General features: G+C 31.2%; 11 protein-coding genes and 1 pseudogene across 21 annotated transcripts; 8 read left to right on the top strand and 4 right to left on the bottom strand.

The window, feature by feature from the left end:
• Nucleotides 1–20,568: 20,568 nt before the first annotated feature.
• On the bottom strand, nucleotides 20,569–31,100 carry LOC130799231 (GDSL esterase/lipase 7-like). The gene is made up of 5 exons (XM_057662336.1): nucleotides 30,866–31,100; nucleotides 29,877–30,082; nucleotides 27,094–27,339; nucleotides 25,401–25,671; nucleotides 20,569–20,789 (listed from the first exon to the last, which is right to left on the bottom strand). Exons 1-5 carry the CDS (start codon nucleotides 31,098–31,100, stop codon nucleotides 20,569–20,571), a joined length of 1,179 nt encoding a protein of 392 aa, XP_057518319.1.
• A 2,229-nt stretch (nucleotides 31,101–33,329) lies between these two features.
• Nucleotides 33,330–36,559, bottom strand: LOC130799230 (cytochrome P450 86B1-like). The gene is made up of 3 exons (XM_057662335.1): nucleotides 36,157–36,559; nucleotides 34,917–35,704; nucleotides 33,330–33,698 (listed from the first exon to the last, which is right to left on the bottom strand). The coding sequence occupies exons 1-3, from the start codon at nucleotides 36,557–36,559 to the stop codon at nucleotides 33,330–33,332; spliced, it is 1,560 nt and encodes a 519-aa protein (XP_057518318.1).
• Nucleotides 36,560–40,733: 4,174 nt separating this feature from the next.
• On the top strand, nucleotides 40,734–43,830 carry LOC130800507 (geraniol 8-hydroxylase-like). The gene is made up of 2 exons (XM_057664089.1): nucleotides 40,734–41,621; nucleotides 42,961–43,830. Exons 1-2 carry the CDS (start codon nucleotides 40,734–40,736, stop codon nucleotides 43,585–43,587), a joined length of 1,515 nt encoding a protein of 504 aa, XP_057520072.1. The 3' UTR covers nucleotides 43,588–43,830.
• A 2,917-nt stretch (nucleotides 43,831–46,747) lies between these two features.
• LOC130799229 (palmitoyl-monogalactosyldiacylglycerol delta-7 desaturase, chloroplastic-like) lies at nucleotides 46,748–50,007 on the top strand. The gene is made up of 5 exons (XM_057662334.1): nucleotides 46,748–47,218; nucleotides 48,331–48,471; nucleotides 49,362–49,502; nucleotides 49,587–49,693; nucleotides 49,800–50,007. The coding sequence occupies exons 1-5, from the start codon at nucleotides 46,748–46,750 to the stop codon at nucleotides 50,005–50,007; spliced, it is 1,068 nt and encodes a 355-aa protein (XP_057518317.1).
• Nucleotides 50,008–51,786: 1,779 nt separating this feature from the next.
• Nucleotides 51,787–56,254, top strand: LOC130800506 (UDP-glucuronate 4-epimerase 3-like; annotated as a pseudogene).
• Nucleotides 56,255–58,232: 1,978 nt separating this feature from the next.
• LOC130800505 (uncharacterized) lies at nucleotides 58,233–63,239 on the top strand. Of its 4 annotated transcripts, none has more exons than XM_057664084.1 (8): nucleotides 58,233–58,593; nucleotides 59,770–59,895; nucleotides 60,857–60,955; nucleotides 61,187–61,329; nucleotides 61,630–61,738; nucleotides 61,859–61,966; nucleotides 62,087–62,227; nucleotides 62,425–63,239. In XM_057664084.1, the coding sequence occupies exons 1-8, from the start codon at nucleotides 58,507–58,509 to the stop codon at nucleotides 62,806–62,808; spliced, it is 1,197 nt and encodes a 398-aa protein (XP_057520067.1). In that variant the 5' UTR covers nucleotides 58,233–58,506; the 3' UTR covers nucleotides 62,809–63,239. The 4 variants fall into 4 exon arrangements, with proteins under 4 accessions (XP_057520067.1, XP_057520069.1, XP_057520068.1 ...); XM_057664085.1 differs by having other exon boundaries at nucleotides 58,277–58,593; nucleotides 62,114–62,227; XM_057664087.1 differs by having other exon boundaries at nucleotides 58,279–58,593; nucleotides 59,754–59,895.
• A 19,879-nt stretch (nucleotides 63,240–83,118) lies between these two features.
• LOC130800504 (IRK-interacting protein) lies at nucleotides 83,119–85,078 on the top strand. The gene is made up of 2 exons (XM_057664083.1): nucleotides 83,119–83,402; nucleotides 83,501–85,078. The coding sequence occupies exons 1-2, from the start codon at nucleotides 83,337–83,339 to the stop codon at nucleotides 84,893–84,895; spliced, it is 1,461 nt and encodes a 486-aa protein (XP_057520066.1). The 5' UTR covers nucleotides 83,119–83,336; the 3' UTR covers nucleotides 84,896–85,078.
• Nucleotides 85,079–92,749: 7,671 nt separating this feature from the next.
• LOC130800503 (deoxyribodipyrimidine photo-lyase) lies at nucleotides 92,750–98,588 on the bottom strand. The gene is made up of 9 exons (XM_057664082.1): nucleotides 98,053–98,588; nucleotides 96,388–96,728; nucleotides 95,401–95,641; nucleotides 95,161–95,318; nucleotides 95,042–95,078; nucleotides 94,843–94,901; nucleotides 94,051–94,132; nucleotides 93,744–93,815; nucleotides 92,750–93,214 (listed from the first exon to the last, which is right to left on the bottom strand). The coding sequence occupies exons 1-9, from the start codon at nucleotides 98,356–98,358 to the stop codon at nucleotides 93,032–93,034; spliced, it is 1,479 nt and encodes a 492-aa protein (XP_057520065.1). The 5' UTR covers nucleotides 98,359–98,588; the 3' UTR covers nucleotides 92,750–93,031.
• Nucleotides 98,589–100,000: 1,412 nt separating this feature from the next.
• LOC130800502 (pentatricopeptide repeat-containing protein At4g22760) lies at nucleotides 100,001–104,461 on the bottom strand. Of its 6 annotated transcripts, XM_057664078.1 has the most exons (4): nucleotides 104,051–104,459; nucleotides 103,751–103,814; nucleotides 102,712–102,779; nucleotides 100,001–102,061 (listed from the first exon to the last, which is right to left on the bottom strand). In XM_057664078.1, exon 4 carries the CDS (start codon nucleotides 101,877–101,879, stop codon nucleotides 100,158–100,160), a length of 1,722 nt encoding a protein of 573 aa, XP_057520061.1. In that variant the 5' UTR covers nucleotides 101,880–102,061; nucleotides 102,712–102,779; nucleotides 103,751–103,814; nucleotides 104,051–104,459; the 3' UTR covers nucleotides 100,001–100,157. The 6 variants fall into 6 exon arrangements, 5 of the variants coding, with proteins under 5 accessions (XP_057520061.1, XP_057520060.1, XP_057520064.1 ...); XM_057664077.1 differs by lacking the exon at nucleotides 102,712–102,779; XM_057664081.1 differs by lacking the exon at nucleotides 104,051–104,459 and having other exon boundaries at nucleotides 103,751–103,851.
• A 12,529-nt stretch (nucleotides 104,462–116,990) lies between these two features.
• Nucleotides 116,991–122,737, top strand: LOC130800501 (ATP-dependent Clp protease ATP-binding subunit CLPT2, chloroplastic-like). 2 transcript variants are annotated; one of them, XM_057664074.1, is made up of 7 exons: nucleotides 116,991–117,346; nucleotides 117,444–117,479; nucleotides 117,819–117,928; nucleotides 120,820–120,999; nucleotides 121,788–121,941; nucleotides 122,107–122,151; nucleotides 122,267–122,736. In XM_057664074.1, the coding sequence occupies exons 1-7, from the start codon at nucleotides 117,087–117,089 to the stop codon at nucleotides 122,301–122,303; spliced, it is 822 nt and encodes a 273-aa protein (XP_057520057.1). In that variant the 5' UTR covers nucleotides 116,991–117,086; the 3' UTR covers nucleotides 122,304–122,736. The 2 variants fall into 2 exon arrangements, with proteins under 2 accessions (XP_057520057.1, XP_057520058.1); XM_057664075.1 differs by lacking the exon at nucleotides 122,107–122,151 and having other exon boundaries at nucleotides 116,992–117,346; nucleotides 122,191–122,737.
• A 2,058-nt stretch (nucleotides 122,738–124,795) lies between these two features.
• Nucleotides 124,796–131,302, top strand: LOC130800500 (putative cyclic nucleotide-gated ion channel 8). Of its 2 annotated transcripts, none has more exons than XM_057664072.1 (6): nucleotides 124,796–125,332; nucleotides 126,391–126,603; nucleotides 127,326–127,636; nucleotides 128,123–128,234; nucleotides 128,895–129,131; nucleotides 130,538–131,302. In XM_057664072.1, exons 1-6 carry the CDS (start codon nucleotides 124,835–124,837, stop codon nucleotides 131,195–131,197), a joined length of 2,031 nt encoding a protein of 676 aa, XP_057520055.1. In that variant the 5' UTR covers nucleotides 124,796–124,834; the 3' UTR covers nucleotides 131,198–131,302. The 2 variants fall into 2 exon arrangements, with proteins under 2 accessions (XP_057520055.1, XP_057520056.1); XM_057664073.1 differs by having other exon boundaries at nucleotides 126,391–126,607; nucleotides 127,330–127,636.
• Nucleotides 131,303–132,550: 1,248 nt separating this feature from the next.
• LOC130800499 (zinc finger A20 and AN1 domain-containing stress-associated protein 1-like) lies at nucleotides 132,551–133,218 on the top strand. The gene has a single exon (XM_057664071.1). It carries the CDS (start codon nucleotides 132,653–132,655, stop codon nucleotides 133,106–133,108), a length of 456 nt encoding a protein of 151 aa, XP_057520054.1. The 5' UTR covers nucleotides 132,551–132,652; the 3' UTR covers nucleotides 133,109–133,218.
• Nucleotides 133,219–144,179: the final 10,961 nt, after the last annotated feature.

Below are 144,179 nucleotides of genomic sequence, written 5' to 3'. Positions count from 1 at the left end.
CTAAAAACATCATAAACTTTTTGAGTTGCTGACCCATTTTCAAATGTTTGGAATTAATTATTTTTCAAACAAAATTAAAATATAAGAATGTTATATTAATTATTTGATGATTATGGGTTTAGTTTTGATGAGATGATTATTGGATTAAATTGGGTACATATTTATAGGATTTTTGAAATTTTAAAAATTGATTTAAATAATGTTTAGAGAATATAATTAAAGGTAATTGCTTGCATGTTGTTGGATGCATTTAAAAATTGTTGTCAATGATATGAACATGAAATTGGTAATAATTAATTTATTTTTTTCAATGATATGTAAGCTTTCAAAATTGCGATGTGACAATAGTTTGTTGATTTAGCACACACCAAGCTGGCAGTGATCCACTTTGAGTTAAGGCTTGTATAGATTTATTTTATGATACTTTTTTAAAAGGTCACATACTCTTATATGAAGTACTCTAACACGTTCCGTAGTAGTAAGTATAATAAAACGTATAAAGTATTAATTTATAGTTAGATCATAAATATACTTGTAATTATTTTATTATTTTTCTGATGTTAGACTTAGTTTTCTACTCCATTGTTGATTGACGTTGGCAAGATTTCTATCTTTTTAGTTTAGAGTTCTTTTTAAAAAAAAATTAATCCCACTATCACTAATTCACTAAAATAATCTTTGTTAAAAGTTTTTAACATAAAACAGATGATCTAATATTTACCTAACTATGTTACTGAAATAACTTTGGCTTAATTTTAAAATGGATTTAGAATTACGTAAAAATTAATGTGGACACACGATCTGATATTAAATCGATCAGAATCATCGACCAATAAATTGATCTAATGACTGATTCATCATCATCATCATACCCAGTATATCCTGGTTATAGCCTTATAGGAACTATGATCAGGGTCTGGGGAGGGAAGGACGACAGCAACTCATACCCAGAAAGGAAGATGACGCTAAAGAGCCTTTCGACTCAAGAATTAAAATGGTGTTCAAATGGAGAGGAAGATGAAGGAGGAAGAAGGAGAAGAGGTTTTTAATCTCCCTCCTTGTGCTCCTCTAAAGGAGACATAACGTAAATGCTCCTTATTAACCCCTAAATAAACCCCTAAGAAGTTAATTAAAATAAAGATAAAAATAAATATTACCAAATTAAAGTATTAAAAAATGGGCTTCACGAATTTCAGAAGAAAAAGCCTACTCGGTGTCCACTTCCACGACCAGGATGCCGAATCGGCGTTATTGGCTGACAGTTTCTGTAAACTTCAAACGATCTTCATTTTTTTTCTCGGTTATCAGAATTGGACATATAATATACCATTGAAAAGATATTGAAGTCTAGTTTCCAATGCCGCAAAACCTTACATTAATGAGATCTTCCTATCAAAAGTTATGGCCAAAAGAGTAGACATATATTAAATTTCACCTCAAAACTTTTGCATTATAAACACTCTTCTACTCTTTTGCTCATTTTCTTTGTAGAACATCTTCACCCCTGCTAAAATCTTTCTTAGTGAACTCCGTCATCATTAAAGCCATAAGAATTATGCTTAAAACAATCAAAACCACTCAAAATCAACACGAATAACCAAAACGAGTAAAGTAGCATAAATTTTCAAAATAATCACGGAATTACTAACAACGATCATCATTAAGGAGTATAAAATGATATAAATAAGTGCAAATAATTGCACTTATCAAGAAGATAAAAGCAAGTGAGAGATGGTTGTTGAACTTTATATATGAGGCTCTTATTCTTGTATTTAAGAGAGACTCCATTAATGATGTTATAAATTTTATAGAAAATTATAATAAACTACCTATTCTATATCCCTTTTTGCAAAAAACTACCTTATCTAAAATTTTTTGCAAATAACTACCTTATATAATACATTTCTTTGCAAAGCACTACCTTATAACGGTTTTTAGCGTTTGACCGTTTAAATTAACCGTTGACTATCACGTGATAGTCACTTGACGTTATAAACCTTTCCTTCTTCTTCATTTCAGCCTTTTCCAGGAATCTGACCAAGCCCTCCCTTTCCCTCAGGAATCCAAACTATTCAAGCCCAAAAACAATCTACCAATATTCCAAATCTTCACAAACCATAAGCAAATAAACAAAATCATGAAACATCAAACATTTAATGTTGCTCGAAATTAGATGTCGCTTTCATTTTCTTCCTAAACGCTGCTCAAAATTTTCTATAAGACGGGACACACTAAATATGATAAAAACAACATAACAAAATAGTTCCACCGTGTGCTTGACTAGTTCATTTAGATCTTAATTTTGAGGATGACGTGCAATATTCCACATCCAACTGAATCCTTTTCACATTCAAGCTTGGTTGGATGTTGCGATGCAACGTCATGTCAAATTATTGCCTCGAAGATTTTGATAATTGGAAGCAACTTAAGACTATCTGTCTTTTTTGTTCTCTCCTCAAAATAGTATAAATTTTAATTAAGTTATACTTTTTTCCATCTAACAATATTTGCTATATTTCTTATGCATGTAATTTAATGTATATTTTGATATCAAATATTTTCATTGGACCAAAAGAAAAATTACGAAGATTAATTATATATTGGAACTAGTGTGTAAGAAAAAAATATAATCATGGAAAAATCTTGTTTGAATCATCTAATCACATCTTTTCATAAAATATATTAATTATAATTTTTAGTTATGTATAATTCAATATATAAATAATCAAAATAATTAATTGGATTACGTAAAAAGTTAAATGTATCAAGTATAATGGAACAAGAAAAGTATTAAAAAACTAGGTTTTAAAACGAATCAAACAATATTCCATATGACTATATTATTTCTGATGCATGATTGGAATTACCGAAATAAGATTGGTGATTAATATATAGTATGGCTATTCAAATGTAGCAAGTGTTTTGAAATTGGATCAGAGGAAATATTTAAAAACTAGACATTTGTGTTAATTCGAGCATGTATCGCTTTTTTCAAGAGGATGAAGATTTCATTCTTGCAAACATTTTCTTTCCTAAGCCTATCATGTGTACTATCATACTACATTTTTGAAGTATTGTGGTCATTTGGATAGCTTTGAATGAGTATTAGTGGAGGAAATTGTGGTTGAATAGGGTGGTGGTATTGGTTTTAGTATTGGTTAGGATCGTTGGCCGCAAAGAATGGTTACTAATTGCCCTTATTATCTTTGTTAATGTTGATTAGTGATTGTTGCTAACTAATCGTGGTTGTTGATTTATATCATTAGTCGCTAAAAGTTGTTATTTTAGGATTGTATGGTTGTCGTTATTAGGTGTAATTATCGTTGTTATGCTTGGATATTTTGATTGTAAGTTGTGTAACCTTAGTGTTGTCATAAGTTATGGTGCTCGATGTCATTGTGAGTTACTTTGAACTGACTTGGCGCTAACCCTTACTCATTATGGTATTTAACTATGAGAAATGTAGTGAATGGCATTATGACACATCATTTCGATTAATTGTCATCATGGTTATAAATGTTAGGTTATACATTAAATGAGATTGGATGTTATTAGTTCATTTTCTTGGTAATAAGTATTTCTATAGCTCCAAACATTGTAAAATGAAGAAGGGATCTCTTGGGTGCTAGTTGTTATCAAAATGATTGAAAAAGTTGGTTTGGTTGTTAAGTTTAGTTGATGTCGTGAATTCGTGATCAATGAGCAAGCTAAGTTGAGTAGTATTGAACATGTAAAGCACGTAAAATTGAAAGCTTATCTTGAATGAGTAAATTGTTATCACATTGAAATGTAGTTGGTATATAAAGGTAGATAAGTGGGCTTATTAGTTCTACTAAAAACTTTAATAGGTGCCCAGTTCATGAGAGGGATGTAAAACCTCGCTTTGTCTGATTATTGTGGCTCTTTTGGTCGTGCGGTGACGCTTACAGGTACGTATACGCGGTAGCGAACCCTTACATACAATTTTCTTTAAGACATTATTGTTTATTGTGATAATATGCATTGGATCAAAACTATGAGGTACTAGTGAATACACTTTATACGAAAAGCTAGCGACTATGAAATCCTTGCGCTTAGAATAGTTATAGAGAATAAGAGTGTTAGTAGGAGGCGGGGACAACCCCCTTATTTATTTAAGAATTGGATATGCCTTCCTTGGAGTTAGAATGACTCCTTTATAGGTGAATTTCAAATTTTGTTGAGTAGCTTAGTGGGTTTTGGCGTTCTGCTATCCCAGGGCGCTCATTCATAGTCGAAAGCGGGAGTTATTCCCATTTGATAAAGTATTATATTATGATTAGCTGCCGTGATTCAACTGGATTATGTCCGGTTGATTTAATAGTCACCTAGGTGAGATCCGACGGGATCACCGTATGGGGGGTATGAGCATACTTTTGTCATTGGGTGTTGGATGGCCGATACCGCCCCTTGACCGAGGTGTTACCATGCGGGCCTTGCAAACCCCAATATGTTGGCCTCTTCACTGGTTTAGTACCCCAGTGTGTTAGTTTTTTTCCCTAAGGTAGGATCCGAGAGGGTCAGCTGGAGGAGGTATGAGCTCATCTTTGCCATGGACGCCGAATGGCCGATAACGCCCTTGGCCGTGTCACTATGCCATGAAGTGGGGAAAAGATCCACTAATAGATTGTTACTCATTGATAGAAAGTTTATTCATTCAAAGAAAGCTTACACATTGATAGAACGTTTACTCATTGATAGAAAATTTATTCAATGATTGAGTAGTTTATGCTAGTGAGAAGTGCGCCTAAGTTAAGTTACCTCAAGAGAGTTACCAGTCCCAAAGATAGACTATGATCACACTTACTTTAAGATATACAAAGCTCTATAAGGTCATGTATTAGGTAGCCTGTTAATACCTTGGTTGAGATGATACTACGCGTGTTTTGCAAGAGTTTATGTTTTGAGAAGAGGAGTGTGAAGACCTGCATTCTACTCAAGAACACATGGTTCGGGTTGCAAAGGACATAATGAGATTAAGAAGTATAAGTGGACGATAAACGGTTACTATCTGTGCTTGTGTCTTATAAAATCATCTTATGTTGTTGTATAACATAATGTTATCTAGTAGTTGGCCTTATTATATTTGATGCTAGTTACTGACGTGTACGTGTTTGTGTTTATGTTTGATTGTTGATGACTTTCTATGATTGTCTTGCTATGACACATTAGCCTTTGGTCTAATGTCGAGTAGCAGGAGGATCATAGACAGGCGTAGCAGGTATTGGAGTTTCTTTTGCATTGCATTGCATTGGAGGAGTTTGATGAGGGCGAAGCATAATCTGTGTCATACCGTTAGCTTTCGATTTTGTAGCTCTTGTTATCTTTTGTAAAATTTGGTCGTATATGTTTTGTTATGAGGCCTTGTGTCCTCCCTTGTATATTTGTATTTCCGTTGCGTAGTTTATAACTCTGTATGGTTTTAAGGAGTTAGTATGTTGATTTGAGAAGCCAGCGACGAATTATTCCGCTGTGGTGTGAGATTTTAAAGGCAATGATGCCACAGATGAGTTTAATGTTTTTATTGTGCTAATTGCTCTACCACATGTTTGATTTTTAGAAGAGATGCTGCCGAGATTTCAACTCACCTTTTTAAAGTTGATATTTAACGTTTATCTAAATTCTTTTCCTTTTCGTTTATGTAACACCCGAATTTCCTTCCGTCCTTCACGATTTTGGTTTCGTAAAAGGGCTTGGAAATTCAGGGGTGTTACACATTTAATAATCAAATCATACTTGAATTATGGGTTCAAACCCTAACCCTAGAAAATGGATTTACTTACTATTCATGGTGGAAGCGATGAACACAAACCCTAAGATGATACTAAACATGAATGAAAATGATAATATTGAAATTTGCAAGGAAAAATAATAACTAAACTATGAGACATATAATTAAAGATCCAAGAAACAAAATTGAAAGAATATTTTATTAAATGACAATTTCTAAGAAAACAATTAAAGTATGACAAGGAAACATTAAACTAATACAAATTTGATCAAGAAAGATAAAACTAATAATGAGAAAGTAAATCAAAGACAAGAAATTAAATGACAAGAAATTAAAATGTCAAGAAATTAAAAGCTTACAAGAATTAAAATGGTGTTCAAATGGAGAGGAAGATGAAGGAGGAAGAAGGAGAAGAGGTTTTTAATCTCCCTCCTTGTGCTCCTCTAAAGGAGATTTAACCTAAATGCTCCTCTAAGGGATCTCTTGGGTGCTAGTCGTTATCAAAATGATTGAAAAATTTGGTTTGGTTGTTAAGTTTAGTTGATGTCGTGAATTCGTGATCAATGAGCAAGCTAAGTTGAGTAGCATTGAACATGTAAAGCACGTGAAATTGAAAGCTTATCTTGAATGAATAAATTGTTATCACATTGAAATGTAGTTGGTATAAAAAGGTAGATAAGTCGGCTTATTAGTTCTACTAAAAACTTGTATAGGTGCCCGGTTCATAAGAGGGATGTAAAACCTCGCTTTGTCTGATTATTGTGGCTCTTTTAGTAGTGCGGTGACGCTTACAGGTACGTACACGCAGTAACGAACCCTTATATACAATTTTCTTTAAGACATTATTGTTTATTGTGATAATATGCATTGTATCGAAACTATGAGGTACTAGTGAATACACTTTATACGAAAAGCTATTGACTATGAAATCCTTGCGCTTAGAATAGTTATATAGAATAAGAGTGTTAGTAGGAGGCGGGGACAACCCCCTTATTTATTTAAGAATTGGATTATGCCTTACTTGGAGTTAGAATGACCCCTTTATAGGTGAATTTCAAATTTTGTTGAGTGGCTTAGTGGGTTTCGGCGTTCTGCTATCCCAGGGCGCTCATTCATAGTCGAAATCGGGAGTTATTCCCTTTTGATAAAGTATTATATTATGATTAGCTGCCGTGATTCAACAGGATTATGTCCGGTTGATTTAATAGTCCCCTAGGTCAGATCCGACGAGATCACCGTATGGAGGGTATGAGCATACTTTTGTCATCGGGCGTTGGATGGCCGATACCGCCCCGTGACCGAGGTGTTACCATGCGGCCCTTGCAAACCCCAATATGTTGGCCTCTTCACTGGTTTAGTACCCCAGTGTGTTAGTTTTTTTCTCGAAGGTAGGACCCGAGAGAGTCAGCTGGAGGAGTTATGAGCTCATACTTTGCCATGGACGCCGGATGACCGATAACGCCCTTGGCCGTGTCACTATGCCATGAAGTGGGGAATAGATCCACTGATAGAATGTTACTCATTGATAGAAAGTTTATTCATTCAAAGAAAGCTTACACATTGATAGAACGTTTACTCATTGATAGAAAATTTATTCAATGATAGAGTAGTTTATGCTAGTGAGAAGTACGCCTAAGTTAAGTTACTTCAAGGGAGTTACCAGTCCCAAAGATAGACTATGATCACGCTTACTTTAAGATAGACAAGCTCTATAAGATCATGTGTTAGGTTGTCTGTTAATGCCTTGGTTGAGTTGATACTATGCGTGTTTTGAAAGAGTTTATGTTTTGAGAAGAGGAGTGTGAAGACCTGCATTCTACCCAAGAACACATGGTTCGGGTTGCAAAGGACATAATGAGATTAGAAAGTATAAGTGGACGATAAACGGTTACTATCTGTGCTTGTGTCTTATGAAATCATCTTATGTTGTTGTATAACATAATGTTATCTAGTAGTTGGCCTTATTATATTTGATGCTAGTTGCTGACGTGTACGTGTTTGTGTTTAAGTTTGATTGTTGATGACTTTCTATGATTGTCCTGCTATGACACATTGGCCTTTGGTCTAATGTCGAGTAGCAGGAGGATCCTAGACAGGCGTAGCATGTATTGGAGCTTCTTTTGCATTGCATTGCATTGGAGGAGTTTGATGAGGGCGAAGCATAACCTGTGTCATACCGTTATCTTTCGATTTTGTAGCTCTTGTTATCTTTTTTAAACTTTGGTTGTATATGTTTTATTATGAGGCCTTGTGTCCTCCCTTGTATATTTGTATTTTCGCTGCGTAGTTTATAACTCTGTATGGTTTTAAGGAGTTAAGTCATTTTAAAACGCAATGCAAGCGTCGACACTGGAACCACGATCCATGCTTGGTATGTTGATTTGAGAAGCCGGCGACGAATCATTCTGTTGTGGTGTGAGATTTTAAAGGCAATGATGCCATAGATGAGTTTAATGTTCTTATTGTGCTAATTGCTTTACCACATGTTTGATTTTTAATTAGAAGAGATGCTGCTGAAATTTCCACTCACCTTTTTAAAGTTGATATTTAACGTTTATCTAAATTCTTTTTCTTTTCGTTTATGTAACACCCGAATTTCCTTCCGTCCTTCACGATTTTGGTTTCGTAAAAGGGCTTGGAAATTCAGGGGTGTTACACATTTAATAATCAAATCATACTTGAATTATGGGTTCAAACCCTAACCCTAGAAAATGGATTTACTTACTATTCATGGTGGAAGCGATGAACACAAACCGTAAGATGATTCTAAACATGAATGAAAATGATAATATTGAAATTTGCAAGGAAAAATAATAACTAAACTATGAGACACATAATTAAAGATCCAGTAGACAAAATAGAAAGAATAATTGATAAAATGACAATTTATAAGAAAACAATTAAAGTATGACAAGGAAACATTAAACTAATACAAATTTGATCAAGAAAGATTAAACTAAAAATGAGAAAGTAAATCAAAGACAAGAAATTAAAATTACAAGAAATTAAAAGCTTACAAGAATTAAAATGGAGTTCAAATGGAGAGGAAGGTGAAGGAGGAAGAAGGACAAGAGGTTTTTAATCTCCCTCCTTGTGCTCCTCTAAAGGAGACATAACGTAAATGCTCCTTATTAACCCCTAAATAAACCCCTAAGAAGTTAATTAAAATAAAGATAAAAATAAATATTACCAAATTAAAGTATTAAAAAATGGGCTGCACGGATTCCAGAAGAAAAAGCCTACTCGGTGTCCACTTCCACGACCAGGATGTCGAGTCGGCGTTCTTGGCTGACAGTTTCTGCAAACTTTAATTGATCTTCATTTCTTTCTCGGTAATCGGAATTGGACATATAATATACAGTTGAAAAGGTCTTGATGTCTAGTTTTCAATGCCGCAAACCTTGCATAAATGAGATCTTCCTATCAAAAGTTATGGCCAAAAGAGTAGACATATATCAAATTTTACCTCAAAACTTTTGCATTATAAACACTCTTCTACTCTTTTACTCATTTTCTTTGTAGAACATCTTCACCCCAGCTAAAATCTTTCTTAGTAAACTCTGTCATCATTAAAGCTATAACAATTATGCTTAAAACAATCAAAACAACTCAAAATCAACATTAATAACCAAAACGAGTAAAGTAGCATAAATCTTCAAAATAATCACGAAATTACTAACAACGATCATCATTAAGGAGTATAAAATGATATAAATAAGTGCAAATAATTGCACTTATTAAGAAGATAAAAGCAGGTGAGAGATGGTTGTTGAACTTTATATATGAGGCTCTTATTCTTGTCTTTAAGAGAGACTCCATTAATAATGTTATAAATTTTATTAGGCAAATTTCATGTGGTAATCTTGAATTTTTGGCTTTTTTATGTGATATACAAACCTTTTTTTAATCTACGTAGTGACCTTGACTTTTTCAATTTTTCCACGTGGTAAACAAAAGGGAAGTTTTTTGTTAACTTTACGCTATTTTTACCTAACGTAATGACATTTTTTTAAAAAAATAAACGTCGTGATCACCCTAATTGACCATATATTTCGAAATTCAGTCGAAATAAATACTTAATTTAACCAAAAACTTAATACTCTGTCTACCACATGGAAAAGTTAGAAGTTCAAAGTCACCACATGGATTCAAAAAACATTTGTGTAAAAGACAAAAACTCAGAGTCAACATGTGGAATTTTCCATTTTATTAATATATTTTAAACTTTTAAATAAAATGTATAATATCATACTCACTCCGTTTCTTTTCAAATGTCACATTTACTTTTGTGTTACTATTCATCAATTACTCTCAATTTATTTATTCTTAATTCATGCATTAAAACATATATAGTCAAATAAGATCTTGTTTAATACGTCTCAACATAAGGTTTATTTTATCTAGTTTTTTATAATTTTTAATTTTGCAAAGCTATCGCTATTAAATATTGAATTCGTGTTTGACAAACGTGTAAAAAGCAAATAGAACATTTGAAATAAAGCAGAGTATAGACTTATCAAGTAATTTGATGAAGAGGAATATAGAGGATGTTAATTCCGAAATCACCCTTTTAAGTATACTACTGCTAAATAAAAACATTAGAACAAAAAAACCATATTATTATGTATAATAAATCACCAATCAAACTCATGAAACAGTTTTACATATATATAAAGAATACAAACCCAAGTAAATGGAATTGTTCATAAATGATACTTATATGTAGCCTTAATTTTAAGGCCATTCAAGCGACGCGGCAAATTAAAAATAGAATATATGAAAATTCAATAGCATCTCTTTAAGTTTGCTCATTTAATACTCTCTTCTATTCGTCTTAAGTTATTACACTCTACCCCAATAAAAATTTAAAAACACTACTTTTTTTTTAATATATGGTTTCATTTGACCACCAAAAAATAATAAAAAAGTAAAATTTTAATTATAAAAATTAATTTTTTATAAATAGAGCAAACTTAAAACGATAAGAAAATAACGCAAGATCTAAACATGTAGGTAAACATTTAGGTTGTCATCAAAACCGAGGGAGCCATTGAGTGCACCCGAACTCCCGCATGCTTCAACATTTGGAAACGTAGAGTTGACGCAACCCTGGATTTGGGGTTCGGTAGTGCCAGTAATGTTGACAGTATCTGTCTTAAGGTTACCTTCCACAAGGCTTCTGCTTGCCGAGATGCCATACGCCATTACTAACATTGAGATAGCTAAAAACATCATAAACTTTTTGAGTTGCTGACCCATTTTCAAATGTTTGGAATTAATTATTTTTCAAACAAAATTAAAATATAAGAATGTTATATTAATTATTTGATGATTATGGGTTTAGTTTTGATGAGATGATTATTGGATTAAATTGGGTACATATTTATAGGATTTTTGAAATTTTAAAAATTGATTTAAATAATGTTTAGAGAATATAATTAAAGGTAATTGCTTGCATGTTGTTGGATGCATTTAAAAATTGTTGTCAATGATATGAACATGAAATTGGTAATAATTAATTTATTTTTTTCAATGATATGTAAGCTTTCAAAATTGCGATGTGACAATAGTTTGTTGATTTAGCACACACCAAGCTGGCAGTGATCCACTTTGAGTTAAGGCTTGTATAGATTTATTTTATGATACTTTTTTAAAAGGTCACATACTCTTATATGAAGTACTCTAACACGTTCCGTAGTAGTAAGTATAATAAAACGTATAAAGTATTAATTTATAGTTAGATCATAAATATACTTGTAATTATTTTATTATTTTTCTGATGTTAGACTTAGTTTTCTACTCCATTGTTGATTGACGTTGGCAAGATTTCTATCTTTTTAGTTTAGAGTTCTTTTTAAAAAAAAATTAATCCCACTGTCACTAATTCACTAAAATAATCTTTGTTAAAAGTTTTTAACATAAAACAGATGATCTAATATTTACCTAACTATGTTACTGAAATAACTTTGGCTTAATTTTAAAATGGATTTAGAATTACGTAAAAATTAATGTGGACACACGATCTGATATTAAATCGATCAGAATCATCGACCAATAAATTGATCTAATGACTGATTCATCATCATCATCATACCCAGTATATCCTGGTTATAGCCTTATAGGAACTATGATCAGGGTCTGGGGAGGGAAGGACGACAGCAACTCATACCCAGAAAGGAAGATGACGCTAAAGAGCCTTTCGACTCAAGAAAGATTTACAGAAAAATCCTCATAAAAAGAGTTTCCTACAACGAAAAGGTCCGAGTAAAGCTAAATATGCGAGCCCACATCTAACCACACAAGTTTGACTCTTCATCATAAAATAACCCATGTATATACTATTAAGGTAACTTTCTTATTATAATATGAAGTATATTTCTTTACTTAATTGCTTCTCTCGTTTCTTTTATTATTAGTTTTGGTTTCTTTTTGTTTTCTTCTTTAGTTGGCTCTACTTATTTATTTTATTCATATGCATTTCATTTATCTTTTCCGTGTAGCTACGTCTTATTATCTTTCTCGAGCCGGGAGACTCCTTTGGTCGCGCTCTCCTTTATGGATATGAGTTGCAGCCGTCCTTTCCTCCCCATACCGTGTCCATAGTTTTTCTATGAGCGAGATACATTGGGTAGAATGATATTGATGATTTTTTATTGAAGTAATTGGAAATATTTTGATAAGATATAAATAAATGTTACAAATTGTTATGAAAAAGATAATATAGTAGTATGAATTATTTTGAAAATTAATATTAAAATGATTTTAGCAAACTTTCCTTTTATTTATAGCACCAGGTTTATTAAAAAAACAACATTTTACAAGTAATATTGCAAACCTTACATGACAAAATAATTACACCGAGTACTTGACTAGTTCATTTAGATCTTTATTTTAAGGATACGTGCATGTCACATCCAACATATAGTGTACTTAATCTTTTACATATTCAAGCTTGGTTGGATGATTGCGATGCAACGTCACCTCAAAATATTTTCTCCAAGATTTTGATAGTTGGAAGCAACTTCGAGTATTTGTTTTTTAATTTCCTATCTCCTCAAAATAGTAAATTTTAATTAAGTGATATACTCCTATTTAGAAAAATATGGAAATATGTCTTATTTGGAACATGTATCGGTTTTTTTAAGAGGATTTTAGATTTAATTCTTGTCAATATTTTCTTTCCTAAGCCTATCATGTAATAAAAAATAAATAATTAAGTAATAACTTAATTAATTTGTTTTTAGCTGAGATTAGAAATAATATAATACTAAAGATTTATAATTTTTTGATTTTGAATAATAATAAATTCAAGTAAATGAGTCTTTAAATTATGTGCACTTCTTATTTATGTAAAACTGCATTTGCTACTAAGGGTGAAATGAAAATAACCCTTTTTGTTAGTTTTACCATCAATTAGGGTAAAAATTGCATACGTTAAGTGGAAGCCACTTAATGACATTTGTTTTTGGAAATAAAAGATATAATTAATATTATTTGACTAAGTGTTATGATATGAAAACCTTGTATTAGAGATAGGTATTAATGAGATGTTATAATACTTGTTGAACATTTGATATTTAGAGGAGTTTAATTTTTGGTCATATTTGCTTTATGGAGGGTTAAAACTTAAAACTCTATTAAGAAAGGAGTTTAAATGATTTTCTTTTGGGAGATTATGAGTTATTATTTTCTCTTGATGATCAACTTGTGATTAAGGACTTGTAATGGTTGATTTTTTCGATTAGTTATGGAACTTTGAGAATTTTTGAAAAATTTAACTTACAATGAGTTGATGGGTTTTTAAAGACTCTAATCTTTGAGTTGAGAGGATTGATTCCCTAACTTGTCACCAAATTTTAGAGTATAAGGGTTTGGTCAATTGGTAAAGCGGGAGTGATGACTTTGTGAAAGAAATTCAAAGGTTTCGAGGAGAGGATTGATTGCCTAAACTCAAGTTCCTTGGACGCTAAATGAACTTGAATTTATTAATTATGCGTCTTTGATATAAACAATAATAACAAATTTTCAAATGAGACGGTCTTTGATAAAATCATTATTATTAGACTAATCGATTGATCTATGAACAATTATTCGGTTAAAATAATTGCTTCTAAGTTTAAAGTGATTGTTTAGAGAAGTAGATTAGTTATATGGTTCTGTATCATAATGAGACGGTCTCATATAAAAAAGGCCAATAATTGAGTCTCTTCTGCTCATCTGTAATCACCAATTCACCAGTGTCCACTCATAGCTTTAAGTATCTTTATTTTGGGAAAAAAGACGTAAATATCTTTTTCGGTCTATGAGTCGGAAAACAAGCGAATGAGTACTTGTTTTGACTAGGTTTTCGAAAGAGTTGCCCTGTACGGTTAATCGTGACATCCGTTTTTTGAAAAAATATCGTTAAGATGGGTAAAACGAACGTTAAAATACTAAAATACAAGGGTACCATTTGAGTTGGTCAATAACCACTTGGCTTGATTGGATAGACTTTAATACTTTAATAGCTGTAATTCGTAAAGATCCTAAACTTAAAATTATAATTTGAAAATTATTTTTATTAATATTTGTTTGAAAATTAGAATTGGATCAAGAACATGTTGTGCACCACTTTGAAAATATCAACAGGTTCAAGGAATCCACGTTTCAAATTTGGTGGAAATCAGATTAGAAGTAGAGTTCACGAATGCTAATGTCATGTAAAATTGATTATATAACAAAAATAAATTGATACTCGTATTGCACGGATGTATAAATATTAAACCTTATCATGATCATATTTCAGTTATTGATGTATTAATAAATGTATATATATCTCTATCTATATCATATAATTTACATTACTTATATTATAATCCCTTCGTTTATTAAAGAAGTTTTCATTAATTCATGATAATTGAAAAAATAAAAATTTTAAACGGTAGATATATTATTTAATTGAAAATAAATTTAATCAAAGAATAATATAGACTATAAATATAAAAAATATTAATAGAAATTTAGTGGAAAATATATGGTGACCACAGCTATTAAAAAATATTTTATGACTGTAAGAAACGTATAAGAGATATAAACAATATAAATTTAAAAAATGAACTTAGTGCATGGAAGATATGTGGGGACCATAAACATAATTCAAATTTTAAAATGAGGATAGATTAGTTTAATTTTGTCCAAAATTTATGATATAAATAAAACAATTATAAGAAACAAATGAAACAACCCAAAATTTCAAATGGAAACAAATTTAAACAACAAAGGGAATAAGTATTTAATTTGCAAATAAATCAATTTTAAATTAAACTGGACTTATAATCGAAAACAGAATGTGCACACTTCATAAGCCAAGGCGAAATACCGCATCCTAGATATATAAGATAATTAAGAAACACTAATTTTTTATAGAGACCGTCTCACCATAAGATAAGGTCAGCCCAAACTTTTTTGTAAAAACAATTGCTGCCTAGTACAATTCAAATTTATTGTTTTTTTTTTAATTTTTTTTTACTAATGAGCTCGTCACTTGGTGGGACGATCTAATATAAGACTTATTGATTAAGAAGAACGACTTATAAAGTGTACATATTATCTTTAATTCGTCTAAATGGGATAAACCCACCCTCACATGATTCACCAATCTTCTTGCGAATTGCGAATAAAACAAACGAGTTTTGGGCTAGTTTAAAGTCATTTTGAGCGAGTTACAAATTCAAAAAGCGAATTAACTGGCAAATTATATTAAACTAGACAAAACATTCAAACAATCAACGCCTATTTATAGTTGATCTAAATCCAACCATTCCCACAAGTACTCATCAGTCATCACCATTGATAACAAGCCCTCTTTGTTTAGCATATATCCACGTACCCCAAATGGCTCACCTCAAAAAGTCCTTGTTCGTTATAGCCGTGACAATGTTAGCCATGGCACTGGCAGTTTCGGCTGCGAGACGCCTCGACAATGAGCTGCCGGTGAATCTGACAGTTACGAAAGCGAAGGTTGGGGCTGTTGAAATACAGGGCACTACACAACCGCCGATGAACGGCTGCGTGGGCGTGCCGAAAGCAAAGCTCGAAGCCTGTCGTAGCGTGGGTCCCCCCAATGAAGATCAAATTACAACTCCCCTAGATGGTCACATTCCTGGTCAGACCACTAAAAATTGAGGAATGATTTACATTTCTTCCGGTGTGCTGCGGCGCTCTTTCAAGTGTACGTACGTGTGTGTGGTTGTGTACACCTTCTTTCAATGTTTGTTGAATTATTTTTCTATTTTTTAAATGTGTGCCACATAAAATTGTATTTTTAATTATATTAATAATTTTTTATTGAGACCGTCTTATCATGAGATGACCTCAATTAGATCAATCCAAACTTTAAAAAAACTGCTGCTTTGTACAATTTAAATTTCATAGTTTTTTTTTTGTTTTTTTAATGGGCTGCTTGTATAGGTTCGTCTCACAGTGAGACGGTCTCATACAAGACTTGCTGTGATTACATATGTTGTTTTAATTTAAATTTTTATTGGCTTGTATTTGCATTTTTGATTTTCAAATGTTTAAGTTTGAGGGAAGAGAGGGGTGGATAAGAATTAAATATATCACTTTTTTAAATTTGATATTATCAACATATGTTTACCTGAAAAACATGCATATTAATTATTATAGTAGTTTTTCTGTATTAATTTCCATTATATTGGTTTTTCAGAGTGTTTAATTATTTTTCCTCATCTATAAACTTTAGAGGTGAAATCGTGATTTTAGATGAGGGGTCTGAAATTTCCATAACACCATCATATACATATAATTTAATTTATTAGTATGTCTTTCTAGATTCAAAGGAAAACAAAAATATCTTAGCTGTAAAAATGAACTATATTAAATAAAATTGTTTTGTATAACGAAAATAAATACAAGAAAGAAATAGACAGGTTAATAATAGAAATTATAAAAATTTAACGTGATGTACTGACAATGTATTAGCTAAGTGATGGAGAAAAACAGATACAAAATAATGTGATCGAAATCCATGGGTTATAAATAACTCCTAGAAATGACATAATTTATTGATTAGTCTAAATCTAAATTAATTAGGTTTAATTCCAAGCCTTAGAGTAAAAAACAGTCAATTACAAATAGTGAAGCGAGAGTAGTCAAATTTCCACACAATTGTGAAGCAAGAGTAAGAAGATTTAGCTTATATTATGACACATCATACTATTTAATAAAAAAACGAAAAATTTCACGTATCTGCCTCATGTAGCCCTGTTAAATGGAAAGTTCTTATTAGTTGATGTTTCCTTACGTGGAAAATAATATTAATCAACCTGTTGTTTCTAACTCTTTCAGAACTTAACTAGACTGACTAATTGACTCTTTTTGAAAACAAAATAAACTAAATGATTATGGCTAAGATTGAGTTATATTAAATAAATAATTGATTTGATCTTATAACATACCGTATATCATCTTCATAAACTAAATCATATCATCATACTATAGATAGAAAGTTTCTATTAGTTGATGTTTCCTTATATAGCAAATAAAATTAATAAATTTGAAAATCAACTAGTGTAGTGTTTGGGAACAAGTATTTCATTTTAAATTATGAATTTTAATTATGAAATATAAATGAAGAATTTGAGAATGACAAGGTTTGGGTAGTCATTTTCAAATTCTCAATTTTAACTACTTTGAAAGCAATGATGGAATTTGATTTAAATCCAAATTTGAAAATTTATGATTTGCCAAATAATAGATTTGAGCCAATTCCAAATTTTCAAATGAAATCATTGTTCCCAAACATACCACGATATAAAATGGTTTTAAAATAACATCATATCATATCATGTAAAAAATTTTAGTTATTACACAAATAAACGAACATATCACAATATTTTAGTAATTACTACTTCATTTTTAGTATATAGTATGTTTATTATGACATATTTCTAAAAATTACATTTGTATATATATCTTTAAACTAAAAGTTTTCTGTATTGTTCGAGTTTTTATACTAGAAAATCATTGTAACAAGTATTACATATCAAGCCTCTAAAAAATCATAATAATGATCTACGACTTCTCATGTAAGGATCACATATCTGGCGTGATTCACAAAATGATATCACCTTCGTGCATAGACCATTGTAGACATATAATTATGCGAGAATAATGGTGAGGAGAATTTTTAGAATAATAAAAGGAAAAGAGAGGAGAAAGAGCTAATTATGAAAATGCTTTAATTAAATTTAGAAATGCGTAGGAGAAAAGAAAATGTAGGATTAATTTTTCTCTTCAACATTTATTTTTTTAGGGAGTATACAATATATGTACTCCTTAAGTTTTGCAGTTTTAATTAAATCAATCAATTTGTAATTCACATTATTCGAAAGTTGATATAAATTAAGAGAAGTTTATTTTTTAAGTTATATTTTGCTACTTCATATTGGTTATTTTGTCTCATTCCTATAATTTGCATTTTGTGAGAGTTGTTATATTAATATTATTTTATAACTATTAGAAGGCCAAATTCCCCTACAGCTCTAACAAATTATATTTTAGAAATTTAAATTAAAAACATTAAAATTGGATATTAATAATAGGATTTAATTAACTTAAAACAATAAATTCCCATATATCATGTCTTATTTTTATTTCTTAACCAAGAATATAACAAACAATTAACTTCTCTTTTTTCCAAGTTTTTAATCTCATCTTGGACATCCAAGTTCCAATCGTAACATACCCTTAACTAAAAAGATCCTCAACCGACGGACTATCCAAAACCGTAATAAATCAGTCATTATAGACCTATATTATAGGCCTATACCGACTAACTTCCAACCACTTTAAACAATTAGAATAAAGTAGTCAATATTTCATTTTAGTAGGAAATTAGTTAGAATTTTTGACTATCGTCTACTAGCTAATCAAAATTTCCGACTAAGATGTTGGTCAAAAACTAGTAGAAAATTGTCGCTTTTTACTAATCGGAAATTAACAAAACTTTTTAATTTTCATCCCAAAATGATAAAAAATTTTAAAAAAATTCCGACTATTTTTCCTATCTATTTTCCTACCTTGGTGTTGTTGTGTTATATGTTTTTCCACTTTCTAGTAGATGAACCCAATCCGGGGTTTTGTTTCTAATGGAACGATAATAACATTTCGAGAGTTTGCTCGGGTCATCAATTTGTACATGTAATTTTATAGTGGCTGATTTTTTTCATTGTGAAATTTCAACTATTGATTTTTTGTAACTTAAAAGATAATTAAATAATAAAAATAAAATATTTAAAAACAGAAAATAACTTGAAAATTAAATAAAATTTTATTAATATTTTTTATAACCACCAATAATCTTAAACTTTACACACACACACACATATATATATATATATATATATATATATATATATATATATATATATATATATAAATTTTTATTTCATTAAAAAGATTTAATTCGCCACGTTTGAGAAGTAAGAAGTACTTTCGTTTCGGACTGGAAGTCTCAATCGTTGGAGCGGGGACGAGTCTGCCGTCTCCGCGTCTTTCCCTTTTGAGGGCTGCTCCTCAAGCCTTCGAGTGCCACGCGACGCGCATAGTCTTAAGCCCAAGAACGGGTTGTACCTTTTTTTAAAACATTTTTACTACTTCCTTGCCTCTTCCTTTTCAGAGATCTCATTGTTCTCTTCCCAGATTTTTCTATACTTTGAAGAATTAGCGGATGAGTTGTGGTTAGGGGTGAAATGCCACTCAAACCCAGAGCTAGTTGGTTCTCCCCGAAATGCGTTGAGGCGTAGCAGTTGACTGGACATCTAGGGGTAGTAATTTTCTTTATTATTATAAATGTTATCAAAAGCTTAAAATAGGGGAGTAAAATTAAAGATTTCACTTAGAAGTACCATTAATTTAGTAGTTGGAATAATTCGAAATGCACACATTTTTATTGAGTCAATCTCATTGTGAGATGACTTTAATTGGGTTAGACCAAATCATTTAAAGAAATTGCATGCTACATAAGTGAGAATTCAGATTTCATTGTTTTTCTACTAATTCTTAAATGAGATGGTCTCACGGTGAGACTATCTCTATTGGGTTGGCCCAATATGTACTTTTTGTCTTTAAGTGATCACTTATAACGTTAAAATGACCACTTACAATATTAAAATATTCAGTTTTTATAGACTTAGAGTGATTACTTATGACCTTAAAACGATCACTTACGATCTTAAAGTAATCAATTAAAGAAACAGGCTAATTATATGGGCCCGTCTCATGGTGAGACGGTCTCATAAAACGAGTTGTTGGTGTTCTGAATTAAGATTGTGAAGTTAATAAATGTAATTCCTTTTACAAACAATAACTTTTTTTATTGTAATTCATCAAAGAATTTTAAAAGAAATAACGAACGGTTAAGTAATTGAAAAAATAATGTAAGGATAAAAAAAATGTTTTTTGTATTATAAAATACAAATAACAAATCCCATCAAAAAGTAATATTATTTAAAGATACAAATGCAAACAAACAAATGGCGAATTGCTCTCACCATATTTCCATGTAATAATAACGTACGTTTTGGAATTAATTTAGTAAAAAATATGAAATTATCAAATATAAATAAGTATAAACATTAGTCTTATCAATAAATGTTCCTTTTGAAATTATAAATTTTTTTATTATTATTATTCTCGCCATTTAATAATTACTATCAAACACATTTCTCAAATATTTTTAGTGACCAAAGAAAGATTGGCCAAATTTACATAAAAAAACATATAAATAAAATAACAAAAGTGCAGAAGTAAAACTATCATTAATTGCGCTTCTCGCCAGGAATGCTCACAGGAAATTCGGCCTTGCTTTTATGAGGGGGACCCATGTCCTCACAAGCGTTGAACTTCACGGAAGTAACACCCACGCAACCATTCATGGGGGCCTTTGTAGTGCCATTACTATGATAAGGACCAACCTTTATGTCAGTTGCCACCCCTACCGGCAGTTCGCCGAGGTGGCGGCTAGCCGAGATAGCGTATGCTATCAATAATATTGAGAAAGTAATAAATATTATGGAATTTTTGAGCTTTTGAGCCATTTTGATTTTAAGCTTATTATCTTGAAAATATGTATGTATATATAATTAATAGATTTAAGACTTTTGTTAGTTGTTGAACCATTTAATGATAATGTAGATAATGAGTTTAGTTATGTGCACGTTGTTCATTTTTTTTTTAAATTCTTTTGATGATGGGTATATGATGTTTTCCCATATGGCCGGCTAGGTTATTCATTTTTTATAATGATATACTTGAATTCCATATTCAATTTCTTTTAAAGTGAAATTCTATTATATATCAATTGGAATAACAAAAATTGAAAAATAAATTAAACACCAATATTACAAGATGAATTTAGTGCATACTGAATATGTATTACGCAAATTAATTGTAGAAAATAGTTATTATAAATAAATACAGTAGTAGATCTAGAATAAAATTTAATGATGTCAATAATATTTTAAAAAAATATATTTTAGAAGCTAAGTTTGATCCCTCGTCATTACATTCACATAGCAAAGTTCTACCAACTTGACCAACACATATATTAGTATCTTTAGATGTATAATTTCATACATAAGTTCAATGCTGTTAGTTGACATCATTAATTATACTTACATCCGGCCCTGAATAAATGTACTACGCCTCCGAGCATACCCTTAAAAACATATTACATTTACGGCCCGTTTGGTACATGGTATTAGAGGGCGGTAATGGTAATAAAATTAAGTAATAAAAAATTTATTTGTTTGGATGCGTTTAATGGTAATGGATGGTAATAAAATAAGGTAATGAAATTATCAAAAAGGGCCATTTTTATTACCATTAAACAACCTGGTATTAGGCGGTAATGGTAATGAAGTATTACTGTGGTAATAAAATAAGGTAATGTTGTTTCGAGCTGAAGAAAAAAAATAATGAAGGAAAAAAAGGTAATGTATGTAATTATCCAAAAAAATATCATTATTAAAAAAAGAATCATTAGATACAATAATGCTTTTAGATACAAATATATAATAATGAAACTAAGAGTCATTACCAGTTTTTATTACTAACAAGCAAATGCAATCAATGGAATATTATCTTCCATTATCATTCTTTAGTTATGCACACCAAACAAAAGAATCTTCATTACTAATTCTCATATCCATTCCTTCATTACTATTGTCATTACAACATTTCATTCCCATTACTTTATTACCATCAATCAAACGGGCCGTTAGGGCTTTTGTGGGGAAATAAGGGAACGTTTGTGATTTTGAAATGTAAGGGATGGAAAAAGAAAGAGGAATAATAATATATAATGGACAAAAGAAAGAGAGAATGACAAGTAACATTGATGATACGATTTAGGGTTAGGGTTTGGCTTGATAGGAGACTCACAGATTGAAACTTTAAAAAGAGAAATTAAGGAAAGAAAATGATAATGAAGATGGGTGAAGATGGCGTGTGGATACTATGTGGAGATAGATAGGAAAGACATGAATGATGATGATTTTGTGGGATTTTGGAGAATCGGTGTTCTTTTTTTTGCCTTTATCTTTTTACTTAACATTCTTTTTATTCGTTTTTACCTAGTTATTTTTATTTATTCATATGCATTATTATTTATTTACCGGCGCGTTTGGTTAGTGGTAATGGGAATGATTTATAGTGTAAAATTTCATCAAAAGTTCTATATCATTCACATACTAATGAAACTAATTTGATCCCAAAAAAGCTTTTTTGTTTACAAATTTTCATTACCACCTAATACAACATTTCCCAATGATAATGTCTTGGAATAAATTTTATGAAGAAAATGAGATGATTGAGGTTGGACAAGCATAACCATCAAGGTAAGCAAGAGATTTTTCAACCAAAATTACACTAGTTTTCATTTCTATTACCACTATTTATTACCACCTACCAAATGAGGTAAATGTTTTTGACTACTGAGGTTATTTTTGAGGATTCATCTATAGATCTTTCTCGAGTCGAGAGATTCTTTGGCCGTACTTTTTTTTATGGGTATAAAATATCATCATCCTTTCCTCCCCAAACCCTGATCATATTTTCTATACCCGGGATATACTGGATATATGAAGATGATGATGTAACAATTTGTCTTTGTAATGAAACTTTCATTTATTGCAACAAACTTTTAGCATCAAAACCTTATTTTGCAACGGCAATTAAAATTTTCGTTGTAACTAAAAGTCCGATTTTATAATTAGTTTTTCTTATATTGTTAACAATGATACATAATTCTACAAAGTACTATATATAAATTAATTGATTAGATGAAATAGAGATACTTAAAAGTGTTACATAAAGTTGGATGTTAAAAATATACATAATTGCAAAGTGTTATATGACTTGATCGATGAGACAGAATAGTGATGATAACTAATGATACATATAGACATATAGTACTTATAGGTATAATACTAAAAAAAAAAACTATTATTTTTATATCTAAAGCTAATTATGTAAATTGAATTTTGATTGAGTTGATTTTTTGATACAAAAATTGAATATTGAAGTTTATGAATTCTATACATATATGGAAGAGCAAAAAACTATAGGGGTACATTACATATATAATAATTCCTTTCTTCATTCCTTAACGAAGTTCTCACAAGAAATGTTTATGAGAATTAAAAAAAGTAGAATCTTTTAAAAATCAGATATATTATATTATAAGTAATTAACTTAGTGGAAAAAATGTTTAAATGTAAAATAAATATGGGGAAAACATTAAAATATGGGGAACACAACTAATAAAAAAAATAAAAGAATTTACACATGGTAACCCTGAGGTTTTGGGTTTTCCACGTGGTAACCAAAACTTTTATAAAATCTACGTGGTTACCGTGAGGTTTACCAAATTGTTCCACCGTGACCTATTTGCACATTAAATGTTAGCAAACTTTAATTTATAAGCTTTAAAGTTGTTGCACGGCTATTTATGCGACTTACCACTTCAAATGCCATCAGTTTCAACATTTTTCCCCAAAACATAAACTGATCTAACTCTACCATCTTTCATCGAAATCATATTTTTCCCTTTAAATCCAAAGATGACAGAATTAAGGTTTATGTTTTGAGGAAAAAGATTGAAACTGATGGCATTGTAATGGTGAGTCGCATAAATAGGCGTACAACAGCCTTAAAGCTTCAGAATTAACGTTTGCTAAATTTTTATGTGCAAAAAGATCACGATGGAACAATTTCGTAAACCTCAGGGTTACCAAGTGGATTTTAAAAAAAGTTTTGGTTACCACGTGAAAAACCCAAAACCTCAGAGTTACCACGTGAAATTTTCCAAAAAATAAACATGTAGAAAACATTAAAAAAAATATTAAAAGAAAATTTAGTGGAAAAAATATGGAGGCCATAACTAATAAAAAAATACAAATTTTATAAAGTTAATGGAAAACATGTGGGGATTTTAAGAAGTATAAAAATATTAAAATGAAGTTGGTGAAAGATATAGAGGAACATAAGCATAATAAAAATATTAAAATGATGATGAATAATATTATTTTGTCCAAAATTTGTAATATATATAGAAAGATTCTTTATGTAAACAATAAATAGAACACCCAAAATGACAAATGAGAATTTCTTTATGGAATAGGGGAGTAGCTTGTATGAGATTTATTTAATAAATAATGGAAAATATTGATATTAATAATACAATATTTCACTCATCCGCTGTAAATAATCTCAGCTTTGAATTATTAATTAATAATCCAATTTTTACCCTTAGTTTGCTATCAGCATAACATTTTATTTTAGTTTGCTGTTAGCATGTCCTATTTGTATGTTAACAAGAAAGGGAAAATGTTGGTTTATTAAAAAATAATTTAAAATTGAAATTATTCATAGTAAATGGGTTAAATGTTGGATTATTAATATCAATTTTTTCTAAATAATATTATTTTAAGCTTGAACTAGTTGCTTGATATTAAATGGAAAACAAATAGAAGAACCAAAAATGCATTGAGTTATAAAATCACGAGTGGTTGCTTCTGTTGGATGAAAACCATCCCAAAATATGTGTTTATCAGAGTCTTCACAGGGTGGTGCATTTGGAACACATAACAGTTTTCCATTCATCCATGATGTACAACAAGGATTTTTGTTATCATTAAACCCTGCAAACAATAGAATTATAAAATTATAAATATATATATATATATATATATATATATATATATATATATATATATATATATATATATATATATATATATTGGAAATTATTTTCTTATAAAACTTGAAAAATAAATAATATTTAACAAAGATTTACGATTTTCACATATTAATCAATAATTTTAAAAAATTATTGTTTTTACTATTTTAAAAAAATTAGACAAAGAACCTTACTCATATTTTTTTTTAAAAAAATTATATATCTTTGATCAGTGTTAAAATTAGTTAAGTTAAATATTTTAAATTTTTTTTTATGATTTTCACATATTAATCAATATATTTAATGTTCATGGTTCCTTAATATTATATATAACTGTATTTTAACTTTTTTTTAGTATTTTTAATCTCTATATTTTTCCATTAATTTTATTATATTACTAGAAAAACATACCATACTTAGCCGGATGCTTAATCAAATCATAGCTGCGGTGATAAGAGCGCTGAAGGATGAAGTGTGAGTCAATGAGCGAAGCGGTCAAATTCTGAAGCATTGTAGCAAGGCGGTCGTTAAACTTAGATACGATTAAATTTACATTTTCATCACATTCACATATTTCGCTGTTGTTAAGCATACGCCTTAGACTTCTTGTAAAGAAAGGAGTACAACCAAGTGGGCCGATATCTGACAATATTATCTTTCTAGCTCCTAATTCATATAACCTCTGCGCATGACACACAATCAAACAATTTAATACATATTGAAAAGAATCAAACAAAATCTCATTTGAACTCTATTTTTTTCTTATCATATGATACAACTATAATCTTGCTTCATTAGCTTCTCTTATATAAGTTGATTTTTTTTGTTCTTTTAGTTTGCTCTGGTTTTTTCTCTTGTTAACCATATTATTTTCTTCCCTTCCCCTAGAGATGGAACCCTTCTTAATAGGTTTGTCTAAGTTGTGAGGTTTGTTGTGAATAGAGTTGTTCATGGTAGAGCTATTCGCTATGTTCGACCCATCCAACGGCTTAAAAATCAGGCGGATTTAGACAATGTTATTTAAAAATTTTAAAATTTAGACGGGTAATACTCGCCCGCTAAGATAAATGGGAGGGTAACAACAACAAAAAAATGCCCGCGAAAATATCCGTCCGCCCGCTTTGTTTTTGTATTTTAATTTTAACTTTAATTAATAGAAAAACCCTAATTAAAGATGCTTCCATATAATCCATTTTTGATATACTTAATTATTTTAATGTAAATTTGTGTATATTTCTCTTAATTGGGTACCATTCTGACCAATTTATATTTTCTTAAGTTATTTTAACTTTAATTAATAGAAGAACCCTAATTAAACATGGAATATTGCTAACTCAGCAGAGGCAATTTTATCACGTTTGAATATCCATCATAATACGAATATAAAAATATAGTTATTTACCTAATTATAAAATTAAAAACTCATTTGCCCGCGGGTCCCACTCACTAAGAAAGAGGACGAATAGCGGCAAATAAACTAAGCCTGCTAAAAAATTATTTTGTGAGAGTATTAAAAAATTTAATAAAATTTATAATACTAGTTAATGAATCAAACATCTTATCATTCAACTTTTGAATAACTGTACTTAAAATATTCAAATTCTTCGGTATATATTTAGTATATATTTTTATTTGCTATCAAGGGTTCTGTAAACTTAAAGTTGCACTTACAACAATGAGATAATCGAATGTTGCTTTTATATCAAAATTTAATACTTCCTCCATTTTGAATTAGTTGGACATACATACGAATTTAAAAAAATTAATTTAATACCTTAATATAGCGAGTATTTTATGAATTAGCTAGTTTTTTGAGAGACCGTCTCTTTGAGAGACGTATTTAAGTCCAGCCCATTAAAAATTAATGCCTACTTACCATATTTTTAATGCCTACTTATATTATCCTTAATGCTTACTATTGTATCCTTAATGCTTACTTTCAATATCTTATACATTATTTTTAATGCCTACTTATAATATTTTAAAAAAATATATAACAGATTGATCCAATTAGAAATGGTCTCTCAAAGAGACTGTCTCTCCCAAAAATTTGTGTTCATGAAAATAATAATCTAACCTAACCTCAATTGAAATCAATGCATACCTTGATTTGTAGAGAAAATGTGTCCACCAATAGTTGAGCGAATTGATCGGGATCATATTGTTTGCTTGGAAGAATAAGAGGATTAAGATAGTTTTGAATATAATCATTATTCCCCGTTATTATAAGAAATATAGATTTAGACAAGTATTGGTAAAGTTGACCATGATCATTATATATTGGTGCCAATTGGGACTTTATTGTGCCTTCAAACATCTCTATTTGTTCATCCATTGAAATACATTTCCCCTATTTCATAAATCAATTAAGTTGCACCAATTATATCTCACGTTAAGAGCATGCTTATATTCAAAGTTAAATTATACAAATGTAGAGAACAATAAAGAGTATATGCTATGAGAAAAAAAAAAAAAAAAAAAAAAAAAAATGATGATCTAAATATGAATAAAGGCAAAAAGAAAAATAAGTGCATAATTAAGTGTATAAATAAGGTGCAGAGAAAAATGTATAAGCCTACTAGCTAGATATATGCTCATGCAATACATAAATTTATTAGACAATAGTAATTCATAATCAATAACCGTAATTTGTAAATCACTACTAAAAGACAAAATTATAATAATTAAATGAACAAAATTAAAAAAAGTAAATTAAAATAACAAAACTCTCACCCTATCAAATCCTACCATATAAAGGTGATTTGTCAACTTCACAAATAACCGTTATTTACTAAGACTTCCTCTTTATTAGGCTGGTCAAAATCATACAAATTACATATTGGTAAATGTTAGCAAGTAGGGGTGCACAGTCCGGTTTGGTCTGGTCTGACATTAAAATCCGACCAAATTAAAATTTTTGGCCTGAAAATTTTCAAGGTCATACCGAACCGTTTAAATCGCCAGACCGTACCGGACCAAACCGCCAAACCGTTTTGGTCTGGTCTGATCTATGGTTTTTTATTTTTACAATTTTCCCAAATTAAAATATTTTTATGAAAACATTTCGCACCTACAAACACCAAAAAAAAAAAATTTAATTAGTTGACTGCATCAATATCATTCAAGTATATATTACTATATGAAAATACTTACATCTCAAAATATATAAGTAGCAACCTTTTTATTAAAAAACAATTATGGTTTTTGGTCATTGTACGGTTGCGGTCTGCTCTGGTCTGAAAAATAAAAAATCGGGACCAGACCGTAAACCCTTTTTTTTTTGAAAAAAATTAGACTAGACCAAATACTGAAATTACAGTTTGGTCCGGTTTGGTTTACGATTTAGACCAAACTTTGTTCAATCTTGTTAGCAAGTAGTCTATTGATTTGATTTTGATAGTTTTTTCTTACATAATCCAAAAATTCCTAATCAATAACCATGATTTGCAAATCACCACAAAAAGACAAAAATAATAATACTAAAATAAACAAAACCAAAAAAAATAAATTAAAATAACAAAACTCTCATCCAATAACATCCTACCACATAAGAATAATTTATTAATCTCACAAATAACCGTTATTTATTTAAACCTTTTCTATAGAATCCCTTTCTACTCTTAACTTTTTAGAGAAAAGAAGTCATATTGATATCAATCGGTCTTCCTCTTTCTTTATAACAAAACCAATCGAAATTAAAATGAATGCAATTAACATATTAAATAGAGTCGTAAATCAAATATCTCCCATAGGTTAGAGTCTGGGGAGAGGAAGGTAATAAATAAATCATACTTGTGCCCTCAAAATAACCATAGGGTATATTCAAGGACACAAACTAGTATCCTCTCAACAACATTGCATTAGTTCAATGTTATTAATTGGCTTCCATTAAAGATGGGGCTTGTGGGGTCCGCAATCCTACTTTAATGATAGTTTATGATTGACCTTTAATAGCAACACAAATTCTTGTGGGAGACAGTCATTTTGAGAAACCATCTCTAATTGGGCCGACCTATTATATATTTTTTTAAAAAAATTCTAATTAGGCATTAAAAATGATGTAAGTAGATATTTAAGATATTAAAAGTAGGCATTAAGGATAATGTAATTAGACATTAAGAATACGATAAATAGGCATTAGTCTTTGATGGACTGGGCTTGAGATACATCTCTCAAAAAGACGGTCTCTCAAGAGACTAGCTGTAGTAGCAAACATGACGCAAAAGTTCACAAACTTGTATTATTTTCAAATCATACAATCTAATAATTTTGCTGTAAAATGACAAATGACAGTCTCGTAGCTATTTGCCAAATGAATCAAATTTATTGGATGTACATTTTGATGTGAATCTTTATTTTAAATTACATCTAAAAATTGTAGTTTATGTTAAAAATTTATTACAAAAAATATCTTTTATTAGACTCAATTTTATTCGTGTAACAAATATAAAAAAATAATTTTTGACTTGATAAATGACATGATTCATGTTATAGGCATTTTTAAATTAAACAAATTTAATTAAAATGATGCTATACTATGTGAACTTATTTCAAAACTTTCTGCAAATAATATGCTTAAGTAATAGTATCTTTGGATGGAAAAGAATATTTCTAAAATTATATAGGCAATATTTTTTGCAATTTGTGTTTTTAAAATATGTTTATCAGGTTAGTAATTTTTTAAAATATATCAATATAAATCATTAAAATTATATATATATATATATATATATATATATATATATATATATATATATATATATATATATATATATATATATATATATATATATATATATATATATATATATATATATATATATATATATATATATACACTAATAATTTCGTGCATTGTATGAGTTTTATACTGCACGAGTTTTATACTAGAATAATATAATCTCGTGGAGTGTTCCTTACATACAATGATCCAGTCTCCGGTAGAATGCCACATGCCGCCGATGCATAATTGTAGCCTGTGATTAAACTCGCTCTAAATAGATTGGAGCTTAATGTTGTATCCGATTGAATAATCCAATTTGAACCGAATAGATGTACATATGGTGGTGGGTATGGTAACCCCAAAAATTCAGCTGCACGTAAAAATATGGTTGTCGATTAATATATGCAAAGTCGTCTATCATACAAGGTTTCATTATCAGAGAGGCCCTATTAATACATTCTATACTTGCTTGATTCATTGTTTTAATTATCGTGAATACACGTATATTATTTTATGCGAGAGTAATCAAGTACTAAAGAGACAATATTATTAGTGTAATTAAAGGAAAAATTTTATCACATACTGATATAGATTATTTTCCTTTAAATTCAAGTACAAAAATTTGATACAGAAACCCTAAAATTTAAAAGACAATCCTATGTAAAAACGTAAAAATAATTTACTATGTTATGCAAATATTTAATTTAGTTAGATTTTTCTGGTATGGCCTTTCAAGTCTCGGGTGAGGTATATGTCCAAGCAAGCATTATCAATAAATAGTATCACAAGCATGCATTGTTAAAAAATCAATAAAAAAACTATGATTTATAGAGTTATTTATAAATTGACTCATTAACTGAAATAGACTATAACCTGAGCGAAAATAACCCATATAAAATTTAAGTCATATTGTCAAGATATGTACATTAGAACATACATATGCTCAAGAACCGAAATTAATCCACCAGATTATCGAATACACATCGTTAATGATTTGCTTCACAATACGGAATACTAAAAAGAAAAATAATTAATATATGATATATTCTGTGGTCCTAACCATCAGTTTAAACTTTTAGTTGAGTTCATTTCCTAACCATCAGTTTAAACTTTTAGTTGAGTTCATTTCTTAACAGTAAACGTGTAAACGTACCTATGAAATCTGCAATAGTTCTGCCATCCTTGAATCTTCCTAAGGGAACATGGGCAGAAAATTTGATACTATAAGGGTGATAATTAGCCTTAGCTAGTGTAGGCAACATGTTGTTATTGCCATTATCCAGTAATGAATCTCCAAAAACATAGAGAGCAGGAGCAAGAGGAGCTGATTGGGATGAAACTAAATGAGTTATGATGAAGAGGAAGGGCATGATGTTATGATAGAACATTTTGAAACCTAATCATAATTGGTGATGGGTTTTGCTAAGTTGTTAAATAATTATTGTACTAATTAATTAATTAAAACGTGATTAGCATACATTTGATGAGTAATTAGTGGTGTGCATGGCTAGCTAGCTAAGTCCTTGTTTCATGAATTTATAGAACGTGATTACCATACATCATATAATAGTTTTCTTATATAGAAGGCACAATATTCCAAAAAAGTATATTTAAAAGATAGCGGAAAAGTATCATGGGTTGACTCTCATCAAAGTTTTTTTTGGATGGGAGGCATTCGTACCGCAGAAATAGGATAAATTTGAAAAATAAAATGGTTGAGAAAAAAATAGACCTCACACCTGAACAGGAGATTAATTGGATCGAGTTGGATTTTTAAGGGTATTTGAAGAGGGTGCATCTGAATATAATCCATAGAGATTTTGTTGGATAAAAAAAGCATAGTTTGAATATACCTGTTGTATTCGAAAACAAACATGATCTATCACAATTAAGATGTTATGCAATGACAATTGGTATTTTGATTAAAAAGGTCGAAAAAAAATAAGGGGTTTAAGGTTTTTGACTATTTTCCGACCAGATCTTAGTCGAAAATTTTTGATCAAAATTTAATAGGAAAATAGTTGAAATTCCAATCAATCTCGTACCAACAATGACGGTTGGTATTTCGATTAAAAAACCGACTTGTGAAGCTAGTCTAAATTTCGAATAAATTCGGACTCAAATTTTTACCGATAACATTTATTTCGACTAACAAAAAACAGTCGAAATTCTATCGATATATTTAATTACCGAATTAGTTCATACTGTTTACGTAAGTTGCATCTATCTTTTTTGTTGTGAAATATATTCTAAGTAAATCAACTAATATTCTGTGTAAAGAAATCATTCAATATTTTGTGTAATAAATTTATATAAATATATAAAATATAAAATGTTATAAAAAGTTAAAGGACACTCTCAGTATCACGCATAAAGTAAGGTTCGGATGGAGGGTTTTTTCCTTTTTCATGAAAGAGGCGGACAAATCATACCCGTTCCTCTGAGGGAGTAAAGAGAGATGCACTCAGTCAAGAAACCCCCCAACTGATACCTGCGCCCAATAGGAATCGAACCCCAAACATTCTGCTCCACATGTAGATGCTCTATCTATTGAGCCAAAAGGGCTTTTGGTAAAATATAAAATGTTATGCCTAAAAATATTTTGAGTACAAATTCAGCCAATGTTATGCATGATAATTAGTAATAGTTTTCGAAATTATTTAGGTGATTAAAAAGTATAAGTGATTTATCTGATGAAGTATTGTCAAATCATATGATTATATTACCTATTTTAATTAGATAATCGTAAAAAGTAGAAAATAAAAGTGATTGGTATTTCGGTGAATTTTAGTTACGTAAATACTTCTATATTAAATAAATTGGCAGATCTATTAACTTGTAAAAAATACTACTACTACTTTTTTTAATGTGCAGGTCAGATTTCACATTATAAAAAAACATCCTTCAATTAAAACATTTCATCAGGCACACCTATGCGAAGCTACCATTTCGAATTTTTTCAATATTTTTAGTAAATTATTATATGAACTTTCATTGAATGTTTTTAGTAAATTAATAACTTGTAAAAATTACTTTTTTTAATGTTCGTTTTATATAAATTAAAAAGTATTAATAATTAATAATTATCATCTTTTTCCTCTATTGTTAAACGTACAAATCGAACATGAGGAGACAAATTTTAATTTGTTGTAGGTTACTTATACTCCATATAAACTAATTGTATCCGTAATAAATCAATGAACTCTATTTTTTTTGTAATAAACTACCGATTTGATATACAACCGAAATTCTTAAATTAAATAATCTTTAAATCATTCAAAACAATATTAACGATCATTATTTCATAATTATAAGTTGAACAATCACATTAAGAATAATAATCAAGTATTAAGTTAACATCCTGATAGTCAGATACTCAGATGCTTGCATATCATCTCAGTGGTGACAAATACCATATTCTCTTGTTGACTTACACTACTAAATTAAAAGCAATTTCGTCGCCAAATTTGTCGCAAACAGCTTGTAACAGCAGTTTTGACAACATAACTTTTTTGTCGCCAGTTTTGTCACCATGTCAACAAACTTTGTTTTTTTATAGGTTAGAGTTCAATTTTCGTTAATCTGTCTCTGGCCTACCTTGTAAACAAAAAGATCAATTAAGATCGGCGTGTGAGTTTTACTTTTAGGCCATGTTTTATGTACAAAGTCAAAGCAAGTCTTGGTTGAACCAGTTGATTTTGAACAACCTGAACTCGATAACGAAAAATAAGAGAAGCAGCGACAAACTTCATTTGGTAATAAGAAAATTGTTTCCCTAAACAAAGTCGAGGTCCACCATTAAAAGCTGTAAACTTAAAAGCTGATTTATTCATAAAATGACCATTTTTAAGCCATCTTTCCGGTTTGTATTCCCTGCAATCCATTCCCCATATACTTTCCATTCTTCCCATTGAGTAGATGGAATACAATACTTTAGTTCCTTTCTTCAGAATTGTTCCATCTGGAAACATATCTTCTCCTACCACCTTTAATGTGTGTTCATAAAACACTTAGTAAATGTTAGTGATGTAATATCGACTGAAAACAATGTTAGCAATTTTAGTGATGTTTAGTGGTGCAGGTAGTTGTTTTAATAAAAGGTTTAAAGAATCTCGAAAAATTAAAAAAAGTATAAGTTTTACATAACAAACTATTAAATGACTATCATAACCACTATTTTTATTGCATAATAACATTTACAGATGAATAATAACTAGGGTGTTCAAAATCGGACCGAACCGATCTGGATTCAAAAATCCGAATATCTAACTTTTCGTTTCGGATAGTGAAAAACATGATCCAGTTTTGATCTAAAAAAGTCAGAGATCCGAAATTCGAATATCCGGTTTAATCTGGATCGGAAACCAAATATCTGAGTTTTAACTTACTATATTTTTTTGACTTTTAAATTATATTATGTTTTTTACATATAAATATTTAAACGCACTTGTTAATCAACATTTTTTTAAAACTTTGTAAACAAATTATTTTGGAAACATGGTCGGATTTTCAAAAGTCTAAATTAATTAAAAATAAATTCGTTATCCAATTTAGTTGTAGTTGAGAATTGTACATGTTAATAAATTCAATAACCTAAATAAATTAAATTTTTTAATAAAAAAATATAAATTTTAAAGTATAAAACATAAGTAATAATAAAATTAGAAAGTCGAATATCCAAATACAAAATGGTAGTAATAAGAATAATTTATAGTATAAATTTTCATAAAATATACTATGTCATTCCCACGGTAATAAAAAGTTGATCATTAAAATCTTTTTAAATTCACAAATTTTCATTACTACTCCTATCTCTAAATAGTTTTGTATTGGAATTAATTTTACGAAGAAAATGAGATAATTAAAATAGAGCAAACATGTCTATTAAGATTTTCCCACCAAAATATAATACCAAGTTTCCATTACAATTCCCACTATTTAACATTAACTACTAACCAGAAAAGGTAAAGCAAAAATTGATAATTCTTTAAAAGTCCGGAGCAATTTTAAAAATTATGATATTTTTCTAAATGCGTCTTTAGACCCTTAACATATGCCAAATAATTTACTATTGAGACCCTCAATCTTTTAGAGCCCTTTGCGATCAAACATGGTCAGAATCTTCCATCGTTAATTTAATTTATTAACATTTACTAAACAAATTAATCACACTTCAAAAATAGGATGAGCATTATAGAATTTACCTCTTTGTGATCTATAGGCACAGAAGGGTACAACCTTAAAGCCTCAGAAATAGCAGCATGTAAATACTCCATTTTCTTAATTTCCTCTGGCTGAAACACGACACAGTCTCTATCATCTTCCTTAAAATCTCCCCTTTCACTTATAATCCTATGAATCTCATCCAAAATTTTCTTTTCCACGTCTAAGTGTTGATCAAGAAGCCAAAAAAACCAGCTAATTGCCACAGATGAAGTATCCCTTCCAGCAATAATAATATTAACACAAACATCCCTTAAAAATTTTTCATCGTCCCTTAATTTCATAAGAACAGCAAGCAAATCAGATCTTTCCTTAAGTTTCTCGTTTTTTCGAATTCGAATAATTTCATCCACAAATTCATTAACTTTTTTAATCGACGTTTTTAATGCTCTTTCAGGGCCGAGATTAAAATATCTCATTAGTTTCCATACACAAGTTGGAGTGCAAAAACGAAATAAGATCGTTTCAGTCGTGTGCTCGAATGCACGAGCAAAAAGAATGTCGGGTAATGGAGATGATAGGCACCCAGGATCTGCACCGAGGGCGACCATACAGACATTATCGAATGTTAAGCGAAGAAGAATGTCTTGTAAGTCTATAACTGTGGATTTCTTTATGGAATCTTCCATTATAGGGATGAGTCTGGAATGGACTAATTGAAGTAATGATTGCACCGTTAGTTCCTGGAATCTTGGAGTATGAAATTCCATGCTTAAGATCTTCCGGTGTTGCTGCCATGTTTCATAATCAGCTGCAAAGATTCCGTTACCTGTCGGAAAAATAACCTACATAAGATTTCAAATCGAAAAATTAAAAAGAAGTTAACTAACATGTATGCATGCAGTTAACTCTCCTCCCTCTTATGTAGATCTTCTTGTGTATAAGTCCAATACAAATTTATTTTTGTATTAGAGCCTTCAATCAACTGGAAACAAAACAAAATTGTTTTTCTATAAAAAACAATGTCCTTGTAGAAAAGAATAATGTTTTTGCCCAATTAAAAAGAATGGGCTCACATGTGAAGGGGAATGTTGCAAAAATAACCCACATGAGATTTCATATCGAAAAAAAGAAAAGAAGTTGACTAGCATATAATCTTGATAGGCTACTCCTCTTATAGTCAATTGGTTTTAGAACTGAACCTCATCAAGTTTATGTGCAGCCAACTCTCTTTTTATGCGGATTTGTCGTGTATAAGCTCAATAACAAATTTATCATTACCGAGCAGTTCTTCCATGTTTTGTTTGTAATAATCACCCTTAGGAAAGTTCAAGAAGTTGGTCTTGAGCAAGTATTCAATGTTAGAGGGGTTAGCCGTAAGAACACAATGGAGGTTGCTTAGCCATGGTCCTTTGAATATAAATGTCCCGTTTCGACGGCGAAGGAGATCGGTGAACCATTCGTATGGATTGTGTCTAAGACCAAGAATCAAAGAAGGGAGCATTCCTAGTAATGGCCATGTGGGTAATCCTTGATGCTTTCTTTGCCTTATAGAATGTATGGTGATGAAAGTTGATAGTGCAAGGAAGATTTCTAGAGTTTTGATTTTTGAGATTGGGAAATTTTGGGTGGAAAAAGTGTGGGTAGAACCCATGAGTTCATTAATGGAAGTTGTAGAATTCATGGTTTAGGAATGGTTTTTTAACAAATAATGTGTAAGTTCATGTATGTGTATACTCTGATAGCTAATAGAGACAAAAGAGAGCAAAGCGTTTGAGATGGTTATAATTATGGAGACCAAGGAGAGAAAATTGTAGAGAGAAAAAAAATAGAATTTTTAGCTGATAGATATATTATTTATTGAATAATAATTTTAATGGAATATAAGTGAGGACAATTAGCTTTAAAAAATATTAACATAAAGTTAATGGGAAATATATTGAGATTATAATTATTAAAAATATATTTAATTAAAGTTAGTAGGAAACATTTAAGGACTATAAGCAATATATAAATGTTAAATAAAGTTTGTTAAAAACATATATGCCATATAAATATTAATAAAATATTAAAATGAGGATAACAAAATTAATTATTCAAATTTGTAATATAAATGGTAAAATTCTTTAGACCACTCTCATTGGCGTGAAAATTTTTTTGTGAGGTTTTTATTCCCATTAGTAAAAACCCATAGAAAAATATGCAATCAAGCGTGTAAAAAAATTACTTTTAACAACGATTAATTAAGGTAATTGTCCATGCCAAATTTTCATATACGGCGCATAATGTCATCATTTTACAAATTTTAAAACAAATCACATTCTAAATAATTAATCACAATTTAAATTTTATCTAACCATTACTTAATCATTGTATCATCTAATTTGAGCAATACATCTATGATCTATATTTTGTAATCATTAAAATAACACAAAATTTAAAAGCCTTAATTTTAAAAAAAAACATATAATAGTCAATAAAAAAAAAACCAAAAGAATCTCATTAATTGCTAAAAGAATAAAAAAATTAAATAAATAAAAATAAATCTAATATTTTGACAAAAAGCCGTAAAAATAAAATGTCAATAAAAAATAACCAAAAAAATCTCATCCAATTGCCAAAATATACTTCTACTAAATGTCGGTTCTTCCTATGCAAACTATTACAGAAATCATTGTAACATTAACTGATAATCAAATGGATAATAATTAGATTTATAACTAAATAATAAATAATAATAATAATAATAATAACACTCTTCATATATTTTTTTTAATTCCACGTGGTAGGCTTTATCATAGCCCTGGCCCACATGAGAAAACTAACGAAAGATAAAAAAAAAAACTTTGTCGAAAGGGTCATGAAAATTAATTGGTAAACCTTAAAATTACCATGTAAATTTTAGATTAAATTTGTTTACCATGTCAAAAATTCAAATATTACAATTGAATTTATTTTTTATCTTTCATTAGGCGTCTCTAAATTGTATGTGTTGATAATAACAAGCACATTGTTTTTTTAGATTTTATGGTTAGCACACTTTTAAAAATTATTTCCTAGACGTGCATACAATTTGTGTCAACAACACTATTTGTCTATTTGTAAATAATTAGTTGTATGCGGATGAATCATCACTCCATAGAAGACGTATGCACGTCTAAATTATTGTTAAATATGGCATAGATGAGAATAGTCAATGATCATGTTAGAATATAGTGCAAGAAGTAATTATTATTATTATTATTAATTATCTAGCAAAAGAAGTCATTATTCATTTTTTAGAAGAAATAAATTATAATTTATATTGATTATAATATTTTAGAAAAATAAATGTTAATAATTCAATTTACTACCTCTGTTCCATATATAATACTTGCACTATTATATTTCGACTTTTCACAAGTATAAAGAAAATAATTAATTAATATAAAAATGTTATTATTGTCCTTGAATAATAACATAAGTGTATTGGTGGAAGAATACTCATTCATATAGTATAGTGTTTCTAATAATTGTTTTCGACCAAATGACATATTTTTTGGCTAGAATTTTGGTGTTGTCAGATTTTGATGTTATTATTTTTTTTATAATATTATTTATTCTTATCCTATTACAATATTTGATAATTAAGGAAAATAGTTATGGTACGTGTAATATTTCCCTAGCCTAAATAGTCGGTACAACTTCTATAATTTAAGCAAAGCATAAAATACATAGATAGTAAAGAACAATGTTATGTGTCTTTCTTGTTCTTTAGGGAAACACGTCAAATTACCATTTTATTGTTCAATGAACATGACTTTAAGACGTTTTATATTTTTCACAATAATGTATACATATATTCTAGTTTTAGTTTAGCTAGCGTGATTATTATATCTTGTTTTTCTGATGATTATTCAAAATTTCTAAGGACATTTTCCATCACAAATAAATACTAGTTATTTCTTATGTTAAATGATTTTCAGACATACATCAATATTTTAATATTTTAATTTTATAAAGAGCCTATAAAATTTTAAATATGATGATCGCATTGATTATAAAAATAGACCCTTCAATAAACTTTGTGAACAAAATAGAATTCATTTTTGTTTCTCTTGCCCAAATAGAACATTTTAAAATGGAAAAGCGAAAACAGAAATAACATCCATAAACAATTTTATTTTTACACTATTTGCTCATGCTTTCTTTTACCTATTACTTGCTCATGCTTTTCTTACCCCTTCTTTTTCGCATCATGTTCTCCATGTTGCCAGCAAGCAGGGTTTGAATAGAATTTTTTTCCTGAAAGATGCGGACAAATCATATTTATTCTCCTTAAGGGGTGAGTAAAGAGGATGTGCACAGTCAAGAAACCCTCCAAGCTAATACCTGCGCCTAGTAGGGGTCGAGCCTCAAACCTTCTGCTTAAAATGCAGATGCTTTATCCATTGAGCCACAAGGGCCTTTGAAATTCATCAAATTTTCTCTATATTCTTTCTGTTAGGCTTCTAGACAAAAAAATTCATCAAATTCTTTACCACAAAATTTATAATACTGTGTTTGTGAATGATAATTTCATTTGAAAATATAAATTTGAATCAAATTTAATGTTTTGGTAAATAATAAAAAATTCAAATTTGAATTTGAGTCAAATCCATCATTGCTATAAAACCGATTAAAAGATAAGGATGGAATAAAGAACGACTTCTCTCAAACTTTGTCGTTCTCAAGTCTTCATTAATAATTTCATAATTGAAATCTATGATTTAAAATCAAATACTTATTTCCAAACACAATATAAGATAAATTAATTATCAAGGGGTATAATGAGTAATATGTGGACCATGAGAAGAACATCAAGAGGTTCCTTAGTTTAACAAGTCAAAATCCAGTTATTGCGACTTGATATGAATCCAGCATAAAATCTTTAGAGCACGACTCATTTTTCTAAACAATACGAAATTGTACTGCCTGTCCGAAACAACTTCACGTACTCCTAAAAAATAAATATATACTCTTAATTTTTTCTTTTTTATTTGCATTAAAAAATATTAAAATAAAATTATTGAATATAATGGAGCTATAATTATTAAAAAAATATTTAAATAATATTAATGAAAAACATATAGAGACTATAAATAATATACATATATAAGCACTGATAAAATATTCAAATGAGAAAAAATAAAGTTAATTATATTTAAAATTTGTGATATAATTAGAATGATTTTTTAGGATTGTATTTGGAAATAATATATTCATTTCAAGTTATAGATTTCAATTAGAAAATTATAAATGAAGAATTTGAGAATGACAAAGTCTAAGTAGTCCTTCTCAAACTCTCAACTCTAACTATATTTTTTATAAGGGTGAAATTGACTCAATTCCACATTTGAATTATATAATTTGTCAAACACTAAATTTGAAGTAATTGTAGATTTTCAAATGAAATCGTGGTTCCAAAACACAACATACGAGAACAACAAATAAAAATGATATTCTGAAACCAATTTTCTAAAAGAATAGTTTACGAATCGCAGCCTTAAAATTTCGCACTTTTGCGAATTCCAGACTCAATGTTTATTCCTTGCGAATTACAACCACAAAAATACCAAAGTTTACAGGTTCAAGCCAAAAACACATAACTCCGACCACATAATCTAAATTTACGACCACCAAAATGGTCGAAATTCTGTGTTTTAGCCTGAATTTGAAAACATTAATACTTTGGTGACTGTAATTAAAAAAAAAAAACTAAGATCATAACTCGTAAAAATGCTAAAGTTTAAACTGTAATTCACAAATTATTCTTTCTAAAAGTTGTAGTTTCAAACATATATACTTGCACCACAAATTATACACAACAACACATATCCATGGATTACATATGCTTCTTGTATTTTGTTGTATTCATACCAATTTTGATCTACTTACTTTCAGCTACAAAAAATACGGATACAAAAAATATACCGCCTGGTCCCACTCCAATACCTATCTTAGGAAACTTAGAATTTGATCCAAAACCCCATGTTGCCTTGGCTAAATTAGCACAAATCCATGGTCCTATCATGACTCTTCAATTAGGTCAAGTAAAAACAATCGTATTATCTTCAGCTGATTATGCGAAACAAGCTCTAAAATCAAACGATATTTCTTTTTGTAAAAAACGAGGATTATTTGTTTTTGATGCAGAAAATTTCAACAAATATTCCTTAGTTTGGATACCAATCGGACATCAATGGCGGCATACTCGTAAGTTCTGCACCATCCACATCTTGTCGACGGCTCGAATCGTAGCGAACCAACACCTCCGGAGAAATAAGATGAACGATCTGCTTGCGTTCGTAGAAAATTGCAGTAAATCAAGTAAGGTAATAGATATAGGTCAATTAGTGTTTGCTACTTCGCTGAATCTGTTATCGACCACCTGTTTTTCCGAAGATTTAGGCGATCCCGATTCGGAAATTGCGATTGATTTTAAGAAGGCTGTAAAAGCGGCAATGGAAGAAGGAGGGAAGATTAATTTTGCTGATTATTTCCCTTTTTTGAGGAGATTTGATCTGCAAGGTGGGAAACGACGAATGAGCGTTCATTTGAGGACGATGATTCAGATTTTTAACGACATGATTGAGAAACGGGTTGAAGAAATTGAACATAAATTAGATTCAACACAAGATTGTGTTGATATTCTTGATGTTTTGCTGCGGATAAATCATGATAGTAAAGATCATATTGAACGCTCCAAAATTCCCTACCTCTTAATGGTAATTTTCTCACTTGCTTTTTTTAATGCATTATTCAAATCAAATTGTGCAATTATTCTTACTTTTTAAATGCTGAAAAATAACGAAAAATTAAAGAAAGATTGATTAAGATATTCTGTTCGTTTCTTTTTGTTTGTCTATTATAAGTTATTTCACTTTTTATAAGAGATAAATTTAAATTTGATTTTTAAAATATATATTCAAAACAAAATATATTCAAAAGACATCTTATTAGATTCATCTTATTGCAAAAAATTTTAATATATAATTTTTTAAAATTTTCTAATCAATAACCATGATTTGTAAATCACTACAAAAAGACAAAAAAATAATATTAAAATAAACAAAATAAATTAAAATAACAAAAACTCTCACCCTATCACCAAAAGAAATAAATTAAAGTGGACAAACAAAAAGAAATGGTGAAAATAAGTTTAATGAACTATTCTTCCTATTACCAATTGATTTTTGAATAATATCTCATCGAATTTGTGAGCAGTTGCGTAGCCAACTCTATTCTTGATCGGGTCTTCTTATTTACAAGGGCCAATAACAAATTTATCACACAATTATTCCCTCTGTCTAATGGGTTTTGTTACATGTTTTTTAATTTGATTTGTAGGTTTTGCTATATTTATATTTTGGCCATTATTTGCACCTTTTTAACTCATTTGCACATTTAACGGCTTGCAATTGTTTTACTAATACAAATTAATAAAAATCTTAAAAATTACAAATATTATCTTTTAAGAGCCTTGAAAAAAAGTAGATGATAGTCCATTATTGACAATATTTAGTAAATTTAAATTTTGATTTTTTTTAAATTAGAGTTAAATTAGGTAAAATATTTATATGATTTGTTATAGTAATTCTATTTACCTAACTTAGAATTTAATATGATTTGTTATATGTTCAATTGAATGAAAAACAGTTATATATTCGGTAAATAATTTTTTAAAATGTCAGTAATTATTTTTGATTTAAAAAAGTCATGTATTCGGTAAATTTGATAACAAAAATATATTCTTGCATCATTATTTGAAATTATTTTTCATATATATTTCGTACAAACAAAATATATATTGCACGAGTTTTTACACTAGATTCCTATAGATCACATACTTTTTACCTTTGTTTTCCCTTTTTACCTAGTTTGCACTAGAGTCGTTCTTGTAGCAAAAGTTATGAGCTGACTGAGGGAGTAATAATATAAACTCGCCAAAGAGAGTAGTATGAAACTTGATTGTGTATTGAAAAATCTTGATTGTTAGTATGAATAAGAATTATTTGGATTTGAAAAGGTAGTAACCTCACGCAATGGTTGGATTTGTGTATGTAGGATTTGTTTATTGGAGGAACGGATACGACCTCAAGCACGGTAGAGTGGGCAATGGCAGAGTTACTACAAAACCCGAACTCGATGATAAAATTAAAAGCAGAGCTTGACGAAGTGGTAGGAAAAGATAATATTCTAGAAGAGGCACACTTGGCTAACTTACCATACATGACAGCAGTACTGAAAGAGACTTTAAGACTACATCCTGCAGTGCCACTATTAGCACCTAGAAAAGTTGAGGCAGATGTAAAACTTTCCAATTATATTGTACCAAAAGGTTATGATCTTTTGGTAAATGTATGGGCTATTTGTAGGGATCCTAATACATGGGAAAACCCAAATTGTTTCATTCCAGAGAGATTTTTAGGGTCTGAAATTGATTTTAAAGGACAACACTTTGAATTACTTCCATTTGGTGCTGGGCGTCGAATTTGTCTTGGGTATCCCTTAGCTATAAGATTGATACCATTACTGTTGGGTTCACTTATTCATGGGTTTCACTGGGAATTGGAAGGTGGTTTTTCACCTGAAAAGTTGGATATGGAGGAGAGATTTGGAATTACATTAACTAAAGCACAGCCACTTCGTGCCATTCCAAAGATGTTGTATTCCACTAGTTATGTTAATTGAATGATGTATTATTTGGGTATTATTCATCATTCAAACTTATAACTCATTTTATGTATTGTGTTATAAATAAATTTATAAACTAGTAACTGTAAGTATACTTCAAAATACAAGTTTGTATTCTTCTTTGTGCAATGTATGGAATGGACTCTCCTTAGCTTTAATATGTTGAGCACCAAGAGGACAACTCCGTGAAAATTGGTTTCTAACGCATGTAAGTTGCTTGGAATTCTTGATATTTGATTAAAGGCCATTTATTAACTATTCGTTTGTGATATTTCTTCTACAAAGGCACTTGGGTTATGATATATAATCACAATGAGATATAATTTAATCAAACACATTAGACACTTAGTATGAGCGAGTAATCTAAATGATCATGTGCTTTGGGTCGCAAATAATATAAAGAGATTAAAATTCTTTACATGATAAGTGTAGAGAGAAATAGATAAGAAATTAGAATTCCTAAGTGTAAAAGTATATATCCATCCTCATGTATTGTTCTCTATTTATAGAGTTTATGCATGATTTCATGTCTAAAACTGATGAAATCAGCTATAATGAAGAAATAAACCCTTACGTAACATCACATTTATTCACGAAACATAAGTTTTCATTTATGAAAACTCTTATTTGTAAAGGTGTGTTGGACGAGCACCAACAGTGCTTGAACGGGCAAATGCTAATATCATCGAACATAAACTATAAAAGTTTATGCCTCGTAGAAAAACAAGATGCTCGAACAAGTAGTCTACTGCTCGAACAATCATCAGCTCACTTAAGTTTGGTTAGCTTCGTTCGTTTCGTTCTTGCTTTGTAAGTTTTATTCTTGCTTCGTATGTTCTAATTAAAGCACTTGGACATTTAGCTTAAATACTCTTTTTGTCCCACTGTCTTCATAAAAAACCAAGATGTTCAAACGAGCACAAAAATCCTCAAACGATTAGTTTTGTGCTCGAACGAGCATAGTAGATCTCAGACAAGCAATAGCTCGTTTTAGCTTTGTTTTTTTTCGTATGTTTTACCTTGCTTCATATGCTCTTTAACACTTATTCGTTTAGCTTTAATACTTGTTGTGCCCCACTATATTCACAATACAAAGTATTTTCTAACTTGGTCTAAATATTTCCAACATATTGAGGCTAGCATTGTCATTAAAATCTCGCTTCTAATCTATAGTTCTTTGATTTAACAATGCAAAAGTAGGCAAGCAATTTGAATTGTAAGTAGGATCTTCAGTTTTCAATTAAAATAAAATTTTTAATGATAGAATTATACACGATTCTGGAATCCTATAATCTTAAGATATTATTCATAAAACTTAATATTAATTACAAAATTTTTCTTATACACCATATTCACTAAATTCTTTCACATACACACTTATGTTAACCAATAGTTCATATTTACAATTTGAATTTAAAGTTCATTAGTGGTAGAAAGTGTTCATGTAATTTTTCACTTATTTTCTCTTTCATTCCTTAAAAATAAAATTGATGAAGTTTTGTATTATAATTCTAAACATTTAAAATGAATAATTATGGATAGGGAATTTAGCATATTCAAATTTATTTATAGCTAGTAGCACCTCTATAGACCAAGGTCTTGTTGTAGACAAAATAGCAAGAATGCCATAAATGATCTCATTAATCATCACTTGCGTCATAAATTGATGATTAAGGCCCTAAAATATGGAGTGATTTGCCTAATTGGGGTTGAATAATAAAAAAAATTCCAACTTTGTTGTTCCCTTAAACTTAATTCCCAAAATCGTGTTCATATAGTTAAAGAATTTTACTAAGCTACGTTTTTTTTGATTTGGTAATTCCAAACCTGCAAGAGGATAATGTTGTTTTGTCAAGCAGATATATGCGTTAAACAAATTCGAAAAAAATTCCACAAGTTATACAGAAAGAGCCAAATGTCCAAAAATACTTCTACATACAACCAAAAATCTTAATCAAGTCCAAAAGTCAAAATCAATAAAGATGTTTGTCGAAACTTCTATCCTTGATTTGCAAATTGGTTAAGGTTACCATAGAACTTGTGTAACTTTACCTTGACTAAAGCCAAAAAAACCTGTCAAACCAAGTAAAACCCACACTTACCATTACCAAATTCAACAGACATTCTCTACAAAAAAAAATAGAAGAGTTTAATAAATATGCAATATGCAAAACTACCTCTAAATGAAAATAACATTATCCTTGTGATCTGTTGTTAATAAAAAAAGATGTGCAAACTTTGATAAAAAAAAAATAGAAGTGGCAATTTGATGTGAATAATAAGTTTTGATAAAGTGCAGTAACAATTTAATGTGAATGCACCATCTTCTTCGTTTACTATCAATCACAATAATTGTGAGTGCATTAATAATGGATAATAAAGTGTAGTAACTATCACCGTTTACTAACAATTGATGAATTGCATAACAAAGTAAATTGATAAATTGACTAACAAAGTGAACACCAACATAGCATATTTTAATATTCTTATGGACATAGCATAGTAACATCAACCATTTACCGTAGAACCGATTGACAGTTTGTGATTATACAAGTCACTCAATAATATTCTTATTCACAGAGATCCACAAATATAAGACAATAAATACAAGATGAATAACATCATGACTATAATATATTAAGTTAATTGTTAAGATAGGATTTCCAAACCAAATATTTTAGCTTAGTAAAACTCCTTACCTATAAGAACACTATTTTGGAAATTAAGTTTTAGACAACACCAAAGTTGGAATTTTTTTATTTTTCAACACCCATTAGGCAAATCATTTTAAAATATGTTATATACTCTAACATGCCCCCTCACACGAGGGTCCTTTGGGTTAAAAGCTAAATGTGGATGCAGCATCGGTCCTCCTCATACTTAACGCTACATATTCCACTTTAATTAAATAAAGAGTGATTAAGATTAGAACTCGTGAGTTCTTAATATATTTACTCTAATACGATATTGAAACAATATTTTCCCTTTGCCTTTTCTCATTGATAATGCGAATACATATACAAATAAAAACCATCTAAGTAAAAAGGTGGACTAACTATACAAAGACTCAATATATAAAACACTATATAATCCTAACAAATCCACATGCCAAATATTTTTAATAGCATCCACTTTTTGTAATGATTCAACCTCAAATATGCGTGGGACTAAACATACAAGTAATGTTCGTGGCTTTGGTGTAAGACCAGCTTGTTTAGTCGTGGAACCCACTAAATTTAATACCATTTTTTTTGGCTATTTCAAAGAGCATGGAATCAAATTGACAAAAGAAGAAAAAATGAGTAAAAGGGAAAAGGAATCGAATTCCTATAGAATTTGGAGGTCAAATGTTGTAGTGAATAACCCAAAGCATGTATTTTGTTTCCGACGGAAATGGAATTGTTTAGATCGTGGGAATGTAATTCTAATAGCAGGATTGCATGTAATGGCTTTGTTTGCTCCATTTGCCTTTGATTGGGGTGCACTTTGGGCGACTATAATTCTTAATTTAGTTACCGGACTGTTGGGTATTACGGTTTCGTATCACCGGAATTTGGCTCACCGGAGTTTCAAACTACCTAAATGGCTTGAATACTTTCTTGCTTATTGTGGCCTTCTTGCCCTCCAGGTTCGTCTTTTTTGACCGACCATCTTCATTATAACCATTAAATCATAACAAAAATAAATAAACTATCAAAGTTGAAAAATTACCTAAAATAATTTAATTTTTTTATTGATTTTCCTATAATAATCCCAATTTTTAATTAACTATAAATAATCTAATTTTAGAGTCATTTACCCAAAAATATTGTTGCCCAAATGGTGATTGATCTTTGCACGTTCAATTTCTAAACAAAATCAAAAATATTATAAATAAAAAAATTAAAATCGAAAAATTAAATAAACTTACTTGATTTCAATTTTTTTTTTTCATTTTTAAATTTTTTATAATTTAACTTTGATTTACTTTTTATCTTTTTTCTTGCAAAATGACTTGTATATGTAAGAGTTACATTGGTACACTGTTCGCAAGTATCCTTTATAATTGAAATTATTCATATTTAATTAAAAATTAGGATTATTATAGGAAAATCAGTAAAAAGTTGGATTATTTTGTGTAATTTTTCCAAATAAGTACTGTAAAGTTAATTTTAGAGTCTTAATGTGAGATATAAAATATTAGAAAAATTGACATAAATAATCAAAATTTTCACCCATTCGATATGAATCTCACCTATGTTTTCAAATAAGATAACCTTTATCATACATTTGTCCACAACATACTATACTATTAATAGTAGGTAATAATAAGGTATGTTAATAGCAAACTAAAATAAAATTTCGATTATTCATAGTGAAGTAAGAGTGAATGTTAGATTATCAAAAAATAATATAAAGATGTGATTATTTACACGGACGAGCAAAATGTTTGATTAGAAATGGTAATTTTTCCTAAAATATTTAAGTTAAGTATTATAAAGTATAAACATAAAGTTTTAAGTAATTGCAAATTATAGCTTTAGTGCTCTTTTTTGAGAATAACATGCGATGAATTATCTATATGTTTAAAGTAATTTAGGTCAAATTATAAGATTTCGATCACTCAACCTAAAATTCTGATGCTAGATTGTGAATATTACTAAATAATTGAATATGTGTTATTCTTTGATTGGGTAACAAATAATAATTTGACACTACTAGCTAATTTATTTGTTTTGCTTAAATTTGTTAAATATTCAGGGGCATCCAATTGCGTGGGTGAGCGTACACCGATACCATCATCAATTTGCTGATTCCGATAAAGACTTGCATAGCCCAATGCATGGATTTTGGTTTAGTCAGTTGACTTGGCTATTTCATACTGAACCTATTGCCGTTAGGGTAATGTACTAATGTTTATTTTGAGCTAAGCTACATGATACATCTGTCTATCGGGTAATTTATCGGAGTGAATTTGTAATTGATAAATATACTTTTAATAGATCGTTCATGAATAATAAATATATATTATTAGATTCTTATTTAGAAATAAACTAAATTAATATTATGTTTGAATATATATTTATGATAGAAAAATATGATGTTTATTATTAGTGAAAACAAATTCGTCCTTTACTTTCTTTTTAATTCCGTTTCTTTTTCTTCAAATTTGTTAACCAAATAAAGTGTATAAGTTGGCAAGTTAGTTTCCTAATTGTTTTTTCTTTTATCTTATTTTGCTGGCAATTATTAGCCTGCAGAACAATTTTCAGAACATGTGCCACCGCTAAATATGCATTTCTCAGATTTTGGTTTAGCATTTGGTATCCCTGAGGTAAAGTATGTAAAATCTCTTACTTTATATCATTTGTAACCTAATATTGTATTTATTGAAATATTATTGGTTTGCTAATTACTAAATGCACATTTTTGTGTTTAATTAATAATCTTAAACAAGGATTTGATGAAATTGTAACTTATGTCAATATTATCATGTTATAAATTAAAGAACTATCTTATAAAATAAGGTTCAATAAGATATAACATATTATGAAGTTTCAACTATTTGCTTAAGTTTCTGGTTGAGTTGGTTTTTTAACATGGTATCAGAGGCCAACATGACAAGACAAGAAATCATTGATTCGAATCTTATTCACTTCTCATTTTTCAAGTGGAATATTTAACGTAATTTATAAGAAAGACATATGATATATCTACACTTCAAACCCAAGTGTTCGTTACCATGATGGCATGCAATTATCCTTTGATCTCATGATTAGTTGATTTTGCAGTATGGTGAAGCCAACAATGTAAAAGACCTAGAGAAGGAACCTCTTTATAGGTTTCTAAGAAGCACATATATTTTGCATGTACTTTTACTTGGATTGCTACTTTATGCTTTGGGAGGTTTTCCTTATCTTGTGTGGGGTATAGTAAGTACTCACTACTTAATTCTATTGATCGATCTATTGATAATTTTCAAAAATCTTAGGGCTTTTAGAATAATTTCAATGTAGGGTGTAAGGTTCGTATACATGACTCACGTAACAGGATTGGTGAACTCCGTTTGTCACGTATGGGGAAATCAAGTTTGGAATACCGATGACTTATCCAAAAATAATTGGTAATCATAATTTTTATTTTTTATTCTAACAATATAACAATTTATTTGTTTTTTCTTTGAAAAAGATTCACTTTTCTAAATCATATAATTTTGTGTGAATATTTAGGTGGGTTGCATTGCTTACTTATGGTGAAGGATGGCACAACAATCACCATGCATTTCCATACTCAGCTAGACATGGTTTAGAGTGGTGGCAAATTGATGTTACTTGGTTTATAGTCAAATTTCTTCAACTTCTTGGTCTTGCCACAGATGTGAAGCTTCCTATTGAAACTCACAAACAACGCTTGTCTTTTGAAACTAAGAAAATGTAAACTATAAATTCTTGTTGATTTGAAAACATATTTTTTGTTAGATTCGTTGAATATTTATCATTTTGCTTTAAGGACTTTTAGCGAGAATAAAAAATTAATACGATTATGACACGTGTAATTTTGGTTAACAATTTTGGTATATAACAGTATAGGTAGCTTGCAATACTCTTAAATGTAGGCAATATGTAGGGACTAAGGTCGTGCAAAGATCCTGGCACACATACTCTCTTTATCTCTCTCATTTTGCACAAGTTGTAAAATATGTAAAGTTTTGTAAAAAAAGGAAATTTAGTTGGACAATAAAACAAAAAACAAGTAAATGATAGAAATAAGTATATGGTTAAGATGTAAATCTGAGTATAAGTTTATGGATGAAATTAAAAGGAAGAGAGACACTATTACCAAAAATATGTGTTTTAACCATTTAAAATAGAAATCTTTAAGTACTAAAATAGGTATTATAACTATTTATGCAAACAATAAATGGAACTCTTAAGAGAAAGAGTATGCATTTTTATTATTTATGGTAGGCATTTTTAAGTACTAAAGTAGGCATCTTTTAATAAATCACAATTTACACTTTTTTCATGCAAATAGTGAATGAGAGACTTTAAGAGCACAAATAGGTGTTATAAACATCTGAAGTAGGTATTCTAAGAACTAAAGTAAGTGTTATTTACAAATCAGTATTTTTCAATAAGTTATGATGTTTTATTCGTCTTCTTCAACCAGCAAGCATGTTCATCGCCATCATCAACATCATTTGTTCATTCACGGCGGAAAGAGAAAACCATCAACCTATCATTTAGCATGGTGATAAAAATGGTGTCATTTGATGATGATGAAAATAGTGAAGATAACGGTGATTTCTTAATGAAATTTAAGAGAACACTAGTGATGATATTGATTTCTCTCGAGTTGAGCGACTTTTTGGCCGCGCTCTTCTCTGGGGTATAAGTTGTAGCCGTTTTTTCCTCTTCAGATCCTGCTCTTGGTTTTCCTATGGGCGGAATACACTGCATATGATGATGACGACTAATGATGATATATTGTTAACTGTGTTTTTTGGGTTAATTTTTTCACTTGCACTTTTTGTGGATGATGAATGACAATGGCGATGTTCCAAAGTAGATAATATAATACAACGACGTTGAACGACCATTTACTGATGATGAAAGATGTTGAAGATGGTGATGAAGATTTCAAATGTTGAAGATGAATATATGAAATGGATGGAGACGGTGATGACGATGAAAATGATGTCGAATGGTAGTTACACTTGCACTATTGCATACTGTTTCAATTTTGTCAATTTTCAAGTTGGACAAGACCTCTTATTAAATAACGGTCATCATCATCACCATCCAACTCGGTATATCTCGCTTTTAGAAAGCTAAGACTAAGATTTGGGGAAAAAAAATTTAGGGTTCGATTCCTACTGAGCGTAGGTATCAATTGAGGAGTTTCTTGACTGCGCACATCTCTTTTTACCCCACCCGGACCTTGCCTTGTGCGGGATACATCCTTTACCACTGTTTTTATTAAATAACAATGATTTATTAAATTCATAAATCATCATAGTAAAATTTGATAGAATGAGAATTTTGTAATTTTAATTTAATTTTTTTAATTTTATTATTATTATTATTATTATCTTTTTATAATAATTTACAAATCAGACGAAATTATTATTATCCGTTTAAGTTAGAAGAAAGTAGTTACCAGATTATAAAATTTTGCCATTAATTTGATTTATCCAAACAAATTAAATTATAAAATCTTGTTTTTCTCGTGTTCCTCTCTTTTGGTCATGTATTGTTCCTCCATTTTCTCACACCAATGTTCTGATTTCTGATCCTTCAAAGAATACCTAAATCCCTAATTTCTTGAATTCCACTTTCTCCGAAAATTAGGGTTTTTTTCTTCATTGTTGATATTTATGTCACACCTTAAGACAATTAATCATGGGGAATGATTTACCATGTACCCAAGGAAAATTCAAGCCCGATAAGTCAACAATTTACTTCAACAGAATTCGTTGGTACTCTTCTTTCTCTAAATTCACCCTTTGGTCTTTCATCTTTCTTTTTCTTCTTCTCTTCCTCTTCTTCGCCTCGCCTCGCTTTATTTCTACTCTTCGCCATGATCACAAATTCCAAATTTCGCGAAATCATTCGCTTCATGGGGTGGCCACGATTGGGAACGCCGTGTCCGACAATCCGCACGTGTAAAACACGGCGAACATGGGATTACCGTTCTCGTAACTGGCGCTGCCGGTTTCATCGGGGCACACGTGTCATTGGCTCTACGAAGGCGAGGCGATGGCGTTTTGGGTCTTGATAATTTTAATAATTATTATGATCCATCTCTTAAACGGTCCCGTCAGAAGCTTCTAGAACGTTCTGGAATTTTTATTGTGGACGGAGATATTAATGATGGAGATCTTTTGACGAAATTGTTTGATGTTGTGGCTTTTACTCATGTTATGCATCTTGCTGCTCAAGCAGGTGTGAGGTATGCAATGGAGAACCCTAATTCTTATGTTAATAGTAATATTGCTGGTCTTGTTAATTTGTTGGAAGTATGTAAATCTGCTACTCCTCAACCTGCTATTGTTTGGGCGTCTAGTAGTTCTGTTTATGGACTTAATACTGTTGTACCTTTTTCTGAAATAGATAGAACTGATCAACCTGCTAGTTTATATGCTGCTACTAAGAAAGCTGGGGAAGAAATTACTCATACTTATAATCACATTTACGGGTTATCGATTACAGGGTTACGGTTCTTTACTGTTTATGGACCTTGGGGTAGACCTGATATGGCATATTTCTTTTTCACTGAAGATACGTTGAAGGGTAAGAAAATTAATGTGTTTGAAGGTCCTAATCATTCCACTGTTGGTAGGGATTTTACCTACATTGATGATGTTGTGAAGGGGTGTTTAGGCGCGTTGGATACAGCTAAGAAAAGTACCGGGACTGGTGGAAAGAAAAAGGGTCCGGCAGAGTATAGGATCTTTAATTTAGGGAATACTTCGCCTGTTAGTGTTAACGAATTAGTGTATATCTTGGAGAGGCTACTTAAGGTGAACGCTCATAAGAAAATTTTACCCCTGCCAAGGAATGGGGATGTTCAGTTTACACACGCGAATATCACTTTTGCGCAGAAGGAGCTTCGGTATAAGCCCATGACTGATTTGCAAACAGGGTTGAAGAAGTTTGTTAAGTGGTATTTAAGTTACTACACAGGTTCGACGAAAAAGAGAAATTCTGTTTGGTGAAACTCAAGTTTGTGATGTTGATAAGCTAAGTGTTTCGGGTTTCTGCTGGAATTTGGAGGTTATTTTCATATTTTGTATCTGAAGAAGTGTACCACAGTCCGAGTAATGGGATAGCGGAGGTATCTACTATCTACATTGTTTTTGCATCCACATATTGTTTTGTTCTTTTAGGATTAGGTATGACTATTAGTTAGCAACTGTACAGCTTCTGATATCAGTACAACACTGGAGTTCTAATAACTCCACTGGCTTATTTATAATTGGTCTCATTTTAATCTATGCCTGTTTAGGTTTATTGTTGTGTTAGTTGGCTTTGTTTTTGTATTTATTCTTTTTAGTTAATTGTATTCCTGTGGATTATGGTCCATCATGTGCTTCTAGACCAGGCTGTAATTAATTTTTTAGTGATGATAATGATAGGCCCTATTCTTTTACCTCCTTCCTTCCTTGTTGAGTGAGGAAGTTTTAGGATGTTTGGATGATGACAACTTTACATACCCTTTTAGAGGTTGCTCTTGTTTATGCAAAAGCTAGTTTCTTTTGTTGTTTTTGATTTTTGTTAAAGTAGTATGAATATAGCATGTATGTCTTCAATTTGAGGTTGTGAAATTATATAAAAGACCGAACTTTTCTTCGTCATTGTCTTGCTTTTATTCTTGGATTAAGAAAACCATTCTGGAAGTTTCTATGGTTAATGAGTTTGGCACCTCATTTGTGATTTTAGGAGGCTTTAATACTTGGTGTGGTGTATTTTTATCACTAAGTCTTAGTGTTGGTTGTCTTTCTATCCTCTTTAAATCATATACAAAGAAGAATTGTGGTGTGATGTTATTCCTATGGAAGCTTGTCATGTCCTATTTGAAAGACATTGGTTGTATGACAACAAGGTGATCCATGATGATGCCATAACACATACTCTTTCACCAAAGATAACAAACCCATAATCCTTACTCCCATTTCACCCATCAAGCATACATATATTCTAAACCCATACAATTCGAAAGTTCACCCTCTCTTACAACTCTCATAACATCCGAATACCATGAGTTTGAACCCCTCACAAACCTTATTCTCACCAACTTTGAGGAAGAAAAATCAACCTCATCAAAAGAAAAACTTTCTTTGCTAGTTCCTTTTCTGAACGAATTCAAGATGTATTTCCTTATTCGAATCGGGTAACGTAAGGTCCTGGGATTGAATCTCACTTGGCCCCCCTTCCCTTAGCCTACCCTCTAATTAAAGACACCTTTTGGCTTACATCCTAAAAGGGAAGCACAAAATTGATCTTATTCTTGGATCATTCCTTCTTAACAAACTAACCTATAGAACACATCCACAAGAAACTAGCAAAGGATTATACTAGAGTCATAACCAAGATAGGTATGCAGAAACATTTTTAATGATTTGTTAGCCAAAGCAATGATAAGGGAGTCATTAAATCCTTGTGTTAATCGTATGCTATTACTTCCCAATAAGAATGGTGAGTGGCGAATGTGTGATGATAGTAGAGCCTTAAGCAAGATCACAATTAAGTATGGGTTTCTTATTACTACACTTAATGACTTACTTAATAATTTACATGGAGCTAGTCTTTTCAGAATTTGACCTTAGGAACGGGCCAAATTAGGATTTTTGAGGGTCATGAGTGAAAGATTGCGTGTAAGACTAAGGAAGGGCTTTATGAGTTGCTTGTTATGCTTTTTGCGTAGTCAAATGCCCTAGTGATTTCATGAGGCTTTTGAACCAAACCTTGAAACCCTTCTTAGGAGTCCTTGTGTATTTTGATAACATTCTAGTGTATAGCAAGTTCGAAATGGAACATGTCCATCATTTGGTGAGGTATTAAAAGTTCTAGCCAAGAAGAAACTCTAGTGATTTAGAGAAATGCCGATTCTTTACACTCTAAGTGGTATACTTACGGCCGGTTTGGTTAGTGTTATTAAATTGTGATAATGGGAATGATTTATGGTGAAAAATTTAGTCAAAAGTTCCATGTCATTCCCATGGTGATGAAACATTGATCACAAAAAAGATTTTTTTTGTTTACAAATTTCCATTACCAGGTATACCACTTCTCCCAATGATAATGCATTAGAATGAATGTTATGAAGAAAATAAGATCATTGGAATTGGACAAGCATGGCCATCAGGTAGCCAACAAATTTCTTAATCAAAATTGCACTAGTTTTTATTGATAAGATAAAATAATGGCTAGTGTCCATTTTAGCAGTTTCCTTGTTATAAATATGGACACTGGGCAAGTTCATAAATGAAGCAATATACAAGTTTGAACATACTAAGTATTATATACCAGGATGGCATTTTAGCAGTTAGAATTGTCTGGTTCGGAACAGATTTTACACCCTTGATGATGGTGGAGTTTGCCACATTTTTCTCTGATTGAGTGATGTCCATTACAGGATACGCCTATTTATACTGTCAGAGTCTCTCGGTTTGAGATACTTCTATATCAGGATTCAGGTGGCTGCCTTGATTACTGCTCCCTCTTATTCACTTTAGTTGTCCCACTTGGTTTGGACACAAATATTAAGAAAATGAGAGGACTACCTAAAATAGTAGACTCATGTGTAATATTGGGTGTTTTTAATATTAAAAATAGGAGGGAACCACCTAGAATAGTAGACCCAAGTGTAATATTGAGTATTTTTAATATTAACAAAATGAGGGGACCACTTATAAATGTAGGTCTTAAAATAAAAATGGGACAAGTAAGGTGAACTTACCCGATAAGAAAATGGGACAAGTAAAAAGAATTGGAGGGAGTACTATTTTTATTATTATCTGTAAGTTAAAATATAATTATGTGAAATCTTGTTTGATTCGTCTTAATGTAAAGTCTATTAATATCAACTTTTAATAATTTTAAGGAAAAATTACCCTGAATAATACGAACTTTCACTGATTTTCCTACAATAATACGAACTTTCAATTAACCATGAATAATACGAACTTTAATACATATTTCCCGCTAGCATACCTGACCGGTTCATTACCTGGAGAAACGGTAAATTCCCCATTTCTTCATTATGCTAGCGGGAAATATGTATCAAAGTTCGTATTTTATTTATAGTTAATTGAAAGTTCGTATTATTGTAGGAAAATCAGTTAAAGTTCGTATTATTCAGGGTAATTTTTCTTACTTAGTTTTATCAGCCAAAAAAAAAAATTTTAAGGAATGAGTAAGTTTACCGGTATCAGGTAAAATGGTATGCCAGCGGGAAATATGTATCAAAGTTCGTATTATTCATGGTTAATTGAAAGTTCGTATTATTGTAGGAAAATCAGTGAAAGTTCGTATTATTCAGGGTAATTTTTCCTAATTTTAATTGTATATAATTAAATATATTAAGAATTGAATAGGCGTATTGGATAGAGTACATGTACATGAGACACTCCATAGGAGAGTATTTTTTTTTTTAACTTTATTTTGTTGTAACTATGAAAGATTCAACCATCATAGTAAATTAGTAATCCTACATTATCATTATGGTTCATTGTATTCACAATGGGATAAGAGAATTTAATGTGGGTTTGACAATAATTTTTTTTTAAATAATTTAAATTATAAAATGCGGCAAGCGCTGACATTAATATTTTTTAAAATAATTGAGTTTAATTTACAATAGAAAAAGGTAAGAGACGCATTTTAATTGAGCAGAAGGTGACCCAGTCAAGACATATTTGACAAATGACAGTTAGTTGGAGTTGTTGGCTTAACTTGTTGGTTAACATGACCAACTAAAGGTCATGTAAACTAGCAAGATATTTGGTAAAATTTATTTATTGGTTATTAGTTGTTTATTAGAAAAAAAAAGTAGACCAAAAACCAAAATTTAATTAAAAAAGCTACACATGAGCAACTTAAAACCTAAGAGTCATTCAAAAAGCTAATTGTCAAGCACTCCAAAAGTAACCAATGATTTGTAACAAAATTAAATATGACCCCAATCATTGGTGATACGAAACTGAATAGAATGGATTAAGAAAATGAAGAATGACCTAATGTCATTGTGGGACGAGAGATAACAACGGGTTGAACTCAAATTGAACTATGCATGTTCAGACTTTGCTTCAAATAAAAGTCATACTTTTTCACCTCAACCTGATCTAGCTTGATTGGGATTCATATCCTCCGACTTTCCTTGGACTCAGATTCTCAAACCTTCTGCGGAGTTGGATCATCCTTTTTAAAAAAATAATATTTTTTTAACAATATGTAAATTTATAATAATGATGACTTTCGAATAAGTAGCTATTTTCAAAATCTACTTGAATAATATCTATTGAGCTTTTGTAAATGTTTATTATAACTCATTTTACTTAGAGGTGTACATTCATAATTTTGGATATTCAAACTAGTTTTAAGTACGATATTCTGAAATAGATCATTTTACATAGAGGTGTTTCATCATACATAATATAATGTTTATTTAATACTTGATCAAAATTTTATTTATGTGCTAAATGGGTTTGACTTATGTTGTTATTAGACTATCAATTCATTCAACCACTTAATCAAAATTATTTTACTTGATTAATCTACTTTGTTTTATGATCAATCTTCGTAATACTTAGAATACCTAATGGATTGATTTGATCAATTAAACTATTAAGGCCTGCGCTTTAATTAATTGGTCAGACTTAGTAAAATTTTAAAATATAAAATTTTTCATAACATAAACTATTAATATGCTTTATCAATTGTAAAACATAAATATTTTTATAAAATAAACTATACACTTAAATATTGAGACAAAATTAAATCAGAGCATCCATCATATCAATTAGAATCAAATCAAGGTCAAAATCAAATTCAAGTTAGATATCATATTATTTTTCCTAAGATTCACATTCCATTCGAAGTCTGATATATTAACAGACTCAAAATTAAATCAAATTATTTTCCAGGATCGAGTTAAATTAAAATCAAAATCTAACTTCCTTAATTGGAACGGTAAGCACAGAAAGCTGAAACTTACGTACAATTAGAAAAAAAACAAGGCAGTAGAAGGGCCCATCACGTGCTTTCTTCTCCTATCTAACCCCATCACACTCTCATTCTCTCCATCTGGGGGTCTCCACTCTTGATCCAGAGACTATCTCGAGAATACTCCGTTTTGATTTGATTCAAATCCACGATCTTTTTTGTATGATATCAAATTTAAGTTTGATTCGCAAATTCCCATGTTCTAGACAGTATGTCAAACATCAAGGACAAATGCATTCTCTTGGCTCCTGGTGATTATAAATTCTTCAAGTCCCAAGTTCCCCTTCACAAAATCCCTGTATGTATTTTCAATTCATGTTTGATTCTTAGGATTCTTTCCAGTTTTTGATATGGGTTATGGGTTTGATTGTTTTGCTTCCAAATTGTTGAATTTTCCAAATTTTGTTCTTTTTTTTTGTCAGTATGATACTCTATTGTTGTTGATCTTTATGTTGCAATAATATATGCAATGCTAATTAATTCATCAAATTTGATGTATCTGTATTTAAAATTTGGATTTCTTAACATAATTACCTAATTGGGATATGAAAATTATAGGTTAGTGTACTTGGTTAGCCTACTCACCCTCTCACTAGGGGTTTGATATTGACCAGCTATATGAAGGATTATTTCCCTATTTCTGCACTTTTAACTGTTGTAATTGTTTACCGTGTCCTGATCAAGTTCAGAGCTGAACATCCTTAATGTAATGTGTACCAATAGAATGTTATTTATGAAAAAAGTGGATATCGTTAAAAGCGAGAGAATGAATTGCGTGGATGAAATTAGAAAAAAGTTAAAATGTATGATGAGGTTAAAAGAAGGTGGTGGGTATTATCCAAAAATAGAAATGACTAACATGAGTGGGATGGACCAAAATGACAATCGATGCAAAATGAGTTGAACCTGTCACTATACTTTTGAACTTCTTAAAATTTGGTAAATATTGGAAATGGATCTTTGATGATTGGGTCTTCATTGTTATTTATCTATTCACTTAGGGAGTGTTTGGTTTGGCAAAATAATTTTCAATTCAAACAATTATCCAATGGGAAATGCAAACGATTATTATTTTCTTTGTTTGGTTTGATGAAAATCGTTTGAGGGGAATGGATATGTTGGTGATGGAAGAGTGAAGAAAAATGTTAAGGACGGAATGAACCTTTCTATTTTTGAGGAAAATGTTATATATAGTGATAAAAACTCTTTTCCACTCGTGTCTTTGGTTGCTTGCTTTGGTCAAATATTCCTATTACAATTAATTTGGTTGTCCTCTTCAACCATTTTTTTTATTGCATGGAAGAACCTAATCCCTCAGGTTAATTTTTTTTTTTTTTGTTCATGTAGTTGATCCTATATGTCGGTATTGAGGTTTTGGCATTGTTAGTGTTATTATTGCTTGTAAGAACCCGATCATCTAGTATTGTTCTCTCATTAGTTTTGCTACATGTTCATTAGGATTTTTTGCGTACAGGTTTTTTCTAAACAATGGAGATATTATGATTTTGGTCCAAAGGTGGTTCCTCCTCTTATTTGTATTCCTGGTACAGCAGGATCAGCTGATGTATACTATAAGCAAGTAATGGCTCTGTCAATGAAGGTATTCTTTCATCGTTTTGACCTTTCTATTCTTTTTCCTGTACAACTGCATTATTATAGATTCTCTTATCGTTTTGGCAAACGGCTGATAGCTGGTAGTTAATAGTTGATTATAGTGGCCGATTTAACCAGCTGATTTTTTTAACTGCTTTGACCAGCTGATTTTGAACCCGCTGATTTAAGCAACTTGTTCAAAAACAACTTATTCATAACAATAAGTTGTTTCATCCAACTAATTTACCAAACATTAACATAGGATGGTTGTACCAAAATAAGTTAAACTTGTCCAATAAGCTATTTTGCCAAACACCCTCAAATGATTCCAACTTACTAGTGGTTATGGGATGTAAATGAGTAAATTAAAAGTTGATATATATGCTTCCTTGAGTCTTTTTCGTCTTTGGTATTGCTTTAGCTTGTTTATGAAGACTGGAACCATGGAAATTATTAAATTGTGAAGCTTTTTATATATCATGTTCTTGATTTTCCTGGGACATGGACCTCTGTGAAATAGTTAATTTCGCGTGTAATCTACGCAAATACTTGATTTCTTCTATCTCCTCCCTACTCTCTCTCAAGCTCCTTGCATACTTGGGGGGTGTTTGGTATGACAGCATAAAATGTAATGGAAAGGGAAATGATAAAGAGGAGTAAAGGTAAGAGTAAGGATAAGAGTAAGGATTGTAGTTATATGTTGTTTGGTATAACAATATATAAGGGAAACACTTACTTGATCATAGAAACACCAACAAAGTAGCATCAGAATTTGTTATTTGACATAAATGGGTGGTAACAAAATAAGGGTATCCATTACCCTTAGGAAAGGGATTGAGTTAACTTAATATTATACCAAACAAAAAATATAAAGTAATGGTAATTGAATCCCTTACTTGGTATTGAAAAGTTCATACCAAACACCCCCTTAATCTTTATTGATTTGCTGTATTAATTTTCTTTCTCAGGGTTATAGGGTCATTTCTATTGATATCCCTCATGTTTGGAATCATCAAGAGTGGTTTCGATCATTTGAAAAGTTCTTGGATACTATTGATGTTCATCATGTAAGGATATAAAAAGCTGTTCAAAAAGCTTCCTCTTTCGGTTAGCTTTATGTATATTTTTTCTTTTCCTATTCTTTGACTGTTGTAGTATATACTACTTGATACTGTCCGGGACCTGTGCTGTACGAGCAACTCTTGCTTTCTTGCTTGTGTGGATTTGACTCTGCAGGCGCTTATTAATTTTTTTTGAGCTCTGGAATTCTGAAAGCTTCATGCAATGGACCCTTTCAGATTCACATTTATGGGACATCTCTGGGGGGGTTTTTGGCCCAATTGTTTGCTCAACATCGTCCAAGACGAGTCAAATCATTAGTTCTCTCAAATACATTCTTGGATACACATTCCTTTTCAGCCGCCATGCCTTGGGCTCCTATGTAAGTCAAAATTTACTCTCTGTCATCAGCTTTCCGTCAATGGATTTTGCAACACCGTGCATTAGTTATTTACTTATTTTGCAAATTCTCGTTCTGCCCTCTCTTTTCCCCTCGTAGTATTTTCTCGTTCTGCATCTCTAAGTGCTGAACTGCATTGCGTACGTTTTTTTCAACATTGTGCGTTTTTCACTTAACTTCTGCAAGCGGGTACTGTGTAGAAAACTCTTGATGTTGTGATATATGATTGTAATCTGCGTGTATTACGTTGAAGATGCTCTGATTCATATGTAAATTATGCAGTGTGAGCTGGACACCATCATTCCTTCTGAAACGATATGTCTTGACGGGTATTCGTGATGGCCCCCATGAACCATTTATTGCAGATTCCGTTGACTTTGTTGTATCTCAGGTGAAGTCATGAGTACTTTGAATTTTTGAATTTTCGTGCAAGAGCAAAGCATGTTTGCTTATTGGTCGAATACTCGAATTATTTTTCTTTCTTGGCATGATATGCCTATACCTTTTATAGGTTGAAGCACTTTCAAAAGACGATTTGGCAACCAGATTGTCTCTATCGGTTGATTCTGCTTCAGTTGGACCTCTTCTGCTGCCAGATGCGTCAATAACTATAATGGATGTATGTTTCTTCTCTTTTAGTAATTATATGTCCGCGTTTTCTTTGTTTGTAATGCTGCTTCAAATTTTGCCAGAATTTTTCGGTTGACAGCCTTGTGGCCCTGTCTCGTGTCCTTTTCAGACAAATGACTATTGTGCGATCCCACAGTTGCTTAAAGATGAAGTAAGCGAAAGGTATCCTGGAGCAAGGCGAGCATACTTAAAATCCGGTGGTGATTTTCCATTCTTGTCACGCCCTGATGAAGTTAATTTGCATCTTCAGGTATTCCAATCTCTTTCTGAGGATCTTTTTCGAGCCAAGGGACTTTTTGGCCGCATCCTCCTTTATGGGTGTAGGTTGCTGTCTTCCTTCTTTTCCTAAACCCTGATCATAGTTCTTATGAGTGGGATACACTAGGTTAGATGATGTGATGTTCATTTATTTATTTAATTAATTGATGCTTGTACTTGGCGTCACAGTTGCATCTTAGACGTGTTGGAGTGGAGCCTCGACCAGACTTGGTTCGAGGTGCTCTTCAACCTCCTATTTTTGGTAACAACCCCAATGACGAAAAATGGAGAGTAAATGATCTCCGATCCGGAGATGTTGGAAGCTCGAAAGATCGTTCAAACAGTGAACTCCAAGATGATGATGAAAACAACCCACCAAACAATGACGAACAAGAAGTAATTGACCTACTCGAGGGAATAGAAGACAGTTGTAAAGGTCCATTAAGAGGTGATGATGGAGACGATAAGGATGATCCACCGGGAGATGATGGAGGTTACTCTAGAGGTCCATCGACAAGCAACGAAGCAAGAAACACCGAGGAACCACGTCAGGATTCTGTTGAAAGCTCCTGAGACTCCTCAAAGAATCGTGAAAGTAAAAATGATGAAACTCCTAAAGACTCAGAGAGCGGTGTCTTGTCTTCTCTTGCAGAAGGCACAAAACAAAGTTCCTCGAATAAGCAAAACTCAGGTAGTCAGGTTACTGTAAAGAATCAACTATATCAGAGTATAATGAAATCAGTAATGAACTTTCCAGAAATAATCCACACAAAATTGATTGAGTATATTGCTGTGAAAAATCAGAGTAACAAAAGTATACCCCACTTCGAGAGGAGGCTCTCTCCAAAAAACAAACTCAATAACAAACTTTCTGATGCCCATTATAATCCATGCCTCAAGTATTTAAGCAAACAGAAATAACAAACTAATGACATCACTCACAAAAATAATGACATCATAAAATATTCAAAATATTAATTAACTAATTCTTATCTGTCCTTTTCCTTGAGTATGTGAATACGATCGGTGGTTTATTGGGCCGACCCTGTTGAGTCCTTGCATCACCTCCGCCACAAAGAGCCACCTTGTCCTCAAGGTGAAAATCAGGAAAGCGAGCATCCAGAGAAGCATAATCCTCCCAAGTGGCCTCAAAATCTGGCAGACCTGACCATTTAACCAGCACCTCCGCAGTTGCAACTCCCCCATTAGATTCATTACGAACCCCCAATACCTCCTCTGGTTCAGCCACCAAGATCATATCCTCCGTAAGTTGAGTAGGAACAGTAGGGTTCACCTGAGCAGAACCAATGGCTTTCTTGAGCTGTGAGATGTGAAAAACCGGGTGTATCTTGGCTTCTGGAGGTAAGGCTAACTTATATGCCACCTTCCCCACTCTCTCCAATACTTCAAAGGGTCCAAAGTAACGAGCAGCCAGCTTTTCATGTAGCCTGGTAACCATCGATTTCTGGCGGTAAGGTTGTAATTTCAGGAACACACGATCCCCCACTGCAAATTCCATATCCCTTCTTTTAGCATCAGCCTGTTTTTTCATGATTTGCTGAGCCCGAAGTAAATGAGCCTTCAAATCATCGAGTATGGCATCCCGTTCCTGCAGCTGTTCTTCAAGAGATGAATTGGCAGTACTACCCTTCTCAAAACGGATCAATGCAGGAGGATCTCGCCCATATAGAGCTTTGAAAGGGGTACAAGATATTGAGTTGTGATGGGAAGTGTTATACCAGTATTCTGCCCAATCCAGCCATTTACTCCAACTCATAGGCTTATCTCCAACGAAGCATCTTAGATATGTTTCAACTCCCTTATTCACCACTTCGCTCTGACCATCCGTTTGTGGGTGGTACGCTGTACTTCTTTTCAAGTGAGTGCCTTGAAGGCGAAATAACCCCTGCCAAAAGTAACTCATGAAGATTTTATCGCGATCAGAGACATTAGTGGAAGGAAAACCATGTAATCTGACAACCTCATGAATAAACACTACTGCTACTCCTTGAGCCGTAAACGGATGTTTGAGAGGAATGAAATGAGCATATTTAGATAGGCGATCCACTACCACTAATATCGTATCGTAACCATGTGATTTCGGCAGCTTCTCAATGAAATCCATCGATAGGTCTTCCCAAACCTGAGATGGGATGGGTAGAGGTTGTAGTAATCCTGCCGGGCTGAGAGTTGAGTGTTTGTTGCGCTGGCAAATAATGCAGGAGGATATATACTTAGAGACACAACGCCGCATTCCCGGCCAATACCATTCTCTAGCCAAACGTTGATAAGTTTTAAAATCCCCTGAATGACCACCAATGGCAGAGTCATGATATTCCGCCAATAATTTAGTGACCAATTGCGAATTACCAGGAATAACCAACCTCCCTTTGTATTTAAGATTTCCATGCTCAATATTATAGCCTTTAGGCACCGTTTCCCCTTGTTGAATAGCACGAACCAATTCCTGAATAAATGGGTCCGTGTGCAGTTCCTGTTGAAATTCTTCCCATTTGATCCCACCAGTTGAGATGAGAGCGTTGCAATCGAACTCAGGTTGTTCCTTACGTGACAAAGCATCGGCCACCTTGTTATGAGCCCCCGGTTTATACTTAATTTCAAATTCATACCCCAAGAGTTTACTCATCCATCTTTGATACTCCGTTCCCACTTCTTTCTGAGCTATGAGAAACCTGAGACTTTGTTGATCTGTGCGAATAATGAACTTCCTTCCCAAAAGATACTGGCGCCATTTCATTACTGACAGAACGATTGCCATCAACTCCTTCTCATATATTGATTTTTGCCGCGCTCGTTGCCCTAAGACTTTGCTGAAGAAGGCTAGGGGATGATCTAATTGCATAAGCACCGCTCCTAGCCCAAATCCAGATGCGTCTGCTTCAATGACAAACAACTGGTCAAAATCTGGTATGGCCAATACTGGCACCTGGGTCATAGCGCACTTCAAGGCTATAAAGGCTTGGGTGGCCTCCTCACTCCACTTGAATTGATCTTTCTTGAGTTGGGCAGTGAGGGGTGCTGCTATGGATGCATAACCCTTCACAAATTTACGATAATAGCCCGTTAAACCCAAGAATCCTCGGAGTTCCCTAATGTTTGCAGGAATAGGCCATGAGGTCACTGCTGATACTTTTGATTGATCCACCGCCACTCCCGCTTGTGAAATAACATGTCCCAGGTACGCCACCTCCTTCTTCCCTATTTCACATTTCTTCCAATTGGCGAACAATTGATGACTAGAAAGTAACTCTAATACTTGTTGTAAATGCAGTATATGGGCATCCCAAGACTTGCTGTAAATCAAGATGTCATCGAAAAAGACCAAAACAAACTTCCTCAAGCACGGTCGGAATACCTCATTCATGACTGCCTGGAATGTGGCAGGAGCGTTAGTCAATCCAAAAGGCATCACCAAGAATTCGTAGTGACCCTCGTGTGTACGGAAAGCTGTTTTGTGAATATCTTCGCATCTCATTCGTATCTGATGATATCCCGATTTTAGGTCTAGTTTACTGAACACCTCAGCCCCATTCAACTCATCCAATAATTCATCTATGACCAGAATCGGAAACTTGTTTGGGACAGTCGCCTTGTTGAGTGCCCGATAATCCACACAAAAACGCCACGACCCATCCTTCTTCTTCACCAACAAGACCGGACTGGAAAAAGGGCTCCTGGAAGGTTGAATTATACCAGCTGTCAACATATCTGCAATTAAAGACTCTATCTCATTTTTCTGTCCTTGAGGATATCTATAAGGTCTCCTGCTAATAGGATCGGTGCCCTCTTTGAGTACTATGGCATGATCGTGAGTTCTCTTAGGAGGTAAACCCGAAGGCATGTTGAATACGTGTTTAAACTCCTGCAAAACCATACGTAGTACTGAGGGGATTTGCCCCATATCCAACTCATCATTCTTCTGTTGGTCACTTGACAACTGGTTGAATTCCACTAAGTACTCTCCCCCCTCTTTCTGTAAGGCTCGTATCATGGCTTTCAATGAAATTTTTGTTCTCCCCAGTGAAGGATCCCCCTTAAGTGTTATATGTTCACTCCCCAGCTGAAACTTTAAGGTTTGGGTTTTCCAATTAGTCATTATGGTTCCCAATTTCTCGAGCCATTGAATCCCTAAAATAACATCAGAATTTCCCAAGGGAAGAGGGAGGAAATCCTCCATAATAGTCATACCTGGAAGTTGCAGACTCACCCCTTTGCACAGCCCAATACCCCTTACTGACTCCCCTGTTCCCAACGACACACCAAAGGATTTTGTTGGGGAATGTGGAACCCCCAATGTTTCAACAACTTCCCTTGAAATGAAATTGTGCGTAGCCCCCGGATCGATCATCACTACTACTTCCTTGCCTAGTATAAGACCCAGCATTTTCAAAGTTCGAGGGCTCGTGAAACCCATCACTGAGTTAAAGGATATTTCGGGTTGTATTTCTTCCACTAACTCAGTATGCGCCAACTCCTCGGTTTGCATCTCTGTATTTAACTCTAACTCCTCCCCGTGTTCATCATCCTGCGAAATCAACACACTAAGTTCTTTTCGTCGACATCTATGGCCAACCATCCATTTATCGTCGCATCTAAAGCATAAACCCTTCTCGTATGTGCTATAATATTTTTTGAACATCAAGTGGTTATGCTTTCGTATGTGCTTCCCGCTTTCATGGTGGCATCATACATTACTTATAGTGTGTATACTCTTAGATGTAGATTGCTCGTAATTCGAATGAAGTCTGCAATCGAGCGAGTTTGAATTGAAGCTGCCGATGGCGTTTACCCTTTGCTCATTTGTTGTCTTTGTAGCATCAGTTTTAACCTCAACACTGGGGAGTCCGACCATTATACACGTCTTAATTTTACAACTATTAGTTGTATTTCCTCCAGTTTTTAATAATTGCTACATTTTTATTTTTCACGCTATTCAATGTATGATTTTAATCTTTGATATCTTTAATTTCATATGAGAGAAAATTCTAAAAAGTTAATATTATGAAAAAACACATTAAAACGAATCAAATAAGATCCTACTTGACTATGTTTTATATTATACATGACAAAATATATATTAGATAAGATCAATTGATGAACAGTAGTTGCTATAATAACTGTAGCAACTAATAAAATTGAGAAGAAGTATATTATTATTTCTATGTGTTTAAAAGAATTTTGAAGCATTTGATGCATTATTCACTCTCTTTTTTGAAAGGAATAACGTCAATTTAATCATAGAATCAATTAATAATATTGTCAATGACATATTTTACATTTTTTTAAAATTTATTTTGGGGAATAATCTCAATCTTGACATATGAAAGAAATTGGATTAGTAATTAGTAAACAATACAATTGCTTGCTACTTCCTTTGTCGCTATGAGGTTGCCAACATGTCGATTTTAATTCGTTCCTTTTGCTTTGCTAATATTTTTATTTTTATTAATGTTTTCACTAGTTTCTTTAATTTTAATTCAATTATTTTTTATTTTCTCTTACTTCTAATTTTATTAATACAATTTAATTGTCTCTATTATTTTCTTAATATGCATGCAAATGTGTGTGATATTGCAATCTCTTGGGATACGAGGAGTATTGCTTAGCACTATAACATAAATAGATAGTACTTCTCTATCATTTAAGTTTGCTATTGAAAATGATATTGAATGAAAAAATATTACTCTCAGTAGCAAACTCAAAAGAACATAAAAAGTATAAGATACACAACTAGACATGAATGGAAGAAATAGAGGTAGGGGAATTTGTTGTAATCCATGATTCACTCCGTCTGCGACGTAGTACAATATATAACATAAACTCTCTAAAAAAAAGTCTTATATGAACTTGGTTTACACTATTTTAGTGTGTATTAATATTAAAAATTAATAAAATTATAAGTATTTTCATCGTCGGAAAATAAATACTAATATTAAGAATAGTGTGAATTGTATACCAACTCTATACAAGACTTTTACGTAATTTGTTTTTTGTTTTCAATTTTTAGTTTGCAAAAATCAGCATTGATTCAAGTAGCTTCCTCCATTGTTTCACCAAGAATTTGGATTATGTCAGTAGAGGAATGGGATTTATATTAATTTAATTAAAATGTCTAATTAATTTAAATTAAAAAAATCTAATAAAAGTCTGTGAATTAACTATCTCTTTTTCAATAATAGTTCTTGACGAAATTTTGGCTTGGTTGAAGGAGTTCGACAAAGGAGAAAAGCAAAAAGGCTAAAATAGTTATGTGCAATTGCTTTTTGAGTCTTGAAATCTTTAACTATAATTAACTTAAAAATTCTGAACAAAAATACAAATTTAAGAGTAGTTAACGAGTGGTGTCAAATCACAAATGCCACAAACACTAGAGATAGGAGGTAGTATTGTTTATAAGAAAAGTTCTTACTTAAAAACGATTATTTGTAAAGTTAATAAATCACCATTATTTATAAAGTTAATAAATCACTTTTATGTGTTAGGATTTGATTAGATGAGAGTTTTATTATTTTAATTTATTGTTTTGGTTTCATTTATTTTATTATTATTATTTGTCCTTTTACGGTGATTTACAAATTATGGTGATTGAATAGGAATTTTTGTTGTTTATAAAATTATAATAGTATAAATTTGATTTTCTTTTTTTTTTTTTGTTTTATAAGGACTTGATTATATTTATGTTTGCTAAGAATTCATTTTGTATGAGAAGGGTTCATATAATTATCTCATTTTTTTAATTTTTTTACTTTAAAATTATAAGTGATCACTTTAATAGAGTAAATGTACATAGGTCAACTCAATAGAGATAATCTTATCATAAAATCATCTCATTTAAAAATGAGTAATCACAAATATTTGTATGGGGCCTTTGCAACCATGCATGAGGTCCAATAATTTTTCAAATTTTTTTTAAACTCAATAAATAAAGCTTAAAAGACACATTTTAAGACTTAAATAACAATTTCAACACTAAAGCCCTTAATCTAAGTCGTAGCCTTTCTTTTCCAAAGGTTTAGTTTTATTTTTTAACTACCTAAATAAATTTTAAGTGTCAGAGTTGGTTAATATTGATGAAAACATTTATTTGTTGATTTAAATATTTATCTTTTATCTTTAAGATTTTCAACGGAAGACGGAAGTGAAACATAGAAGTATATGGTTCTGAAACATGTCATAGAGATTGTTAGCGGAAGTATATGATATGATATGATAGAAGATTATTAACCGTAAATTATTGTCTTATAAATATCCAGAAATATTAAACACAAAATTACATAGATGTTTTGTTTGATCTGCATGCAAACAAAGAGAAGTAATGGAGACATGGAGGCCACATTTGGGAAATCAATGCATTAATTAGATGGATAGGATGTCAATGGTCAAGTTGCAAGAAAAAATCTAACCGTTTTACTTGTGAATTTTTTTAATAATACCTTATTTATTAATAAAGAGTCATATCACATCTACATTAAAGGTAAAAGTTAACAAGTATATAACAATTTTAACCAAATATAATTCAAAAATAACAAAACAATGATCGTTGTATATGAAACTATTCAGAATATCCTCTTTCACATCGTTGTTTAATACAGCCTTCTACAAGTTGGTCTTTCAATTTGTTGTAATCTTGAGATAGAATTGAATTTGATGTGATTGATGTTAATTGCAATTTTAGTGTCTGTTGCATTATCGCATTAATCTCTACCAACAAATCAACTAGAAACCAAAATTCATAACCACAAACTCTCACGAGGAGAGAGATTAAAACTAAAACTAGATATATGGGTAGAATCAACCCAATGAACGGGTATGACAACTCTGTTGAAGGGAGAGAACAAATAATTATTCTAATCATATTTAAAAAATTTAAAACAGAAAAATTAAAAAGTTACTATCAATGAAAAGATTAATAATAGCCACAAATCAAGTATATAGGAATTTTTTTTTAAAGAGTGTAATTAGAAAACTAAAGGGAGGCTGCTAGAGTACTTTAATTATGCTCAGTAATTATTCTAAAGCTTGTGAGCTTTAAAACCACTTATTCGGCAAAAATCTTTAGCTAGTAAGTGATTAAACTGAATAATTTGACAAACAGATTTTTTTTAACTTGTTTGATCAGTTTATTTTGACTTTGTTATTAGGATCAACTTAATTAAAAATAACTAATTCATAACAACAAATTTTAACCAATTAATAATTGAATACTAGCATTAAATAATTTGACTATCTAATTATTTGTTTGTACCAAAATAAGTTATATAGTTATTTATTAAACCATTTTTCCATATACTCCCAAAGTAGAAAGACTTTTGCTCTCAGAGCGTTTGGCAAAATAGTTTATTAGATGATTTAGCTTTATTTTCTCACAGATAGATGGTTTGGATAAACCATCTAAATTAGACGATCTAATAGTAGTGTTTGGTGAATTAGTCGGTTAAACAATTTATTCTTATGAATAACTTATTTTTGAATAAGTTGCTTCTAGCAGCGTATTCAAAATCAGATAGTCAAATCAGTAAATTAAATCAATTAAGAAAATTAGTCACTCCAATAACTTTCTAACTATTTGCCAAACACGCACCTTGTCTATAACAATCCGAATTTGTCAAAATACATGCAACTTCCATTTGGCTACAAGCTAATATAATAAAATAAAATTGATTGATCACTTATATAGTTATATATATTAAATTATCATAACTAAAAATTACAAAAACTTAATACTATAAAATAAGCTTAATTGATGTATGATAAAAAAAAATCCCTATAATCATAAATTCATAATTTAACAAGTATTTTAAAAGCGGATAAAGTTTTTACCACCAAATTGCACTCCATTACTCCCTAGTCCCTACTAAGATATCTTTCCTTTTTAGCACGGTGAGAAGGTTTAGAAGTGACATTTAGAGTAGACATGATTAAATATAAGAAAATTTTTTATTTTGTGAAATAAAATTCAAATTATGAAAACATATTTTAAAATTTCTATTCTATTTTTATTAAGTAGCTAGATAGATTAAAGTACGTGATATAATATATATATAACATATTAGGGAGCAATAAAAATTAGTTTAAACTTTTAATTAAAATTATTTTTTGATATGATATTAGAAGCAAACATAATAAGTGCTCCATATGAAGGATGATATTACATATTTTAAAACTATAATTATCAGGTTAAACTTTTAATTTAATTAATTTTTTAAGATTGAGCAAATAATATTAGTTTGTTGTAACTAGACCTGGGAAAACGGTCGGTCGGTCGGGTTTTGGGTCGGATCAATTTCGGTCGGGTCATTTTCGGGTCGGATCAATTTCGGTCGGGTCATTTTCGGGTCGGGTCAGTTTCGGATCAGGTCAGTTTCAGGTCGGATCACTCTGGGTTTCGGGTAGGTTCGGATTGACCCAACGGGTTACCATAAAACATTAGAATATCCAATCGACTAATTCAACATAAAAAAAAATCATTAAAATGTCTAAAAAAAATCATTAGAGAAATTACATGTACGATTTTCAAAAAATAGTTGATATGTCATGTTGAACCCATACTCTTATAATATTGTATTTGTTTGAGTAAGTTAGTTACGTTTTAATTAAAGTTATATAAGCATTGGGTAGTTAGGTTGAACCCAACCCAATAGGCAATAAGAGTGTAGAGTGTTCCCAATCCCATCCTTATCTCATTAATTGAATTCACATCTTTGTTTCATAACATAGACAACATTCTCCCTCACTAACCTTCTTAGTGTCTCTCTCCTCTTGGCTCATGGTCATGCTAATTGCTAAGATAGTATATATATATATATATATATATATATATATATATATATATATATATATATATATATATATATATATATATATATATATATATATATATATATATATATATATATATATATATATATAGATGGAAGATAGGATTTAATATAAGGTAGTTGAGGATTGACATTAATGTCCATGACCTATTCCCCCCTTTCTAGAGACTCTCATTTAATGCCTTTTATGGTCATTCCAATTTTTTTTTTGTATATACTTCTATAAGTTATTCCTTGTGGGTTTCACTTTAATCTTTCCAATTAGTTATATTTGTTTTTCTCTTATTGAAATATTATATTTATTATTATACCCCACTGTTTTATTTTAAAGATTACGTTTCAAGTATTTCTTACATTTCATGTAAGAAGAAAGTAATTTAAATAAGATTTTTTATGGATATATAAAGGTTAATATGTATCTATGTGGGATTCTATTTGCTTCTTTTTGATGTAAAGAATTTTAGTATACTAGTGTAAAAACCCGTGCAATGCACGGTTTTTTAACATTGACATATATAAACATATGGTATTAAAAAAATAATGTCAGAAATATTACACAATAAACACTAAATTTTGATAGTTGTATGTATAAATTAACTCTATAATTTTGCGAAATTGTCATCAATATTATGCAGTATATTATATTCTTTAATTTACTGAATTTAACTATAGATAAATGTTAGTCAAAAATACTTTAATAGTAGATATATTGGTCAAGATCAAAGTCTATGTTATTTTTTTAGCCAATTAATAAGTTTCATTTGGCAAACTCTCTTTAGTAGTGACACTTGAAAATTTTTAAACTTTTTAGTATAATGTATGATTTATTTTATAATTTTTATAAAGTGTATTTATATATAGTAAGACTCAAATTATTTTAAATTATACAAGAAGTCAAATATAACCAATATTAAATGATGGAATAGTTTAATTCAAATATTGATCAATATTCATTAATAATGGATTGTTAACATAATCGTAGATAAAGCAATGTCTTTACTTTTGAAGTTCTATTTAATAGTTAATATTAAATGATGAAATAGTAATGGAAATTAGTGTAATTTTGTTAAAATTATTTTCGTAGAAATTTCTTTCAATATTTTTTTCCCTCACAAAATTCATTAGAGTACATTACCAATTGAAAATATGTTACTCAATTCGTTCTTTTTTGTTTTTCTCGTTTACATTATGCAAAGTTTTCAAAGTAAATTTTAAACCTCGATATCTTTAAATACGTATAATAAAAAATTATAAAAAATGCATGATAAAAAAGTATAGATTAACACGAATTTAACAAGATCTTATATAGATATATTTATCTTCTAAATAATAAATATGTCCTAAAAATATTAATCAAATTTCTCTCACTTTAAAATAAAATATTTTAAATAAGAAAAACATTAAAGAACAAAAGAGTAATAAGTAGTAATAAAAAATTATAATATAATTAAAATTTCATTATCATAAAAATAGCAAAATACATATTATAAACATTTATATTATAAATTATTTTTATTATTAGCGTTCAGTATCAATATAGACGTGAGTATAAACTTCAATTCCTTGGCTTTAGTGAGCTTACCTCATCCATACAGAAAATGAAGTATCCAAAGGTGACGGGTGACCCACATTAGTTTATTACATTACACACTCATGTCAACCAAGTACGGTTGCAGTAGTGGTTTATGTTATTTACTCCCTTTGTTTTTTAAACAACTTCTTATTTATCATTTACAATATTATTTATTCTCGTTAGCTTTAAGATCACTATTAGCAATCATAGCTTTGGAGTTTTTGATTAAAAAATAAATAAGTGAGAAAGAAAAATAAATAATAAAAAATAAAACAAAACTAGTAGTTACTTCTTCCGTTTCAATTTACTTGCAACGTTTGCTTTTTCACGCAATTCAATAAACTAATTTAATTTTTAATATCTCTAATTATATATAATAAAAAATTTATAAAAATTTAATACTACATTAATAATCCTTGCAATGAGACGAGTCAAACAAGATTTCACTTGACTATGTTTTAACTTATTGATAAAAAACTAATCATAAATTAAAAGTGATGAATAAATAGTGTTATTTTATCTAATATTGCAACTAATTTGAAACAAAGGGAGTATTAAATAAGAGAGAGAAAAGCATCATGGCGTTAGAGAACACACTATTTTCAAACTCGTCAAATAAACTAAATAGTCCAATAGTATAAAATCTATAAATCATTAACCTGTGGATTTCTTTTTTGATGTTGTCACCAAGAAATATGGTTCCTTACAAGAATAACTTTTAAAAAATTAAAGATTATTAAGTGTCTATTTTTGCTGATATGTATTGAAGAAATATAGGAGAGTATACATTTTTTAAAACTTATGAAGTTACTTCTACTATACTAACTATCTTTATTAATAAACTTCTTTTAAGCTTATAAGTATATTGTATCTTCTCGTTTGAGTTTTCAATGCCATTTCTTAAATTCTAACAAAAAGCATTAAAATTGTGATTGAAATGAGTCAAAAAAAGTATATATTTCAATTTTCAAAAAAAATACACCAAAGTCATTTAATAACCACAAATAAAAATTCTTTTATTTTAGGAAAAATTACTTAAATAATTCAACCTTTTTATGACTTTCCCACAATAATCTCACATATTGATTAATCATGAATAATCCTAATTTTATGGGGTATTTGCCTAGAATGAACTCGAGTAACCAGATAACCTGCTATAGTAGGTAATTTAAAAATTTTTTTCGGCATTTTTTTTTAATTTATTTTTTTTTCAAAAAAATTATAACTTGTTATAGCAGGTCATCCGATTATTCAAGTAATACCCCATAAAATAGAGATTATTCATGATTAATCAATAAATAATATTATTATTAGAAAATCTTAAAAAAATTAAATTATTTTAAATAATTTTTCCATTAGAGATGGAATACAGGCACGGTTGTTAGATGTTTCTACCGACAACAATGAGTTACGTACTCTTATAATTAGATTTTCTTTCTAGACCATCTTCCGAAAATGTCCTAACGCCTATAAACTTACAAAGTATCACTCCTTTCGTCCCATTTAACTTCCACTTAATCTTTAATTTAAATGTTTCGTTTATTTTGTATTCTTTTCTCTTTTGATAATAATAATTATTATTATTATATTTTAATCACTTTTATAAATCTTTTATCAAATCTTATATGAAAGTTCATTGTGAGAAGACTCTAAAAGAAGCGGAAATTTAAAAATAAATGTTCTGATTAATTAATTAGATTATTTAGCCCAATTTAAAATTGTCTCATAATAAGACCGTTTTAAATAAATATTTGTGAGACTTCATCTTCTCTTATATCCTTAGTTACTTATTTAATTACCCCACTTGTTATTTGTCTTATTTACACACAATAATTTATTTACACTAGATATGGTAGTCAGATCGAATTCGATCCTAATCCGACTTGACCTGAGGAAAAAAAATGCAATTCGAATTCGAAGAAGAAAAATTCGACTCCAAGTTCGATAATATAATTCGACTACAAATCGGAGATGGATCTTAGGAAATATTCGATAATTTGACTCTACTCCGACTCTGACCCTATTCCGACTCAACATTTAACTGCAACTTCAACTTTGTTCCAATATATAAGTATGTAGTTTATTTTATATAAATTTTTATATTTTAATATTAATAGACACATATTAATGGGCTTATGTTAGGCAAATTTTTCTATTATAAGATTTTACCAAGTCTTATCAATTAAATAGGAAGTAGATCATAGACTTGTAGTTGATCATTCGATCCATGAGTATTACAAAAATTGTATAAACAAAGTTATATCATTCAATATTATAAAAGAGTTAGAAAAATTCCAATTGTCAGTTTATTAGAGCTCCGACAAATGAAATAATCTTATTGGTTGTTTATTGATCACGTGACAGATTAATTTAGTAAATAACAATAATTTATATAATTATAAGTTTACAATGGGTATAATTTATTAGCATATTCAAAAGCTATGTTAAATTACGTAAATAATAACATGATATTCAAATCATACAATATTATAAAAGAGTTGGAAAATTTCAAGTGTCAGTTTATTATAGCTCCGATAAATGGAATAATCTTATTGGTTGCTTATTGATCACATGACAGATTAATTTAGGAAATAACAACAATTTAAATGATTATAAGTTTACAATGGGTATAATTTATTAGCATATTCAAAAGCTATGTTAAATTAGGTAAATAATAACATGATATTCAAATCATACAATATTATAAAAGAGTTGGAAAATTCCAAGTGTCAGTTTATTATAGCTCCGACAAATGGAATAATCTTATTGGTTGCTTATTGATTACATGACAAATTAATTTAGGAAATAATAATAATTTAAATAATTGTAAATTTACAATGGGTATAATTTATTAGCATATTCAAAAGCTATGTTAAATTAGGTAAATAATAACATGATATTCAAAAACATTATTAAAACATTAATATTTTTAAATTTTTAAAAATATTAAAAGATTTATAAAATGAAATCCTTTTATAAATTGAACATATTATACATGACAGATTAATTTCGGATAGTTGCAGTTTCCTCTCTTTTTGAAGACTCTTCTTGAGCCAAGAGACTCTTTGACCGCACTCTCCTATGTGGGTATGAAACGCCGTTTCTCTTCCCTCCCCAGCCCTGACCATAGTTTTCTATGAGCGGGATACACTGGGTATGATGATGATGATGATACAAGAGTTTAAATTTTTCAATTTTGTCAGGTTATTAGAGCTCCGACAATCATAAAAGTATACTAATGCAGAAACGACTTAGTACGCGTGTCACGCTCTCATTAAAAATTTTCCCGCCTATTTCTATTGTTGACATGGAAACTTTTGATAATTGACTTGATATTTAAGGAAATAATTAACTCATAAAAATATAATATTTTTTTATTGAGTATAAATATATTTCCTTAAACCTATAATTTTTTTTATCTCAAATCTTAAATAAAATTAAAGCTTTCTTTATTAAGAACTCATCCAAACCATAAAAAGACAAAAATAAAATAAATTAATTTTCTATATTCATATACACAATCTTAAGTCTTAAGCTCAAAATTTATATCAAATATTATATGCAGTGTATATATTTTACTCATCATCATCATCATCATCATCATCGTACTAGGTGTATCCCGCTCATAGAAAACTATGGTTAGGGTTTGGGGAGGGAAGAAAGACGACAGCTCATACCCATGGAGGAGAGTGCGGTCAAAGAGTCCCTCGGCTCGAGAAAAGGTATTCAAAGAGAGAGAATTCTGCAACTTACAAATAGAATAAATAGAATACGTACAAATAACTAAAAATAAAGATAAAAGTAAATAAGAAAGTAAAGAGCGATAATTAAAGAGTGATATAATTATATCATATTTTATATTCAGTTTATATATTTTACTATTCTTTTAAAAATGTTTTATATTCATACATGGTAAAAATCTACAAATTAGATTAAAATATAATTTTTCAAATAAAAAATCTAAAATCTTTCAATGATGTGATCATAGAAAAAGAATAATTTTTTATAATAAACAAAGTATTCTATTATATGTTAGAATTGTCGCAATTAAAATTTAATAAAAACTATTGACGTACATTACTTGATTTACTTGGGTGATTTCATTAATATAATATAGCTTAAAGATGATCACTTGCTAAAATTTTATTGATTGATGGTAATTTTTATCTATTTTTTCACATATATGTTTTAATATAATTGTATAATAAATTATTTTTTCGGTTTGTCAACCGAAATACATTATTATAACAAATACAAAGATTTAAAGATTAAGTTTATGTTTTAAGTGAATTAATTTTATAAATTAATATTAATATATTCATATAAGTAAATATTTATTAACTCCATGTTTTACATGGAAATCTATCTAGACACACAATATTATAAAAGAGTTGAAAAATCTCAAGTGTCATGTTATTAGAGTCTGACAAATAGAATAATCTTATTGGTTGCTTATTATTTAAATGGCAAAATAATTTTATATATCAAGTGTGTATATATTTATTGCTTATAATATTTTAATACATATTATCATTTATTTTTTATTTATCTATTACTAAGTGAAGTTTAAGAAATTGAAAATATATATTCTTCTTGAAATTCAAAAATAAATACTTAAAATATTTTTAAAATATAAATTATATAAATCATCAAACTAACATAAATGCGTGCATACACATATACTAGTTAGCTATATAATGAGTACAATTTACTTAATGGTTGAAGGAATTGACCATCCAATGACAAAGTCTCATCAATTAATTAGAATACATAGAATCGTAGTTGATCAAGTTCAATCATCGAGTTTTACAAAAAAAAAATTGATCATAAAGCAAAGTTAGATTAATGAAATAAAACAACTTTAATTGATGGAAGAAAAGGATTGACTGTCCAATATAAATGTAAGCTTAACCTATCTAAATCCATAAATAAAGTTTTGACTATTTAAATATTATTACCTAGAGTTTGAGAGTAAATATTTTATTTCAGAGTAAGTATTTCATTTTAAATTATAGATTTTAATTATGAAATCATTAATAAAGAATTTGAGAATAGGTTTAGGTAGTCATTCTCAAAGTCTCAACTTTAACTACTTTAAAAACAATGGTGGAATTTTATCCAAATTTAAATTTGAAAATTTTTGATTTGCCAAACAATCAATTTGAGCTAATTCCAAATTTTTAAATGAAATAATTGTTCTCAAACATGATATAATGTACAATAAGATTAACAAGATATATAGTAATAATAAGTACACACAAGAGTCAAAATTATTCTAATTCAAAATATCATCCTCAAAAACTCATTCGAACATCCAAAATTTCGAATGCACAACTTTATATATAATGAGTTATAATAATCTTTTACAAAAGTTCAATAAATATATTCATTTTAAGTAGAAGTGGCAAATAGCTACTTATTTGAAAGTTGTTAATATCAATTTACGTATTGTAAAGAATTATTTTTTTTAAAATCATAATCCAACTTCGTCGGAGGTCTGAGAATCTGAGTCCATACAAAGACAAAGGATATGAAATCCAAGTTCAAATCAAAGATGAAGGTGAAAACAGTTCAACTTTTATTCACAGTAATGTCTAAACATGTATAATTTAATTCGAGTTCAACTCATTACTATATTTAATTTACACCTCCTTAAATAAAAATACGAAACAAATAAACAACGGAAGTAGTATTTATTTTACACGATAATTACCTCTTGTGTCTCCCTTTGAACATAAGAATAGAATAAATAAAAATTGCAAACCTAATGAACAAATTAATTATCAGAACTGTTGCTGCAGCCTGCCGGTGTAATATTCCTTACTACAATATTATTGTAAGTACGTCTTAAGTAGCATTGGTTTTATTTGAAATATTCTTATGTATTGTAGTTTTCGTTACAAATATAACAAGCATACCTAATTGTAAAGTACTACTTAATGTATTGTAGTTTTCGTTACCTTCTTTTTTTAGTCAAAGGTAAGTAGCGTTATGAAACAAGGCTTGGATGACAACGAGCTCACCTAATGGAAACAAAGTAATTTTAGTTTGTTTGGCCATTGACTTTTTTAACTTGTTAAGATGTTAATTTTTATTATTGGATATTTATTAGAGAAAATAATTAAGTGAACAAGTGAAAAGCTAATGGAAAAAATTATTTTAACAAAATTTTTATTTTGGTTTATAGATAGTTTTTTAGTTGGCTTAATAGTCAATTATCAAATAACTTTGTTGGTTGTTTCATCAATTAATAGATCAAAAACTAAGCCATTATCAGATCATAAAATAGATTTATTATTTTGTTAATTTTCAAAAAAAAATACATATAAAAATCCTAAAAAACGCTAATCAAGGTAAGTCATTCAAACATATTGAACTATCACATGATTTATCTTTAAAATTTAACGTCTATATTTAAATTCTTTCTCAAATCAAACTTAGTATCTGAAAGTCAGATACTTGAAGGACTTTACCGATATATGTCACCACGAGTTAGTAACACTTATTCGTTTTGTAGGAAAATTTGATCACCTTCTATGACATTCTTCTAAGATATATAGTATTTGACAATGTAAAACTCATTTGAAAATAGGAAATGTGAATTTAGTATTTAAATTCAATAATATATGACACCTTTATACTTGAAGTATAGTTTTCAAATTTTCATATTTGATCCATTTTACATTATCATTAAAATTCTACATAATTTATTAAACTTTATATTTCAAATTTCAAGATTTGCAAAATATAATATTTGAGCTTCCAATTTTAACATTTTAAAAAATTTAAATTTGAAGTCTTGAAGATTTGAGAAATTGGTTGTCTAGGACGCAAAAATATTCACCCTTGAATAACTTTACATCAAACATATTTTTTATTACTTTTTCTATATTAACCAAGTTTCATCCAAAGTGAACTAAATGAATGCTTACTCTTAAATGATTATTTTATGTTGTCTTAAAAGAAAATTCATTCACTTGCCAACTAAAAAAGATGTTCAAAATATATTTCATTCTAGTGTATAATTAAATCGACTTTAAATCAATTTTTAAATTATATCTATAATAATATAAAAATTAATTAATTTAAACACAAAATTTAATTTTAATCCGATCTGATAAGTCAAATTATATGATGTGACCAAAGTGCACCTCTTGTGATGACTTGAGTCAACTTAAATGGGTTTCTTTTTCTTTTCCCTATCCATAAAAATTGTTTTGTATATCATTTTATGCAACAAAATGATTACTAACAAGTGCTTTCTTTTTTAAACAACTCTTTGCACTACTTTCATAATCTTCTCTATGAAATTTCACTTCATATCCCACTTTGCTAATACATATATCATCACTAATCACAATCTTAACAACTTGTTTACATACTTTTTGATCATGTTTCATAATTGCTTATTTAGTTCACATAGAAAGTAAATTTCTATAATAGTTTATAACCGTTGAAAATTACTATCTTTGTCAAATTATTAGGAGTATCAAAATATAAAATACTCCCTCCGAACCAATTTAGTTGTCCCATTTCCTTATTTGGCAAAGTCTTTTTAGTTGTCCCATTTTTATTTTTGTCAATTTTTTTTACCTAAATATCCTTAGTTCACACAAGTAATTACGAATATACCCTCATATACCTTACTTACCCAACTACCCTTCAGGGCCTTCACTACTTACTCTTCACTACTTACCCTTTACTACTTACTCTTTTTAATGGACCCCACACCATCCTTGATAACCGTACCCAAGCAAATGGGACATCTAAATTGGTTCGGAGGGAGTATTATTTAATTTGATCGAACATTGAAATTTAAAATTGACACCAAAATGTGGAGTTTACTAGGCCCTTTGGTAATCAATTTTGCTACATTTTGTAGAAGAATATGTATTTTTTGTGCTTATAGAAAATTATCGGCCAAACAATCATGCAAATAAGTACTTCTATTTCCTTCCTAGGAACAAGAAATTCCAAGAAAATTTAGAGGCAGCAAAACGACCTCTAAACATACATTTTTTACGGTAACTAAATGAATACTCGTGTAATTTATGAATTTTTTAATTTAAAATTAATTTTATTTCAAATTTCAATTGGTAAATCTAATTGATGTTGTGTTACAATTCTACTTTTCGAAAGTTACAATCTTCATAATACTTAAATATAAATGCATGGTTGGATTACTAATTAGTTGTTTGTTTTTGTTAGGATATTAAAAATAGTTTTTTGCCAAAACACTATAATCGATTAAGCGAATAAAATACTAGTTTTATTCCATAGAGTTCGCTACAACTGATATAAAAAAATCTCACATAAAAAAAACCAATTATACCAATCACAAAGTAAACGTATTCTATGTTTGTGAGTGTAGAGATGTACATTGAGATGTTTTGACAGGTTTTGAATATAATATTTCAAGTCAGATTAGTTTTGACTTTTGAATATATGTATATATCTTGACAATCTAATTTGATTATTATACACGACTTGATTTGGGTCGAACTGGATCAATGATCGATTTTCTTTATTAGCGTCATTTTTAGACAACTTTAATTGTAACTTGTAAGTAGTTAGTTGTAAGCCTAGCAAAAGCTAACCTGAAATAAGTGAATTTAGTTTGATACTTTTGACACGATTAAGCAAATAGATAGACCCAGTAATAAACAAATTAGATTGTCAAGATATATGCATATATTCAAAAGTCAAAACTAACTTGATTTGAAATATTATATTCAAAACCTGCCCAAATATCCCAATGGACACCTCTACACTCACAAACATACAAGACGTTTACTCTGTGATTGGTACAATTGGTTTTTTTATGTGAGATTTTTTTATATCAGTTGTAGCAAACTTTAGGGGATAAAAAACACCGAATGTGATTATAATGATGATGTTATATATAATCTAAACCTAAATTCGAACTAATCCGATATAATCTATTTGACAGGCTTGGTTAGTTGAGTAGGATTACAATGCCAAAGAGAGCAACATGTCAAACTCCCTAGTAATAATATTTAAAAATTTTAAATCAATTATTATAATTTGTAAATTATCAGAAAAAGACAAAATAAATATCAATAAAGTAAAGAAAATTAAAAAAAATCCTAAAGGCTTCATCTTATCAAATTCTTCCGTATAAAAATAATTTATCAATATTACAAATTACCTTTATTTCTACTTCCTCCGTTCCATTGTATTTTCTACATTTGATTTTTTACGCAATCCAATGTGTTATTTTGATAAATCATATATTAAACTATGCACATCTATATATTATAAAAAACTAATATCATAAAAATATATGATTATACGATTTAAAAAAATTCCACTTAAATATATTTTTTCTTACACATTAATCGTAAAATATAACATAAACTTAAATAATAAATAATGTCAATAATGGTACGGATTGCGGAAGGATTACTTCAATTAAATTTGCGACGCAAGAAGCTATGCTAACGGCTACGGCTAATTCTGAACCTGCTTTCTGTTTCACAAACCCATCATTACAATTTACAAACTTCCATTTTACTGTTTTCCATTTCTCACCGCCAATTGTCATTTTACAAAAACCATCATATTTAATGTTTTCATAAACAAACAAAAACTCCTCCATTTACTATACTCTCTTTCTCCCTTATTCCTCTCTAACAAACTATACTATTATCCCTTCTTCTTCTTCATCAATGGCGCCTCCTTCTTCTTCCTCTATCAGTCCTTCTCTCCCTTCTCGATCCCACCTCTTCACTCCTGTAATTTATTTTCTCTTTATTTTATTTTATGATTTCTGCATTTTTCCATTTTTAATTTCTGGGTTTTTGAGTTTTTTTTTTTTTGAGTTTTTTTGCAGATTCAGGAAGGGAATGAAAGTGAAGAAACCGAAGAACGACACCGTTTTGAATCGGCAACAACACCAAGTACTGTAGCAAGTTCTTCTGCTTGTACTGATACCATCTTCCATTACCATCACTATCCTACTCCACTTCATGAACCGGGTAAAACACCGGCGGCTAAATCCCGTAAACCCCCTGAATATTATTCCGATCGAACCGTCTCTTGCAACAACTGTCGTCCTACAACTCGTGAAAAAACCTCCGTCATGGTGGTCCCCGTTGATAACCATGTCCGAAAACTTTCTCTCTCCTCCATGTCACCCAGTCCTAATGGTATTTTCAAATCCCTCATCGCCGGACTTTCTCTCCGGAGTCCTAAACCTTCACGTTCTCCGGCGGCAGAATGTTCTTCAGTCCAAGAAAGGGAAGAACACTGGAGAATTGCAGTTTCGGAACTTTCTCATAAACTTGTTCAGGCTACTAGAAGAAGAGATGAAGCTATTTTAGAAGCTTCTAAACTCAAATACTCCATGTCTGAACTTGAAAAGAAGCTTAACCGTCTTGAAATCTATTGTCATAATCTCAAATCTGGGCTTGATATATGTAACCAGACCCAATTACAAAGTCCGGTGAACAACAAATTCTCTAGCCCGGGAAGAGCTTGGAGTATCTCAAATCATCAAAACCATAACAACCATGACATCATCATTCAAAGTTTTCTGGTTTCAGTTTCTGAAGCTCGATCCTCGATCAGATTTTTGAGCAAATTTCTTTGTTCTCAGTTGAAATTAATGGGGATTAAAGTGTTTGATAGATTATCAACCGTTTTGAAATCATATGATTTTAAACCATCATCTTCTTCAAACAATCAATACAAGAGTTTACAGATTTACTTAGAAGCGTTATTGAATTCTGCTTTTTACGAGGATTTTGAATGTTCTGGGTTTATGAAAAACTCCATGGATCAGATTTTAAACCCAATTGATCGATGCGAAGCGAATTATACAGCCTATAATGCGTTGAAAGATTTGGCATGGGAGGAGGTATTGAATAAAGGAACGAAGCATTTCAGTGAAGAATTCAGTAGATTTTGCGATCGAAAGATGAGTGAAATTGTGGGTATGTTGGGATGGAACAGGGCATGGCCGGAACAACTGCTACAAGCTTTTTTCGGGGCTTCGAAAGGTGTTTGGTTGGTTCATCTTTTGTCAAATTCCGTTCATCCGAGGTTGACGATATACCGGGTCGAAAAAGGGGCCCAATTTGACCCGGTGTATATGGAGGATATGGGTGGAGATAAGGCGAAGAAATTGATACCAACAATGGTGAAGATAATGGTGGCACCAGGGTTCTTTGTTTATGATAATGTGGTGAAGAGCAAGGTGATTAGCAGGTATTATAATAGTAATTAGTGTTTTTAATGGTAATGGTATGTGATTATAATATGATTGGGTTGTCATCACTATTTATTATCATGTATGGTAAAATTAAATATTCCAAAAATATACTAATAAAAAGTTTGGTTTTGTTGGTATGTTGATATTAGAGTATATTTTAACTTAATAATATTTATGGGCTATTCACTGATTTTTTGTTTTGATTTTTGTTGGTGAAATAGTTAAAATAAGTATTTGTTTAATATTCTATGTCATTCATTCTAATACTTTTATTATTAATATTTTTAATTGTGCATAATTAAAAATTGTAAAAAGTTAATATTAATGATGTTTGCATAAAAATACGAATCAAAAGATCTTATTTAAGTATATTATAACTTATAAATTAAGAATAAAATACTTCTATAAGTTAAAAGTAATTGGATAAATAGTGTTAAAAGTCAAATACTTTTATTTAGACGTGGAGTAGCATTTACAAGCTGAAAACTAAATTTAAGCTAAATTCAAAAAATTATTTCATTCATATTTAACTTTTTATGAACGTTTTTTTTTCTATAAACAACCAATAATAAAGAAATGATTTTTACCGAAACATTTTAATGTCCAATAGTTTTTGCCAACATTAATTTGTGAAGTTGACCCAAAATATGGGTTTGTTGCTTTTTAGAGACGACGGAGTATATTGGGATTGACCAAAGATAGAGTGACAATAAGTAGTAGGTCAAGGATGGTTGAAAAATTTTTGAGGAGTCAAATAGGAAGGATGGGTTAAACATTTTGGTGTTTAGTTATTGGGTTTTAGTGTGGGGGGGGGGGGGAGTCAATGTAATAATTTGGCTTTATTTCGTTGGGTTTTTTTTTTCTTTACTTTGTGACTTTGTAAAAAGGAAAGGGATTGCTCTTTTCATTATTCACCCCTTTACATATTGGTTCATTAGTATTTGAGGATGGTCGAAATTTTTTTAAATTATTTATAAATTATAGTTGTAAAATTTAGATTATTTACAAATTACAATTACAAAGTTTAAATTTTATGAATTATAGTCGTTATAAATTAAAAAGTGTAACTATTGTAACTATTACAACTGTGGTTATGAGTTTACTATGGATTTTCATCTGACCGAAAAGTCATTCTACCTATGATGAAAAACTTTGTTTTATCGAGGCAATCTCCTACTTTTTTCTTGATCATATGAATTGGGTATTGAGGCAATCTCCTAATTTTGTTCTGGATCATATAAATTGGGTATTTCTCAATTAATATATTGGAACGCGATTAATTGTTGAACTTCTTGAGGTTAGTCAAATGTCATTTGTAATACCAGTGACCGAAATCTGGTATCATTATAATAGTTGCACTTATTGATTTATAACGGCTATAACTCGTAAATATTAAACTTAATGGTTATAATTTATGAATGACCTAAACTTTGTGATCCAATCTTGAATGTTGGTCTCAAATTCAACCCACAGAATTGGATTGAAGAGCAGAAAACTTGAATGCCAAGAACTGATGCACACTGATCTTCTTGGTGAACTGGACTACCATGCTTCACTCAATCCAAACCTGTGTTCCTCCTTTGATCTACAATGGAGAGATTAATTGTTCAATGGGAAAAGGAACAATGTGTCTTGTCTTTGAACTCAAGAACACAGATAAACTTGGAGTATAGACTGATCCTTAGTAACCCAATTGCACAGCAATTGAAAGACAAAACAACAGTTTTGATTTTTCTGAAAACAAACTTCAACGTATTACAATGATTGAGGCTATGTACATATAGTTTATCTAACCTTAAAAGGCAAGAAACAATAAGGGAAATAACGGCTAGTCTAAACTCTAAAGGGTCAAATGTCAGCTATACAAAATGAACAACTAACTTAAATTCTGTCATAAAACAGAATCTATATAGGACCTTGCAGCTGTATACTCACACGTGCACCATGTGTGCATAAACCGTGTATTTTGTAGTGTTGGGCTTGAATCATTTCTGCATCCTCTTGATGATCATTAGCTAAGTCATTGCTTCCTTGATTGCCTCCTTGATTGCATAGATCTTCAACCAAGTCATTGCTTTCTTGAACTCCTTGGAACAGATCAGACTCACAAAAGTTTTTGCTCTTGTTACTTTTATCTGAACCTTGATTTGGTTCTCTTTGCGACTATAATTTATAAATCAAGACGTCTTAGTTTCATCGTAGACGGTCTTAAGAATTTACCTTTATAAATTATTCAACTTCTCTTATAGTGGTTTTATAATTTTGGTACTACTTCTTCCGTTCAGAAATACTCGCTACATTTCGATTATGTGCACTATTCATCGTTCAAGCTTATTTTATATATTGCGACTAATGTGTAAGTAATAATATAGTCAAGTGGGATCTTGTTTGAATCGTCTAATCGTATACTTTCATAATATTAACTTTTTATAATTTTTAAATTTGTATAATTCAAGATGTAAATAAACAAAATAACACATTGAAATGCGTAAAAAGTAAAATATAGCAAGTATAATGGAAGGGAAAAAGTATTTACTTTTGATATGAACCTTCCCAATTCCCATGTCTTCTTTTTTATGGTATAGAATGCTAGCAGTATACAATAGCACTTCTACTATCTTATAATGATTCTGTGTATAATCTCCAGTATTGATTGCTTTATATTGGACTCGCTCTAAATTGTTCTTAATTTTAAAAATGAGTTTAATTTTATATTTTAAGGGTCTAGATCTACATCCACAAAAAATAAATGATTTTAGTTTAGGTTTAAGGTCTGCAGTCCTAGACCTCGACCTATATCCGCTCTCTAGATTCATTTAAGACTCACCCGTTTTGAATCTATTCTAAACTCAATCCACTAAACAATCCAAATGAATATTAAACTTGTTTGACAATATTTATAGCCCCAAATTGACTTCCTTATTGTCACTAATTATAAGTTAAAATATTGACATATGATATCTTATTTGAAATATCTCGATTCAAAATTCATTATGTTTTACTTTCAAGATTTTGAATTTGCATAATTAGAGATTTTAATGATTGAAAATGTACATTGAATGATGTGAAAAAGGAAAAGGTGCAAGTAATAAGGATGTATTAATGATTGGACCTTTTTCTTTTTCACACAACAAGTTAATAAACATGTGAGGATCATAAAGAATATAAAAATATTAAAATGAATTTAGTAGAAGATTTGTAAGGTTCATAAGGATTATAAAAATATTAAAGTGAGGATGAATAAAGATATTTTTGTCCAAAATTTGTGACATAAATAGAGAGATTTTTTATGAGAACAACAAATAAAATATCCAAAATAAGAAATGAAAACTTTTTTAAGGAACAAAAGGAGTATATTTTTTCTACAAAATGCTCTCCATAGATTAAAAAAAAAATGGCTCTTTTTCAAGACTTATGGTGTGCAATGGACATGTTGGACATTGGATATGATTATTGGAAAGCCTCGAGAATGATTCATGATGATTTGATGATTACTAGAAGCCGAGAGTAAGAGATCAAAACAACATTTTGCAATGTTTGAATTCATCATATTTACTTGAGTCCAATAAAAAATATCATTGAAATACTAAACACATTTATAATTAGAGTATTTTGCACTGAACATTTAAGTCAATAGCTTCGATTTAACTGATCACATGAAAACTTGTGCAAAGTGTCGAGGGCTGATCTAACCCTTTACTTTGTAGGTTTTACATGGGTTGGGCCTCAAACGGATTCTTTATTTACATCATCACAAATTCTTGTGAGAGACGGTTTTTTTGAGAGATTATTTTCAATTGGATCGACCTATTATATATTTTTTCAAAATATTGTGAGTAGATATTAAGAATGATGTAAATAGACATTTAAAATATTGAAAGTAGACATTAAAGATACGATACGTAAGTATTAAGGATACGGTAAGTAGGCATTAAGAATACGGTAAGTAGCCATTAATGTTTAATAGGCTGGGCTTGAGATACATCTCTCAAAGAGACGGTCTCTCAAGAGGCTAGCTGTTACATTATTGAGTTAGGCCGTAAATGGGACTTCACTAATACTCTCTCCGTTCTTTAAAGAAGTTCTCATTTGCCATTTTAGGGTGTTCCATTTGTTGTTTCCATAAAGAATCTTTATATTTATATCAAATTTTGGACAAAAATAACCTTATTCATCCTTACTTTATTATTTTTATAATGCTTATGGACCCTATATATCTTCCACTAACTTCATTTTAATATTTTTATATTCTTTATGATCCCCACGTGTTTCTCACTAACTTTATAAAATAATTTTCTATTAGTTATGGTCCCCATATTTTTTCCACTAATTTTCTTTTAATATTTTTTTTAATGTTTATGGTCCCTACTTTTCTCCAATCATACTTATTGTTCAATTAAATAATATATTTACTATCTAAAATATTTAATTTTTCTTAATTCCTGTGAACATTCCTTGTGGAAACTTCATTAGAGAACGGAGGGAGTGTTATTAAATGATGTTGAAGTTGAGGTGTTCTTTTCCAAAAAGTAATGGAGTCCAGTTCTTTTGAATGCTTAGCTTTCATATGCATATTGTTATGGTCCATTGCAAGGTACGAGACTTGTTCCACATTGGTTGTAAAATGTAATTGGTGTGGAGTTTATAGGCAAAAGGGCTCTCACCTAATAGGTTAGTCTTTTGGCTGAGCTCTCCTGTTTGTCCTATAACAATGGTATCAAAGCCGGACTCGGAGTGGGTGGCTTGCGGAGTGGTTGGCCTGGAGGAGCCAGCCGTAACCCAGCATAATCGTGATCCAATGCAGTCGTGATCCAACAAGGACGTTGGCCTTATGGGGGTCGATTTTTATGGTCCATTGCAAGGTATGAGACTTGTCCCACATCGATTGTAAAATGAAATTGGTGTAGTGTTTATAGGCAAATGGATTCTCTCATCTAAAGGCTAGTCTTTTAGATGAACTCTTTTGTTTGTGCTATAATACATGTCTTTTTTGGCATCTTATCATAATTTATATACTACTATGTAACATTTATGTGTTAGACATTAATATACTTACTGGTCCAGTTCTTTTGATTTTAATGTGCTTCAACCCACTACAAGAAAATTCATTTTTAGCAACAAGTTTTAGCAACGACCATATTTTTGTCGTTGCGAAAAATACAAATTGTTGCAAAATTCAATGTTGTTGCTAAATAATCGTCGCCATAAATAAAATTAACTTGCCACCACTTAAAATATTTTCCCCGTTTAACCCAAATTTTTAGCAACAAAATATTTTATTGTTAAAACTAAATAAATAATTCGTAATGACATAGTTGGTTATGATTAGCTAGTTTTTAACATCGACATCATGTACATTTACTTAATACGTGGTCGTAGAAATATGCATCTTTTGTAATTAACTTTATTTCAATATTTAAATATAATGGCGATATTAGATATTTGATATTGGTTTAGATAAATTTATATAGTTGGTTATTGAACATGTGTTGAAACAATTAATGGTTCAGAACGAGAAAACAGCATCAGCAGATCCTGTAACAGTTCCAGCAGGATGAACAACAGCTCAGGAGAAGAATCCAGTACCAGCAGGTCCTGTAATAACTTCAGCAGGACGCACAAACGGTTAACCCAACAGCAGCAGAAACAGGACGCATAAGTATCTACTAGTCATCCTGGGAACGAACATTGAGCCAAGCAGGGTGATGGACTGTGAGTCATGGGCTGGAAGTGACACCTTGCCATGTAAATATGACAAAGAATTCAGGCAGGACTGGAGCAAGTTGCATGGGCCACAAACTGAAGGATTTAAAACAATCCTGCAGGTCGAAGAAGTCCCTGTAGGATGAGCAGAAGACCCTGCATGATGAAAAGAAGTCCCTACAGGAAGAGCAAAAGACCCTGCAGGATGAAAGAGTCAGGACAATGCGTCCTGAAAAACTCGTGTAAAATCTTAGTTGTTTTTTTCTTGTTTTTTAAAACCTGATGTTCAGGTTCCTCGTTGTTTCCCGCCTTTTGTCCACCAAAAATCTATAGATAGGCATAGGCTCTAGTGTAAAAGGGATTCATAATTCATCTTTAGAATTCATTCTTGATATACAGATTTGATTTTTTTTACAAAATATTCTAAGTGTTGAAATTCTTCTTTCTTCTGTTTCCTTGCGTGTGCGTTTGTTTTGATTCATCAGCCGCTAAAAGAAACTGTGGAATACTTTATGTTTTCTAGATTGTGGAACAATCTAGAGTATTGAGTGGAATTCAAAGGGAAGAGTGTGGAGTCATTCTAATTGGTGAGTGAAGCCAATTAAGAGAAGACTGAGGGCTGGCCAGAGGACTAAGAATTGGTTTCTTGGGTTGTTTAGTGATCTTATCGTGTGATTGAGAATCAATCAACCATACTGCAATTGAGAAGGCTGATTGTGGGCAAGTCTAGGAGTTCGAAGGACCCTATCTTGGTGCAGTTTTATATATATATATATATATATATATATATATATATATATATATATATATATATATATATATATATATATATATATATATATATATATATATATATATATATATATATATATATATATATATATATATATATATATTTCAATGTCTATATTCTTATAATCCGCAAGTAAAAAATAGATTTTTAACAACGATGAATGTTGTTACCAAAAATACAAAAGTTTTGGCAACAAGTAAAGTTGTTGCGAAAAATAGAGTATTAATAGCGGTATATGTTGTCGCCAAATAGCAACGATTTTTTTAGTTGTAATAAAGACTTGAGGATTTGCAACGATAAATCTTTTGCAACTATAAAAGTCGTTGCGAAAAACATCAGACTTTGGCAATCACGAAAGTCGTTAAAACTTTTAGCTGCGGTTGTAACTGCAACAACTAAAGTCGTTGTAAAAAACATATTTAGCAACAAAAACCTATTTTTAGCAACGACTTTAACTGTTGCTAAAAATGGTTTTTCTTGTAGTGACAAAATTCGAACATATCGTCTTATTTTCTTGAAATTTATTGGTCCGTCAGTTATATACACCAACAGCTGTTTGCAGTAAGTTAAAAACTGAAAGATGACATCCAAGGAAAAATTAATATATAATCTAACCTTTTATCAATTTGTTATAAATAATCTCACCTTTAGATTATCTTTTAATGTGTGATGTAGCTATGAAAATCAGTGTGACAATGAGTTTTCAACATGATTTGTTTTCAACTAAAATATGGGTTTTGCAAAGCCCCCATCCAATACATTTTCATTTAAGCATAATACTGGCCCGTATCTGACTCAATGCACAGGTCTAATCACATGCCTGATCACCATGTGTCATGAAACTATTGAGTTGAGCATTCCTAATGGCGCGAAAATACTGTACATTGGGAATTCTTTTTCCCTAAATTTGCTCCCAATGGTGAGGAAAATAAAAATATCTCACAAATTTTTTTACACTCGTACAAGGAACAATGATAAGCCCATATTGAAGGCGAAACTTTCACACTAAATTATTTACTTCTAACGGAATGCTTTTATTGAGAGTAAGTTAAACTTTAAAGGAGAACTAAATCAAACTATACAAATGAAAGTGAATTTGAAAGGGAGATAAAAGGATAAAAATATAATAATATGAGTAGAAAAATAAAAGATGATTAACCTTTATTTTGAGGAAAAATGAGAGCAATATTTCCCTCTATCCCGCTAGGATAAATATATATCCCAAAATGAAGACTAATTTTTTGATTTTTTCTTCCCCATTACTTAACAATAATTTCCTTTGACAATAATACTCTTATTCTTCTAGTTCAGTAGCCTTATTTACTTAGTTTGACTTATATTTCCTTCATAAATATCTATTCCAAATCCAAGCATTACCGTAAGTCATTCCATTAAGAATACAGCTTAACATTTGGAAGAAAAAAAGTAGCAAACATAATACCTTTATCATTCAAAATCATCCTAATTCACCAATAAATCATTACTCAGGAGAATGAGGATGCCAAATTCATTGTGATAACAATGGTAATTTGAATAGCCTACTAAAAAGCTCTAAACCAATGTTTTGCCAAAGAGCAAAAGCTACATTCTAAGTTCTAACCTAAGATAGGAAGCAAAACATCCTCCATGGAAATGCAAGCACTCAGCAGCAAGTATTAGGCTTCACGACGAGTTTCTTTATCCCTACCGGAAGAAAGTCCAGCCTCGGCTTTTCTCTTCTTAGTCTCGACAACTAACCTCTTCACGTAAGCAATATACGCATCAACGTTAAATTTTCTTTTGCACCCCGCATAGTTCATATACCGGATTTTACCGAATACTGGACGTTCCCGCCACCCCTAGAAAAGACAAGATTTGTTTTAGTTTGACATGTGGTATAAAACTTGGCATGGAACGACTTAGCACGACAAGCGAGCAATCCAACAATTTGTAGGAAAGTTGCATAAAATTGGGTTTTTTTATTTTTTTTTTTGCTTAACTTGTTATTTTCCATCTTATTTTTTTTAGGATCTTGTATAGAATCAGTTTCCTTATTTATGAGATATAATATTATAAATATACGCTATGTTACTTGGACTTGGGTATTGATGTCGGATACTAGTATGTGTTCAAGTGTTAGATAAGTCAAAATATTCAATTTTACGCCTAAAGAGAAGTGTCTAAGTGACGTACCAATGTCCAAGCACCAAGGATAGGAAACGGGTACATAAAAGCAAAATGAAAAGTTTGAGTAACATAAAATAAAGCTGTAGTACTCCAAAGATGAATTAATGAAATACGAGGAATAAAACTTAGTTTTTAAAACTCATTATGATTTCCATGGTTATATAAAAGCAAGAAAATAGGCGACGAAAGGATAAGAAAGACCTGGTCATGCACTCCACATATAGACCACATACAGCCAACATATCCACTTGGATCTCTGCCATCTATTTCATACTGCATACATCAAACAATTGTACGTTAAAACTGGTTAAGCTATTTTTCTAAGAGAACGTCTCACGGTGAGACAACAACAAAACAAAAAGCCCATAAGCTAAAAGTTTCTATAATTGGGCTAGGTGACCCAAGTATGGGGCACGTCTCACGGTAAGACCGTTTCATATAAGAATTTGTGAAACTGGTTAGCATAATATAATTTTCAATCATTTGGGAGTGTAATGCAAAGAATTGCCTTGTCATTCAAGTAGATAGCAATTGCAAGAGCTTCTTCAGGCCCATTAGTCCACTCCAAAATTTTTTTTGCCCAGTACATGCTGCATATCAAGACACATCGAGTCAAAGCAAATTGCATAGACTCAGTACTATCGTAAGTGACGCGTAACAAGATTAATGATAAAGGAAGGTTTTTCGGTATTTAAACAAATAGTAAGTAAGAAACTATCGATGAAAGGAAAGTGAAACAGTTGAAAAATTAAAAAAACTCGATGAATGTCAACATTGCAGAAACAACCCTGTTTCTTTCTTAAACCACCTTATATTTCTTTCCCTACAGGACTATGTTTCACCCTATTAACAGCAGAGGAATCCTCATCAGATAGACTTACCTGTGAGATACACTGCCAAAAGACGCACAGTTTATCATTTCATGGAAACAAGATTCGATAAGTACCAGATACTTCCCAGAAGAAACTGGGAAACAAAGTACAGATAGTCACTATCTTCAAAGAGCATTCGGGTCATCGGATTTATTTCGGGTTGGGTATTTCGGGTCGGTTTGAAACCGGTTTTGGGTCCATATTGTTTTTACCTAATTGTAAATCATTTTTGAAGTCGGGTAAAATCGGGTTCGGTTACAAAGTCGGGTAAATTTTGGGTCTGTTTTGAACACTTTTGTCTCATCATGTTTTTTCCTCGAAGTTGTATCCGACTCAAGCTTCAAAGTGACTGCATTTACAGTATCTACATACCAACACGTCTAAACCAAACAACATACACCAAAAGTTCTGTTAGTAATGGTACTTGCCGCATAAAACCGTGCATCTTGCCAAAATGAACCATCTCCAACTGAGAAGCGTTCCATAGCTGAAAATTGTAGCAAGTAATGTAACAAGTTAAATTGACATTATGAGTTACCAAGAGTAGAAGAAAAAAGTGCATTTATTCGAATTTTGATGGCTTATATGAAATTCAATATTCTTCTTCAGAGATACTGCTGATCTTACTTGATCTGCTGTTTGTGCCTTCTCCAATTGCTCTCTCCTGCAGTTCCATTCAGTTATATACTGGCTATAGATTGAATAAGATAAGCCAACATGAACGAAGAGACTTTTTTTCAACTCACGTGTACAAGTGTTCCCTTTTATCAGAAGCATGATCCATCAATGTGTTGCGTGCCCATTCCCAAGCCCCCATGAGTGAGTCATAGTGAGGTTGATAATAGCAGAAATTGTCGGCAAGTTCTCTACGTACGATTAATTCTTCCAAGAATGCATCAACTGCCTTCAAGATCAAAGAGAATAAAATACTTTATAAGCATATAATCTAACTCAATTGTGAAACTCTTAAATGCAAAGGGACAAACCTCGGGAGCAACTTTGCGGACATTACGGGCCTCAAAGGCACAACGTTGAGCAGATATTTGGCCAAAATGCAAGTATGGAGAGAGACCAGATAAAGCTCTTGGTTTCAATGGGTTATTACGATCAGTAGCATAGTTTTTCAACCTTTTCGTCAAAAACCCGTTCTGGTTACCCATCAAGACGTCTAATGCAGCAGTTTCACCAGGTTCACACCAATCAATTTCAGACACTCCTGCACCCTTTCTAATAAAAATTAATGTTAATTTCTATTCTTACTCAAAGCAAAACTAGAAAAGAAGCACAGGACCAATCATCCCCTGTAGTGTTTACTACCATCCATATATTACAATTTGTAACATGAACAACCTTTCATTACCCCTAATCCCATTAATGGCCTGTTTGGTAGGTGGTATTAAACGGTGATAATGAGAATGATTTATAGCGTAAAATTTCATCAAAAGTTCTATGTCATTCCCATGGTAATGAAAGTTTAATCACAAAAAATTTATTTTTTGTTTACAAATTTCCATTGCCACCTAATACCACATCTCCCAATGATAATGCATTGAAATGAAATTTATGCAGAAAATGAGATGATTGAAGTTGGACAAGCATGACCATCAAGGTAGCAAGAGATTTTTCAACCAAAATTATACTAGTTTTCATTCTCATTACAACCGTTTAATACCACCTATAAGTGGAGCTTAGGAATTAGGTTTACATCACCTTATCCTTGTTAATGATAACAAGGTTGTTTAAGATTAACTGTTGGTATAAGTAATAAGTGTACATAAATTAGTTGGTCATTTTACATATTGTCAATTATAATCCAAAAACAGATTAATATAAATCTTTAACCACATCTAACTAAGAAACCCTATGAATTTAGACCCCCAAGGCCCCAACCCTGATTAACAAACCCAATAAAACCAAATATTATGAATGAAGTATTACTGACACAACCACATCCATATGGAGAGAAATCATACTTAAGACATTCTTGAATAAGCTTATCCCAATGTATGTCCGGAGGTGTAAAAGCCCATCTTTGATTTGGAGATTGAAGAGTAGGATAATCAATCAAATAAGTAGGAAGTAACTTATTAATTTTGCTCCTAATTGTCCTCGCCCCATACTCCAACTTGCTAGATGCTTCCCAAACTGGAACCACATTGTGTGCATCAACTTCATGTACAGACACTGAATCACCCACTTTCTTACAAATTTCTTCCTTATACTTCCGAATTTCCCTCAAAGGTGTAAAATCAGTAACCAACAGAGAGGCCCCACATTCTATCAAAAACTTTGGTATTGTCTCTATAGCTTCTCCCTACACATATCAAAGACATTTTTTCTTGAAATATAATGAAACTGAAAGAAATTGCACTAAAAACAATGGCTCATGTTGGTTCAATTCAACAGGTGCTCATAAATAATTGCAATTCAATCAACAAAGTTACATGTTCGTCACAATGTAACATAATTCGCTTGATTTGCTTTCTAAACTCGTGATTTGCTAAAAATTACACTAATATAACCCATATCAGACCATATTTTGCTTTTTTGATTTGCGATTTGCTGGTGGATTAGTAAATCATGTGACATTAGCTTGTCAATGTTCCACTCTTTGTTTGATATGAAATTAATATACCCCTTCATTCATTCTAGTAATTTTCCTACATCAATGATTTTATAACTGTTGAAGTGCCAATATCCCTAATGTTGGAGATGACTTTGATGTTTGCTCATCTAATCGCCCATGCCATGTCTTGCACTTAGGAGAAAGAAGATGTGAGTGGTATGGGATATGAAAAATTGAGGTTTGGATCACTCCATGAAGTGATCAAGAAATTGAATTTGGACTGCCTTGAACGAGGGGAAGGTAAGTGAAGAAGGGTGCCTTGAATGAGACACATACGCACAAGAAGTCAGTAAAGGATTGACTACAGTCCCTCATTCAAGCACTTGATCTACTCGTTCAAGCGACCTGGTCAGGGGCAGAGGGTTTCTTTTCGTGGGTCGTTTTCTTGCGGAACAAGTAGTGACTTGTCCTAGGGTTATGAAGTTGATTTGTAGGCCTATATATAGGTCCAAATAAGTATTGGGGATAAGATAGGGAAGCTAATACATAGTATTTGAGGGTGATCTCCATCAAAGGTGAGATCTTTATCTTGAAAGCTTGTTCTCAAGAGTGTGTAGGTTTAGTTCATGGATGTATTGTTGAGTTCATTAATGATATTAAAGTTGAGGGTGAGGTATCTAAGATACCTCATAAACTTGTGTGTTCTTTGTTGCCTCCATTGTTATTGTGCTCTGCTTATTAATCTTCACCAAAACTATCCTAAACACTTTCATTTCAGTAACATTTCATCTTACGTTTGCTGCATTTTCCAATTATTTTGCAGTTATGCTACATTTGATTTCATAAAGAAGTCCCACCACTTTATTAAATCTCATTTAAATTTTTTCGCTCTTTTACTCATCATCGACACAATTCAATTTTCCACTTTTCCTTGACAAAAACTAAAGAGTGCTAAAATCTTCAAAATTCCGAACTGTAATATGATTATACTAATGAATTAAACAAAATTCTAAAAAATATATTAAAGGAACAAATTTTTTTTCTAAAAAAAAAAAGAGGAGATGAAAAAGACCTGAAAAAGGAAGAAAGGAATATGAAGGGAATTATACAAAGAGGCTTGCAAATGCTTCAAACCTCTCAACATAAACCCTAAATGTCTTGCATTTGCACCTTTAAACATATCAAATAAGTTGAATGCAACTGCTACTGGAGCGTTTCTCTTGTTGGCTTCATCAACGGCATGAACTAATGCCCAATTATCCTTCACCCTTTGATCCCTAAACATCCAATATACCACTGCTCCATTTGGATTTGACCCGGGTTTTAGTACCCTTATTCTTCCTGGTTGAACCATTGTTGGTGGTGGGTTTGTGGTCATCGTGCAGTTTCTTGGCCGGATTTTGGAGGATTGGAAACGGGCTTTTCCTCTGGTACAGGCAATTCTGTCGACGGTTTGGTTACCGAGGACAGGGGAAGAGCAAAAGAGAGGGAAACTTTGGGGGGAAGGCTTGTGGATTTGGACGTACGTACGTGGTCATTCATGCTACTGACACGTCCCATTAAGAACTCAAAAATCGGATATAGGATCGATTAGGATTCGAAAATTCAAAATTTTAATTTTTCACATAGTGAAAATTATGATATTTTGCTTTTTTATATAATACGATTTTATAATTATTTAAATACACTTTGATTTTTCATTATTTAAGCTTATTTTTGAAAAAATTCAGTTTGGAAATATAGTTAGATATTTATAAGTCTAATTTAATTACAAGTTGATTTAAAATTTTATTTTTAAAATTTAATTACAACTTAATTATAGTTAAGATTTGTATATATTAGTATAAATATCACATAATCGTCTTTGTACAATGCAAATCGTTAGTTATGTCTTGTTTCATCACTAGATTACTCTCTCACCTACTATGATATTTTTATAGGTTTATAACAATATCCAATAATCATAAACCAACAACTACATGTCAACTTTTGGATTCTGGTCGAACTATATTATTTAAATTTTGCAATTGAACTTTAAACCTACTGTATCGATGACATTATAAATATAGACTAAATGCAGAATGACCTTTTTTGCTTATAAGACGGACGAGTGAAATGAAAATCAATATCAAAATGTGCAACATAGCCTACGCTAAATCGCACAAAACGTGTACTAGGACCTAGGCCAGGTCGCTCATATTGTGCAGCTCATATTTTTTTTTTAATAAAATTTACAAAATTCAACTATAAATTTAAAATCAATATATACCTTGGCATTTTTGAAGTTAAATTCATCGTTTATATTGCTTCAATAAATTTCGATAGATAGCATTTATTTTAATGAAAAATTAAAGAGATGCAAAAACAAAATAAGTTAGAAACAATTAAAAAATTCAATACATAAAAGATAGCAATAAAAAAAGGAGGCAATAAAAATCAATAGCCATGCAACATCACTTTCAAAGTATGAACAATTCAATCATAAGTCGCAAAAAAATGCAATGTTAAGAAGAAGCCTCGGGGAAGCTTCCGTGTTACATAATTATATTTTGGAAAAATTAACATTAATAATCCGAGCTTTCACCTATTTATTGTAAATAATCTCACTTTTAAATTACTTTTTAATAAACTAACTTTTGTCATATATTTGCTCACAGCAAACTAAAACAAAGGTTGGATTATTCATAGCAAACTAAGAGCAAATATTGAATCATTAGAAAATAATTTAAAAATGAGATTATTTATAGTGAACGAGCAAAAGGTTAGATTATTAATGTCAATTTTCTTTATATTTATTCGATATTCATACTATATTTGAGTTTAAGTTCAAGTTAGTGCAGAAGCGAATCTAGCCTAATTTAATGTTATCAACTAACAGCATTTAACAAATTATATCTCTACATATGCTAATAAAGGTACTTGTTAAGTTGGTTAAAATATTAATGTGTGACAGGCTGACAACATTGTCCTAGGACCTAGGTTCAAGTTCACCATTATTTTTTAAAACAACACTTAATATATTGACATCATTTGATTTTATTTTGAATCCGTCTGTAAGTTCGTGAACAAAAAAGCAGCTTAACAGAAGAATACATCACTGTCAAGTAAACTGCATATGAGAATACAACTTCACTTTGTAAATGTGTAATCACAATTTAGAAAATGTCAATGTTTTTTTTATAGCCAACTACAACCAGGAATCCTTGCCAAACCCACATGCTTTAAATTCTTCTTCAATTTATCAACATCATCCCACCTATCATTCAATGTGTAGGTATTCGCAAGAAGCGACGAATAGCCAGCTTTATCGCTCTCTAATTCGAAACACATTTGTGCTGCAATCTCGGCAAGCTCAATATTATTATGTAGCCTGCAGGCAAGAAGCAAGGCACCCCAAACGCCAGAATGAGGTGGAATCGGCATGTTCTTGATCAGATCATATGCTTCTTCCAACCTTCCAGCCCTTCCGAGGAGATCAACCATGATTGCGTATTGATCAGTAGAAGGCATCAGCCCGAATTTCCTTATCAAATTAAAGCAATGATAGCCCTTTTCAATGAGGCCGGCATGACTATAAGCAGTCAAAATTCCCGTAAAAGTGATTAAATTCGGGGAAATATTGGCATCTATCATCTCTTGAAATAACTTGAAAGCATCGTGAGGCTTACCGTTTATCCCACATCCTAGTATCATAGCAGTATACGCAACTACATCTTTCTTAGCCAAGCCATGGAACAACTCGTAAGCCTTGTCAATGCTTCCGCACTTGGCGTATAGGTCGAGTAATGCTGTCGCCAAATGATCGTCCAATTCAATCCCGAGTCTTCTCATGTACAACTCTATCCAAGAGCCGTAATCTAAGTCTCCTAGCTGAGCACAAGCAGATATGACACTAGCCAAAGTCATTTTGTCGGGTTGATCAACTAATTCACTCCCAACCATGTCTTTGAACAATTGGATTGCTTCCTTTGGTCTGCTATTTTGAGCATAGCAGGCAATCATTGAATTGAAAGACGGCACATCTTTTTTCGGCATATCAAGAAACAGTTTGTGAGCAGCGTCAACATCTCCACATTTTGAGTAACCGGATATAAGAGTTATCAAAGAAATGCTGTTCCTCCGCGGCATAGCATCAAAAAAGCTACGTGCCATTTTAATATTCCCGCAGTCCACATAGCCACTAATCATGGCATTCCATGAAGCCGAATTTCTATCAGACATCTGTTGGAATAAGAGATACGCCTTGTCCATAACTCCTGATCTTGTATAGCCAGAAAGCATCGAGTTCCAAGAAACAATATCTTTGACTGGCATCTTGTTGAATAACTGTGTAGCCATTGACAAATCTCTAGACTTCAGATATCCAGCCAGCAGGGAATTCCAAGAAACAACATTCTTGTCGCTTATCTCGTCAAAAAGTTTCTTAGCAGCCTTCATATCACCCAATTTAGCATAAAAATCCAAAAGTGCTGTTTTCACATACACACTCTGAAAGATTTTATATTTGTGTGCCTGTGCATGGATGGATACACCTCCATCCTTGTTAGAGATACGAGCACATGATCTCAAAGACGATGAGAGTGAAAATGTACTAGGATGTATTCCTGACCTTTGCATTTGAACATGAAGAGAAAATGCCTCTCTGAATAGTCCATGTTGGGCAAAGGAACGTATAACACAAGACCAAGAAAAGCAGTCAGGGTGCTTCAGGTAACGGAGGATTGTTTGGATGTAATGAACAACAGTTGGAGTAAAATTGCGAATAGATGTTATTAAGTGGCAGACTAACTCAGTCTCAAGATCACCAAGACTGTTAACAACAAGCTGAGCATGGAGTTGTTTTGCCTGATTCACCGTCAAACACTTGCTCAATATTGTATTCACTTGAGAGAGAGGCATGCATAAAATACAGCTAAAAGTACCAATATCATTTCAAAACATTCCAACAAATGACTTTAATACATTTTTTAAATTCAAAAAAATCTCAATTTCCATAGCTTCTTAATTTTGATCTTCTACGACAACCCCATTTCCACTGTCTCGGAAAGTCCCATATCTGAAGAGATTGACAGAACTACATCCTGGATGTCCCCCATCAAAAAACAGCAGTTAAGAAAAAAAAAAAAAGAAAAAAAACAAAGAGCAAACACAAGTAAATGACACGCTGAAGGAAGAGATGGAAAGCAAAAACACATGGAAGAATAGACTATCAACTATTACTTTTTGGTAAGAAAAATAATTATGATTGATAAAAATACAAAACAATGCATCCTAAATCATTCACGAAGCAGGAAAGACTTCTAGGAAGAACCTTTGCACCCCGTAGAAGCAAAGGGTTATAAACATATGATAATACTAATAATAATAATAATAATAATAATAATAATAATAATAAGGCTAAGTTAAAGTTGTAAATAAGTAGAGACAGATTGTGACTCCGTGAGCTACTCGAGATTGTCTGTCTTGATCTATCAAAACTCTGAATGTAATCGTGCCTGATCAAGACAAGGGGTTATGCTCAGCTATTCGTGATTTTTTTCCAGATTTTTTTTTAGTTTCCATTAAATATTTTTCATTATAATTAATATATATTGAGAAAATGCAATTCATCCCTAAATGTAGATGTTCGACATATATTACGTGTATGAAACATAGAAAATGATGTGGAGAACATAGTTTAAAATAAATATGTGGTGGCAAAAAATCAGTAAGGGGAGATATTTTGGCGTACCCAGTGGAACCATTTGGTTAATTGGTCCACAATTGATGAATTTTATCATTGTTGGAGAGTCATTGTTTCTGCATGAGATAGGAGAAATAAAAAGACTGTCCTCAACATAATGAGAACTTGGATGCAACATAAAGAGAAATTTGTGGTTCATGGATGAATAATTATGCATAAAAGAATAAATCTAACTCTATTGCTCATAGGCCATAGCAATCAATCTCCTAATCTAACCATACAACTAAATCCATTTAATATCTCCATAATTTCATTTATAATGTAAAGCCACATACACATTCAACATTTCTCATTAACAAACTCGGCTCGAAATCCCAAACTAATACGATGAACCCACAATCCCAACTAACGTATACAACTCATGAACAAATTAACAATTCAACTAAACCTCCATATTTAAACATGTTTAACTCATAACCAAACCACTAAAACAATTCATATTTCTTATCCAACAAGATCAACTAATAATCCAGTCCAACAAACACACGTCATGATCCAGGTAACTGAAATCCCAAGTTCATTATCATAATCATATTTTAATTAATCTATATCAATCTCTAATTTAAATTCACTTTCGTCTGTCCAATTTTGATGTTAAACACTGATTGGAAAAACTATGCTAAGTTCATATTAACTATTTCATACTCATTTATTTAATCTCCCTTTCACTATTAACATATCAAATGCAAATTTCACATCTCAATTCACTTCCAAATACATTTCACAACAAGATTGCCATCATTCTACTAAGTTTACAAACAAGTTCCACCTACTAATTCCATATACATTTTAGCCAATTTAGACAAACGACTTATGTACATCCATTCATAACAAAACAATTCAATCGATACTAAGCTTATTTTTGCTTCAAGTTCGAAATGACACTTAACAACATTATCAACATCATTAGCATTTCATACCACTTTTCATCAATTACTCATTTGCAAAATTAAACAAATAATTATACTTTCTATCTAAACCTAATTTAATTTGAGCTCAATAAAGTAGGTTTTAGGTGGGGGTGTACCTCAAGATTGTTGAAAAAACTTTGATGGAGGTGAATGACGAAGGAGCAGCTTTGTCTTTTATATCTGGTGATTGAGATGAGATTCAACAAGATTATCGAAACTAGCTTAGACTTAGTAATCAAGTTGCAAAACAGTGAAAAAGGCATCAATTTCAGTAAAGCCCTAACTTAATTTGGGGGTTTGAATAATTTGGAGAATAAGTGAGAGTCATCAAGATTAGAATTACATTGAAAGTGAAACTCTTGAAATGAATATAAAGAATCAAATCAAAATTGATAAAAACAAGGAATTAGGAGTACCAAGAAGAAGATGGAGAACCATGAGATGTTGAGTAAAGGTATGATGAATGAACAAGATGTGGCTCGGCCTCACAGCTGGCAGCAGATGGCAGATAGTGGTGGGGCAGCTTCTGGCGGTGGCAGAGATGGCAGAGGAGAGGAGTGGGCAAGGCTGGGTAGCAGGGGTTGGTTGATGGTGAGTGATTGTGTTGGTGTTAGCAGGTGGCGACAAGGGCGGAGCGGGGCGGGGCTGTTGGTGGTGGAAACTGGTGAAAGGCACGGCTGATATGGGTGGCGGTGTGGGGGTCGACGGGTTCTACTAGCTGGGTTGCCAAGCCAAGGGGTGGGGTTTTGGGTTAGCACAGGAGAGCATAGGGCATTATTATATTTCGCCCCTTTTTTAATTATGTCGCGACCTTTTTTTTTTATTGAAATTCCAATATTAATTTTTATGAAATTTCACAACCTTATCTCGTTAGTCTCTCTTTAAGAAAACTCTCTGAACTAAAATTCAATATCGAAACACCATGACAAGTGAAAATAATCACCAAAATGATTCGGTAGCATATATATAACAATTGTTAATTTCAAAAAAAATGCTTGAGTTAAAAATTAATACATATTCACTCTTTTGGCTATAACTTTTGATAGGAAAATTACATAATTGCAATGTTTACGGCATTAGAAGCTAGACTTCAAGATCTTTTCAATGATATATTATATGCCCAATTCCAATAATCAAACAAGAAATGACGATCGTTTAAAGTTTGTTTGTGTTGAAATTTGATACATGTTCAATCTTTTGGGCATAACTTTTTATACAAAAATCGTACTAATGTAAAGTTTACGCTATTAGAAACTAGACTTCAAGAGCTTTTCAATGACATATTATGTGGCCAATTTCGACAACCGAGCGAGAAATGACGACCGTTTAAAATTTGCAGGGATTTTTAACATTTACACACGCGCGACCTGACCGTGGTAGGGTTGCGTAAATCGTGCGACCGGACCGCGGTATGGTCGCGTAAAACTTGCGACCGGACCGTGGTGGAGTCACGCATTTACGCGACCATACCGCAGTCCGGGCGCGTGTTTTACGCAACCATGCCGTGGTCCAGTCGCGCGCGATCGGATGTTAGAAATTACTGCAAACTTTTAATGATTGTCATGTCTCGCTTGATTGTCAGAATTGGGCATATAATATGTTATTGGAAAGCTCTTGAAATTTAGTTTCTAATGCTGTAAACTTTGCATTAATATGATTTTTGTATAAAAAGTTATACCCAAAAGATTGAACATATATCAAATTTCAGCACAAAGCAAACTTTAAACGATCATTATTTCTCGCTCAGTTATTCAAATCGAGCATATAATATCACTGGAAAGATCTTGAAGTCTATGTTCTAATTTCGCGAACATTGCAGTAATGTGATTTTTCTATCAAAAGTTTTGGCGAAAAGAGTTATCATGTATCAAATTTTAATACAAAAGGTGTGGTTAGGTTTATTTTTCAATTTAAAAAAATTGTTTTCTTTTTTAAATTAATATTTTTTATTTACATTAATTATTATTATTAATAAATTTAGTTTAGTAATAATAATGGTTGATTTCATAATTAAAAATAGATTTAAGGGCATTTAGTAATTTCATTAAAAAAGTGGCGAACTTTAAAAATTAGGATAAATTAATTATATGAATCCTTCATATTGTAAGATGGGAGAACTACTTTATTTCTTTTTTATCTATCTATTATTTATTATTATTATTATTATTATTATTATTATTATTATTATTATTATTATTATTATTATTATTATTATAATTATTATTGCTTAATAAGAAATTGAAATGTGTAAATCATAAATTGGTGTAACTGCAATACTACTTTTAATTTGTTACTTAAAATGAATTGTTTGAAGAAAAGAAAACAATTATAACAAATACAAACCTTGATTTTTTAAATAGTAATAAGAGCTTTAAATAATAATATTAATTCAAACTTTAACTTATATATAATAAAAAATGCAAACAAAAACATTTTACTAAACTTTGTTTAAAACATAATTTAAGGTGCTTATTGTGATGTCTCAGTAATGTATGGACTATGGAAGAAGAGTCTAAATAATTAACCCAATTGTTGTTTATATTTTAGACATCTAATATAAAGATTAAAGACCCAAATTCTCAAATAAAATGATATATTAGATCGATTTAATGTACACTTACTCCCTTAAAATAATCACTTATTTCTTACTCCCTTAAAATAATCACTTATTTTTTAATTTATTTTAAAAGAAAAATAATTACCTATTTTTAAAGGGTAAATTTGAGAATTTAATTAATTATATGTCAAAGTTCAACAACTATAACTGAAAAAACTTGGCGTTTCCTCCTGAAACGTATAAAAACAGATCAATTTTGTTCGCGTCTGCCATGAATACACCGATTTCGTCTACATCTTCAAGTCTTCAATCTCACTTACTTACTGCAATTTTCAAATATATACACAGAGTGCTTGCCATTGATTAGAGGGAAAGCTTGAGGGGTTATTCGTGGGAGGAAGAGTATGTGGAGCCTCTTCGCATGGCTGATTTCCTTCTTTGTCATCATTGCCCTCTTGGTCATTGTCGTCTACCAGGTGAGTTCCTTTCTCTTTCTCCCTCAATTCCAATTCTGGAAAACCTATTTTTTTTTTCTTGTTTTGGTTCAATTTTAGATTACTTGAATTTTGACATTTTAATTGAAAAAATTGTATTTTCCCCCTTGTTAGGGAATTAAAGTCTGATTTTGATTATTTTAACTTGTTAGATATTTGGATGTTGAATACTTGCTTGTTCCCAATTGAGAATTTGTACGTTTATAGTTTTGCTATGATTTCTGGCTTAAACTAGATTATAGGTTGATTTGGAAAAGGAAAACTGATGGATAGATATGAGTGGAGGATTGAGATGGTGGGTGTTTGATTCTTCTTTTTTGAATTGCAACTAAATTATAGGTAAATTATGTAACAAAATGCTGCTAACTTGGTAGTAATTTCTTACATGTATTTTTTCAAGAATATTTGACTACATTTGATGTATCATGTATCTTTCTCCTCATTGTGGACAGACTTTGAATTGTGTGATTAATTTGATTGATTGAACCAGTGTTACCTACTTTCCCAAGCCCCTATGAATTGTTTTTTGGTAAATGGAACTGTTAGGCCAAGTACCAAATTACCAGGTGATGGAGGTGATTTCAGTCACCTAATAACCTAGCCCAATCAATGGCATGCACCATAAAGGGATTGGATGGGGATGCATAGGTATTGTGTGGAAATTTGTTATGAAGATTCAAAAGAAGCCAAGATAGGGAGTGCACACAAGAGCTCAAATCAGGCGGGGGCAGTCAGCTTCTGGTGCGTTTTTTCACATTTGCGCTATGAAGGACACGTCATGTTCTTCACGGAATATTCTACTGATTTTGTGGGCTATTGTAAGAGGCTAAAATCACTATTAGGTTATTGTGGTCGCTAATACAAAGTGAGAGATAGGGTTTAGAACATCTGTAGCAGCTAATAAAAACAAGAGGACTCACCATCTCATTTTTTGTTCTCATTTATGTAATTTTTTTGACGGTGTTTGCAATCAAGGTTTAATTGGAAACAACCTTTTTGTTATTCCTAGTGTAAGACTATATGTTAAACTCTACTAAACCGAGCGAGAACCGTTGGGCATTAGGGTAATTGCATGTTATTGTCGATAATAGTTTCAATTATAGTTTCACTTGCTTCCTTGTGTAAGGCTAGTATATTAAGCTTTTCACTTTATTTTCTTGTTTAAGATATTTAAATCATGTGTTGTTATTTTTTCACTATTGTCTTTAATGCATATCGTACTTGCTCAATTCAAATCTTAGTAAATCATTGTTTCTCACCCACTTTTCTTGCAGTATTGAATTAATAAATTACTTCCTCCACTTATAATGTTTCATAACGCTGTTTGGTGCACATTTCAATTCTAGAGCAAAACTATCGATAGACATGGCATAATAGTTGAAGTATATTCAACTAGACAATTAATGAGTCATGTTGATTTTTTAAGGATGGACTTGTGTGTGTGTGTATTTTGATGATTGTTTTTGCATTCATCATCAGTTATAGAGTTTTGGACCCATAAAATATTTTTCCACGAGACTCCAATACTGTTTTACTTGAATGAGCTTTTGAATATGACTTAGTAGTAATACATCGTTGATAAAATTTAATTAACTAAACAAAGATTTGTTATGGTTGACAAATTCTTACCAATTAATAATAGATAAGTCACAATTGACCAATTTTCATCAATCACATATTACCAAACTTGATCATAATGGCAAAATTTATTAATTAAATAAATGACATAATGGATCAGGTGTCCATTGTGCGTGCTATCTAGACTACAACTTTGTTTAAGTTTCTTTTTATAGAGTGAGATATCTCAAAGCCTTTAAGGTTTAATTAGTCAGTGTCAGGATTTTTGTGTTTTCTGTTGTCAGTCTTGTCCTGGTCTTAAGATTGAACAATATGGTCCATTTGACAGTTCAGATCAATTGAAGATGCAACTTCAAAACTATTGCGAGTATAGCAAAATTGGAGTATACATGGACATACTTGTGCCTTGTGTGGAAGGCACTAAGGTCTATGTCTGTCTAGAAGTCTGTAAAATGTGAAACAAAACTAAGAATTTGTCTCTTCGGTTGTGGAAACTGTAGCTCTAAGTTTGTCCTTTTAATTGCAGTGATATGGAAATGGTATCAAATGTGTAACAAAATTCCATTATGCAAATTCCATTACTCCAATGCCATTAAGTAGCTTGTACTTAAGCTCACACTTAGGCGGGGTTTGGAGGAATCTGATTTATGCAACCAGAAACTTACCTTGTAAAAACAATAAAAACAAAAGATTGCTTTTACTGAACCTTAAGAGCAAACATCATTTGCAGCATCACATGAATAAGAGATACATTTTACTACCTAATATAATATAGTTTTTGTCATGCATTTTAATCTGAAACCAAATAACAAAAATTTTTGGCTCAAAAGAGAGGAATAATCATAGTCCGTTATGAGTAGGAATGTTTCATGCCCCTTGCTATAAAGATGTGGAAAACCATTGCGGACCAGCATATCCTTGTCTCATCTGGTTCCCTTGTTTTGGATATTTGTATTATTTGAGAGTGATTAATAGATATGTAGACTTTTTTGCTGCTTCCTTTGTGAGTATCTCCGTATCTTCCATGAGATATCCTTTATAAAATTTACATATTTGGAGCCTTATTTTTCATCTGATGGCTATTAACCTTTAAGCAGAATTGATTCTTTAATATTCTGTCTTTTTATTTTTCTGATGCTGATTTTGATGTAGAGGTCATATACCTTATGATTTATTGTTTTCAAACACAGAACATGAGATGTTTTGCAACCTGGATCTGTGGTATAGCTGCACATGAACCTATTACTAGAGAGTCTAATTGATCTTTCTTCTGGTTTAATGCATCAAATAGTTTCTTGTTTTAAAAGAAGTTGTAGGGTGTCTCTTCATAACATAAATTTTGTTGTAATGCGTCAGTGATGATCTTGATGTTTTTCATTTTTTGTTTTTAAAATTTTTTTACTTAATTTTTAGAAATTTCTTGCAGCTTAGTTGCTTGGCAGATCTAGAGTTTGATTACATCAATCCATATATTCCGCAACTCAGATAAACCAAGTGATCTTTCCAGAATTTATAATACAAGGAGGACTTTGCCTCCTTTTTCTTCTAACGGGTCATTGGTTTATGGCACTTTTATGTGTCCCGTACCTTTACTACAACATCAAAACTTAAGCATTGATGCAAGTATGCAACTCTAGTTTTCTTTTCTTTTTTTTTTCTCTCCCTGATTTCTTATTTGGTGTATGGGGTCCTTGCATCTGTTTGTCTCAAATGCATTTCTTGTGTTATGTTATTTTTGTTGAATTATTCTTTTATACATACAAATGTGATGTATTTTCAATCAAAGAGTTGCATGTCTCATTTCTTAAGGTGGTTGTCCATTAGTCTTTACTTGAAATTTGAAAGAACGGGTCTGAATAGGGAAATTTCTTTTCACAATATGCATTTTAGTTCATTGTTCACAATTGAAAATTTTGTTACTCTGAAATACTAACTTAACTTTTCCGAAAATTTCATACAAGTCTTGTCCTATCTCGAATTCCAATTATTCAAAGCTATGTTTGTGTGTAGTCCATTATGTCTTTATATAAACCTGGTACTTGCATTGAGTAATTTATGGATTACTTTGCTTTGTTTGGACCTGTCCCAAAAATTGAAGCTAATAATAGAATGTTCCCACCGTGGAAGATAAATCATATGTAGCCTTTTATTGGTTTACTGTCAAGTATTCTACTGTGATAGGGAAATATAGTGAAATTAGATGTTATGAGCTATATTACATGACTTGGTAAGGAGTTTCAGACACGACATATTTCAAAGCATGTGATACGACATGGTTTGAAAATTTGGACTTGGGCACATGCACACAACTAGTACGTTTTAAAAATATGATATGCTCCTAATTTTGAAAAAATGTTTTTCAAGCTATGAGTGCAATAGTATCTATATTCTATATGCATTCAAGAAATTTTGACCTATTGCATTTTGTGATTCTACTCACTTTGTATCAACAATTTTTTCTTCAACTCTTCGCTATGGACTTGAAGATTGTCAGAACTAATATGTGTTTTAAGCTTGTAGGCCACAATTGTGTGAAAAAGTGGCTTTTAAAATTCATTGAAAATGGCGTCATGAAATGTTGAGATGGTTTATATTGACCCATATTTGTTTTGCTTTAAGTGCTAACAGTAAATATATGGCTCTTGATTTTTCTGTGTCTCTCGTTAATTCCCCATTCTTCTTTCATAAGGATATGGGACCAAGAAGAAATGTACTATCCTCTCCCCTTTTTTTTCCTGTGCGGAAGGGAGAGGGTTTTATTTTTGGAATTTTGGAGTTGCTGCCTATGTTTTACTTTTATGATTTCGATTCTGTGGTTGAATTGAGAATGTAGGTGTCTAATCGTGTGGCTATTATCCACTATACTAAGTATGTTTTAAGCTTTCAGGCTTTTCATGAGGGGATGATAACGTGTAAGTTTGTAACTGCACATATTGGGGCTTGGAATCCCTTGTTAGACCTATTTAGTTATTATGTTGAATATTAATTGCAGCCGATTGGTTTGAGGACTCAGAGTGGTTTGTAACCCTAGGACGGGATATACAGGGTTGATGATGATGATGTAACCCTAGTGCTGAACCTAAGTTGTTGAATTAAGAACAAACATCTCCAATGTAGAGGAGATTGCTCAAGAAAATGGGCATGCTATTCTATACGAAGATGAATTTGGATACTTAGTTGCGCAAGTAATAGCTTGCATTGATGAGGTCTTGGATGGGCAAGCAATGGCTCAGTGAGCCATAGAGATGATAGATTGATGTGGGTGCTATGGGCAATTGCTTGGAAACATGCTTGGGGAGCCAAGTAATGAGTGATCTGTGGACATGTACTGGGCTAGCACCATTGCTACTCTAGCGAGCAAACATAGGGCCAGCAGACAGTGAGTGCAGGGACAGCTTGCTCGGGCAAGCACTAGGCTTGCTCAGGCTAGAAAATGTTGTCAGGGACTCAGTTTTGATGTTTCCCGTTCGTGAAAGACTTCAGGGATTCCTAGAATTGATTCCTTGGGTTTATAGAAAGGGCTTCCAAGACCAGAAGGGGAGCATGGGAAAAGACAAGCATCTTCACCATTAGATAGAAAGTGAAGTGCTTTTACTGAGAGGAAACTCAAATGGAGTGAAAAACAAATATAGAGAGTGTTTGAATGAGAGTACTTAATGTAATTCTTTAATTATCATCGAGTAAAATAAATTATTTGATTTAGAGGGAGGAGGGTACCTTAGTACCCATGAATCACTTGTATTGTGTCTTGCTTGCATTGTTTGCCGAGTGTATTGGCTTTGTTTCTTCTTCCTCATATTCATCTTTTCTTTAATTAGTGTGTCTAATTTCACAAAATAGGCTTATCAAAAGCTTATCCTGAAGTGATATCAGCTTAACTGTGCTAGTATTAACTGCTCCCATTTCCCTGCCCTTTATTCCAAGCAAACGAGTTAGATAATTGCACATGCTCCATTGTTACCCCGTTAACTTTCAAATGAACAGATACACCAAGTGGTCAACTGCTTCTGATTTAATGTTATTCTTCAACTAAAACAATCTCTTATTTATAATTTTAAGCTAGTCTCATTGTTCTTTGTTTATAGGTACATGGACAACCAACACCTGGTTGATGTGACCGAGATTTTTAATCTATTAAATTGGGAAAAGAAGAAGCATCTCATCAAACTAGGATATCTTTTGTTCATCCTCTTCCTTTCATTATTCTGGTATGACGGTTGCTCTAGCATTATAATGTAAATCATCGTCTATTGTCTGAATCTAATAAATTTCTTTAATGTTTCAGGATGTTTTGGACTACATTGGATGATGATTAACACTACTAGGGTATGATTACGTTTGATCTTTGCAAAGCCTTGCAATATTTTGACCGACTTGTGGCCTGACGTAGCACCTATTTTCCTGCTACTGCTACTATATGAAGTGTTTCTGGCTTTGGCTACAAGCTCACTAGACGCTCACTTGATTATTGTTAAATGAAATGGAACATTTGGGTATCTCTTTTCTTTTGCCATCGACATTTTTCTATGCGTAAATGATGAAGCCCTTTTCCCACTTATTTCCTTCTTTCTTTTCCTGTTTATGTATATTCTGTCTCTAGCCTAGGCAATAATGCCTTTGGCTCGTAATGTAAGTACTTCAATCTATTCCATTTTAGGATTTGGGCAAGCTCCAAATTATTATTAAAGTCGATCTGTCGAGATTTTTTGGCAAGGACTCATGCCTCCCTAGTCCTTTACCTATACCATCATGAGCTGAGGGTCTTATATGAACTCAGTGCATATTGTGCACCAACCTTGTTTTAAGGAGTGTGAATTAGAAAGTGTAATAAAGTGGTGCGTACTAAAAATATTGTAGACTGAATCCAGTTTAGACTTATACTAATGTTATTATTGGGACTAGTTTTAGCTTTTATTGCGACAATAAGCATGCTTGCTTAGCTTGTGGTATTAATGAACCTGAGAATCGAGTCTCTGTTCTAGTTGTGGACTTGTGCCTTCACGCTATTGGGTAACATTTGCAATTTTTGTCGTGCTTATTGTGTTAAAATTTTTAGCCATATCTTGCATTTCTAGGCTACTTGGTATGCTCCAAAAAAACAGGTGATTACCAGCAACTATGCAAAAGACTGAACGAAATTGCCGCAGATCTAAAATATTAATCAATATGATATATATCCTAAGATAAGATTCAAAGCACTGCCTCAGATCTTCCTCAAATGCCATCTTGAAGATGTGAAATGTTGTTCCCAATCCCGCGAGTAAAGGATGTCGAACTTCATCCCTAAGAATAGGAACATTGGGTGTGTACATTGCAGCATTGACAAGGGAAGCTACAGCAACTGGAACTCATCTTATTCAACTAGATGTGTATCCTCAACCCTCTATTGGTGAGTTCATGTATTTACATTTATAGCCTTAGGTCTAGGAATAATCATAGCTCCAAAATCCTATTGGACCCGTCCTAAACTTTAGGGTCTGGCCCAATAATTTGAGACTCAATGGGTTTGGGTTTGGATCTGGGGGTCTGGGTCTGAATTTTAAGAAATAAATGAGTTTTAGGTGTTTAGGTTCAATTCTTCAAACCTAAATCTGACCAAATTTGCTCTCCAAAGATGTTTTAGACCCAGATTCGCTCTAGACTCGCCTTAGACTCGTTCTAGCCCCTCCTAGGAAAAATTGTTGCTATGAATTTTCCAAGTTTTCGAAAAAAAAATTTTGGAAAGGGGAGCATGATGGAGATCCTAGTCCATCACCTATGAAGATTCTATATATAGTTGCAATGGAGGTTCAACCTCTAATGTTCTCTTACTGAACTCTAACTCAAATATCTTGCATGTTAATTAAGTAAGCTTTATTTTAATCCAAGAAAATAGGATGTAATTTTATATTTAATTCTTGCTATGTTTGTTTTCCATAACAAAGTCCACTAGAGTCTTTTGATTAATTCCTTAGGACCCATTTGATTGCTTGAATGTTTCCTTAACATCATTTTTGTTTCATGTCTTCAATTTCTAAATTCTATGTTAGGTTTAAAGTTTTGAGTCTGTATTTGTAATGGAGATAAAAAAATTAAACTCATATCAAGTTGGATTAAAGGTAAGGCGCAAAGTTTACCAACGAGGGAAGTACAAGAAGTAACTTTATGATGAAGGCGTCAATACACAAAATCTAAATCCAAATCAATGCTAAGGAAGGTCCATAAAAGTTGAGAATAGTCTGAGGCTTGAAATTTTTGGCTATCCAAAAAATGAAGTTACCCGTTTGACCCGCAACATAAATAGAAGGTCAAGTTCTACAAAAAAAAATCATAAAATACGGGTCGGTTACTGACTTGCCTTAATCGGGTCGGGTTATGGGCCAAAATTTTAATTGAAGCGGGTATTTGGTGACCCGCTTAAAAAAACAAATACCCTTTTAGGCTGTGTAGTGTGTAGTGCTATTATTTTTCAGGTTTCTTTCTCAATTTCTCATTTACTGTATTTTCAATTTTTACATTTGATCTGTCTTAATTGGATTATTCGTTCTTTTTACATCTTCCATCTCTTTAATCTAACCTCTATTAAGTCTTAACATTATTTCAAAAAAAAAAAAAAATCTTAACATTATTAACATCCCTCTCCCCTCTCTTGGTTCATTCTCCCTTCCCTTTTTTAATACCATTTTAACTCATCTATCTGCATCACTTTACCCTTATACTCTCAATATCAATTAATTTTCGTTTCTCCATTTTCACATTTTCAGTTATTACTCTAATCAATCCTATTGCAGCTGACTTTGGGAAGAAGCTGGGTTTGATTTTTCATGGCTGCGACTTATTCTTACTCATACTTCTAGACACAAAAATTGGCACATAAATTAACAATAAAATCAGTCTAAAAAATCAAAAATAAAACCGGGTTTCTGGTGTCCCAACCTGACTTTTTCGGGTACCCAAAATTCGGATACCCGCATTAATTGGACCAAGACACGGGCCGTTAAGAAAAGGTACCTGACTAATCGGGTATCCGGCTTTCCGGATACTCGAAATGTCGGATACCCGCTAATGAACACCTCTAATGAAGACTTATTCTCAAGACATGTAAATAGAAATCAAGCTTAAAAGGAAGGAGCGAAAATAAAAATCTTTTGGATATCCTAAAAACAATTAATGTCGTCTAAATTCAAATTTAATAAGCAATAAAAAGTCTATCCTAGTATATATAATCGATAAAATTCGGCCAAATAAATTTTATTTGGCCAAAATTCAACTTGTCTCATGGGAACTTTCCTTATATATTAAACATAATGACTCTTACTCTTATATCTTCTACCAGGAATGATCATTTTTTCATGTAAAAACAACAATGTGTTAAATTTTCAACCATTTTCACAAGAAGAAACCACTCCATTATACCAATAACTGAAAAAATAAGAACTTTTATAGTCAAGGGTTTGATGCTCAAGATGAGAAGTTTTGTCTAACCAGGCTCAACTTAATGCTTAATTCTTAGTACTGGCGGATCCAGGGTTTAGTTCCTATGGGCAACAATAAATAAATAAAATTTTAAGAAAATTTTTCGAAAATTTTGGCAGAGTATAATTTGTGAAATTAACAACAAAATTTATTTTATTCCTACAAAATGACTTGTACAAGCACAATAATCTCAAGGCAAAGCCTAAGTAATTTAAAAACGATCAATTAGCATCATCATCATCTCAATTGATGCCAAACTAAAAAGATTAATGAAGTTCAGTTAATAACGCTTTGCCAATTGTATCCTCACTTCTAAAAATAAATATAGCTTATATTTATGGACAACCTTAAATAAAATATAAATTATATTTAAGGGCATGGATGTACTCAACAGAAAAGCATAGAAAAATACACCAGTTGTGAATGTGGGATGCTAAGTGAATCTGGCATATAGATATAATACAAACTCTAGTCATATAGACAACTTTGGACCGAATCAAGCCTAAACCAATAAAGCCCAACAAATTTTATTTTTAATAACCCCAAAGTACCTCAGCATAACACAACTAGGTATATTTGTACTTTTTATAATAAAAAAAATATTATACATAAAAGCCCAAGATATTGCAAGGCGCGTGCAACAATTCATTAACCCTAGTATCCTAGCCCTAGCCCTAGACCTAGCCCTAGCCCTAGCCCTAGCCCTAGCCCCTTGCTATATGAAAAATCATTTACCACAAAAATATTTCTAAACCTTTCTTCTACCTCCCGTGGCACACCTCTATTGAAGGTAAGATTACAACTTCAATTACTATTATAATGGCTTATTATTTACCAAGATCTCCTCCTTGTTTTCCATATTCTTCCTCTTTTCTTTTCCTACTCTCTCTTTAACTTTCTTATTTAACTTTTTATTTAAATTGTCCATAAACACGTGCTAGAAAGTGTCCTAATATAAATCCGCTTCTAATTTTAGCCTAAGATAAAATGTAGAAAACATAATTTGGAGAAAATGTAACTTGATAGGCACTATAACCAAGTTTCAAGGAAACTTGAGCAAACTCAACTCAACTCCCACCATGTGTATGTTGTTATTAACAATATAAAGTCTGTCTCTCGATGAAACGATCTCAAACAACAAATTTATTTTCTCACAATTTATATTAATAAACTATTTAACTCAAATATAAGACCCATTATTAAATGAGACGGTCTCATATAAGAAGTTGTAAAAGGACTAGCACCTCATGTTCCTTCTCCAACTAAAACGACTTCAATTCTCATCTACCTCGGCCTAATTTATTTGAAACTATCCCCATTCCCATAGATAGTCCTATCAAGCTACAGAACCTTTTCCTATCTTTGATAATGGCTGCCAATGCGCACTCTCTCTCTAGAACACACTTACAATTCCCCACATTTTACTCCGAATTCAGAAGACCCAAGAACATCACCAATTGTATTTCATTTCCATTCAGTTCTTTTTCCTCTTTGACTTCACAAAATTCAATTTTAGCTACATTTAGTCCTTTTCTTCTTTACCCTTCTTCAAAATTAACTCATTTATCCTCATTTTCTACCAAATCACTCCCTGTTTCTGCCATTGTTGCATTCAGCCTCCCAACTGCGTAAGATTTAGATTTTTCTTTAGTGTATCTTTTCCTTCTTTTGTGGATTAATTTATGAAATTTGATTGTTTTTTGGTTTATTTTTTGATTTGGGCAGGAGTCCAGAGAGGGTTTCCGGTGATAAAGTTCCCAAGTAAGTTCAACATTTTATGATTTTCAACTTATATTTGTAATTTATACTATCCTTCGTTTCCTTATAGAAATACTTGCAAGTTGCAATCCACCGTTTGCGTTACACTTTGAAGAACGAGATTATACTTGGTAAATGGACAAATTAATCAAAATAAATTACACTATAATACCCTAAGCTCTTTCTGTAATTAGTAATTTAACTTTTCTAACCAATGTATTCATTTACATTCTCTATTTTCTGTCTGAAATCGTGTGCCATGAAGGGTAGTAATTGATTTTTATGGGTATTTGAAATTGGGCAAGAATTCTGATGATGGGTTGATAAATGTTTTGGAAACAGGTGGTCATGGAGGGCTATAAAATCTTTTGCTATGGGTGAATTGGAAGCTAGGAAGCTCAAATACCCCACAACTGGGACTGAAGCTTTACTTATGGGTATACTTATAGAAGGTTAGTCTATTGAACCCTGAATGGAATTCCTATACTTGAACATATGAGGATAAATCTATTGAATGCTGTGTCTACTTATGCTGTATTCCTTTGTTTCTTAAATTGAAAACCAGTGTTCTTGCTAGAAATTGTGGCATGCTATTGGGTATGGCTTGAGTCCATATTTTACTTCATCCTATGCTATGGTGAAATATTATACTGAAGAACCAACTAGTAACTTTTGTGTTGTTCGCCAATGGCGTGTTTGTTAGGAGGCTAACAGCTAAATAGATGGTGGTAATTTGTTGGTGTAACTATGCAAAAAATTAAAAAAATACATGTCTAGCATCGTTGTGTAACTTTAAGCTTCGTTTTTTTTTCCATAAAATTTATGCTACTATCAATTGGAAATCTGGTATCATGTGAGATTGAAAAAAAAAACACATATTTCAGAATGAAGTCTTGTTAGCATGAACATTATGATGGGGCTTTCCATATACAATTGCATTTAAATTCAAATTTTACCCAACTGGCCTATGTTTTTTTTTTCTTGTACTTTGAATTGGTAATTTTCATGGGACTCACCATTTTAAAACAATTGATGTCAAACATTCGTTTTGATGATGTTTACCATCAAATGTCTATTGAAAACCAACATCTTTGTTAGTACGAGGGAAAGGCTGCATATGCCCAAACCCCCAACCCGCTACACCACCTAGTCAGGTTACTGGCATTAAGGCAGTATTGTTGGATTCACCTTGTCAAATTATATTGGGCAATGAAAGAGACAATCTTAGTGGTTGGTTTACTGTTTGCCCTCAAGTTTTGCAAGTATGTACGGCTTCTTAATTCGATGAAGTTAAGGTTGCAATGCATTTTTAAGAGTTGTTAACTCCTTTAGGGAGAAGGAAGGAACAAATGCTTTTGACAAGTATTCTTTTAGAAGCCTTCCGTAGGGGAAAACAAATATCTCGGTGAAAGTTTCTTGTTTGAATTCAATTTTTTGTTTTCTAGGTTGCTTAAGTTATGGTATATGGCATAAAATGGGTGAAAATTTTACATATGCATCAAATATATGCTCACAATATTCTTGTTCCTTGAGAAGATGCACTACTAAAATGTATTTGGAGGATCTTTTTTTTTTTTTTTTTTCTTTTTCCCTTGTCTTTAAAAGTTTTGTTACACCCAATCTTGGTTATAGTAGGAGGTACTGAGAGTTACCTTGAAGTTTATAAAAGAGCAGTGGATGTGTAAAGGTAATAAAAAGGGGAAACAAACCTTTGAGGAGTGTTTCTTGGCGGTTTGGAGAGAGGGGGGGGGGGGGGGGGGGGGGAGGGGCTGTGAGGGGTGGAGTGAAGGATGTCTATAGAGTATGCTTTCGTTAATGAGGACCAAATAGACTTAAAATCAAATATTCTGTATAGCCTTTGAACTTGTAATTTCTAGATTTGCGTCTCATTCATACAAGAAGCTTGGAATGCCAACAGGAAACATATGGTGTTGTTGAAATTATCTGACTTGATGGACTTGTGGAGCTCAGTTAAAACTTGAGACCTCTAACTTATGTGTGACTCAGTATTGGCTTGTTAATGAACGCCAATTACATTCAGCACCAAAAAAATCCTTTCTAAGCTTCTTTTTCTTTCACCAATAAGCTCATGTCGGCTGGGATAGCCCGCATTCTCTTATTCCTGCGTGTTTTGGCTCTTTGCCAAACTTTCATTTCCCTTCCCTACCAGGCTGCCACCAGTTTGAACCTTCTCCACTTACACCAGATGCAAATGTGGCCGACTTTATCCTCGTTCTGAATATTGCTAAGTACATGGTGTGTGTTGGCATGGATGTTAAATGTTTTGTTTGGGTGATTTCTGTGATCTGTAAATTTTTATTTTGGAAACACTTTTATATCAATTAGATGGTTGAATTTTCTTACTCATTTTGTTTCTGCTCTTATTTTCATGAAGTATTTTTAAAGTTCACGTGTAAAAAAAATCTCTGTTTACACCTAAATTGTTCCAACCTCCACTGTAATGCTAATTCCTCTGTTCGCTTGTTGAATGCTCTAACTTCAATCATATATGGGCGCATCCATTCTCCATCACTTGTGTTACTAATTTAGTATATTTTTATGCCCCATTTATTATATCGTGAAAACAGTAGCTCTGCTGGTATGTGTTCATACCACAGTCCACAGTGCAACAATGTCGTATTGGTCGCGATCACAATAATGGAACGGTAATACGGTAATGGGAGTATTATGATTATCGTAACCCCTAAATATTGGTCAAAAGCATGAGATATCTCTGGATGCGAACCAAAATGCAGTTTTTTGTCCTTTACGACGCGACTGATGAGATACGATGCGGCCTTGTTTTTGCATTATGGTTCAGCCAATGTTTCCTCTCGGCTGAAGAAGCTTGGGTTTTAGGTCAAAATTTTCTTGTAAGACTGGTTCTTCAACTATTTTGCTTTAGTTTATCATAGTGATGGTATGAATAGCCGGCGTGGACTCTGATGGAACTATAATGAGGTTGTTCCATTACGTAGTGATAACTTTGCAATGGATTTTCAACTTTTTGTCATGTAGAATCCCATTCTGTTACATGTGATTCATTATCATACCATAACATCCATTGCAAGTTATACAAAGCATGTTAACCATTATAATGCATTATTACACCAAATTCTAGGTTCTAATAGGTATACTTCAAGCTGAATGAATAAATAAATAACCCACATACCGATTTCACGTGGAAAGTATTGTGGAAAATAAACAATATTTGTGTTCACCTGTTCGCCATAACTTTTGTTTACGTGTTCAGTGATTGAAGAATTTTTTGGTCATTTTGTAGCATTTGCCTAGCTTTTAATCGGATAAACCATATGGAGCGTCATGTTTCTTTTCTTTGCAGGAACTGGTGTTGCTTCAAGGTTTTTAAGGGAAAATGGAATTACGCTCACCAAGGTCCGAGAGGAAAGTATAAGATTACTGGGAAAAGGTGATTTGTACTTCTTCAGTCCAGAGCATCCACCCCTGACTGATTCTGCTCAAAAAGCACTTGATTGGGCTTTGGACCAGAAGCTGAGATCTGGTACAAATTTTGTACATATCAACTTTCTGCTCTTCAGCATGTGTGATTATAATTTTTTACTATCATAATTGAAATTCTTGCTGTGAATGATAACATTAACGGCACGTTTGGTAACCGGTACTAAATGGTGAACATGATAATGGAATGTTAGTGTAATTTTGGTAAGAATATCACTTGATAAATGTCATACTTATTCTACTTCAACAAGCTCATTTTCTTCACAAAATTCATTTCAATTTATTACCATTTAAACATGTGGTATTAGGTGGTAATGAAAAATTGTGAACAAAAAAACTTTTTTATGATCAAACTTTCATTACCATGGTAATGACATGATACATAGCATGAAAATTTACATTATAAATCATTCCCATTACCACCATTTAGTACCACTAACCAAATGGGCCGTAAGAAGTTGTTCGGCAAATGGGAATGGGAATCGGGAACCACTAAGGTGAGGCTTGAAATGAGAGTTGAAGGATTTCGATGTGAGACTTGAAATGAGAATTGAGAATTTCGACGTAGGACTTGAGAATGAGAATTGAGATGAGACTTCGGTTGAACTTTAATAATATATATACTATCCGGATACCCGATTTTATTAGAAATTTTTTGTTTTTTGTCTTTTTTCGTTCAACCATGCATTTTTAATGTATGTCTCGATCCCTTAACTATTATTAAAGACATGGGTTATGGGTTATGTCTCGTTCCACCATTGATATACAGTCTGTGAGGGTTAACAAATAAAACATGGAAACTCTACTTATTATGAATTGTTTCTAATGCAGGTGTTAATGGAGAAATTATGACAATTGATATACTTCTTGGCATATGGTCAGAAGAGGAATCGGCTGGTCATAAGATATTAGCTGCCCTTGGCTTTGATGATGAGAAAGCGGAAAAGCTGAAGTCTTTAGGTTCTAAGCCCAACTATGATGAAAGGTAATTAATAGTAGTAGCTACTAATTTGTAATGACATTCAACATATCCTAACATTGTAATTTCTTGAGCTTAGAATGCATGTCGATGTTCGCCTATTTCATATTACAAAACCATGTATTCTTTCACTCCTCCAACTTTTAGCCTATATCTGTTCTCTTGATGCAGTATTGCTATGAAAGGCCAATCAGAAACAATGTTGTATTTACAAGGGTAAGTCTGTGTTCATCTAAACCGTTTATTGCTGCCTAGGTGAGAACTGGTTAAAGAGAACGGGATAATGGAATGTTGTATATAATCCGGTCTATTCTTGATTTGAACACCATAGCAAAACCAAGCTAGTTGATGCCCCTGCCGAGGCCTAACTTTACTTTGAAACCCTATACGCTCCCCATGGGTGAAGCCCACAAGTAGAACCCACCAAGAATTGCGTACGTACCAAGCCATGGCCTTGCCATTTCTCGTACGATTGCTCCGGAAATTTTCAATGGAACGTTTGCTTTTGGCCTGTTTGCCCCAAGCTCGTTGGAAATGCTGGTAGATGCAGAAATGTAGAGGCATGCATAACCAAGAAGAGCAATAAGTGAAAGTTATAAAACCAATATGGTATGACACCTACTGTAGTTATTAAAAAACCAATTTAGATGGTTAATACATCTACTCGTGCTTTCTAAACTGTTTTATTCACTTTTTACATGAATGGTTATAACACATACTCTAGTACTCAAAAATTTAACTTTCAAAACATTTATTTATGCTTTTTAAAAGCCAATCATTTGTTGTTTTGATGAAACTCTTGTGTAAATTTATTATCAATATTTTGTTTGTTAAACAGTTATTTTAGTTCTTATAATACTTACTTTAAATGTTTAAAACACTTATTTTTACTCTTAAAAGTCTCTCATTTAATTTTTACATAGAAGATTATATTTAGAGCACTTTTTTAGTACTTAAAATACGTACTACGTACATGGTTAAACACCCACTTATTCACTTAAAATCTGACTTAAAATACGTACTACGTACATGGTTAAATGTCCACATTCATCGTTCAAATACCTAGTTTCATTAACACCCATACTATGTTATTCATTAGATGGTATGACCCTTTTTGAGTCCCTTTTTGATTCTGTAATCATTTATAGTTTAGAATTTAAAATTTATGACGAAAATAATGAGAGTGAAAGTTGTACAAGTAAAATTTTGGCAAGCAAATTATGGTGTAAATAATTGTGGAAGAGAATTGAGGAAGGTGATGTTAATGGCGGTTTTTGGTCGGTTTGATAAATTCAGTATGAATTCACCAAAATACAAATTCAGCGTAAAATCTCAAAATGATTGATTGCGCAAAAATTCATGCAAACTATGACTAAATGCTAGTTGTGACCTCATCATACATATGACATATTTTGTATTGCCTTAATATATATTGGTATGTAGATTGTTAAATTTTATTCCGGCTCGACCGACAAATTAGAACCCGATTGACCCCACCCATTTTTCTAAAATCTAGTGCCTTTTTGAGTTTTATATTAATATTTTTGAGTTGTAACCTACGATTATTTTGTCAAATTTTTATTATTTGAATTTAGTATTACATAATTCTGACTTGAAAAGTTTATTCAGCCAAATATACTAAATTTATTAAATTTTAACATAAAAGTAAAATTATATTATAGCTATTTTATAGCGATCAAAATAAAAAAAATAAATTTATATTTATTTTATAATGTAATTATGCAATTTATATTTAAGAAGATTTGCAATGTGGGAAATAAGTATGCCATGTCGAACCACATTAACCAATGAAGTTGATCTATTTGAATCACATCCTTTGAAAATGCCATGTAGAATTAATGTAAATTATCTTTATTAAAACGTATGATCATATGTTATAATGATTAAAATCTATGAAATTTTTTTCTAAATCTTCTTTTCATTAGTCCCTATTTTATAATTTCCCATCTACAAAGTTAATTCCTAATTCTCTACTTTAGTGTTATAAGTTTAACCAAGAATCCAAGATTGAATTATAACCCAAAAATCTATCAAAGGTATTTTTTTTTTGTTATGGTAAATATAATCTTTGTCTATTATTTTATTCGAATTACAATTTGTAAAATTCAATAAAAATTTTGTCAATGGCGACTGTTGCTTTGGAATGATCCAAATTCCAATTATTCTCCATTTTTTTTTTCTAATCATGGAATCAATGGTATAATCCCATATTACCATTAATGTTTGAATTATTCCAAATTAATATAATTCCATGATATAAAATTTCATTCGCTTCTAAATCTAATCCTTGAATTAATGGCATATGTCTATTGTTTCAATTGATTCAATTCAGGCTATTGAATAATTATGGCATCCTCCTTTATAATATGGGTTGCGGTATTTTATCTCTCCCCAAAGCTTAATTATGGTTTTTATTGCAGGGTATACCAAGTATGATGATGATGACAATTCTAGTTAGTTTTTATCGAATTTAGTTTATGCATTGGAATTGTTTATTATTTATTTCATTCTTGACAATGAATTATTATATTATGCTTTTCATGGAGTTTTAATTCTCTTGTAATATTTATTCTTTTTCTTATCTATATTATAAATCAAAATTACTTCTACACACTCTTACATGTTCTTAAACTAATCAAATAACATATATATTTTTTTTATCACAAACTTATTTCTTATTTTGACTACATTTTTTTTATGGGTATGGATTATCGACTTCTTTCCCTCCTCAAACCCTGATCATAATTTCCAATGATCGGAATACACTGAATATGCTGATGATGATGAAGTTTTTTCCTCATTTGATGAACAGGCAAAATAAAATGAAGTTATACTGATAGCTGATAACTAATAACCGATAACCGATATAAAGACAAGAATGAAAGGAGCAAATAGTAAAAATGCAAGCATGCCAATAAACATAAGCATGGTGGCACCCAAAAGCCTGAAGACAATTGGAAAATCCCTAAAAAGTGGGGTAACAAGGGTAGTATTCCCAGAAGATCTAAAAGTATCAAACAAAAGAATAATTGATCCTCAAGACAAATCCCTAATACTTTGGAACAGACTATTTGTTATATCATGTATTATTTCAGTATCCATTGATCCATTATTCTTTTATCTTCCTATCCTTAAACATCCTAAGGATTGCTTAGGAATGGACTACTCCTTAGCTGCTACTTGCACTTTTTTAAGGACTATTTTTGATCTTTTTTATATTTTTCACATGGTTTTCCAATTCAGAACTGCATATATTGCACCTTCTTCCAGGGTTTTTGGAAGAGGTGAACTTGTTATTGATACTATGGAGATTGCTAAACGTTATATATTCCGTTTTTTCTACATTGATGTTCTAGCTGTTCTTCCTTTACCCCAGGTATAATTTCTAATTATCCTCTTTGTTTCGTAATTCAACGGGGCGTTTGGTTGTTGATATTAACATGCAGGTGGGGATGTGTTAGGATGATTCATCCCATATCGATGAATTAAAGATGGTGTACGACTTTATAAGTTATTACAGCCCTTCCTCTCATTGCCATATAGTTTTGGAATGGTATCTTTTTGGTTTATGAAATGTGTACATCACGTGTTTTCTTGATAATATGCTAGCATTCACAATAAGTCCATACTAATTTAATAAGGCGTTTGGTTGTTGTTGGGATGATTTATCTCACATTCATAAATTAAAGATGGTGTGCGCATTTTATGAGTGATTGGAGCCCTTCATTCCATTGTCATATAGTTTTAGAATGATATCTTTGACTATTTGGCTTATGAAATGTGTGCACCGCGTGTTTCCTTGATGATATGCTGGGATTCACAATAAGTCTAGAATAATTTAATGGGGTGTTTGGTTGTTGGGATGATTTATCTTACATTGATGAATTAAGATGGTGTGTGCACTTTATAAGTTATTGTAGACTTTTTTCTCATTGCCATTTGGTTTTGGGATAATATTTCCTTGGCTTATGAAGTGTGTGCACCGCGTGCTTTGTCGATAATATGCTGACATTCACAATAAGTTTAGCCTGTTGGGATGATTATTCCTATCAATGAATTAAAGATGGTGTGTGCACTTTAAAAGTTATTGGAAACATTCCTCCCATTGCCATATGGTTTTGGAATGATATCTCCTCGACGGAGGGGTTCATTTGGGTTATTGGATCAATTTTGGGTCAGGTATTTCGGATAGGTTCAAAATCAAGTCTTGTGTTTACATTGATTTTTATTTAATTTTAAATTTAAATTTATTTTGAAGTCGGGTCGAATTAGATTCGGTTAAAAGATCGAGTAAATATTACATCGTGGGTCTTTTTGAACAACTCTATTCCTTGACTTATAAAATGTGTATACCGCGTGTTTTCCCGATAATATATTGACATTTATAATAAGTTCAAACTAATTTAACATGTAATCTTAACATCTTTTGTGCAGATTGTGGTTTTAAAATACCTAGATAAAGCACATGGAAAAGCTATATTGGAAGCAAAGCATTGGTTGCAAGTAATAATATTTGTTCAATACATATTCAGATTTGCAAGGTTTTATCCTTTAACTACTGATCTGAAAAAGACAACTGGTTCTTTTGCTGAAAGTGCTTGGCTTGGTGCTGCTTATTATTTGCTGTGGTACTTGCTTGCTAGTCATGTAAGTACGTTCCATGTTTATCATCATTCAGATGTACTTCATCATCCTACATTGCCATGTAAAGCCTAATTTTACTGCAAAGAAAGTCTTGTATAAATTTGGTTTACGCTATTTTAGTGTGAACCAACTATTAAAATATATTAAAATAGTAAGTACTTTTTTTTAACAAGTACAATTAAATACAATTATCGAAAAATACTTGCTATTATTAGGTTGATACACTCTAAAATGGTGTGAACCAAATTTATAAAGGACTTTTACCTCAAGAGTGAAATACAAGAGTACATATGGGGTACGTGTTTGGCAAATGACGTTTTTCTTAGGCTTTTTAATTTTTTGTAAAGAAAAAGTATTTGGTAAATGATTTATAAGTCAGAAAAAAAAATAATCATGTAGTTTTTCATTGGATTTTAGCTTACTGGCTGAACTTTTTTTTGATAAACCAGCCAACAACTTCAGCAAATAGTAAAACCAACAAACATTTGCCAAAAGAGACCCATGATTGTAAGAGTGATCTATCCAGTTAGGAATTATGCTAATTGGACTCAATTGTCTGATTTGACATTTATTTAAAAATAACTCCATAATTTGGATTAAAATGGAGTATTGTACAAGTGTCATGACAACTAACAAGAATAAGTAGGTTAAAAAGAAAAGTCCAAGTAAAATACAAGACAAAATAAATTAAATAATATGTAAAAAATTGGAATGTGTAAATGCAGATAGCAGGAGCACTATGGTATTTGTTAGCTGTGGAAAGAATAGACACATGTTGGCAAAAGGCTTGTCTAAGTGAAGGTGATCGGTGCAATGAAGATTTGTTATATTGTGGGAATCATGAAATTGATACTTATGAGACTTGGAGAAATATTAGTGTTGAAATCATTGGTAAGATGTGTTCTGTGGAGGATATTGGGCCCACATCCTTCAACTTTGGTATCTATACTCAAGCTATTTCTTCTAACATTGTTCAATCTCAAACTTTCTTCACTAAATTCTGCTATTGCCTTTGGTGGGGATTACAAAATCTAAGGTACTTTTTTTATTAATGCCAATCAATCAATAACTTAATTAAATTCTTAACTATTAATTGTATAAGAAGCAAACGTCATAAAAAAATCATGGCTTCAAATTTTATTATCCACTATTTATTAGTTTACTGTAACTTTTAGTCTAGTATAAAGAGAGCACGTGTTGCATATTCCCTTTTAACCTAAAGAGCTCTTGTGTACTCTTGTGTAAGAAGGCATGATAGAATACATAACATATATATTACGGGGCTAAAATCATCAGCTTAAACTTTTAATATACTTCTAACATAAAAGGGCAGAATAAAATACATAACATATAAATTTGAGACTAGAATTATGAGTTTAAGCTTTTGATAAAATATATACTTCTAGCCTAAGAGAAAACGTGATAGAATATATAATATATATTCTGAAGCTAGATCAATCAATTTTGCTATTAATATGATGCATGTATATATTAATAGTTATAATTGTTAAAATTTTTGCAGTACACTAGGGCAAGGGTTGCAGACGAGTACCTATCCTGGAGAGATTATATTTTCTATATGTCTCGCTATATCTGGCCTTATTCTTTTTGCACTTTTAATTGGAAATATGCAGGTGATTCCTAAATACTTTGAAAATACCTTATCAGGATTTAATATTGCTATTCGTTTTGTTAAATAGTTGTACTTATACTTCATACATTCTAAATTAATTGCAATATTAGAAAATTATACTATTTATTCATCACCCTTAATTTGTTATTAGTTTTTAATTTATAGGTTAAAACACAGTCAAGTGATATCTTGTTTGATTTGTCTCGTTACTAAGATTATTAATATTAAATTTTTATAATTTTTTTTAATATACATAACTAAAGATATTAAGAATTATATTAGTGCATTGGACTGCGTGAAAAAACAAACGTTGCAAGTATTTTGGAACGGAGAAAGTTTAGTGGTTAGAAGAGAGAATAGTAGCTCTTTGACCTATATTTGACATTAGAAGTTAACGTGGCTTGAGATTATGGATTCAAATCTCATCCACCCCTTTATAATTTTGAATGGAATATTTAGGGTCATGCAAGGGGAGGACATGCTGCATCCACCCATCTAGCCTAAAAAAACTCTTGTGTAAACAAGGAACATGATTTAGTACATAATATAAATATATCTTTGGGCTACAATAATCATCTTAAATTTTTGATTGAGTTGACTATTTGATAGATACAGATTGTGACTTTACTGAAATATGAATGAAAGGTGTTATTTTTAATAGACATATCTTCAATCACTGACAATAAGGCTTGAGGAGATGAGAATAAAAAGACGTGATGCAGAGCAATGGATGCATCATCGGTTACTTCCACAAGAACTTAGGGAGCGAGTGAGACGTTATAATCAATACAAATGGTTGGAAACAAGAGGAGTTGATGAAGAGAACATTGTTCAGAGTTTACCCAAAGATCTTAGGAGGGACATCAAACGACATCTTTGTTTAAATCTCGTTCGAAGGGTAAGTATACAACCATCTCTTGTACGAACTTTTTTTATTCTACAGTAGGTGAACTAGGTCAGAATCGAACCCAAGACTTTACCTAATTCGAGTGATATTGGTACTGAAAAGACTAAATTATCATCTCCAATATGAACTTATTAATAGACTCACACCTTACACAAATTATTGTATGACGCGGATTTGTGACTTGTGTGTTATATATAGGCTAGATGATGCAACTAATATGAATTATGAGGATACCAACTTTTTGTTTTGATAGCTTTTAAAGTCAATTATAACAAATTCTATGGGTTTGAGGAATTATTTTAGAACACTAGCTACAACTAATCTCTTATTGTTTTGGGGGCTTGTTTGTATTGGGATTGTGGGCTTGTTTGTATTGGGATTGTGGGCTAGTTTTGGGCTTTGTCTTAACAATAATTGTTGTATTGAATGAGATAGTTTTACCGTGAGACGTATTTTATATATGAGTTAAATTAATAACTCAAATAAAACTTTTTTTAGACTGTCTCACTATGAGATGATGGAGAGTCAAGTTTTTTGGTTAATAGAATAATGTCAGTGTTTGCAACGGGTCATGTCAAATTCAAATGTCTCAAATGAAGTTTTCAGGCATGGGAAGGCACAATTCAGGTGTCCGACGGCTTAGGGCCCTAAAAATTAGGTGCTCAAATTAGTTTTAAGATGTATTTTTTTTGCATAATCAAGTTTTGCAGTTCAAACTTAATTTTTCACGTTTAATAGATTCGTTAGATTAGGAGATAAAAATTATGTGTTCTTGCATAAACTATTTCATTGTATACATTTTGATGTTAAATATTTTTACAATTAATGCAATTTTCTTTAAGGGATATTCTATATGGTAAGCATTAACTATTGCAAAAGGCGAGTAGTAGCAATTCTCAAAACTTTTTTCACAAAATAACACTCAACTCTTAGAGAATTAACTACAGTAACATTATGGAGGTAAAAACGTTTAATTTCCATTAAGTTTTGGTAAAAGTTATAAATGCCCCTAATAAATCCCAAATGTAAAGCCCAACTTAACAGAAATTAAACTTAACGGAAATGTTACTGTGGTTAATTTTCCAATAGTTGAGTGCTATTTTGTGAAAAAAATTTGGAAATTATTAGGGACACTTATGACTTTTACCAAAACTTAACAGAAATTAAACGTTTTTATCTCCGTAATGTTACTGAAGTTAATTTTACAAGAATTGAGTGCTATTTTGTGGAAAAAAATTTTAAGAATTGCTACTACTCGCCTTTTACCATAGTTAGTATCTACCATATAGAATATACCTTTCTTAATCATAAATAAAGAGCGTAAGAGCCTTCATTTCAACAAAAATTGTACAAAAGAAATAGAAACCTCATAATCTTTACTCCGCATTTATTTTCAGGTACCCTTGTTTGCAAACATGGATGAGAGGCTACTCGACGCCATATGTGAGCGACTAAAACCGACTTTGCACACAGAAAACACCTACATTGTCCGCGAAGGCGACCCTGTGGACGAAATGATCTTCATCATAAGAGGACACTTAGAAAGTGTAACAACCGATGGAGGTAGAATAGGGTTTTACAATCGTGGATTACTAAAGGAAGGTGATTTTTGTGGTGAAGAACTTCTAACATGGGCATTAGACACTAAATCCCTTAACCTACCCTTATCAACAAGGACAGTTAAGGCACTAACCGAAGTAGAAGCCTTTGCATTAAGGGCAGAGGAATTAAAATATGTTGCAAGTCAATTTAGGAGACTTCATAGTAAACAAGTTCAACATACATTCCGATTTTATTCTCAACAATGGAGGACGTGGGCAGCTTGCTTTATTCAAGCTGCTTGGAGACGTCATATTCGAAGAAATGCTGCGGAGATTCAACGATTACAAGAACAAGGACACGATTTTGCTAGCGGTTCTATCCTTGCGACTACGTTTTATGTGTCGAGATTTGCTCGAAATGCTCTTTGTGGGGTTAATCGCCCTCGAGATGAGTCTTGTATTGTTGGGTTGTCGTTGCATAAGCCTTCCGAACCGGACTTTTCTAACATTGCCTAGGCTAAATAGCTTGTGGTTGGACTATTGTTGGTCTAGTATGTTTTTTGTAGCATAGGAAGTTATCTTGGGAAGTAGATGCATGGTTAATTAGTAGGATGTATAATAATAAGGGTTATTTTTGGATATTTTTTGGGTTTTTTATTCTCGTATTGTTTAGGATTTATATTTACGCGTATTACTCATTTTATATGTGTTTTATGTAAATTTCTGCCAAATTCTCGCTTAACTAGGGTTAAGTGTGATTTTCATGTAATATTGGGTAAAAGGAAGAAAGTTTAACTTGAGCTTAGTTGTATCTACCCACCGGATAGTTAACCCGCATGAGATGTCAATTTATTATTAGTTTATAAATACAGATATGCTTTAGATATGTAGTTGACGAATAATAAATGCATGTAATCTTTATATCCATAGTACTATTCTAAATAGATAGTTTACCCGGTGAGTAAACTAAGTTTTTCCCCATTTACTTGTTTTGTATGTTTGTTGTGGGAAAATATTGAAGATGCATCAAAAATGAAGTATAGCGTTCATAATGTACAAATATTTGATACTAAACACAGTTTCAATGTATATTTTTATTTAACTAATTTCACGTCTCACTGGAAATTCATGCAATAATTTTTGGAGTAAAAGTTAAAATTAGTTTACAATGTAAGGTCATGCTTTAAAACTATAAAATACTTAATTTACTTGGGAGTATAAAAATCCAATGCATAGTTATTTTGTTTGGATTTTTGGTAAATGACTTTAAATTATGATTTTTTAATTGACTTTTATCTTTTCACGTGTTTATTTGTTAGTTGGCAAAAAACAAAGAAATAACTAATGACTCTTCTACCAATTAATAAACAATCAATTATGAATATTTAATTTAACTAAATATCTCAATAAACAACTATATTATACAACTCATTTTGTAATAAAAATAGTGAATGCATTAAGCCCATAAACCCAAAAAACTAACTAACAAAAAAAGAATGATCAACAGGGGATCTTTAAAAATGTGCAAGATAATCGATCACATATAACCTCTTCTTTTCTCCCATACATAAAAAAATTAATAAAAAAAATTATACTAAAATTATTAATAAAATAAATATATTTACTATTAATAAAGCACTAAATTTTAAAATTTTAAAGACGGCTTTACGAACAATAACGAACGATTTGCCAAACAACGCTGTTATTTTCATGGCATTTACTATGACGCGCTTTGAAACATACTAGTAGAATCTAGACACATACAGTAGGGGCAGAAACGACAAAACGTACACAAAAACGAGTGGGCAGAGGTGTTCAATTTGGACTAATCCACCTTCTTATTCCACTATTTAAATATACACGCCTCCATAGTCCGCTTTCCCATTTCTTTGTAAGAAAAACCCAAATTCTTGTACTACTAAAAATCAACAATACTTCCTTCTTTTTCTTCAATTTTTCTTCTCCAAAATCATGGAAAATCTTCAACAATCCGAAGAACCAATATACTGCGCTAATGGCTGCGAATTTTTCGCAACAGCAGCAACTATGAATTTGTGTTCGAAATGTTACGGAGATCTCCAACTTAGAGAAATTCAGGTTAAATCGGCTGTAGCTGCTATCGGAAGGTCGATGAGTACGACTTCGCCGCAAAAGCTAGAATTAGTGAATCAAAAATCTGAGCAAAAATCTGCTGAGATCTCAGCAGTTTCAGAGGTCGCGTGTGGGAAGAAGGCGGCCAATAAATGTGGATGTTGTCATAAAAGAGTTGGAATTGTTTCGTTTAAGTGTAGATGTGGAATCACTTTTTGTGGATCTCATAGATATCCTGAAACACATAATTGTAGCTTTGACTATAAATCTCCTGGTAGAGACGCCATAGCTAAAGCTAATCCTGTTGTTGTAGCTGATAAGTTGAATAGATGTTAATTGAAATATGTATTCAGAAATTTCTGACTTCAAGTTTGTATTATAAAACTATTTTCAATTATGAAACTGTTTTTTGAAGTATTATAAATTTTTAAACTAAATTCCTATTATTTGAATTTGACACAATTTTAATTGTTGAAATTGCTGAAATTGAGTAGATGAGTGAACTTCTATTTTTTAATTTTCTAGGAATCAATTATATGAATGAAATAAATATTTGTTTTTTCATATGGACATCACCAATTTTAATTTAAAATTCAGCTTTAAAATAACATGAAATGAGAGGGACTATCACTTACCAAAGGTCAAAACTTTGAGTTAAAAAGGAGGGATGTATATAGTATGCAATAAGAAACTAAGGATATAATATTTAAGGTGGTTTACCAAATAAAATTATATTTATATATTTAGTTGAAGGATAAATTATAATGTTAAGGGGATTACAATAAAGATATTTAAGAAAAAGAGGAAATAAATTTTAAGTAATAGGAGAACTTACAAATGAGATTTTAGCTCGCTAAAGTATATAGGGAAACATAGGCTATAGGACATAGAAGTAACAAGTACGTATGACATCGACACAATGAAAAAATCGAGGTAGTAGGTTGTTGCCACAAAGTAAAAGTTAAGGTAGTAGGCTGTTGGAGGCATTTGATCGTTTGAATAAGGTAGTGCTCGTTCGAGCACATGCGTGTTGGTAGCTTTTGATTGCTTCCGCTCCATTTTGTGCAACGTGTCTTATCGTCCCTAACGTTAATACTTCTACACTTGTTCTAGGACTAACTTAACCAATTCTATATTAATACTAGATCATTTTCTTATGTTAGATTTTCTTAACAACACCAAAATTTCTAAAAATAGTAGAAAGTTTTTTCTCAAATACAATCTAATTTAGAAATTATTTTATTCAAATCATTCTGCATCAATAATTTTCTGCTATAAGATACCTTAACACACCTTGTGGCAAGATTAAGATACTCCATTAAATTATAAAATGTTACTAATAATTGTCTGCTATTATTATTACGGTTTGGGTATTCTGAAAAATTATAAAATTAATTAGTTCAGGGAAAACACACGGAAAAAATAATTCTATATCGTAAAGCAACGAAGTGATTCTTTACTAGTTATTGATGGTGAAAAAGTTTGTTCTATTACCATTTGTTCAATTTTTCGAATAGGGACAATTTGTTTTTTTGGTTATTATTAAGAAATAATAATCCATTTGAGAATTGAGTTTGATATTAGTTGATTAAGTAAGATAAAGAAAACATAAAAGACATAATATGAAGTTAAGTAAGATAAAGAAAACATAAAAGAGATAATATGAAGTATGGAGGTTGGGTAACTACAAGAAAGGTGGGTTAGAAAGTGTATAGTTAACATTTAGATCTAAGATAAATACAAAAGTAATGGTCATAAAAAATTTTCAGTCATAAAATTTCAGTGAGATTGTTATAATAGATGCACTTTTTGATTTATAATGGTTATAAACTTATAACTCAAAAAAAATAAACTTTGCAGCTATAAAAGATAAATAAGGTAAAGGATATAATTAAAATTAATAAATTATTTTTTTATTTATTATAGAACAAAGTAATTCTTTATTATAGAACAAAGTAATTCTATATTGTATGAATTTGAAAATCAAAATACTAAACAATAGACAATCACAATAATACCAAAAGGGTCTAAAAAAATATACTTTAGCTTTAATGCTAAACAAAATTATTGAATAAAGTTGATCATTTATATTTATAATTTATCAATCAAATGTTAAATAAATCAAACTTTTTATTTGTGGAAGAAAACATCGAGAATCCAATTTCCCTAGCTATTACACTGTTCCCTTCCCTTCCCATCATACTCGTTATTTATTGTTAGAGTATATAAATAATAGGGTCTCAATCATCAGCTTATGATTGAGTTATTTCCTTGATATGATATCAAAAACAGTGTGATAAAAGATTACAAGTTTAAATCTCAACAATCCTTTATTTAAAGTGAAATATTTAGCGTCAGGTATGAGGTGGGCCTATACTGTATCCACACATCTAGCCTAAAGAGTTCTCGTGTGAGGGGGCGTGTTAGAGTATATAACATATCCGAAAGACTCAACCAACGGCTTAAGTTTTTGGTTGAATTGAAAATCGATAAAAAAATTACATTTTCGATTTCATCATTTATTGAACAAAAACAGAAAATAATGGAGAAAATCAAATATCATTCTTTCCAAAATCCTAGATTTTTACAACCTAAACGATTTAAAATCAATAAATGGATTGAAATAACAAAAATTTCATTTGGTCTCTTTGACCAAATAAACAAAACTTGCATAAACAAAACAATCAATTGAAGGAGAAATGAGTAGCCATAGAAAGGCTAATCATACCGCTTGAAACTTCATGGGAATAAATAAAGCGAGGATTTCTTTAGAACCTTCAAGAAATGAATCAGAAGAAGGCCAATCTAAATTAATAGCGAAAAAAGGGGAGGTGACTTATTTGACCAACTCCTCTTTATACGTTGATAGTAATAGATTCTTTGTTTGTTGTTAATGACAGCGAACAAGTCTAATTTCAGTCTCAGACGTAAAAACACTTATTCTAAAAATTTCTTTTTGAAAAAATTTATTTTGAGAATTTTATTTAATAGGTGTATTTTGTTAAAAAAATTCCTTAAAATTGACACTATCTTTATCCCATCATAATTCTTCCTTCCCTGAAAAACGAATGACAAAACTCCCTCCCTCTTTAGTGTTTATCGTGTTGTGCTCATATTCTCCATCACAAACTCATTCCTTTCTAAAATCTACAAGCAAAAACCATTTATTTCTTATGTTTGAAATTAGTGGTTATAAGTTTATTCATGTTATTTAATACATAAATTTGATGTTCCACATTTTTTAAATTATAAAAAGTTAATACTCATACTTTAAATATTTTCATTTATATAAACCAAATAAAATCTCATTTGTTTAAATAAAAGTTAACCTTAGCTTTGGTAGAGACTTTGAAGACATAAAGTGTAACGGATATCTGTAAATGCTAAGTCAGATGTCAAAATTTTTTTCGCAATAATAATTGGTCTTTCTTAATAAGCCAGGTTTATAATCATTAAAACAAAACAAAGTGGAAGACTAAGGTTTGAAGACGATTATATAGAAAATAAAAATTTTCCAAAATTTATTTTGGAATTTATTTTATTAAAATAAGCTTATTTTTTCAAATTTTCCTTTTTTTTATTCAGCTGGTCTTAGACAAGACCGCCTCAAAATGAGTCCGTCTATTTGCATCGGTCTAATTTGCGCGTGTAAAATCTAAATATTTTTTTCATTTTCTGGGCATTTTTGATCAATTTTCAAAATTGATATATTTAAGGTCAAAAAATTAATAAATGCTCAGAAAATTGAAATATTGTTACACACGCGTGAAATGGGCCCCACACTTCGTCTTAACTTGAGAGTTGAGACGGTCCCTTCCAAGTTTTTGTGTTTTTTTATTAAAGAACAAAAAAGTGTTTTTTGGGCTTAAAGATCCCAATTCCCAACAAAAGGGTTTGGACTTCCTAAGATAAGTCCCAAAACTTAACTAATTCGAATGACCTCATGCGCCCGGAAAATTTGAAAAAAAAAATTATTTAACAATTTTATTTAAAAAATAAGCTTCGTTCAAACTTTATTCCCAAAATAAGCGTCCTTGCCTCCGAAGCTAGACTTGGTATATACTCACACTTACTAACAGCGAGTATAATGAAATGGTCAAAATTTTAGTTAAAGTTTATTTCGCTGTTACTAACAGCGACCCGTTGTTTGACTGGTCAACTGGTCAAGTCGCTGTTAGTAACAGCGAAATAAACTTTGACCTGGTTTGACTTTTGTTGATCTTTTTGTATGATTTAAACTAACTGTTGTAAAATTGAAAAATAGCCGTTATGAAGTTGAAAATAACCGTTGTTATTATCTTCTATAAATAACCCATTATCTCCCTACTTCATTGTATCCAAACTTCATTATTCTTGTTCTAATTAATCGATTTTGAAGGTAACATAAAATATTATGTTAGTATTATTCTCAATTTATAAATGTTAATATTATTTTTGAATGTTTACTTATGTTACTATATCATATTTGCTCCGTAGATGTTACAGGAGCATTCTATTGAAGAGCTTTGTGATTGTGGTTATGAAGTTGAGATTAATACAGATTGGAGCGACGTCGATCCTGGCCGTGATTTTGTTGCTTGTCCTTTCTACTTGGATGAAGGATTCAGATGCACGTACTTTAGGTGGGTTGCTCTGAAAGGTACCAAATCGCTTGAAAAAGAAAAACAAGAGCTTAAAAATGAGGTATTGAATCTCAAAAGACAAATAGATGATATGGAACATAGGAAAGATGAGACTGAAAGAATTATGAGAAAGTTGAAGAAGCAATATTAGTTAACGGCGGTGGTTTAACTTAACGAATGAACTATGTAATTTGATATGGATTCGTTGAACATGAATGAAATTGTGTCGAAATGATTCATCGCCGAAAACTCTGAGTACTTAACATCATTTCATTCATAATAAACGTGTGATAATACGATAAAAACATATACATCTACATATATGTTACAAATTACACACAAAAGTCCAAATGTTACAAATATTGAATATGTACAAATGTTCAATATATACAAAATGTCACTAAAGTTCAATATATACAAACAGTATACTAGTGCTAATCCTCCTCTTGTACCCTGTCTAACTGTGACGATTTATGACGCCTCCTACGATAGTAAGAGGTCGTCGCATGACGCTCGGGTAGAGGAAGTGATTGATACTGTGATGATCCAGCACCCTGTGAGGACCCGGCACCATAGTCGGGGCATGTTAAGTCTACCTCCTCAAGATGAACGTCGGCATGATGAGGAGATGACCCCTGCTCGTCCATAGTGGTGTCGGGCACAGCGACTTCTGGAATGAAGTGCTGAAACTGTGTCCCTAGGAGTATCACCAACTTGATCAATCCAAAAAAGAGCTTCTCGATTAGCAACACCAATAGCCTTTAATCCCTCGATGACCTTATGTGGTTGTCTTTGCTCTGCAGTCCTTCCATACATCTTCTTCAGCTTTACATTACCCATTTGACGGTTGAAGTTACTTAACAAATGCCGCAAGCAAAACCTGTGATGGCCATTCGGAGGTTGCCATTCCGACTCCTCCATGGTTGCTAGAATGCCCACATGTCTATCGGAAATAACACATAAACCTGGACTATGCATCACATGTTTACGAATACACGCCATAAACCAAGAACACGCGGCTATGCATTCTTTCTCTACCAAAGCAAAGGCAAGCGGGAAGATTTCCTTGTTCCCATCTTGAGCAATCGCAGTTAACAACGTATAGCGATACTTACCATACAAATGTGTTCCGTTAATGGCAATAAGGGGTTTGCAATACTTGAACCCCTCAATACTAGGTTTAAAAGCCCAGAACACACGTTGGAAAGTTCTAATACTAGGATGGACGTACACACCAACATCATTATCTTCCTTAAAGAACCACTCAACTACAGTCCTAGGGTTAGAAACTTGCATTGCTTTCAAGAAGCGTGGAAGGAAAGGATAAGAATCTTCCCATGTCCCATAGATAGAGAGAAGGGCTTGCTGTTTAGCACACCATGCCCGCTTATAAGTCACTTTGACACCAAATTGGTCTTTCACCATTTGTCGCACTACAGAGACCTTAATTGATGGGTTCAGCAACACAATTTCTAATAAGATTGTTAATCACGGAAGATGTCAAATGAATGTGTCCAGCTGACACATTTTCACAACTTAATATACAACCCCTATGCTTCCCTTTATATGTAACATCTCCCATGAAGGTGAATAGGAACTCTTCCTAGCCCTAAGCCTCCAAGGACACCCTCTCTTACACTTCAAGGAGAGCACGGTTTGATTTGAAGTCTCAGTTGGTTACTCAACGTTCCTACGAATATGATACAATCTAACAGCATCCAACAACGCATCCTTGTTATCAAACATCATACCCTTTTGAAACTCTCCTTCATCGGTGTAGGTTGTATCACAAACTCAAGACCTCCAAGAGTTGTCCTTAACGTGTTCATCTAGAGGGGGAACTGGTGCATAAGGTGTAGGAGCAATGATTGTTGGAATGTTGCCGAAGCTCATGTCATTAGCTAGAGCCTCCTCGTCAACACCCACATCGTCCTCAGAAGGAGCTTCAACGAATTCATTACTCTCACTGTTAACATCACCCCAAGGCTCATTTGTATATTCTAAGTTCAAAGTATCATCATTTGAGACTTGAATTTGAAGTTGATTAGATTCATTAGAAGGAGAAGAGGAAGATGGCATAATGGGATTTTGGGTTTCTTGGGTAGGGAAGGGCGTATGAGAAGGAGCAGAAGAAGTTACATTCAGGAATGCATTTGTTTCTACAACATTGACATCTTGATTCCCTAGGGGTACCTCTTCTACATATAAATCTAAAGAAGGAATAGAGCTAGACTTTGAATACTCCCACATTGCATCTATAGCCTCCTCATCCTCAACCAGAAGAGCTAACAATTCTCCACTCATATTGTACTTAAAACTTACATTAACAGTACTTCTTATAGCGTCAATGCCAATCTTAGAGCATATAAGATGTTTAAATTCATTCAAATCCATGTTTGAGTTGCATGCAAACAGTTTACGTCTTCCCCCAACATACTTAACATTGCTACTACTTGATCGAATTGAACCATTCCAAAAACATACAATAGTCACACGAAATGAAGCCATTTCTACAAAAATACGTACAAAATCAACATCACTATCAAGTTCATAAATATATACTACATAACAACATTGATTAAATTTAGGTTTTGCATTCAAGCATTCTCTAAATTAAACTCAAATTTAAGGTTTGCATTCAAACATTCTCTACATTAAACTCAAACATTTTCTACATTAAATTCATGAACAAACAACCTCAATATGAAGATCATGGCAAACAACAAGTACATTTGACATATTCATAGAGTTTAAGTGTAAATGACCACCATAAATGACATACATTTTAAAATCAATAAGAACTAAAAAATAAATAATAAAAACATACCTTAATAAGCTGTAGATCAACAACAAGTAGTAAATTGCAAGTTTAAAAACCTGCATTTATGTGAAAGTTCATGAACATTTTGTGAACCCTAATTTTCGAAAAAGGAAAAAAACACAAAAAAATAGTACCTTAAGTGAACGTAGGAAGATGACAGAACTAATTAGTAGTAGAAACTTGAAATTTAATGAGATTAATTGAAGGAATGAAGTTGATTTTAATGGTGTAAAGAAGAGGGAGATCTCGTAGGTTAAATGAGGAAGTAAACTGAAATGAGGAAGAAGGAGAACTGGAAAATTTAACACGCATGAAGTCGTTGTTACTAACAGCGACTTGATCTTGTTGACCAGTCAAACATTAGGTCGCTGTTAGTAACAGCGACTTATCCATTGACCAAAATTTTGACCATTTCTTTTAATTCGTTGTTAGTAAAAGCGAGTTTACACCAAGCTTAGCTTTGGAGCAAAGGACGCTTATTTTGGGAATAAAGTTTGAACGAAGCTTTTTTTTGAATAAAATTGTTAAATTATCTTAATTTTTTCAAATTTTCTGCGGCGCGTGGGTTTAGCCCACCAAATAATTCAAATCAGTGTTGTTCTCTAGTCACAATTCTTGTATGAGACAGTCTCACCGTGAGACATACCTCATACTTAGATTAAATAGCTCATTAATAGAAACTTTTAGTTTATGGATTTTTTGTTTTGAAGTCATTTCACTGTGAGACGGTCTCATACAAGACAGGTTGCTCTCGAGATAGTCTTACGTGAGACTATCTCATTTGAGAATTTTTGTACAACCGTATAAACGACTATACTTCCTTCGTTACCCAATACTTATTACATTTCTTTTTTTTTCACATAATTCAATGAATATTTTAACATTAAATAAATATCTTTATTTTGACTAAATGAAAAAATTATAAAATTACATACAAAAAGACTAGGTTTTAAGAAGAATAAAACAATATCTATGACTATATTATTTCTTATGCATGAGTCGGAATTATTGAAATAAGATTGAAAATGAATAGTGATACAATTCAAATGTAGTGAGTATTGTGGAACGAAGGAAGAATACATTGAATAAAAGAGATTCGAAAGTTCAAATGATGTCCTCACAGAGATTTGTCACATGGAATGCAGGGGCCGCAACTAATATATTTTTTTCTATTTTATTATAATTTCTACATTTAACTTTTACTGAATCCAATGTGTTATTTTGATAAATTATACATTGAATTATGCCAGACTAAAAATTATAAAATTTTAATACTATAAAAGTATATGCTTAAATAATTTAATAATATGTCACTTAACTATAAAATTTCTTATATATTAATTGCTATATACAAAACAAACCTAAATAATAAATGATGTTAATATTCATTATGTAGTAATTATTTAACAAAGAAAGTACAATTTAAAAAAAAAATTTAAATGCCATTTTCATAGTGATTTACCACCTGATACACAATTAATGTTTCAATCGAGATTGCATGACGTATAAATCACAATAAATATTTTAAAAAATTAATATCTCCTATAACTAAGTATAAGATTTATTTAATAATTTATAAGGCCATTTAAGAAGCACCTCAATATTTTGTTGACGAAAAAAAAAATAATTTCGCCTACTTACTTCCAAATTCAAAAAATAAATATTTTAATATTTAAAGTACTCCTATCATCTAAGATAACAAGTTAAACATTAAACAATAGAAACTAGGAAAAAATTACATAAAACAATCAAACTTTTTATTGATTTCCTACAATAATCTTAATTTTTGATTAATCATGAATAATATTGACTTTAGAATCACTTACCCAAAAACATTAATGCCCAAATAGTGACTAATTTTTACAGGTTAATTGCTACAAAAAAATAAAAAAAGAAAAATTACCAAGAATAATCCAACATTTTTCATGATTTTTCTATAATAATCTCACCAATTGACTAACCATGAATAATCCTAACTTTATGAGGTATTTTCCTAAAGCAAACTCGGGTAATCGGATGACCTGCTATAGCAAGTTTTATTTTTTTAAAAGAAAAGATAAATTAAAATAAAATGTCGAAAAGTGTAAAAATTTCTATAGAATTTTTTATGTAAATTTTTTATATTTTTCTCTAATTTTATATTAATTTTCAGTTTACTTTTTTTTAGTAAATTACCTAGTATAATTGTTCATTCAGTTACTCGAGTTTACTCTAGCAAAATACCCCATAAAGTTGGAATAATTGATGGTTGATCAATAGGTGGGATTATTGTAAGAAAATTATAAAATGTTGAATTATTCTAGGTAAAAAAAATATTAAAAATCAAAAGTTAAAATAAAAAAATAATCTTACTTGATTTCACTTTTTAATTTTTTTATAATTTAAATTTGTATTTACTTTTTTAATTTTTTATACAAAATAACTTATTGTATAAATAAGAAGTTATCTTAGTGCATTCTTAATAAATCACCCCATATAATCGGAATTCTTTATATATAATCTAAAGATAGAATTATTATAAGACAATCGGTAAAAAGACTTAATTGTTATGGGTGATTTTTCCTAAAAACTAAATATTTTAAATACGAAAGAAAACATTTTATTTAATTTAGTTGAACGAACAAGTTAAAATTGTCTCATGAGGAGACCTTTTACTATAAGCACATTAGCATTTAGCAATCAGCCAAAGATGCAATGATAGCTCATTATTTTACTACAAACCTACAAATAAAGGCAATACAACCCAAGTTAACCCCAGAAAATGAAAAGTAATGATACACCAGTTGAAAATATATTTAATTCTTGTGGCCTATTTTTTTCACTAATATTAATTCTAAGAAATGAAGTGAATTTATGGAGTATGATGGAATGCAATAATATTAGGTCATTATAATGGTATCTAATAGCTTATTATTGCCCTCCGTTCCACCTAATCTGCATTTTTTAAAATTTTAATCACATATTTAAACTCTCTTTTAACACCATCTACATAACTCATTTTTCTTTTTATTAATATTATATTTTCACAACTTTTAATGATTTCCTTAAATTCACCCCCTTGTATTTGATTTATTCTCATTATGACTAAACTTGGCAGAATTTGATCCAAACCGAAAATATACCCGGGCCCCGACCCAATAAATCCCGAATCCGACCCACCCGAAAGCAACTTAACCCGAAACACGACCAATCCGATAATTACTCGATCGAAAATGACCCGACTGGCAACCGACCCGATCAACCCGTTTCTTAACTTGAATTCAATTATAGAAGGCTTTAATATTGTGTCAATTGATGTGTGGATTAATGTCAGAGGGATGAAAAATAGTTTTTTTTATTAAAAAAGTTTCATAAATAATAAAAAATGGAAAAATAAATTTTTAAATTTTATAAGTCATAATCATTGGGTCAAACCGACCGACCCGGAACCGGGAGAGACCCAACTCGAGAATGACCTGATCCGAAAATGACCCGACCAAAATTAATCCGACCCGTACCCCTTCTGACCAACCGTTTTTCCAGGTGTAATCATGACCGAGGGAGTACTCCATTTATCTCTTTAAGTTTACTATATTGACTCCAAAAGGTTAATCTAGTAATTTTTTATGGATCTAGATGCAAACCTAGTCAAATATGGATCTTTATTTTATATTTGGATAGCGAATTAAGAGAGAAAAGAAATAAAGGATAGGGCAAGGAAAGGTAGGGGAGGGGAAAAAACTCCCTTGTTTGTTTAGGAAAAAATGGGAAAGAAAAGAAAGTAAATTTTATTTTTCTTCTAAATCTTTCTCTCTTATAGAGAGATTTTAATAGTTAATTTAAACAACTAATTTAAACAATTGACTTTTCAACCAGAATAAATCAACCAATAATTGAAGAATAGCCATGATGAAGTGTAAATACATTATACAAGATTATAATGATAAGTTAGAAGAGGAAGGGAGATGAATCAACCCATTTGTTA

Source organism: Amaranthus tricolor, chromosome 14, assembly GCF_026212465.1.
Source record: "Amaranthus tricolor cultivar Red isolate AtriRed21 chromosome 14, ASM2621246v1, whole genome shotgun sequence".
In the NCBI taxonomy this organism is placed as follows: Eukaryota; Viridiplantae; Streptophyta; class Magnoliopsida; order Caryophyllales; family Amaranthaceae; genus Amaranthus; species Amaranthus tricolor.
The sequence above is the reverse complement of the archived record's forward strand: the minus strand, read 5'-3'. Positions and strand labels throughout refer to the sequence as shown.

What these genes read in the sequence shown, in the direction of transcription:
- LOC130800507 (XM_057664089.1), top strand. Translation starts at nt 40,734, where the DNA reads ATGGATTACATATGCTTCTTGTATTTTGTTGTATTCATACCAATTTTG. An exon ending in AAATTCCCTACCTCTTAATG is followed by an intron (nt 41,622 to 42,960) that starts GTAATTTTCTCA and finishes TTGTGTATGTAG; the next exon opens with GATTTGTTTATTGGAGGAAC.
- LOC130800503 (XM_057664082.1), bottom strand. Translation starts at nt 98,358, where the DNA reads ATGACCACAAACCCACCACCAACAATGGTTCAACCAGGAAGAATAAGG. An exon ending in CTTATTCAAGAATGTCTTAA is followed by an intron (nt 95,642 to 96,387) that starts GTATGATTTCTC and finishes AATTTTTATTAG; the next exon opens with AAAGGGTGCAGGAGTGTCTG. An exon ending in AAAAGGGAACACTTGTACAC is followed by an intron (nt 95,079 to 95,160) that starts GTGAGTTGAAAA and finishes ATGGAACTGCAG; the next exon opens with GAGAGAGCAATTGGAGAAGG.
- LOC130800505 (XM_057664084.1), top strand. Translation starts at nt 58,507, where the DNA reads ATGTCAAACATCAAGGACAAATGCATTCTCTTGGCTCCTGGTGATTAT. An exon ending in GCCATGCCTTGGGCTCCTAT is followed by an intron (nt 61,330 to 61,629) that starts GTAAGTCAAAAT and finishes TAAATTATGCAG; the next exon opens with TGTGAGCTGGACACCATCAT. An exon ending in TTGACTTTGTTGTATCTCAG is followed by an intron (nt 61,739 to 61,858) that starts GTGAAGTCATGA and finishes TACCTTTTATAG; the next exon opens with GTTGAAGCACTTTCAAAAGA.
- LOC130800499 (XM_057664071.1), top strand. Translation starts at nt 132,653, where the DNA reads ATGGAAAATCTTCAACAATCCGAAGAACCAATATACTGCGCTAATGGC.
- LOC130800500 (XM_057664072.1), top strand. Translation starts at nt 124,835, where the DNA reads ATGAAAGGAGCAAATAGTAAAAATGCAAGCATGCCAATAAACATAAGC. An exon ending in GGTACTTGCTTGCTAGTCAT is followed by an intron (nt 126,604 to 127,325) that starts GTAAGTACGTTC and finishes GTGTAAATGCAG; the next exon opens with ATAGCAGGAGCACTATGGTA. An exon ending in TTTTAATTGGAAATATGCAG is followed by an intron (nt 128,235 to 128,894) that starts GTGATTCCTAAA and finishes TATTTTTAATAG; the next exon opens with ACATATCTTCAATCACTGAC.
- LOC130799229 (XM_057662334.1), top strand. Translation starts at nt 46,748, where the DNA reads ATGCGTGGGACTAAACATACAAGTAATGTTCGTGGCTTTGGTGTAAGA. An exon ending in CTTATCTTGTGTGGGGTATA is followed by an intron (nt 49,503 to 49,586) that starts GTAAGTACTCAC and finishes ATTTCAATGTAG; the next exon opens with GGTGTAAGGTTCGTATACAT. An exon ending in GACTTATCCAAAAATAATTG is followed by an intron (nt 49,694 to 49,799) that starts GTAATCATAATT and finishes GTGAATATTTAG; the next exon opens with GTGGGTTGCATTGCTTACTT.
- LOC130800504 (XM_057664083.1), top strand. Translation starts at nt 83,337, where the DNA reads ATGGCGCCTCCTTCTTCTTCCTCTATCAGTCCTTCTCTCCCTTCTCGA. An exon ending in GATCCCACCTCTTCACTCCT is followed by an intron (nt 83,403 to 83,500) that starts GTAATTTATTTT and finishes GTTTTTTTGCAG; the next exon opens with ATTCAGGAAGGGAATGAAAG.
- LOC130799230 (XM_057662335.1), bottom strand. Translation starts at nt 36,559, where the DNA reads ATGAATTCTACAACTTCCATTAATGAACTCATGGGTTCTACCCACACT. An exon ending in AAACATGGAAGAACTGCTCG is followed by an intron (nt 35,705 to 36,156) that starts GTAATGATAAAT and finishes TTTTTCCGACAG; the next exon opens with GTAACGGAATCTTTGCAGCT. An exon ending in TGCCTATAGATCACAAAGAG is followed by an intron (nt 33,699 to 34,916) that starts GTAAATTCTATA and finishes CACACATTAAAG; the next exon opens with GTGGTAGGAGAAGATATGTT.
- LOC130800501 (XM_057664074.1), top strand. Translation starts at nt 117,087, where the DNA reads ATGGCTGCCAATGCGCACTCTCTCTCTAGAACACACTTACAATTCCCC. An exon ending in GCATTCAGCCTCCCAACTGC is followed by an intron (nt 117,347 to 117,443) that starts GTAAGATTTAGA and finishes TGATTTGGGCAG; the next exon opens with GAGTCCAGAGAGGGTTTCCG. An exon ending in GGACCAGAAGCTGAGATCTG is followed by an intron (nt 121,000 to 121,787) that starts GTACAAATTTTG and finishes TTTCTAATGCAG; the next exon opens with GTGTTAATGGAGAAATTATG.
- LOC130799231 (XM_057662336.1), bottom strand. Translation starts at nt 31,100, where the DNA reads ATGTTCTATCATAACATCATGCCCTTCCTCTTCATCATAACTCATTTA. An exon ending in AACTATTGCAGATTTCATAG is followed by an intron (nt 30,083 to 30,865) that starts GTACGTTTACAC and finishes TTTTACGTGCAG; the next exon opens with CTGAATTTTTGGGGTTACCA. An exon ending in TAAGCATCCGGCTAAGTATG is followed by an intron (nt 20,790 to 25,400) that starts GTATGTTTTTCT and finishes TATTATTGATAG; the next exon opens with CATACGCTATCTCGGCTAGC.
- LOC130800502 (XM_057664076.1), bottom strand. Translation starts at nt 103,897, where the DNA reads ATGCCTTTTTCACTGTTTTGCAACTTGATTACTAAGTCTAAGCTAGTT. An exon ending in GTTTTTTCAACAATCTTGAG is followed by an intron (nt 101,826 to 103,750) that starts GTACACCCCCAC and finishes ACGGTGAATCAG; the next exon opens with GCAAAACAACTCCATGCTCA.